The sequence below is a fragment of the Argopecten irradians genome, chromosome 11 (assembly GCF_041381155.1).
Source record: "Argopecten irradians isolate NY chromosome 11, Ai_NY, whole genome shotgun sequence".
NCBI lineage: Eukaryota > Metazoa > Mollusca > Bivalvia > Pectinida > Pectinidae > Argopecten > Argopecten irradians.
In genome coordinates, this window is record NC_091144.1 from 6,908,793 (window position 1) to 7,052,971 (window position 144,179).

The following is a 144,179-nucleotide window of genomic DNA, read 5'->3' on the forward strand; positions in this document are numbered from 1 at the left end:
GCTCTTTAACTGAAACGTTTTGTTGAATAGTTAGACTACCATAAATAGGTTCAAGTGACAAAAATAATTTCTAATATTTTACGGTTAAGCTTTAAATAGTGAACACGATACGGTGTACAGCTCCTCACGACACTAGCACTACTGCAACTGAGATCGGTGTTACCTGGAATTATGATCTTGTGAAGAAAGTGATGTTATAATTTACGCCGGTGAATCTTAATAAACAACCCACAAAGACGAAGTTCGGATATGAAAAGTTTCCCTAATAACACAGGGAGCAGGCGGCACTTCGATAAAAACCGGCGCAGGTAAATCAGGGTCTTGAAAACACAAATTGTGGAACAAATAATGCCATTTCATATATTAACTTGTATATTGTATTTTACCTTTTCATAATTAGGCTTTTTGGTTATATTTTCGCAGGGAAGTACAAATATAACTGGTTATTCGGTATTTTAATGTCCTATGACGAAAAGTGTAGTTATATCATTCTTCTTCTTTTTGTTTCAGCAAATCTTCGTTTCATTAAAAAAGAAACAAAGAAAGAAAACCAAACATCCTTATGATGTTGTGAACAGATATACTCGCATTTTTTATGTTGTACCTTCTACCAAAACATCATAAAATCATATAATCCTGAAACCTTGAGGTCAAAAAAAGTCAGTGTAGATGATATCCGATAAATCGTAACAAAATATTTGTTTTGCTTCGCGCTTTTTTTCTTTTATTTAGAACCACATGTGAAAACAACTTTTTTTCTGATATCGATAGTTATTAAGTATTGAAATTATATCCCAAGGCAGTGACGGGATGTGCTCAAACGGATCTCTAACCAGACAAAGTGAGATGGTGAACGTTATTTGCATTCATATAAAATCTTGCGAACATAGAATAAGGCAAATATAAATACTACTATCTTTAACGGATAACAAAACATATGATTTTAAAAATAATGTAATAACAGACACTATATTTTGTTGCAATAAAAACTTTCTCCTTTTAAGCATCAAAAATACTTTTGTAAGTCATCATACAAATAAATAATAGTACAATAAAAAACAAAACAAAAAAACAAGGAGACGCAAATCGTGGCATTATCCCCGCGACCTGCAGTTGGTATTAAAACCCAAATACATTACGGTCAAAGAAACAATTATTCAAGCATAACGTAAAATCTATGTGAGTATTGTAAAAATGAAAAAAAACACCAGGTAACAAATAGAAACAGTAATTTTGTATTTTTGACTGAATTTTCGAGGTAGCAGAAAGGATTCCAAAATGGAAACTCCGCCATAGAAAAAGGCACAACTAGGACACTTCTTGTCTGATACATTCAGAAAGTTTCCTGGAGCTGCGTTGAACGGATTTGAAGTTAAAGTCCGGAAACAATACTTTGGTATTTTTTCCATGGTAACAAAAAAAGAAGAAAAAAACGAATACGGAAATTCCGCAATAACAAAGGCACACACAGGACACTTGTCTGATGTATACAGAAAGTTTCAAGGAGCTGCGATGAACGGTAAGTGAGCCCGGAAAATAATCTCGAACGGACAAACGGAGCCCAATTTAATATCCCCCACAAACACGTATACACCTTTAATTGTATTCGCATGAACAAAGAGAAACGCATGAAATTACATGAAGTGTTTCAAAAGAGTTACTTCACATTGAACACAAATCTAAATTAAACCATTATCTCACGAAAACATTAATAATAAGAAACGCTTAACAAGTTTAACCGCAAAAAGGTGTAAATACAATAAGCATATTGATGAAATAATTAACATTTCCCGCTAAAGTCTTTTGTTTGATGTTTTGAAAGTAAGGCTTTCAACCAGACATTGAATGTTTAGTTGCAATGTCATTCATTTCACTTGTGTCAATAAACATATCAAACCTACAGCTATTGGTCGTTATCTTATAATGGCGATGCTTTTTAATAGCGTTTTAATAATTTTGTCAGTTGTCTTTGTTGATTCCAGTATAATTTTTCAGTCTATAACCGTTTCCAACTTTGATATTCCAATAAAATATGGTAAAATACTAAATACCCTTAGAAGTAAAATTCATTTCGATGTCAACATATCGACAAATGCCTCAATGTCGACCATGATTCCTCGTGCAAATGTGTGTTTTTATATAATATCTTGTATATGATATAATGTTTGCGGTTTTTTTTCAGCTCACTCTATGTGTTGGATGTAATGATGTCGATAATTGAACTGTATTTACATAATGATATTACGACCAGGCCTTATATCGTTGTTTAGCCGAGGGAGATACTAACAGAACGGTATACTTATGAAGGTTTACGTAGGCGTTGATTCAGTGGGGATGTTTTGTTTAGATATACTATCGACTTATGTAGTGTTTATATACACAGTGAATATATACACTACATACCAGGTAAACACCCATAGAGCACATAACCAACAATCAAACACAATTAATAGAAATCGATGATTGTCTCAATTTCTTTCTAAGAAAGACACAGCTTTAGTCAAGCCAGGACAACCTAAAAATGTAACACAACCCTTAGGGTTGACTGATGCTCGTTTGTCTCAAGTTCACGTCTGAATGTCTTAAAACGTGTGTTGGGTGTTATATGATGTTGTGTATGGTGTTTATATGGTGTTGTGTTGGGTGTTAGATGATGTTATGTTGGATGTTAGATGATGTTGTTGGGTTTTAGATGATGTTGTGTTGGATGTTATACGATGTTGGATGTTAGATGATGTTGAGTTGGGTGTTAGATGAGGTTGTGTTGGGTGTTAGATGATGTTGTGTTGGATGTTAGATGATGTTGTTGGTGGTGTTAGATGGTGTTGTGTTGGGTGTTAGATGATGTTGAGTTGAGTGTTCGATGATGTTGTGTTAGGTGTAAGATGATGTTGTTGGGTGTTAGATAGTGTTGTGTTAGGTGTTAGATGATGTTTGAGTTAGGTGTTAGATGATGTTTGTTTGTTTGTTTGTTTGTTTGTTTGGTTTATTAACGTCCCATTAACAGCCATGGTCATGCAAGGACGGCCTCCCATGCATGCGGTGTGTTGCGTGTATGTTGTGTGAGGTGAGTGTACTGGGAGACTGCGGTATGTTCGTGTTGTGTCTTCTTGTATAGTGGAACTGTTGCCCTTTTTATAGTGCTATATCACTGAAGCATGCCGCCGAAGACACCAAGCAACACACCCCACCCGGTCACATTATACTGACAACGGACGAACCAGTCGTCCCACTCCCTGTATGCTGAACGCTAAGCAGGAGCAGAAACTACCACTTTTATAGACTTTGGTGTGTCTCGGCCAGGGGAAAGAACCCAGAGCCTTCCTCACAGGGGCGAACGCTCAACTCAAGGCCAAAAGTGAGGCGGTGCCAAGGAAGGCATAAGGAAAGATAAAGTCAGTTAGGAAGAAGAGAAAAGATAAGATCCTAAATTTAGTCGCCTTTTACGATCATGCAATAGGGGCAGCAGGTACAATTCTAACGCCCATGTTGTGTTGGATGTTAGATGATGTTGTGTTAGGTGTAAGATGATATTGTGTTGGGTGTTAGATGATGTTATGTTGGGTGTTCGATGTGTGATTGGGTCATGTGGCGATCCGATCCGATCCACGATTCGAGGTTGACGATTCACAGATCGGACCACGAATCACCAGTTAGATACAAGCAAAAGATTCAATTGAAGTCGAAACTGTTTTTATTGATAAATCAATAATGCTCTTATATATTGATAAATGTTTGATTGATAATAAAACCATTTTTAGCAGTTTTACATTCCTTATCATTAAGCAATAGAGTTACAGGTGAAGTGCAGCAGGATTCAGTCACTGCAACTGTAAAAAATCAAATCATTTGAATTTTGAAATGACGTCATCTCAAAAATACTACTGCACATCAATTACGGCATGAAATCATCATGGTAAGGCATAAATAACCATTTGAAAATATTTTCACTGTTACTTTTATTTTGGTTCAAATACAGAATAAACATTGAGATTAAGAAAAAAATGTTTTAATCTGTAAGAGCAGTTACAATTTAATTTGGTTCTAGGCCTATAGTTTTTATTTTTAATCAAGTGATTTATGATTTTGACTCATAATTAGCCTACCTTTCGTTTTTGGCATAGGGTTGACATCTACATACTCAGTAGCCTAATGTAATATATTCGTATTTTTACATATTTCCGACCCGTAATGAAAACGAAATCAATTATCATCTTTTACATCTCTAGAATTCAATAATTATGTTTTATCATAATTATTTTATGAAGAATTCACAACACTGCATCGAAGCGTGGATACGAAAATAACATGTTGCTAGCTTTACTAAACGCAGCTCTTGTGTACTTCCGGTCTACTTCAAAGTGAAAACATCGATGATATTCAAATTTTAGTGTACATTCCTTCACGTTTTTGAGCTATGACAGCATTAAAGAAGGTATTATTTTTTGTTTTTGAAAGATCGCGATCCACAAATATAAGGAGTAACGAATACTCGTATCCGATTTTTCTCAATAATTCGTGAATACTCGAGTACTCGGATACTCGTTAGGCCTACAGCCCTATTCGATGATGTTGTGTTAGGTGTAAGATGATGTTGTTGGGTGTTTAGATAGTGATGTGTTAGGTGTAAGATGATGTTGAGTTAGGTGTTAGATGATGTTGAGTTAGGTGTAAGATGATGTTGTGTTGGGTGTTAGATGATGTTGTGTTGGATCTTAGATGTAGATGATGTTGTGTTGGATGTTAGATGATGTTGTGTTGAGATGTTAGATGATGTTGTGTTGGATGTTAGATGATGTTGTGTTGGATGTTAGATGATGTTGTGTTAGGTGTTAGATGATGTTGTGTTAGGTGTTAGATGATGTTGTGTTGGGTGTTAGATGATGTTGTGTTAGGTGTAAGATGATGTTGTGTTAGGTGTTAGATGATGTTGTGTTAGGTGTTAGATGATGTTGAGTTAGGTGTAAGATGATGTTGTGTTGGGTGTTAGATGATGTTGAGTTAGGTGTAAGATTGTTGTGTTGGATGTTAGATGATGTTGTGTTGGATGTTAGATGTAGTTGATGTTGTGTTGGATGTTAGATGATGTTGTGTTGGGCATTAGATGATGTTGTGTTGGATGTTAGATGATGTTGAGTTAGGTGTTAAATGATGTTGTGTTGGATGTTAGATGATGTTGTGTTGGATGTTAGATGATGTTGTGTTGGATGTTAGATGATGTTGTGTTGGATGTTAGATGATGTTGAGTTGGGTGTTAGATGATGTTGTGTTAGGTGTTAGATGATGTTGTGTTGGATGTTAGATGATGTTGTGTTGGATGTTAGATGATGTTGTGTTGGGTGTTAGATGATGTTGTGTTGGATGTTAGATGATGTTGTGTTGGATGTTAGATGATGTTGTGTTGGGTGTTAGATGATGTTGTGTTGGATGTTAGATGATGTTGAGTTGGGTGTTAGATGATGTTGTGTTAGGTGTTAGATGATGTTGTGTATGGTGTTAGGTGATGTTGTTGGGTGTTAGATAGTGTTGTGTTAGGTGTTAGATGATGTTGAGTTAGGTGTTAGATGATGTTTGTTTGTTTGTTTGTTTGTTTGGTTTATTAACGTCCCATTAACAGCCATGGTCATGCAAGGACGGCCTCCCATGCATGCGGTGTGTTGCGTGTATGTTGTGTGAGGTGAGTGTACTGGGAGACTGCGGTATGTTCGTGTTGTGTCTTCTTGTATAGTGGAACTGTTGCCCTTTTTATAGTGCTATATCACTGAAGCATGCCGCCGAAGACACCAAGCAACACACCCCACCCGGTCACATTATACTGACAACGGACGAACCAGTCGTCCCACTCCCTGTATGCTGAACGCTAAGCAGGAGCAGAAACTACCACTTTTATAGACTTTGGTGTGTCTCGGCCAGGGGAAAGAACCCAGAGCCTTCCTCACAGGGGCGAACGCTCAACTCAAGGCCAAAAGTGAGGCGGTGCCAAGGAAGGCATAAGGAAAGATAAAGTCAGTTAGGAAGAAGAGAAAAGATAAGATCCTAAATTTAGTCGCCTTTTACGATCATGCAATAGGGGCAGCAGGTACAATTCTAACGCCCATGTTGTGTTGGATGTTAGATGATGTTGTGTTAGGTGTAAGATGATATTGTGTTGGGTGTTAGATGATGTTATGTTGGGTGTTCGATGATAGGGCTGTGGATTGTCTAACATTTGGCGATCCGATCCGATCCACGATTCGAGGTTGACGATTCACAGATCGGACCACGAATCACCAGTTAGATACAAGCAAAAGATTCAATTTAAGTCGAAACTGTTTTTATTGATAAATCAATAATGCTCTTATATATTGATAAATGTTTGATTGATAATAAAACCATTTTTAGCAGTTTTACATTCCTTATCATTAAGCAATAGAGTTACAGGTGAAGTGCAGCAGGATTCAGTCACTGCAACTGTAAAAAAATCAAATCATTTGAATTTTGAAATGACGTCATCTCAAAAATACTACTGCACATCAATTACGGCATGAAATCATCATGGTAAGGCATAAATAACCATTTGAAAATATTTTCACTGTTACTTTTATTTTGGTCAAATACAGAATAAACATTGAGATTAAGAAAAAAATGTTTAAATCTGTAAGAGCAGTTACAATTTAATTTGGTTCTAGGCCTATAGTTTTTATTTTTAATCAAGTGATTTATGATTTTGACTCATAATTAGCCTACCTTTCGTTTTTGGCATAGGGTTGACATCTACATACTCAGTAGCCTAATGTAATATATTCGTATTTTTACATATTTCCGACCCGTAATGAAAACGAAATCAATTATCATCTTTTACATCTCTAGAATTCAATAATTATGTTTTATCATAATTATTTTATGAAGAATTCACAACACTGCATCGAAGCGTGGATACGAAAATAACATGTTGCTAGCTTTACTAAACGCAGCTCTTGTGTACTTCCGGTCTACTTCAAAGTGAAAACATCGATGATATTCAAATTTTAGTGTACATTCCTTCACATTTTTGAGCTATGACAGCATTAAAGAAGGTATTATTTTTTGTTTTTGAAAGATCGCGATCCACAAATATAAGGAGTAACGAATACTCGTATCCGATTTTTCTCAATAATTCGTGAATACTCGAGTACTCGGATACTCGTTACAGCCCTATTCGATGATGTTGTGTTAGGAGTAAGATGATGTTGTTGGGTGTTAGATAGTGATGTGTTAGGTGTAAGATGATGTTGAGTTAGGTGTTAGATGATGTTGAGTTAGGTGTAAGATGATGTTGTGTTGGGTGTTAGATGATGTTGTGTTGGATCTTAGATGTAGATGATGTTGTGTTGGATGTTAGATGATGTTGTGTTGATTTTTAGATGATGTTGTGTTGGATGTTAGATGATGTTGTGTTGGATGTTAGATGATGTTGTGTTAGGTGTTAGATGATGTTGTGTTAGGTGTAAGATGATGTTGTGTTGGGTGTTAGATGATGTTGTGTTAGGTGTAAGATGATGTTGTGTTAGGTGTTAGATGATGTTGTGTTAGGTGTAAGATGATGTTGAGTTAGGTGTAAGATGATGTTGTGTTGGGTGTTAGATGATGTTGAGTTAGGTGTAAGATTGTTGTGTTGGATGTTAGATGATGTTGTGTTGGATGTTAGATGTAGTTGATGTTGTGTTGGATGTTAGATGATGTTGTGTTGGGCATTAGATGATGTTGTGTTGGATGTTAGATGATGTTGAGTTAGGTGTTAAATGATGTTGTGTTGGATGTTAGATGATGTTGTGTTGGATGTTAGATGATGTTGTGTTGGATGTTAGATGATGTTGTGTTGGATGTTAGATGATGTTGAGTTGGGTGTTAGATGATGTTGTGTTAGGTGTTAGATGATGTTGTGTTGGATGTTAGATGATGTTGTGTTGGATGTTAGATGATGTTGTGTTGGGTGTTAGATGATGTTGTGTTGGATGTTAGATGATGTTGTGTTGGATGTTAGATGATGTTGTGTTGGGTGTTAGATGATGTTGTGTTGGATGTTAGATGATGTTGAGTTGGGTGTTAGATGATGTTGTGTTAGGTGTAAGATGATGTTGTGTATGGTGTTAGGTGATGTTGTTGGGTGTTAGATGATGTTGTGTTGGGTGTTAGATGATGTTGAGTTAGGTGTTAGATGATGTGTTGGGTGTTAGATGATGTTATGTTTGATAATAGATGATATTTAATTGGGAGTTAGATGATGTTCTGTTGGATGTTAGATGATGTTGTGTTGGGTGTTAGATGATGTTGTGTTGGATGTTAGATGATGTCGTGTTGGGTGTTAGATGATGTTGAGTTGGGTGTTAGATGATGTTGTGTTTGGTGTTAGATGATGTTGTGGTGGGTGTTAGATGATGTTATGTTGGGTGGTAGATGATGTTGTATTTGAAGTTAGATGATGTTGTGTTGGATGTAAGATGATGTTGTGTATGGTGTTATATGATGTTGGGTCGGGTGTAAGATGATGTTGTGTTGGATGTTAGATGTAGATGATGTTGTGTTGGATGTTAGATTTTGTGTTAGGTGTGAGATGAGGTTGTGTTGGATGTAAGATGATGTTGTAATAGGTGTTTAATGATGTTGTTGGGTGTTAGATGGTGTTGTGTTGGGTGATAGATGATGTTGAGTTAGGTGTTAAATGATGTTGTGTTGGGTGTGAGATAATGTTGTGTTGGATGTTAGATGATGTTGTGTTGGGTGTTAGATGATGTTGTGTTGGATGTTAGATTATGTTGTGTTGGATGTTAGATGGTGTTGTGTTGGGTGTTAGATTGTGTTGTGTTGGATGTGAGATGATGTTGAGTTAGGTGTTAGATGGTGTTGTGTTGGATGTGAGATGATGTTGTGTTGGGTGTTAGATGGTGTTGTGTTGGATGTGAGATGATGTTGTGTTAGGTGTTAGATGGTGTTGTGTTGGATGTGAGATGATGTTGTGTTGGATGTTAGATGATGTTGTGTTGGGTGTTAGATGGTGTTGTGTTGGATGTGAGATGATGTTGTGTTGGATGTTAGATGATGTTGTGTTAGGTGTTAGATGATGTTGTGTTGGATGTTAGATGATGTTGTGTTAGGTGTTAGATGATGTTGTGTTGGGTGTTAGATGATGTTGTGTTGGATGTTAGATGATGTTGTGTTAGGTGTTAGATGATGTTGTGTTGGGTGTTAGATGATGTTGTGTTAGGTGTTAGATGATGTTGGGTTGGGTGTTATATGATGTTGTGTTGGATGTTAGATGATGTTGTGTTAGGTGTTAGATGATGTTGAGTTAGGTGTAAAATGATGTTGAGTTAGGTGTAAAATGATGTTGAGTTAGGTGTTAGATGATGTTGTGTTTCGTGTTAGATGATGTTGAGTTGGGTGGTAGATGATGTTGTGTTGGATGTTAGATGTAGATGATGTTGTGTTGGATGTTAGATGTAGATGAGGTTGTGTTGGATGTTAGATGATGTTGTATTGGATGTTAGATGATGTGTTGGGTGTTAGATGATGTTGTGTCGGATGTTAGATGATGTTGAGTTGGGTGTTAGATGATGTTGTGTTGGATGTTAGATGATGTTGTGTTGGGTGTTAGATGATGTGTTGGATGTTAGATGATGTTGAGTTGGGTGTTAGATGATGTTGTGTTAGGTGTTAGATGATGTTGTGTATGGTGTTAGGTGATGTTGTTGGATGTTAGATGATGTTGTGTTGGATGTTAGATGATGTTGTGTTGGGTGTTAGATGATGTTGTGTTGGGTGTTATATGATGTTGTGTTGGGTGTAAGATGATGTTGTGTTGGGTGTTAGATGATGTTGTGTTGGGTGTTATATGAAGTCCTGTTGAGTGTTATATGATGTTATGTTGGATGTTAGATGATGTTGTGTTGGATGTTAGATGATGTTTTGTTGGGTGTTAGATGATGTTGTTGGGTGTTAGATGATGTTGAGTTGGGTGTTAGATGATGTTGTGTTGGGTGTTAGATGATGTTGTGTTGGGTGTTATATGATGTCGTGTTGAGTGTTAAATGATGTTGTGTTTGATGTTAGGTGATGTTGTTGGGTGTTAGATGGTGTTGTGTTGGGTGTTAGATGATGTCGTGTTGGATGTAAGATAGTGTTGTGTTGGGTGTTAGATGATGTTGAGTTTGATGTTAGGTGATGTTGCTGGGTATTAGATGGCGTTGTGTTGGGTGTTAGATGATGTTGTGTTACGTAAGATAACAGCCAGGACCAGTTAAGGATGGTCCCCAATGTGCGAGATATGGTACGGTGTGTGGTTTTATGTGTTTGTGGTGGCTGTGGTATATTCCTGTTATGTTTCCCTGTAACATTGGACATTTAAACATAGCAAAACATTTAAAATTAAAAAGAAATCGTTCGTCGTTTCATTGTCTTACATTTACATCGGACATTGTTCAAAATGCTTCATCTTGTGAGCAAAATGGTTTTTAAAAACCAAACCAAACACTATGACTTTAGCATAAATTATGGAAAAGTTTGAAAGCTTTATTCTTTCATTTAATAAGAAAATTGATAATTATATCCATATAAAATTAACTGGATAATTGAAGTCTCTGAGGATTTTTATAATATCAATTTGGAATTGAAGTAATTATTGGCTGAAACTAAACTATTAAATTCATTGCCAGTTGACATGCGTGATTGAAATGATGAACAAAACTCGTACAGGAATAATTACGTGTTGGCATGAACGGCATTAAGTGATGAATAAATTTAATATCGCTAATAGATTATCCAATGCAATTTGACTGAAGCTAAAATAGATTGGAAATGATAATTTCCTCGGTTTAATTCCAACTATCATGTCAATTTCCTATTCTCGGTTCAGATTGTACCCACGACGATGTTTACATAACTTTTGTCCGGTCACGTCATCAAAACGTTTGTATCCCAAGGGAATGTCTAACACTGATATCAAAGTTCTAACGTCCTGTTTGTACTACGCATGTCAACATGGATGAGTTGCGCTGTCGCTCAAAGTACAAAAAGAGCATAACTTATTTTTACTTTGGTCATTTATATTTCGTATAGAAAGGACCGTGTATGGTTCGGGCCCCAAATCTATGAATGGACCCTTTTCAAGAACAATAGAAATTTGCCCAAGAACCGATTTATTAAAAATAAATGTTATTTGTAGCAACATTAATGCAAACACTTGAAAAACGTTGAAAAAAAAATAAAAATGTCCATTGTTCGTGAAAGAGGTCTTTTTCAAAACTTTGATTTTGTGATTAATTTGTTAAATATTTAGTAAATACCTGATCATCTATAACGACTGTTTTCTGATTTTGGACATGTTTTGGAAGTTTTTGTCTATGAAACTATAGAGTGCATTCTTGAACAAACTTAATATGTACAATATGCGCCGCAGTACATCCTTAGAAGAAATATGATGTTTGTTCAAGGATGATTTCCAAAACCAAAATTGTCAAAATTTCCACTTTTTCATAATTTATGCATATTATGAGTGGCTACCATGGTAACTGAAACTGTGGAATTAAAAACTATCCTTACAATCAAAGAAGGGGTGTAATAAATATATTATGAATCAATACCTTCTACTATCAGTGGAGTTACAATTCTCTGTTAAAAATCATGCTTTGTTTCCATTCCAGCTAATATGTGTGATTAATTAAGCAGTTAATTGCATTCTTGTGAGATTTATCCCAGGATTTCAGAAAATTAGATAAAGCTTGTTATGATTGATTTTTTCTGCAATCCTGGGAGAATTATAGGACCATAAATCTCCCAAGAAGGCAATTCAATGCTTATATTTCCGTTTTCTATTATTTTTAAGTCAAGCTGCAATGTTTACTGTTATTGCTATCACCAAATCAAATTCCCCGCTGCCCCATCAGTGGCACCTCTTCTTGTGATGTCATAAGTACCGCCAACGTCATAATAGCTGGTGGTTGTGAATGACTGTATGAGAGTTACAGATCCATAGTCACAATTCATCTGTTCGGACTGAAATTCCGGAATTCTGAATTATCTTTAAATACAAGGTTTATCTTGGTGCGACTTAGGAAAGCCAAGACGTGCTTGTATTGTAAAATACTAACCAAGTATTCTGTTTATCCTGTATTTATTTCCTTATGTATGTTAGTTATTTACTTGATTTCGCTCCAATCAAAACACTTATTTGATGCGCAAGAAAATGTTCATTCACTAAACCCAATGAGAGTATACTATTTATAATCGCCTTCACAAATAGATATAGTAATTCTGTTCAATGTGTAATATCACCGAAACAATAAGGAAATAGTTAAAAAAAACCAAAAAAACTAAATTCGTTGATTTCCATCCCCCGCTTTCATGGCATATTGTTGGTAAACGTTATTGAGGTTATGCTTAACCTTGGTTGAAACATGCCGTGGCAATCGAACTTGGCCATGCCCTTAAGGCATTTGACCTTGTTACCAAGTTTGAATATTCATTATGTGGACATATACCAGAATAATTTTCTCTTATTAGCCAGAAAGAAAACGTAAATGAACACATATGCGCTTACGATAGTTACCTGGCTCACCACATGCAGGTCGTGTCGATTGTCAGTCACATGATACGATTCGAAATCCGACAAAACCCGAAGTCACTGAACATGGCGGTGATTGAAGGCGCTTTATTCAAAACCAGGAATATATGATCCCTAGATTTCGGCTCTCTTATAGGCCGACATATATTTTTGGGGAGCAAAATCATCAATTGCAAGTTACATGTCAATGTTCAAATATCAAATGTTTAGTGACATATCGTAACAGTGAAATCAGCATGCAATAAAAGTTCAAATATACGAAAATAAGCTTAGTCTAAATCAGGTACAATCTAGATATACGTGTAGGCCAAATATTGTTTCGATATTTGACAAGGGGATACCAGAATCTTGATGCAACCGAGATGTGATTTAATTGTTAGATTGTTTGATAAATTTACGCTCTATTAACAATAATGGTCATATAAGGACGGCCTCCCATGTTTGCGATGTGTAGCGTGCGTTAGTGCGCGTGGGTTTTTTGGGAGACTACGGTATGTTTTGTATTGTGTCTTCTTGTAAATTGAAACGCTTGCCCTATTTGTAGTGCTATATCATTAAAGCATGCCGCCGAAGACACCAAGCATCACACCCCACCCGGTCACATTATACTGACAACGGACGAACTAGTCGTCCTACTCTGTATGCTGAGCGCTAAGCAGGAGTAGAAACTACCACTTATATAGACTTTGGTGTGCTAGGGGATAGAACCAGAGCCTTCCTCACAGGGCCGAGTGCTCAACCAAAGGCCAAAAGTGGAGTGGTGTCTAGGGACACGTTAGGAAGGAGGGAGTAATTTAGGGAGAAAGAAAAGATAAGAACCTAAATTTAGTCTACGTCCTATTAACAGTCATTGTCATGTAAGGACGATCTCCCAAGTATGCGATGTATAGCTTGTGTTTTGTACGGCGTGCGTGTTTTGGGAGACTGCGGTATATTCGTGTTTGTCTTCTTGTAAAATAGAACACTTGCCTTTTTTATAGTGTAATATCACTAAATCATGCCGCCGAAGACACCAAGCAAACGACAACGTGTGAACCAGTAGTCCTACTTTCTTAATGATGAACGGCTAGCAAGAGTAGAAACTACCACTTTTATAGACTACATTGTGTCTCGATCAGGGGACAGAACTAAAGAACTAAGGGCCTTCATCACAGGACACTTTAAATGCTGTATTACTATAAAACTGCAGGTTATCTAAACCTTTTATTGATATCAAACATTCGTCATGAGAAAAAAATCTATAGTGTTTTGCGTTGGTTACAAAGTTGCAGGAAACCTGTGAAGTTTTAATTTCAACAGTCTGAGTAACGAAATCGACACTGTGGGTTGATTTTGCAGGTTGACGATGGGGTATTAAGTTACATACACACAGTCACAGTAAGGGTTCTGATTATGGTAGAAATGAAGCTAGAATCATGACTCTCTTTACATAAAACACGGAACTACGATAGTGTTTCAAACCATTTAGTTTCAGGTGGTCATGATGGTAACTATACCCCTGATCATTGAAGCCTCATACAGTTACATGGATATTATATATTAGCGAATGTCGGTATAAACGGTCAAATACGAAGGACGCAGATGCTAAAAAGGAAGTCTTTATTAGTGCTTTCGTTAAAATGTTTCTAAAGACTTTATCAAATAAAAGATGGATTTATCATAATGAAACTTCACACACACATGTAAAAACAGGGAATAACTTTTGATAAATCAACGTTAGAGGCTTTTTATGACGATGTAACAAACATTTTTAAATAACATTCATTTGTTTGTTTGTTTGTTTGATTAATTAACGTCCTATTAACAGCTATGGTCATGTAAGGACGGCCTCCCATGTATGCTGTGCGTTGCATGTATGTTGTGCGAGGTGCGTGTTTTGGGAGACTGCGGTATATTCATGTAGTGTCTTCTTGTATAGTGGAACTGTTGCCCTTTTTATAGTGCTATATCACTGAAGCATGCCGCCGAAAGACACCAAGCAACACACCCCACCCGGTCACATTATACTGACAACGGGCGAACCAGTCGTCCCACTCCCTGTATGCTGAGCGCTAAGCAGGAGCAGAAACTACCACTTTTATAGACTTTGGTGTGTCTCGGCCAGGGGACAGAACCCAGAGCCTTCCTCACAGGGGCGAACGCTCAACTCAAGGCCAAAAATGAGGCGGTGCCAAGGGAGGCATTAGGAAAGACAAAGTCAGTTAGGAAAAAAGAGAAAAGATAAGATCCTAAATTTAGTCGCCTTTTACGATCATACAATAGGGGCAGCAGGTACTTATTTTTATTTCCGCATGGACTTTCGCTATACAACTTATATAATTAAGTCATAGTTTGGTGGTCAAGTGATATGATACAATATCAGCAATTTTAATAGGGTTTTCAAATAGCCTGAGCAAATTTACATATCAAGTTGTCAGGTTAGGTCACATTATACTGACAACAGGCAACAAGTCGTCCCATTCCCTATACACTGAGCAATAAATAGACACTACCACTTCTATTGACTATATGGTGTGCCTCGGCTAGGTGACAGAACCCACAACCTTCATCAGGGCTAAGTCTCGAGCATCGGCCAGAAGTAAGGTGGTTTTAAGAGAGACATTGGGAACATTAATAAAATAAGAAAGTAAGTTAGGAAGAAAGGAAAGATAAGATTTTAAATTTAGTCGGCTTTTTACGACCATGTAGTAGGTACAGCAGATACAGTTCTTACTGTTTCTAACCTTCAATAAATTTACGGGAAACGCCAATATTTATCCTAAGGAAGGCCCTGGGTTCTGTCCCCTGGCTGATATACACCACAGTCTATAAAAGTGGAAGTTTCTGCTCCTGCTTAGCGCTCAGCATACAGGAAGTGGGACGACTGGTTCGCCGGTTGTCAGTATAATGTGACTGGGTGGGGTGTGTTGCCTGGTGTCTTCGGCAGATTGCTTCAGTGATATGGCACAATGCGTTTGATTTCATTAAAGCTACCCTGGTTGGACTTTGAGCAGAAGGACCCAAACTTTTTTCTTCTATCTAGTGTTATATGACAACCTAGACTTTAATTATAGAACACAATAGCTAACTAATATTACTTTGTGCTAATAATACAGTACAAAACTTTAACAAAGTTTAACACTGTGGTCTATGTAAAATTATTTAGTTGGTTGTTCTCTATAAAACCGTTACATGCATATGCCGACTGGCTTGTATCGGCACATCAGGAAACCTCTCGTGGAGCCATGACCAGTGCAGTCTGGGGATACGTGAAATCGTCGATAATGGCCGTGTTTAAACTGAATGCAAATTATAAATACCATGATCTTACGTTGTTCGATTGTTAAGATTTCTGTGCTCACGTGTTTAAAAAAATAATTGTTTAATAACCAATGACATAGTTTTACTTATTTTAACAGACCGTGATGCTATACCGAATATATAATGAATATATATCGTTAGATTTATAGTTTTGGTTGGGACAAATTTTAGCGCTGTGCTTATATTAACGCTATGGCTTGAGTGCGAAATGCGCTAAAATTAGATTAATGCTAAAATTAGTACACGTACAGTATATCATGATATGCTTTTGTCTTGCAAGGGGTTCTTCCTTCAATAATTTCTACGGCAGTTTGATCATGCATGAACGCATTAGATCGTTTTAATTATCATATTAACAAATTCCTGGCACATCTTTATCATATTTCCAATTTGAGGGCAACGAAATGTATCTTTAAATTAGGATAGGAATTGGAATTCGGCTGATGTGCTGTTTTTATATTTTATATATCCCGAATGTTAAAGTGCAATAAATATGTATTTTTTAAAGACAACCAAAATACGATTGTGGCATGAGCAACATGTATTTGCCAGATATGTCTAACTTCTGTCATTGTTTGATATGCTTGTTTCATCATTAACATCAGAAATCCGTTTTAAGTGATGTGACTCAATATCAATTTGCTTGTACCTCGATATAACATCACTATTATTGTGATACTGTCGGATCGTTTGCTCTTGGTTCATGTTTAGATGTGAATCCAGATATTCCTGAAGTGAACACCAATTTTCTCTCCTCCAAACTGAAGAGTTATCTGTTACAGTCACGTGCAGTTATTTTCCTGACTTCCATTTCTGAGATTAAAATCAGACATTGCTTTGTTACAATGTACAATTTGCATCCTAACTAAATCATGGATATAGTTCATGCCTACTTTTAGAAAAGGATGCCTGTCACACATTCGGTTAAGGGTTTACTTAAGGCTATGTTGATGTTAGATAAATGTGCAATGTTTGAAAGCTTATTTCTCTAAAATTTCAGCATGTACCAACCCTAAATTACACATAAATAAAGAAAAAATGTTATTCTTTTCAATGCCTGCCAGCATTGATAAAAAGAGTTTAACAACGTGTAGTTAGCAGCAAGTTTATTTAGTAATATTTATATCAAAACACGCCTTATATTGTAAAATATCGGCACAACTAATAATACACAAACTAATGCTATAATTCATCACATGATGTCAATTTAATGTTCAGAAAGGGCAAGCTACCCTTGAACGACCATGTCAACTTATTTGTAATGGATAATTGGTCTCAGAATGTTTATAATTACGAACGGCTCCATATTGGTTTGTTTTTAGCGACATGCATTTGTCTCTTTCTGCAAATCGAAGTACGCGATCCTGACAAGTAATGTTGAAAACAAATATATGATGTCTTAATGGGTATCGAGCTAGAACTTTATGACATACATTACTGCTTATACGTAGAAATTAGGATTTTATTTTGGCACATCAGTGCATGTCAAAACCGAAAAGAGAGTATGTATCAATTGCAACCCGCCGATACGTATTCACCAAATATTGAAGATAATGTGTAATAAAATAGTTTTTGGTATGATTAAACATTATATTTCTTAGATATTGTCAAAAATGCATAGTGAATAGTATCAAAACGTCGAGAAACACGTTTGATATAAATACGAAATTACTATATCTTTCAGGTATAGGACTTCCGGTTTGGTGTGAAATGCCCCCATTGGAGTAAACACCGATGAAAGTTTGTGTTTTTACAGAGATTCAACATCTAATTTCGGTAAAAATTTTGTCTGTTTGTATCTGTAGCATCTTTTATCATAATTAAGTCAAAAAAATGGCGATCATTACTATGTTGTCATCAGAGATCTGTTAAATATTGGTTAAAGTTGATCTGTCAAAACCGCGACACCACGCGGTACTCGGGTAAGTATAAGTTACACATTTTACGATGTATTTTTTAGAAATTATTACATGGTTGTTTTTGTGTAGGAAAAAGAAAACTTCTGTTGTAACAGGTAAGTTAAAATTGACATGTTTCGAATTGGCATTGTATGGAGCACTACATGGAGCAGCCATTAACGTAAATACGCTATTCTGTGGAATATGGGCAACAAGAAGAAAACAAGTCGTGTTTTTGGAAAAGAAACCGAAATCGAAAACACCAGAATCGAGCTCTGTTCACCTTCCCCCAAAGATGTTTGTGGCCAAATTTGGTTACAATACATGCAGAACTCAATCTGTTTAAAATACAGATCCTTATATCCACTCCGTTATATAAAGGATCTGACAATATCCCATATGGGGTCACGTCCAGATGAACTTTATACATTTTCTACACCTTGTCACATCAATTGAAAACGATATTTCGTTAAGTTTACATATACAATTAGCTTTATTGTGCTCTTCGGGCGAGATGACTACGTAAACCAAAATAATTCTGACAGCTTTTTTAAAAACTATTTCGTCCCTGAAATTCACTGTCAAAATTTTGCAAGTAGCAATTTGATTGGCCATTTTCAAAGGTCACCTGGACATTACCCCTCATGGGATTTCCTCAGATCCTCTTATCTAACGTAGTGTTAATAAGGATCTGTATTTTAATCAGATTGTGCAGAACTCTAGGCCAAGTAGCGATATATAGGATTTACCTCTACTTCCCCTATTTGGCCCCGCCCCTCCTGCCTCCGGAGGTCAGAGCCAAAATTTATACAAATTCTGTTCCCCTCCCCCCAAGAATGTTTGTGGCCAAATTTGTTTACAATCCATGCAGAGCTCTAGGACAAGTAGCGATTTAAAGGAAATGATGACGGACAGACGACGGACGGACAGACGACGGACGCCGCGCCATGACAGAATCTCACCAGCCATGGTCTCCGCAACATTTGCAACAAAAACTGCATCGACTTGTTGTTCGTACAATGAATTCATACCAGGTTTTCATACAAAGGACATATAGGGACAACATCATGTGGGAAAATATGTTAGCCAAGCTTTAAGCATTTTACTTCAAAGCCCTTCTCACAGAACTTGCATTACCATGCGAAGGAAAATGTCCTGAAACACGAGAACCAGATATATGGGTAAGTGTGTAAGTGGTATCAGCATCACATCAAATGTATTTCTTTTGATTATGTTTGTATTGATCTTTCTCCTTAATTTTAAAAAGTAAAAAGGTAGTATTAAGTTTGTATTTGCAAAGAATTATCACATGCATCAATTAAAATCTGCATCTACTAGTGACTGATAAGATGACAAGTGTTTTAAGACATCCATTAATTTTTATAATTATAGTATGTTCCAAATGCCAAGTAGAAGAAGACTAGTCCAACCAAGAGACGGAGACAAGCAAACTGTTCTCACTCATCGGAGCCAGATGCAACCTGCCAAGACCCAGCCACATAGGTACATATAAGACATTGTAGTATATATTTGTCACTAAATTTCTTACTGAATAATTTATGGGGCATGTACATTTTAAAATTAGAGAAATTTACATTGTATTGTTCTTGAAATATCTATATTTTAGAGAATTTTTCTTTATTTGGGAAAATATACATAGAAAAATTACTGTTTGTTAAAAGGTAAATTATGTTGTTTAAAATTACGGTAATCGAGTATGCTTGTCTCATGGACATTTCTTACCTTTGATTTAATGTATTATTTTGTATTAGTAATTTTCCATTACTTTCTGGTTCAATTGCTTATTATTGGATTCTTTTTCAAAAGGGGAGGGAGAAAGCCGCTGTTCCCAATTACCACATTCTGTATACTTAGAGTCAGCCAGTACTTTTCGACAGCCCCTGCCCAGCACAGGTAGAAAAATATATGTATCGTGTATATATGCATTTGTGTGTGTATCCACATATATCTTCATCCATGATAAAATTACAATTTTAGATGTGTATGTATTTGAACATTAATTTCACACCCAAACAATAACAAAAAAATTGTTCAGGTATTCAAATACTTTCAAATTGTTAATTTGTCAAAGTATAAAGCCTCTAAATTAAAAAAAATATATGTATATTTTTGTATTGGGTTTCAATAGCAGACAAAGGAGAGGATTCATCTCGTCAGATTCATCACAACCACATTCAGCCAGCACATGCGAACAACCAGTCCCTACCCTGCACAGGTAGTATTCATATACAAAATGTATATATATATATAACGACATCTATCTTGACATGTGTGTATGTGTGTGTATAATTTGATACATGTATCCCTGATAACAATTATTATTTTAGATTTGTATGCAATTGGACTTTAATTCAAAATGGAATGAGTGCCTTATACGGGTTATAAAACCCAAAATAATAACAAGTTTTTTGTTCAAATTATCATATACTTTATAAATATGTTTTAACAGTTTCTTGATGCATGTTTATATTAATTTTCAGAAGTACTAGATACAGACCAACCAAATTCTTGGGTAGGCAAATTCTTCATGAGTGGGTAGTTGAGGACTGATAGGAAGAATTGTTTCAAAGGACAAAAGTTGTAAATGTGATTTCGGGGAAAGATGGATATCCTAATGCAGTATAAGAAGTTTTCCTTGACGGAGATGTTTACTCCTATGAAATCAACTATCTGATTCAGGATTACACAGCTGGATCTGTACAGTTCTGTGACATTTAAAAGATACTGATCACTGGTAAATATGTATTGATTACATGATGATCATGAATGAAATTGACTTATGATAGAGCTTTATTTGTTATTGTGAAAATATTCATACAACCCTCTTAGTAATTGTTATATTTGTACGGTATTTCTTAGTATGTTTGATTAAAATACATTGATATAACACCAATAAACACTAGCTTACCCTAGATACACCATTTTTCTTTAATTTTATCCATAATTGCAAGCTTTAGGAACTTTGTCATTTGTGCTGGAGTTTTTAGACAAAGGAGTACATTAATTTGATGATTATGGCTATACTAGAACGACAACAGAGTTATTATGAACATTTCTACATTCTATACATTTAGCTGAATAATTTGGTGTATAATAAGCTAATGATCATTGATGAAATCTTTGAATATTGGTCTTTGCAATTTCCCATTTGTTTCCCTTTAGTAAACCATTAACACAGCATAGTGCCCGTGATCCGTCCTGCAAGTTTCAACGTGGAAAAATAGCATCAAGATGAAGCATGTAGTATAGACTGATAGATCACACTAAAACCTAATGCATTAACAAGATAGCCAATCTTGTTACAATGTTACAATCAATAATTAACTTACATTATATATAATAATAATAATAAAAATACTGTAAGAGGTATCTTCATAATTCCAATTGTTCTGAAATCAGAACGATTTTTCAAGTGTTCCAGCAAAATTAATGTAGTGTAACTTACTTACATTTGGAGAAAATCGACTTTTTGTGTCCCAATTTTCCTGATGCAAATATTCACTGTTGTCATACTTGGAAGGTCTTTATCACTACAGTGTTTATTCCCGTTGAAAACAAACGTTCTGACGCCCTTCGCGGGTAAAGTTCATTTTACGAATTTAAAGTCAACAAAAGAAGCGGAACAATATCAAGAAACAGTGCATTTTCAGCTCTAATATCGACATTAGTCGGGCACAGAACTAGATACCAGATAATAAGAATTTCCTGTATTAAATGAAATAGAAAAATATTACGATGTCAGTAAATAGATGTTAAATTTCTTTCGTTTGATTCAATTTCTAAATTTGATTGACTTGATCCCCAACATTCCAGTGACGTCACTTTTAGTAGGAGTGAATGAAACGGCAGTCAGTCCCGCCAAACAGTTACGTCACAATCACCGGAATGACGTCGCTTACATATTTCCCACGTTAGTAAAAAGGAGTACACACTCATTCGATTTAGTAAAAGCATCTTTTCTTGATCATCAAAGAAGCATTTCGCTTTAAGCGAAATCGTGTAAATAACAGGCAATTTGTTTTCGTTTTGAATACCATCTTCTGTATGTATAATGAAAAAGTTGCAGGATAAACAGAATACACGGTCACTATCTTACAATACTCACAAGTTTTATTTTGGTGTCGACAGGGAAAACCGAGATGACTCGGCAAAACCTCCTCATCGCACAAACGATAGCAGCATCGATATTAATTATAGCAAAATAAAAATGTCCAACGTTGGAAATATTGCAAGTACATTCATTATTTACATTAACCAGTAATTAGAATAATCATTTATTTCATCTAGACTTAATAATTTGCAAATCCCATATACCGCCTGCAAGGAGATGTCCTTTGCCTATCGCTACCCACGATGCTCTCGATCGTGGTCTTATATTGTGTAACTTTTCATGGGATATTAAATCTAGATATATCTGTTTTCGACAGTTAAATGTCTATGAACACGTGTAAAACAAGCAGTCTCAACTGCTATTCCGAGACCGTAAAATGCAATCTTGGTCATCTCAGCCAAAACATAGGGGCACGCAAATTATGAAAGAAACGTTTACTAGTAATTTGATACATACATGTATGTCATTTAAAAGTATTGAGACCTTTTGATATGCACGAGTATATCATGACGTTTCAAGTGGCTGCCCGTATTATTTTTTGTGAAAAAGAATTATACCTATATGTTATAAAACTCGGTTAGCTTTTTTATTGTCATTATTGTTATAGACACTGTATGTGATATTTAAACGAAAACACATATTTTACCTAAGAAGCCAATGATATATATATAATGTAAGTATCGGTTAGCTTGTAATAATAATAATAATCATAAAACAGTCGTTAAATTCATCAAGTAGCAGGAGCTAAAATGAATAGAATGTCGGAATAGCCCTGTCCCAAATCACAACCCTAAAAGGGACTTATTTTGGGATTTTTCTCTTCCCTGTAACGACTTTCTTCTTCCAAATGTCCCACTAGATAACGGTTGAGATGGAATCAAGCGTGTAAGAACAGACCAAGACACACTGATATGGTCCTGAAAAACAGTTTTCAATGAGTACGTGTCTCAGCATCAGTCTTACGCATATACATTACGATAACTGTACCATCTTTGACCACAGAATGTGTAAATCTACTCTAAACTTGCTTGGCCAGTACTTTTGGTTTTGTTCACAGACGTAGTGGTACACTTAATTTATTTAAACTGCAATGACAATATGTACATCAGATAAATGATCGATAATTATGGCTAAGAAATGACGCATTTTTCATTGTTCCTTACACAGATATGTTCACGATATCATGCCAATATATTTAGAATATTTAATATAAAACCATAACAGTTCGGCTAGATTGTCAATAAGAGGATATATCAGTCTTACGCATATACATTTTAAGTCACAATTTATCATGTTGATAGATTGTGACTTAGAAATAGGATAGCCAACCTGCTCACAGACAGCCATAACGGATCAGCAGGATGAGTCTAATACGTTACAATGTAACAGCTTCTCTCATCCATGTATCTCCACCACGTCACATGCCAACGCATTGGACAAAATACATTCGTAACTTTTCACGTTTCTGTCCAAAGTCTGACCCTAAATGTGATAAGAAAAGTGTTTGGCTGAAACGAAAATTGCTTCTTGAAATTGAAATATATCTGTTTTGGCTATCATAATGCACCTTGGAAAAGGAATCAAAATGCCTTCGGAAAATAGCGGTCATAAAGAAACTGCATTTGGCATAAATGTCGCTTTTTTGTGCGTTTATTTCGAAACGCAATAATCCTTTACACATAAGCCAAATAACATTCCACCACATATATGTTTTTATTCATTTAGTTAAATCAAAATATTTTGCATTTAACATTGTTTTCGAGGTGTAAGGGACGTAATGGTCATATGGAAGGCGACTCCGATTTGTTTGCCTTGTTGTCTTTCGTATTGTCCCTATTGCGATCTCGGTAATGCCCCTCCAGCTAAATGCGGAGGTTGTGTACTTTATTCCATGAAATACAACCCACATCCTCGAAAAGCCAGGGGTTCCGATCACTTACGATCTCTACAACTCTGGACTATCTCGTAGTAAAACTGAGGCAACAAAACAGAACAGTTAATTCAGTCGTTTGATGCACATGAAAAGCGCCGAGTAACGGTACACTGTGCTTGACTGTGGGGCTTTGAAGTTGAGCGTCGTCCTCTCCGTAGTCCACAAAGAAATTGAGCAGGCCTGTGATTGGTTCAGATTTGTTCACCTGAGCTGCCTTCAGTTTTACTATGAGATAGTGCAGGTGTGGAGGGATAGTATGTGATCGGAACCCCTAGAGTATTGAGGATGTACAAACCAAAGTTATCTGGGATTAACGAAGGTCAATGGAATTACATTGTCGTAGCGTGAACGTGTCCTATCACTTAAATTGGAATATTCCTTGTTTCTTATGTATTAGTCCCGTAAAATTCTCGTTTCGACATAGATCAAACAAGTTATAAGATTTTCAAATACAATTTATCAATATCTGTAGCAAGTTTCCATTGCAATTCTTAATAGTTTTTTTTCTATACAGGGTTTTAAGAAATATTCCGCTTGACAGCCATTTTGAAATTGTTTCTTTTTCGCTCTGAATAGAGCCACAGTGTTACCATTTTTACTTCAATAATCACTGTGTCAGCATTGTAAGCTGTATCGAGCTACTTTTTGCTCTAAATCTTTATTAGGTTCGAGGTAATTAAAACGTTGAACATTAGTTTGTGAAATTTTTGGTCAATTGATTTTTATATTTCATTGTTATGTGAGCACTTTCATTTTTATTTTTCACTAATATTTAAATTGATCAAAAAGGTAAGCACACGGACCCTCATTTTTCTGTCTGATTTAGAAAGAACAAGCGAATTCGTTGAATTTCCATCCCCCGCTTTCAGGACATATTATAGGAAAACATTATGGAGGGCGGAAAATGACCTTTTTATTAAATCAAACGGCCATAACTCTGCTTAATAAGGTATGTCGCAAGTGGCGATCGAACTTGGCGAAGCCCTTAATGCATATAACTTTGTTACCAAATTTTAACAATATTAGTTTTAACATTTTTTAGTTATTACAAGAAAAATGACATTTGTAGTGAATTAAAGGGTCATAACTCTGATAAATAACATCCACTGAAAGAGTTGATCGAATTTGGCCAGGCACTTAAGGCTTTCAAGAGACCGCAGAACCAATTGATTTCGCTATATACGATATATTAACGTTTGCCACTGTCCAGGTTAAATAGAAATTTAAGTCTGGTCACCTGTCACTAATTTTGAAGAATGGCATCTGGCATACCTGTGAATAAAAAGAAATAAAGATCTACCATCTTGCTAAATTTTTATGTGGGGGGTTCCATCTTATGTTGAATTCCGCACCAAAAATTGACCAAAATATTCATGAAATTCCAATATTGATTACCTCCCCCTGTCAGACACACACTTGACAGAATTTTAAAATTTCTTTACATATTTTACATCTACATGTATTGCCCAACCCACACATTAAACATTTGAAACTGATGCGCCCTGAATACCCAATCAGCAGGCTCCGAAACATTCACCTCTCTATGAAATCTTGTGCCCAAAAGGGGATTTCCAGGAATCTATTTTTGGTTTGATTCTGCGGTCCCTTCAACACTGTTACCAAGTTTGAAGAAAGTCGGATATTATTAATTACAGTTATTGTACGGAAGTGGCAGAAAACTGACTTTTTTAAATTTAAACAAGGGCCATAACAATTATAAATAAGGTCCGTTGAAAGTCGCGATCGAACTTGGCCGAGCCCTTAAGGCATTTAACCTTGCCACAAATTTTGAAGAAGATCGGTTTACATTTGTTACACTTTTTGCACGGAAATGGCAGAAAATGACATTTTTGGTAATTCAAAGGGCCATAACTCCGCTAAAAAACGCCATCGACAGTCGCGATCGCACTTGGCCGAGCCCATAAGGCATTTTACCTTGTCACAAATTTTGAAGAAAATCGGTTTACATTTGTCATTGCACGGAAACGAAGTGTTACAGACAGACTATTGATAAGCTAAATATTGACAAAAGAATATTACCAGAATTTTTTTCTATATAGGGTTAAATTTGGAAAATGGCTGAAAAGGGTGCATTTTGTAGCTCAAAATTAAAGGTAGGGGTAGCATATATGTTGTTATTATAAAAATATGAGTCTAACTAATCGTATATATTTAAAAGAAGACTTCTGGAAAATAAGTTCTAAAAACATCCATACATATCAATCACCTCATTAGGAAAATATGGCTTTAATCTCGCGTGTATATGGTCAAAACGGCACATTTCACATAAAATTCAACATTGTTTTATCACGTAGGTATCTCAAAAACTCCTATTTCCAAAAATCTATAGGGGAAAAAAGCCTAATAAAAGAAAACTTTGACTTCTCAGAGGAATACATCTTGAATGAATACCAATTACATTTATATTTTATCGAGTGCAGAGAAAACTTTGATATTTTCACAAGTGCGAAAAAACAAAGTTTCCACCTCATTCGATGAAATATTACTGGTATTAATCAAGAAACAAGGAATATTCTATCTATTACACATTTTTTCTCGCTTTCATTTACAAGAGACCATCACTACTAGTTCAGCCAAAGGTTATTCCGCTATTTGTTATTTGCTATTGCGAATATTACGCCGTATATTTGTAAGCATAACGTCATATTCCTACACAAAAATATGACGTCACTTTCGCTCACAAACTTATGACGTAACAATCAAAATGATATTTTCACTGTCAATGCTGCATTTCGATTGGTCAAACTCGAATGAAAATATCAATTGATATTTTGATATAAATTGATATTTTGCATTGGAGTGAAGTATATCACTGTTATGTTAACCTTAAAACCTTAAAGTTATATGAAAGAGTTACTATTAGACAATGATATTCTATATACAAAATTGGATGTATCGTATACGTTTGTTAAAATATTGAATTAAAACTCTGCATTGGAATTTAGATACCATCACGAATGTTTTGGCATGCCCACGCACTCACCGAAGTATTCTAGCACTGCTGTCGAGTTCGACTTTCATTAAACCAATCTGAGAGATTTGGCCGGAATTCCCTGAGGAGTTCCGGCTGAGTAACCAAGCACGACCATCGAATGTCCACAGACATGATGTTTAGTGATAGTGCCATACGGTTCAGTACATTTCCCTACCAATGTCCTCGCTAACTATAGCCATATATACATGTTTATCAGGGATTCATCATCCTCATCTGTTTTCAAATCACGTCATTTTTAGATTCTAGATACTCGTATCAACTATGATACTATATCGTAATTAGAAAAGCATTTTGCTATTCTCGAACATTGCTACTTTACCAAGTCTTAAAAAATATCAAGAAAGTCTTAATGCCTGTGATGACGTGATATTGACGTGGTCACGTGATATTCTCATTAGCGTTTAATCGGTCTTCTTATGTGTTCCTTTAAAATGATTGTGTGTTACCATGTGTACATTTCAGGTGGTTGGACTCACGAGATAAACGTTTTGAATAGTATTAAAGACATAAATTGAGGTATCGAAGGCATTCTCTCATTTTGCATCGCTGAATATTTTAAATAGACTAATATTTCCTCTCTAAATATATCTCAATTCAAAACATGTTTTCAAAGACAATAATAGTACTATATAAGTAAAGTAAGCCGTGATTTGAATACCACACATGGACATGCTATTGCATGGTTTATAGTAAATTTAATGTACTTGTTTGTTGATAGCGATTTCGGCAATGAACCATTCAGTAGCCTGCGATTGAAAGTAATTTTTGTATACAATCGAGGCAAAACCGCACACCAGTTCTGAGTTATTTCATACCTCATCGGAGTTATTATTAGAATTTAAGAAGTACAATTTTTTTGTAAACTCGAATGAAAGTGTTGGAGATTTTTACTAAAGCGTACTAATATCTATATCATGCCTATTGCAAATATTAAAAGACAAACCCACTAACTCTATTTTAACTAATTTTACAATTTGGTAAGTCTTTACAAATATCAATAGTAACCACAAAATGCCTGAAAATCTATTTTTAAATATATCGCTCACTATTTCTGGAACTCAATCAGTGTGTTTGATTAATTAATGTCCTATTAACAGCACGGGTCATGTTAAGAAGGCCTCAATTCTTACGCCCTACCTGCAACTCAAATAGTCGCAGTTCGGCCCCTATGACACTGAAATACCTACAATTTTTAGTTTTATTATTCATGATACATCGAGGTGATATGATGGACATTTAGAGGATAATCCATGAAATGTAAGATTAAGTGAAGTTACTGGTCGTGTGAAGATGTAGCAATACATTTCAACTTACTTTAGGGAAAGGAAAATCTAAGGAAATTGAAATACCAACATTAATTTATCCTTATAGAGATAAAAAAACACAGTTGTAAAATTAGAGAACCAATGGAATACAGTTGGGAGCAAACTAAACTTGGTATCTAGTGCACTTTGTTTGTTTGTTTGTTTGATTAATTAACGTCCTTTTAACAGCTATGGTCATGTAAGGACGGCCTCCCATGTATGCAATGTGTTGCGTGTATGTTGTGCGATGTTTTTGGGAGACTGCGGTATATTCGTGTTGTGTCTTCTTGTATAGTGAAACTGTTGCCATTTTTATAGTGCTATATCACTGAAGCATGCCGCCGAAGACACCAGGCAACACAACCCACCCGGTCACATACTGACAACGGGCAAACCAGTCGTCCCACTCCCGTTATGCTGAGCGCTAAGCAGGAGCAGAAACTACCACTTTTATAGACTTTGGTGTGCCTCGGCCAGGGGACAGAACCCAGAGCCTTCCTCACAGGGGCGAGCGCTCAACCAAAGGCCAAAAGTGAGGTGGTGTCAAGGGAGACTCTAGGAAGAACACAGTAATTTAGGGAGAAAGAAAAGATAAGATCCTAAATTTAGTCGCCTTTTACGATCATGCAATAGGGGCAGCAGGTACAATTCTAACGCCCTACCTGCAGGGCACTTTGTAGTGCATATATAGTGAACAACGTAGTGCACTAGACTAAACATTGAGGTGCACTACAATGTTAACTCCAGTGCACTACAGTGTTAACTCTAATGCACTATGATGTTAACTCTAGTTCACTACAATGTTAACTCTCGTGCACTACGTAGTGCACTTCAGTTTTACAGTTCTATGATACACACATGTTCAAGTATAACCTTACAAATACAAGTATATTCAAATTTGCCCAGATGAAAACCATATATGTACACCAATAAAAATAACCATTTCATTTTATTTCTTAATTATTTACATACTAACTTAGTTATTAAATAGAGAGTACATTTGGTATTGTACAATGTATGCAATAAGTAGGAGTATCAGGTTCATCTGTCTTATGCACTACGATGCGAACTCTAGTGCACTACAGTGTTATAACTCTAGTGCACTACGTTGTTAACTCTAGTGCACTACGATGTTAACTCTAGTGCACAAGCTAGTGAACCGGAGTTCAAGTGCACTCCAGTGCACTTCACTACCAAGTTTAGCTTGCTCCCAACTGTTAGACAGAATACTGAGGTCTACTTATTAAGTTGTCATATACGTCTTTATAACTTTTGGTATCAGAGAATTCATTAATTTACGGCTGACGAATGAGAGTTTGGTTTTGATCTCTCCTTTCACTGCTTCATTTATTTATAGACTTGACCACATAGACAAAAAGGTCGTCTCATTTTTCATAATATACTCCTATGACTACTGTTGTTTTCGAAGCTTTACCAATAAGTCGTAAAATTGTAGATTTCATTGAGTTATCGACAATTGTATGCAAAATAAACTTTTGGTAATTACTTTGAAACTGTCGAAAACATCAGGTAATGAAGCACGTTAATTACATCAACCGCATTTTTTTTTATATATAAATTTACTCCTTTTGGTATCAGCGTTATGTAGTCTTGTTGTATACTAGTATATATTTGACACTAGGTAGAAACGATATGTCTGTAGTTCATTCGAATGTCAATATCCAGTAGATACCATTCTACATAGTTACGTGATGTCCGATAATATTAGGTCCACGTTTACGTGATAATAACACATTGAAGTCAGCCATCACCGGGCTGATCTTCCCAATTTACTTTAATTAGCTGAGGACTTTCGATTTTTAAGGTTTAGCTGATCTGGCGTTTTGATTATCCACGAGGTTTAGAAGCCGCGAAGCGACCGATCAATTAATAGATACTATTTTTTATTGACACGTCCGTTGACTTTTGCAAAGCTACATAAAAAGCGCATTAAGATAGCAGTCTTTTAAATGAAACATGAAACGCTAGTGTCAAGGCAAAGGAAGTGACGTCATCTGTGTAATCCCAAAGGACAGCTACTTCCGGTCTAATTAATTCGAGAGTGTACTTTCCAAATGAATACAAACATCAACACTTTTTATCAGATTACTCTGATTGGAATAAAACCTCTGATATCAGAAAGTTTGGTTTCAGAAACAAGATTTAATAAGAGCACACTTGTTGTTCACAAACGATAATTACGTTCAATCATTTCAGAATTACAATGCACTTTTGAGGTTTTAGTTCAAAGAAACTAACTTAAAGCTTGTTTCCTCATGCCATACATGTTTGAGTTATGCTGGTGAATGGTGAACCTTTTGTTAAATTTTGAAAATTATGTTCTTTGTGAAGAGATGAACTGTTACCTTCATGATAATATGCATTTATGATCCGGAGACAGTGTTATATGAAGGGTGATTTACGTGAAGTTGTAATATTTTCCGACATCTAAGGATAATAAACCTTCATATCACACTGCGACCGGGGACAACAATTCGAGATTCGCTTCTCTGGATTAAGTGTGACGTTTTGCTCCTCGTCCATCTTTGTTGTTTCAGTGTGAAAGATGGCCCGTCACCATTGAGGCACGCAACCCAGAGCAAGAGGATGTTTTATCCCCTACCCCCCCCCCGATAAAATATGGAGTATTATTTCCCTGTCATGTGATGTGTTTCAACTAATCATAGACAATGTTATAAATATAAGGGACAATAATATACACAATAGCACGCGTGGTCTCCTCGTCGCAAAACTTAACTTATTTTATTGTGTTATGCTGACACTAATTGAACCAGTTTTGTAATTTCGGAACTATATGTATTCACATTCAATGACTGTAAAACACATCGCATTGACGTCTGTGCATCATTTGTTAAATTAATATCTTTTGCGATCTAATATTGACATCCTTTATATTCCCAATTTTGACATTGAAAGGTGTCGTTGTATAATCGCCAACAGCAATTTCTTGAAATCGAATATCTTTCCAAGTAAAGCTATAAAAAATACATATGGAACAAGATGTTATTTTCCACTAGACCCATTAGCGCCATCTTCTTAAAACATACCTGTGTTTTTCACAGACCCATAAGAGGTATTTCTGTTTGTCACCGAAAGATTTTCTTACGACTACGTATTGTATATACATTGTAGTTTCAAATGATAAGCATTTGACCATGGAAATATAAAACAGTTTTTGTACAAGATAACGTAGAAAATAAAAATTAGAAAATGTTCATGAAACTCAAAATACCAGTGTTAAAATTATGCGTTATAATCAGCACGATAATGTACGATTACTATTGATGTTACTGTTTAAAAGACATATTTTATTTTCCCTCTATACACCAGCAAAAGGTCATGCCGAATCACTCGATAAGGGCAGTAATTCAATGTTGAAAAATTTGTGTGGAAAAATGAAAAGAAAAAAAGTTTCACAACGTTGAGTAAGAGTAATAGAATTTACAAAAACTTGGCATATCCAGTAATTCTGAATTGGAGGATTTTTTTTCCATAGATTACCTAAATGAAAGAAAATATTTTCCATCGACAAAATTCCATAGTACTCGGCGTTTGAGTTGCCGTTTAAATATTCAACATTTAGAAAAATATCAGTTTTTAGGTTTTATGTCAATTGTCAGAAACTAAAGAAAAGATTCATGCAATCGATATGCGATTACGTTGTCCGATACATTAATGTAATTAAGTATAAGTTTCCTTAGTGTGCTTGTGAGTAGTTATGAATTTGGTACAAAATGGCCTCGTTCTGGCATGCCCGGGCCTCAACAAGATATGTTTATCCGGGAATAAGGTAAAGGATCGATTTCCTTCTTGGGCGGTTTAAGAGCATTCCATAGTTTGAAATCTAAAATATTCATGTCGTTTGTTTGCATTTACATATTCATGATAATAAAACTGAACTACTACATGTATAATGCTACAGAGTACAGACACATTTCTAAACTCTTTACTGAGTTTTTAATTCCGTTTTATGTACACATGCGAGAATCATTCTCAATAGTCTAGATTAAAGAAAGATAACTCCTATTGATTATCACTGCACAGCCTACTATATCCTCGATATTTCAGGGGTTACTTCTCTTGTCGTATTTTTCACCACTGGTCTATGTCATAGAAAAACTGAAAGCCTTTACTAGGAGTCTTTTTAAATAATAAATTTCGACAGTATGGTTTTCAATAATAAATTTCGACAGTATGGTTTTCAACCATGGACCTCTTTGCAAACAATAAATCCGGCTGTGCTGCCCAATAAGCGGGCTATCAATCTATAGATATATGATTGAAAGGTGCAATGTATTGGATCAATATACGTCCTGTGATGCTAAAATTTTTATTGCTTTCCTTGACGAAGTTTGCTCTCTTCCAATTCTACTTATATGGGTAATCATAGTTTTTGACCGACTAGATGGTAGCTCAGTATATTGGATTGCTGACTTGTTTAGCATTCGACTTCATTAATTCATTGAACAGCATAGCACAAATATCTTTTAATGACTATTATACATATTACTATAATATATATATATATTTTATATCTAAATGTTTGATTTGCTTTATTAAACTAACGTCTTTCATAATATTTAACAGCCAGAATTATTTAAAGTTATATGTGCTGTATTTTTCATACTCACGAATCCAGAAGAGCTTTTTATATTATCCATCATTAAAGGTTACCAACATTTTGAGAATAACAATACATTCAATGAATGGGTGTTAATTTTACAAGTACAAATAAATAAGAGCTGAAAATGTTTTTCAGTACTGCAAAAATCATTGGTATCATCTCCAATGCAGTGTATTGAGCACATACTGTAAGACCATGAAGTTAAATTGTTGTATAAAATTTCATTTAACATTTTTATCTAAACGTACATAACGTTTATATAGCATTTAAATGATTTTCACAGCTTTATTCTTTAAACCATATGGTTTTAATTACATTAAAAAAATAACAAAACGTTTCGCCCAGTTACGGCACATATAACTTCCGTGTATGCGGTGTCTTGCTTGGTGTCTTCGGTAGCATTCTTCAGTGATATAACACTACACAAATGACAAGAGTTCCAATCAACCACCGAAGCTTCACGCCAAATTAGAACCAAATTCCTTAATTACTACAGAAGAAGGATTTAAAAAAAAATATTGCTATATTCCTATTATTAGGCCCCGACCCAGCGTTCATACAAGATTGGTTCTCTTTCACCCAAGGAAGCTTCAGATCAAATTTGGTATTTTGTTTGTTTGTTTGTTTGATTAATTAACGTCCTATTAACAGCTATGGTCATGTTAGGACGACCTCCCATGTTTGCGGTGTGTTATGTGTATGTTGTGCGAGGTGCGTGTTTTGGGAGACTGCGGTATATTCATGTTATATTTGGTAAAAATCCTGTAAAATTTCAAAATTGCTGTCTTTCGACCATCTTGTTGACCCATCGGTCCTAAAATGCAAAATGCAGAACAATGGCCGCAGGGGAAACTTGATATGAAAGGAGGAATGTCAAATTGGGTCCTCTGGTGGCCATGACCGATAAGCATTATTTTTTGTTTACAGATACCCGGGAGTTAGGATATCATGATATAACATGTGATTAAGGTCAATTCGGAGTCCTTTGTGAGTTATGGGGGGGTTAAACAGGAGCGGCAGTTTTATGTTTTGTCCAGTTTTGTTGGAACCAAATTATAATGTTGAATGATTTTGTATTAATTATAATGCAATTATATGTTAAAAATAAAACATTTTGCAAAATACTCCGCTTACATAGCAAACTAGTATACAATATATCCGACTAATCTGGCCTTTCACGGCTTCCGTTCTTTTTCGACCTTTAAAGCGTGTCCTTACACGTGAAGCTACAACAATCTGATTAAAATACGGATCCTTATTATCACTACGTTTGATAAGAGGATCTGAGAAAATCCAATTAGGGGTCATGTCCAGGTGACCTTTGTAAATGGCCAATCAAATTGCTACTTGCAAAATATTGACAGTGAATTTCAGGGAAGAAATAGTTTAAAAACAACTGTCAGAATTATTTTGGTTTACGTAGCCATCTCGCCCAAAGAGCACAATAAAGCTAATTGTATATGTATACTGGGACGAAATATCGTTTTCAATGGATGTGACAAGGTGTAGAAAATGTATCTTATATGAAGACCACGTGGTACAAAGGTCATCTGGACGTGACCCCCTATGGGATATTGTCAGATCCTTTATATAACGGAGTGGATATAAGGATCTGTATTTTAATCAGATTGAACGAGTCTGGTCCGGTTCTTGTTTCAATTTTGTGATTTAAAATCGAGGCTTACCGAACAAGGGCCCAATGAGCCCAAATCGCTCACCTAGCTGCTATCTGGTAATCATGCATGGTTCATACTTAACAAATTTGAGAGTGAGTAAGAATTTATACCATGCCTCAGCACATTAGAGACCCCTTTGCCTCTTGGTTATTAAGAAGTTGTTTAAACGATTTTAGCCTATATGACCCTTGAGACCTTGAATGAAGGTCAAGGTCATTTATTTGAAAAAAAAACCCTTGGTAGCCCGTGATCCCAGCATGCCACAGGCCCAATATCAGGTCCCTATTCCTTTTGATTATTAAGAAGTCTAAAGATTTTTGCCTACATGTATTTGACCGCATGACCTTGAATGAAAGTCAAGGTAATTCTTTTAAACAAACTTGGTAGCCCTTCATCCCAGCATGCCATGGGCCCAATATCAGGCCCCTATTGTTTTTGGAATGGAAAAGGGTAGCATCATCGTTAAGAACAGTTCAACTTTGACCAAAAAAAACATTAATCTGAATTGTATAAAAGCCCCCAGTGATGCAGAAATAGCATTCATGTGGTAAATAGTGTTTCAAGACTGAAAAACAACTGTGGCAAAAGACTGTTAGATATGGAGGATTTATGCAGGAATTTGGAAGGAGTGGTCGTGATGGAAGAAGTGCCATGACAATTATCTACTTTCATAGAATGGACATTAGCAAAACATCAACAGATGATTAAATGTCATTGACGTCATATGCGACTACAGATACCTGTCGACGAGTTTCGCTACAGAATCATTTTACTCCAGATGTTCTAAGCACCAATATGAAATTCCAGCCACATTTGTGCTGTGATAGCTGTTATAGAAACTGTAAATGTCTTAACTGTTCAGATTTGCATGTTGCCCTTCTTCCAGAAATAAAGAAAACAATATTTGTGTGAAGCAGCTGCAAAAAATTGAAACTGTCAATTTGTCATGTAGTGTCTTAATCACAGCGGAAGAAAATAAGTACAAAATTATAGAAAAATGCTGATGAAAACACTGGTGCTCCATCTTTATTGAATGGTGATATTTTAACTGGGGTGAGTGATTCATTTATTGAATCAATTGTAAATAATGTCCACTATATAGGGGGCATACATGATCTATTGTCAGATTATGTATTTGACAGAAGTTGTGCAAATTCAGTGATGAATATTATTGATGAAACACTTCACAACTAATTACACAGCTAAATTACTAAATGACACTGGAAAACATGCATACAATGTTATAGTGCAGCTGATAGGAACTATTTGGTTCAAATATTTATTTCATGAAAAGCCCATGAAAGAAAAACTATACAAAATGATTTTGAAAATGTGTTTACTTATGTTTCATGATTTCTCCAGATCCAGCACCATTTTTTCCTGGTAGTTTGTATTACCGGTAATACAACTGGATTATCTTTCTTCGATTATATCTTGATCGATTTTTGGTAAGTTGGGTCGTGTGTTGGGGTAATTCCTTAATTACCGTGACAGTTAATTACTTAAACCATTTAAAGTCCTAATGTTGGCTATGTACATTTTATTCTTAACTTGATTTGAAATTCAAAACAAATATATGGAATCACTTACTATTTCAAACAGCTTTATACATGCAAGTTATATGATTGTTTTGAAAATTTCTATATGTAATGAATGAAGTTCTGCCCTTGTCTCAATATGATTTAAGGTTTATGTTTTAAACAAAGGAGTGTACATTTATGATTTTGTATGTATAATGATAATTGTATGCTGTTAATGCTTTGTCATGTTATGATTGTATTTTGATAGATAACATGTTTCAAAATAATGACATCAACAAAATTTTATTTGATTGGATATGATAATTGTATTCTTGTTTATTAAGAGAAAGGTAAATATAATTAAACATAAATAAAAGATGCTCTACCGCAATCAAAGCATAAATGATATTCATCATTTCAACAATAAATGGTATTTACTCATGTTAATATATATCTAACTAACACAAAAATGATATTTGATAACTTGTTTTGCCTTTGGTGTATGTGCAATAAGTACTTCAAGATCTGTATCTGAATAAAACAATACTAATTTGACAGCTTATGCTTTTGATAGATAAAAATACCATTTGTCGGCGGTGGAGCATCTTTAAAAGAAAAATAAGCATGAGCAGTCTTTACATTATATGAATCCTGATACAAAAGGAACAGCACAAATTCCGTTGGCATGAGATGAAACAACATACACCATAAGATCTATTTTACATTGTCTGTTCAATTAAATACGCACATACTTCAATTTTTACAAAAAAGGACATTTCTCCACCATCGTCTATAAAAATAATATCAAATTCTGACAAAACATGAACAATGTATGTCAGGAACATGTGAACTTGTATTTCACAGCATTTTGATTAATATACTTGCATGGGTTGAGTTACATAGAAATGTTATTAATTAAATTACACATTACATTTTAAAATTACATTAACATGACATGTATGTTGCAATGAAATTTATTCATTTAATTACCATTACTTTTAGTTTATATTAAAAAACAACTTGTAGATATGCCATGCACTAATGTTCAATGTGTAAAGAATAACTAACTTAAAAATACATATATGTTTAATATACATATATACCTGGTACATATATACATGTACATTTGCTATATTAATTGAAGGTCCATCTATTTTTACGTTAGATTTAATAATCATCAGAGTTTCAAAATTGTGTTTATGTCTTATTAGAAATGTTACTTACTTTACATCATTGCCACCATTGAAAAGTTTGAGCTTCTGATTTTACTTTAAGTTAAAGATATAAAAAAATAATTAATATGCGGTGTTGTGCGAGGTGAGTGTACTGGGAGACTGCGGTATGTTCGTGTTGTGTCTTCTTGTATAGTGGAACTGTTGCCCTTTTTATAGTGCTATATCACTGAAGCATGCAGCCGAAGACACCAAGCAACACACCCCACCCGGTCACATTATACTGACAACGGGCGAACCAGTCGTCCCACTCCCTGTATGCTGAACGCTAAGCAGGAGCAGAAACTACCTCTTTTATAGACTTTGGTTTGTCTTGGCCAGGGGACAGAACCCAGAGCCTTCCTCACAGGGGCGAACGCTCAACTCAAGGCCAAAAGTGAGGCGGTGCCAAGGGAGGCATTAATGAACATAGTAAAACCAATGACAGCCGTATGAACGAAACAGCTGTTCGGTGATAATATGTAATCTGCAGCTGATCCATGCCTACATATGCATTTTACACGATATTCAAATAAACAAAGGCATATTCAGAACTTACTACAGAAATCAGGTAGATAATATCGTCATTTGTTATTTTCCATAAATGTCACATAAATCCTGCGACAAAAAAACAGCTGATCGTTCGCCCATGTTTCAAAAAGTTATACTGAATGGAACATACTCAGATAGGGCCCCGGGGTTCCTTAGGGGACAGTGGTCGGCCTACTTTTCTTTATGGTATTCATTAACGTAATAGTAGACTCAGTTTCTTGTAGAATTAAATTATTTGCTGATGATTGCCTCCTTTACACAGAAATCTCCTCACTGCAGGACTGTCAGAAACAAGAAAACGAACTATAACTACGAGAAGACTGGGGAAATAAATGGCAAATGCAATTTAATGCCAAGAAGTGTGCTTTCATTAACATCTCTAGGAAGAAAAGCCCTATTAAATTCAATTACACACTACACAACCAAATTTTAGATAATGTAGAATCTAGAAAATATCTAGGGGTCGCCATCAACTATGACCTAAATTGGAACACGCACATTCATACCATAACAAATAAGGCCAACATAACTTTGGGATTTCTTAGACGCAGTATGTCATCATGCACAAGGAAAGTAAAATCAGCCACATACATCATACTTGTAAGACCATATCTCGAATATGCATCATCCTGCTGGGATCCATACAACAGATCAAACCCTAGCACTCGAAAACATCCAGAGAAGGGCTGCAAGGTATGTTTACAACCAATATAGAAATAGGGAACCAGGTTGTGTCACCAACATGATAACATCTTTAAACTGGGAACCCCTGGCTTCAAGAGCCAAAGCCAGAATAAGCATGTGGATATCGATCCATAACAACATATAACATCAGGCGACAAAAGAACAATTAAGAGGCGCACACAGATTAAATCAGATACCTTCTAATAAAAACCTTTACAAATATTCATTCTTTACTCGTACTATTATCGAGTGGAACTCATTACCAACATCTCTAGTTCAGGAGACTGTCCTGGACAAGTTCCGGACAACCCTGACTAGACACAACTTCCCATAATAATATACACGGCCTGTTTATATATGTATAGGGGTCAAAGAAGTAACATCAACAGGATTTTTCAGATGACACGGGATCCAATCAAACGCAAGTCTGTTGGATACGAATTACTTCAAATGGTATATATAGGACAAGGAAGTAATTCCAACCGTGTGGACAAATACAAATTGTCAAATTTTCGAGACGATCTGCCCTTTATAAAGACATACAAAACAAACACGATTACATAATAGGATACGAACAGTAATGCGGGACAAAGTAGACAAATATTAAACTATACAGTACAATGGAGCGCAATTTACCCTTCGGCAAGTGGCACCAGCCGAAGCCCGGATCTACAAAAATGTATCCATGCTGTTCGACAGAACGCTAAATTATGAGCAATTAATAGAAAGCGTGCCATGTGTGACGTCAAATGTGTGGCGAAATTTATATATAGTGCTCATTGGTATAGTCGCCTATCTTCTCGGTGTTGGCAAAGAAGCAAAGTCTCAAATTTAGTCGCCTTTTGCTGGGCAGCATATGTAAAGGATCAAAAACTTGTAGAACAGAACGGGAAAATGCTGGAAGTAGAGATTATTAATTGAAAAGCAAGTGATCAATTGATGTCGATTAGTATATTAAACGTTCGTTAATGCCTTTGGGATAGCGGGTCTGCAGATAGGTAATCCAGAATCTCTCTTTCGATCGACGCTTGGTTTGTGTCCAGTAGGAACAGTGCTCAATTGCAATCACCTGCATGTCTTTCTAAATATGGATGGGTAAGTTGAAATGTCTGGCAACCTGATAGTCAGGTTTGTTCTGTTTGATAGACCAACGGTGACGATTCTGATGCCGAGTGGACCACCGGTTTCCCCAACGTATCGCATTGTGCATTTACTACACGAGAGGAGGTAGATGACATTCTGGATTTGCACGTCAGGTTCTGTCGGATGTTGTATGCTCTGTTGTTGATAGCACATTCAAATATGTCTGTGGATACTGTGTATGGATACATCATGCACCGTTTATTGTTGCATATCTGGAATTAACCCGTTTGTGCAGCAGGAGCAAGAGGAGGAAGTTTGCTGCTAACTACAAGGTCTTTTACATTTTTTGGTCTGCGGTAGGCTAGTAGCGGTGGCTCTGGGAAAATACGCCTAAGTTTTGTTGATGACTCAATGATTTCCCAGTGGTTCCTAAGGATAGAATGAGATGTGGTAAGTTACGATGGAATGTTACCACACTGGAAACACGTTAGTGGCAGTTCTGGTTTGGTATATGAGGAGATTGGCTCTATCTAGGGCGTGGACCTTGTCGATTTCTTGTTCGATCAGATGCGATTTGTATCCTCTAGAGAGAAGGTGGCATTTCATCTCTTCGCTCCGGCGTTCGAAGGTGGTATTGTCGGACACTATTCGGCGGATTCATAAAGCTTGTGGATAGGGAATGCTTCTGGTGGTAAGCGAGGGATGACAACTGGTGGGACGGAGTTATAGATGAGAATCACTAGGTTTGGAATACAAGTCGGTACTAATGGCCTCTTCAACTAAGCAGTGTTCAATCTACGATTATTTTTCGTGGGTCCTTTTCAATGATTTTTGTGAAAACAATGGGTCCCACAGTGTTATAGATACCCATTCCCAGAAATTTCATGGGTCCTTTTAAAATTCTGTGAGTCCAGGATACGGGATGCGCACGTAGATTTATCACTGACTAAGGTGGATCTAGTGTCTAGAAATATATTGGTATCTGATGATATATCGGCAGTGAATTTGATGGTATTGTGGAATGTGTTGGTATGTTCAAAAAATTCATCGAGAGACTGTCGGTTGGAGGTCCATTTGATTTCAATATCGTCGATGAATCTGAGCCAGCTGAAAGGTGTTATTGGGGCTGATGTTAAGATTGCAGATTCAAGGTGTCTCATGAATACATTGGCATACGAAGGAGCCATCTTGGTGCCCATAGCTGTACCACTGATTTGCAAGTGGTTGTCGTCATTAAACTGTACGTTGTTAAAGGTGAGGACAAGTTAAAGGAGATCTACTAAACTCTGGGTCGAAGGATGGTTAGACACACGTCTGTCACATGCCTCACGACAGGCAGCAATGCCGTTAGCGTGCGGGATGTTGGTGTAGAGAGAGACAACATCCATCGTAACTAACAGAGTATCATCTGGTAGGTCATGCCAAGGCGTTTTATTCAAGTAATCAGTAGTATCTTTTATACAAGATGGTAGATTTTCAACATTTGGGCGTAAATGGAAATCAATAAACTTAGATATATTTTCGGTAGGGTGGCCTATAGAGTTGATGATTGGCCTGCCCGGGTTGCCAGGTTTGTGGATTTGTCATTGTGTCAGTGACCAATTTGGTGTGTTCCTCTTTGGGGTCTCTATCCAGTTTCTGGTAGAACTGTGCGCTAGAGTATATATATATAACATATATACTATATTTATGCCACCTCCTCGGGACAAATGTTCTCAAACCTTTGAGTCTGTCCCTTTAATTGGAAGAAGATATTTGTTTACGTTTCTGAACGCCCTCTAGCGGTTGCAATATTCAAATAAGGACCTGACCAGACTTCTAGTTCAGCTGGTCTCGGTCAGCGGCGAGTCAGGGGAATGCGAGACTAGGACGGCCTCCCATACCTCCGCTCTAAGGGAGAGTAAAGGCAGGATGGCGACCGTCACGCATTCCGTAAGATATGCATGAATTATTGGTGTTTCTTCATGTTCAAAGATTGCGTGTACACCTCAGATTCTTTACAGATGTTCCGGAAGAGCTACTCTTTAAGGTAGTGCTACATAAACATCCGTAACTCGGGAGTGATATGTGTCATCAAATTGCTTACAAATTGAACTTTGAGCTTATTGAGCTGTTATTCGCACCTGTGTCCGACAGTGTTGGCCAAAAAATCGTCACGCTTCAATGGATTTGATTCACTTGTAGAAGTATTGCTTGGAGGAGAACCTGAGGCATGTTCAGGATGACGAGAGCTACCGTAAGCGCTCGCGCGACAAGAAATATGTCATCCTCGTTCGATATGGCAGTCTACTGTGTGTTTGTTCTGACGATTGTATGTGTAATGTTGATATGGATGCAGAGGCTTACAACCGGTACCTGTACATTGATTTTAATTATCCTAATAATAGGAAGGAATTGAAAGCGAAATGTAATTGGTAAAATAAAATTGATCTTCATAATTGGTTTTATTATTTTCAGCTGTTCCGTTTTTTTGTTACCATTAAGCAAAACTGGTGTTTGTGTCTAGAAGACTAGGCCCATTTTTAGTTGCCAAACTGAAGTATGATCTTTTTGTGGATATATATCATTCATAGCCATTTTGCAAAGTGAATTTCAATAACAATTTCATTTGACGACACAGTTGCAAAATACATAAAAGACCATCCAACAACTGCGTCAATACTCTGCCCCAAAACAAGCTCTTGAAAAGCAGGTAAAAATACTAAAGGATATCCAGTATCAAAAACGAAAATGATAAACTAAAAACAGATATATAGTTTCGCAATCAGTATTTGAATTATTATTATGTCAAATGATAACGAGCAAGCTGACAGTTCTCAAGAACTGCTTGTATAGATCAATACCTCAATATGCAATAAATGTATCAAAGGATAATGCTCATTTGAAAGATTTTCATTCGACTTTGAAGCATAAATATCTTATTTGTACCTCATAGCATAGCTTATTATGCTGTTTTTTGTTTGTTTTTGTTTTTACTTATGTTAATTTGTTTGAAAATTGACTTTTTAGATTTATTCAGGAAAAGAAATATTTTGTTAATATTAAACTTATGAGATATTTATTATTATTCTTCATATTGTTGAATATATATATCTTATTTATGTTTTACAGAAATGAGGCACGTTAATTATCAGAGCTTAACACATTTATGAAGATTATTGCTTTGCCAAAAGCAATTGGGTATCCAAAGAAGTGTGGTAAATGTTCCTGTAGACGTTGCCCTTTTTATAGTGCTATATCACTGAAGCATGCCGCCGAAGACACCAAGCAACACACCCCACCCGGTCACATTATACTGACAACGGGCAAACCAGTCGTCCCACTTCCCGTTTGCTGAGCGCTAAGCAGGAGCAGAAACTACCACTTTTATAGACTTTGATGTGTCTCGGCCAGGGGACAGAACCCAGAGCCTTCCTCACAGGGGCGAACGCTCAACGCAAGGCCAAAAGTGAGGCGGTGCCAAGGAAGGCATTAGGAAAGATAAAGTCAGTTAGGAAGAGAAGAAAAGATAAGATCCTAAATTTAGTCGCCTTTTACGATCATGCAATAGGGGCAGCAGGTACAATTCTAACGCCCTACCTGCAGGGCTATAAAGCAATTTCAATGAAATTTTGCACAAACCTTCTAAGGCATCAGGCCAATCAAAATTGTGAATTATATGACCCCACCCCCCAGGGGGCTGTGGGATGGGCCAAAAGGGGTAAAATTGACTAAAATTTCAAAAATCTTCTCCACTCACAGATGTGGTAGAATCAAATACTCTTCATAGATAGAAAGGTATCAAGGCCCTCTACAAAAATTGTGAATTATATGACCCTGGGGTCTCAGGTTTCCCCCTGGGGAGGGGGTTAAGTTTACTATAGTTTATATAGTGAAAACACATTTTGGAGCATTACTTGGTCATTTATAATAGAAAATTAGTCAAATGTTGTCAGAATTATCCCTATGAAATGGCCATTGAATTCTATTAACACATTTTCCATGACTGACTCCCAGGAGCCTTAAGGGCGGGGCCAAAAGGGGTCAAATAGGCTAAAACTTCAAAAATATTCTTCTAAAATTCTGGAACTCGTAGAATCAAATACTTTCCATAGATGGAAATGTCTAAAGGTCCTTTACAAAAATTGTGAATTATATGACCCTGGGGTCTCATGTTTCCCCCTGGGGAGGGGGTCAAGTTAACTATAGTTTATATAGGAAAAACACATATATGAATGTTTTTTGCTTATTTATCATAGGAAATTAGTAAAACTGGGTTAGAATGTTTAGCCTGAGATAGCATTTTATCGTCATAACCATATTGGTACTGGCTGACCTCCAGGGGCCTTAGGGGCGGGGCCAAAAAAGGGTCATATAGGCTAAAACTTCAAAAATCTTCCTCTGAATTCACAGATTTGATGGAACCTGATACTCTTCATAGATTGGAAGGTCTTAAGGCCCTTTACAAAAATTGTGAATCTCATCGCCCTGTGATCTCAGATTTTCCCCTGGGTAGGGCGTCAAATTTACTATAGTTTATATAGGAAAAACACATTTATGAACATTATTTGCTTGTTTTCATAGGAAATTAGTCAAACTGGGTTAGAAGTATTAGCCTGAAAATAGAATTTTAACACCATATCCATATTTGTCCAGGCCTCGGGCCGACCCCCAGGGGCCAGAGCCAAAAGAGGTCAAATAGGCTAAAACTTCAAAAATCTTATTCTGAATTCACAGATTTGATGGAACCAAATAATCTTCATAGATTAAAAAGTGAAATTTATGAAATCACTGACATTGACTGACTTCTTGTTTGGTTTTGTTGTTTAACATTGGCAAAGCAAATTGGAATTTTAAGCATAAGGTTTGGTAACATAATACACTATCAAAATGAAAAACAAAAAATAAAAAATTCTAAAAGGTTCAACTTTAAAGTTTATTCTAATTCGTAAATACTTTTTACAGATTTGAACCAACTTTGCAATGCTTTTCTATAGCAGCATACAGGTGACCGTCAAGGCCTCTTGGGCCTCTTGTTTTAAAACTATTTCGTCCCTGAAATTCACTGTCAAAATTTTGCAAGTAGCAATTTGATTGGCCATTTCCAAAGGTCACCTGGACATGACCCCTAATGGGATTTTCTCATATCCTCTTATCTAACGTAGTGATAATAAGGATCTGTATTTTAATCAGATTGGTCTTCTTGTATAGTGGAACTATTGTCCTTTTTGTCCTCTCTGATTGACTCCTAGGAGCGAGTGGACCAATCAGATAGCTTATAACAAAGCTTATAACAAATCGGAGACGACAGACACAAAATGGCCGAGATCGGTGATCATCTGTTCTGCATGACAATAAATGAGCGTGGGGATCACTAAGGGATACTTATGTGCAATTTTTATAAGTAAGTGAGTTTATATTGAGGATCTGCACTTCAGGGATGCATTCGTTGTATAGATGGCGATTTTATTCGGTCTGTGCTCATTAGGGAATCGTGACCTGGGGATGTAGCGTGTACTTTTCCGACTAACGATTTTTACACGAATCCTCGTAATTCAACTCTCAATATGAAATAAAATTCGCCCATAATCCCATCATATCCCATATACCATAGTGACCAGTAAGGAATTGTCTTCAATGTAAGCTAAACAATATTTAGATCGGATGATTTTTGTGGTGTTCAGAGCATTTTAAAATTAATTACCCCATTTTCTGGAAATGGGATACAGGACTAAATAAACAACCTTTCAGTATTTTTAGTTTTTTTTTTTTTTGCGCGCGTCGTAAACCTGTGGTCAAAATAATATACTGTCTGTGTGTTGTCAAGCGCACGGCACCATCAGCCGTGATGTCAGGAGGCTTGGTGCTAAAGATGACGCAACATATTCCCGCGCATTTTTGATACATGGCATGTTGCAAGTTTTTCGCATTGGAGAGAAACAAGATCGAAAAAAAATTGAAATAATCCAGTTGAATATTTCTTTCTGACCTGTATATGACAACTGCTAGACACAAGTAATAAAGAATAGCATTAGCAAAAAAAAAACAATGATCGGACTACAAGTTTATACAGTTTTAATCTCATTCTGAGGTTATAATCCTAACTATGTTTACATTTTTATATGAAGCTGCACTCTTCTGAGGCTTTGCGTTAAATTCATATTAAGAGCGCAGCTCTCTGCGCGGCCGAAAGCCGCATAGAGCGAAGCTCTACTAACCATAACACATGTGTGAGCATATAGATTTCAATACATTCTCGAACTTTGAAATCGTGTCCTGCGGGAAAAGTCTCGTGCCTCCATGTAGGCACTGCATGTCAACCCCTTTTTTGGTTGACAGTAGGCTCTGAAGGTAGCATTGACTTCCGTTAATCGTGTTGAAGATCAGCTGACTGTACCGTTTTACACTAAATTTCAATACACTTCAGTAGTGCATGCAGTCGAGCCGGTTCCGGCGTGTTTAGACATGGCCAAAGTCCTTTGATCAAAATCCATTGATGTTTTCTCAGGTAATCGTCTGGAAGCGAAAAATCTTTACACAATCTGTTTTCAGTTACAGCTAACCTGTGTAGGTGACATGCTGACCCCAAATTCGATCCAAAGCTGTATTTTCTCAAAAGCTACCTATGTGCGAAGTTTGAACAAAATCCGTTGGTTTTTAAACAATCTATCTTTAGTAACAGTGACCATTGTAATTGACCTTATGACTCCGAATTCAATCCAAAACTGTTTTTTCTCACTGGCTACGTTTGTGTGAAGTTGATCAAAATCCATAAATTCCATCTCAAGTTATCTTTTGAATCTCAAATCCGGACAGATGGGAACAAACACAAAAGTCCTCTTTGGTTTCACTGGCAGGGGACTGATATAGGTAACCCCTTTGTAAGAAAGGACTTGCATAGGAGAATATTTCCTATTTCTGATATTGCGAATCACCCTGAAGTGAAGGTCATGTAGACATTTGATATTCAACATGCCACTTCCGGTAATAAAATAAATAAGAAATACTAGATTATTTTTTTAATTGAAACTAAAGTTGTATTCTTTTAAACTAAGACAATAAAACCGCATTAGGCCAAAAAAATAAACTAATTGAAAATAAATGTTTGGTATAGCGTCGTCTGCTACTGTAGTGTACAAGCAGACTTGAGGCTCTTAACAGCGCGAGGAAAACCTAAAGAAAATCTGGAGTAAGAAAACAATTGAACGAAAGTAGAGGACTTGGAAATGAACAGCGAAGATTTGACAACATATTGATGAATTTGTTTGATATTCCGAATATCAACGTCTGTCTCGCCAGAAAAGGCCAGAGCCGAAGTGGCCGAAGATTTCAGAGTATCAAAATTTACCAAAATTACAGGAATTGAGGGATGAAACCGTTTCATAGTAAGTTTAAGAAAACAAGAAAATCTCCTGCAATAATAAAATATTTTCTTCTGGCCAGGACTCGAATCTGGATCATTCCATAACGGAAAGTTTTTCCTAAACTATCCGAATATTAAAAAATAATTTCATTATAAACAGGTGACTAATATAATGACGTTGATATCATTAAAAAATCTACAGTTATAAACTTCGATTATCGACCAAATATTACATTTTAGATTGGAATCTGGAGGTGTATGGACAGGAAGTTCTAATGGATTTTAACAGCTGTGGTCATGTAAGGACGGCCTCCCATGCATGCAGTGTGTAGTGTGTGTGAGATGCTAGGTGCGTGTTTTGGGAGACTGCAGTATGTTCGTGTTGTGTCTTGTATAGTGGAACTGTTGCCCTTTTTATAGTGCTATGTCACTGAAGCATGCCGCGGAAGACACCAAGCAACATGTCCCACCCGGTCACATTATACTGACAACGGGAGATTTTGTTTGTTTGTTTGATTAATTAACGTCCTATTAACAGCTATGGTCATGTAAGGACGGCCTCCCATGTATGCGGTGTGTTGCGTGTATGTTGTTCGAGGTGCGTGCTTTGGGAGACTGCGGTATATTCATGTAGTGTCTTCATGTATAGTGTAACTGTTGCCTTTTTTATAGTGCTATATCACTGAAGCATGCCGCCGAAGACACCAAGCAACACACCCCACCCGGTCACATTATACTGACAACGGGCCAACCAGTCGTCCCACTCCCTGTATGCTGAGCGCTAAGCAGGAGTAGAAACTACCACTTTTAAAGACTTTGGTGTGTCTCGGCTAGGGGACAGAACCCAGAGCCTTCCTCACAGGGGCGAACGCTCAACTCAAGGCCAAAAGTGAGGCGGTGCCAAGGGAGGCATTAGGAAAGATAAAGTGAGTTAGGAAGAAGAGAAAAGATAAGATCCTAAATTTAGTCGCTTTTTACGATCATGCAATAGGGGCAGCAGGTACAATTCTAATGCCCTACCTGCAGGGCTGAGACAACGGGAGAGCCAGTCGTCCCACATTCCCTGTATCCTGAGCGCTAAGCAGGAGCAGAAACTACCACTTTTATAGACTTTGGTGTGTCTCTGCCAGAGGACAGAAACCAGAGCCTTCCTCACATGGGCGAACACTGAACTCAAAAGGCGGTGCCAAGGGAGGCATTAGGAAGGATGAAGTCAACTAGGAAGAAGAGAAAAGATATGATCCTAAATTTAGTCGCCTTTTTACGATCATGCAATAGGGGCAGAAGGTACAATTCTAACGCCCTACCTGTGTCCAGGAAGACGTTGAGAAGAATAAAGAAAACGCACTTCGCATACATTCGCTACACACAGCATACATCGGAGGCCGTCCTTACATGACACTGACTGTTAATAGGGCGTTAAAATAATCAATCAGACAAACGAACAATTGAAGCCCTGGGTCACAAACAAGATTCATGCAAACTCCGTTCCCCTTCCTCCAAAGATGTTTTAGGCCAATTTTGCTTTCATTTCATACAAAGCTTTATGACGAGTAGCGATTTAAAGAATTTATCTTATTTTGTCACATTTTGGCCCCGCCCATCCTACGCTATGGGAGTCGGAGCCAAGATTTCTACAAACTATTTCCGTTCCGCCAAGGATTTTCTGGCCAAATTTGGTTATAATCGTTGTAGAATTCCGCCTAGTAGGGATTTAAAGATTATGATGACGGATGGACGCCACGCCATGGCATAAGCTTACCAGCCCTTTGGGCCAGGCGGGCTAAAATATCAAAATCTGTTCTGTTCAGTACTCTCTGACAATACATTATAGTAACTATGTAGAGGATATACCTCTATTTCCCTCATTAGTCCCGATACTCCTGGACTTGGGACCCAGGATATGAAACAGCATTCATACAAACTCTGTTCCCCTTTTCCCAAAGATGTTTCATACCAAATTTGGTTTCAGTTCAAAGAATTTACCTTTATTTCCCCTAGCTGGCCCCACCCCTGCCCCAGGAGAGTCATTGCCAAGATTTATACAAACTCTATTCCCCTTCCCCCAAGGATGTTTCTGGCCTAATTTGGTTACATTGTATGTAGAACTTTATGACAAGTAGCGATTTAAAAGATTTTACCTCTATTGCCCATATTGGGCCCGCACCTCCTGCACCAGGGAATCGGACCTAAGATTATTTATACGAGTATTTATAAGAACTTGACAGATGTTCAAGCATCATTATGAAAATTATTTAAATGTTTATATCTTGATTATGAGTCAATGACTTAAATACATTATCCAGTTTCATAAACTGTATTTTGAGTAAATTTCAAACATGTTTCTAGATGATTTACTGATTGTTACTGAATTATACAAATGTTTCATAGAATGGATATATATTAAGCTGTAATAACAATGCAAAGAAAGAAATATTACATTTCAATAATCCGTCTTAGCAACGACTTTTACTCTATAGAAACATAGATATGACAGGTGATTTTATATTATCTTAACTTGATGATGGGCAACTATCTTTATAAAAAGGGCAAAAGTTCCACTATACATGAAGACACAACATGAATATACCGCAGTCTCCCGAAACATGCACCTCGCACAACATACACGCAACACACCGCATACATGGGAGGCCGTCCTTACATGACCATAGCTGTTAATAGGACGTTAATTAATCAAACAAGCAAACAAACAAAGCCAAGCATCCATATTTATCAATTTAATGGATAATAAATTACTTTGTAGGGATCTAGAAAGAAAATATTTGACCTTTTCCAAAAAACAAATCAGTGGTACAATATACAAACAGACGAGTTAGTTTCAATTTCTACTAAGAGTTGATATGTACATGTGACATATTATATACCCAATGTCAGGTTTCGATGTCCCTGCAGGTAGGGCGTTAGAATTGTACCTGCTGCCCCTATTGCATGATCGAAAAAGGCGACTAAATTTAGGATCTTATCTTTTCTCTTCTTGCAAACTGACTTTAACTTTCCTTTGGCCTTGAGTTGAGCGTTCTGTCCCCTGGCAGAGACACACCAAAGAGTGGCAGTTTCTGCTCCTGCTTAACGCTCCGCATACAGGGAGTGGGACGACTGGTTCGACGGTTGTCAGTATAATGTGATCGGGTGGGGTGTGTTGCTTAGTGTCTTTGGTGGCATGCTTCAGTGATATAACACTATAAAAAGGGCAACAGTTCCACTATACAAGAAGACACTACATGAATACACCACAGTCTCCCAAAACACGCACCTCGCACACCATACACGCAACACACCGCATACATGGGAGGCCGTCCTTACATGGCCACAGCTGTTAATTGGATGTTAATTGATCAAACAAACAAACAAAATCAGGTTTCGAAGATGCTCCTCGTCAAGTTTGGTAAAGTCGAGAACAACGTCTAATGCATCAATGGGTTTCCCAATAATGGTCCTATTGTCGAGTTCTTCTTTCAGTAAGTACTTGTTAACGAATAGCATAAACAATCCTGACATAGTCGCCAATAAACGGGATCTGGTTAGTCGGCAATATGTGATAAAGGAAGCGGCAATGTTTTATCATAGCATTCGCTGACTCGACGACCCATCTTATTTTGGTTATTAGGCGTGAAGTGTTGCTTTCTTTCACAGAATGCTGAGGTCTTCCTCTTCAAGCCAGCCGCAAATTTCCTCAATATTGCCTTTTAGAATACGGTCGGCCCTGCAGGTAGGGCGTTAGAATTGTACCTGCTGCCCCTATTGCATGATCGTAAAAAGGCGACTAAATTTAGGATCTTATCTTTTCTCTTCTTCCAAACTGACTTTATCGTTCCTAATGCCTCCCTTGGCACCGCCTCACTTTTGGCATTGAGTTGAGCGTTCGCCCCTGTGAGGAAGGCTCTGGGTTATGTCCCCTGGCCGAGACACACCAAAGTCTATAAAAGTGCTAGTTTCTGCTCCTGCTTAGCGTTCAGCATACAGGGAGTTGGACGACTGGTTCGCCCGTTGTCAGTATAATGTGACCGGGTGGGGTGTGTTGCTTGGTGTCTTCGGCGGCATGCTTCAGTGATATAGCACTATAAAAAGGGCAACAGTTCCACTATACAAGAAGACAACACGAACATACCGCAGTCTCCCAGTACACTCACCTCGCACAACATACACGCAACACACCGCATACATGGGAGGCCGTCCTTACATGACCATAGCTGTTAATAGGACGTTAATAAATCAAATAAACAAACAAACATAGAATACGGTTCAAACTGTTTGCGTCGTTATTGCTATGGTCGGTGAAATAGGGACTGATGGCGTTTGCAATGTAGCCTGTTGTACTGACTAACTTCATTGGTTTCACCAAAGGTCGATGTTTGGGCAAACCGAGACTTTTTCGTTGGAATTTAAATTGACCGCTCATTTGAATGTAAATGTACGTGCCATCGATCACCAAAATAACACTGTACTAAACCTCCAAAGAGAGGACGAGTATGGTGCTGGAATACTTAATCTCTTTTTCCGTGATCAAATGCAATGTGTTTTGGAACAAAAGATTCAATAAAAGACGATCTCGCACACTTGATGGCGCGTCCGTCCTATAGACTCTTTGCCGATGTTGAAAATGCGGAGAGAAGTCTTTTTGACATTCCTATTCTGAGTTTTTTTTTTAAGAATATCTGTGCACTTTGTTGTACTTCTATGTTTCTGTTTTGAATCTCGAACACCCGAGATGTGGCTGCATAAGTCCTTGAACTGTTATTTCGTTAACCAGAAGATTCAATTCCTTTAAAAACAATATTTCGTTGAGATCAAGGAAGACAGCGTTACTTGCAACAAGTGTAGACAGTAATGTTACACATCATTATATAACAAGAGATCCCAGAGGGATTTTGGCACCCACCAAAGAATGATCTATGTCTGACAATGGAAAGATGGATCTTTTCTCTACTTTTTAACCTTTTTAAAACATATACTACACATAAAATTTGAGACAAATCGCTTCACTACTCTTTAAGAAATAGCAGTAACAAAACTTCAACTATCAAAATCCAAGATGGCTCCTTGGCGGCCATTTTTTTATCATTCGGTACCAAATCGCAATATTGACATCTAGGGCCCTATGGGAACCTACATGTGGAATTTGAGAATGATCCATTCAATGCTTTCTGAGAAATAGCGATAACAAACTTTAACTATCAAAATTCAAGATGGCTGCCTTGCGGCCATCTAGTTAACTGATCGGTCCGGAAATGCAATATGCACAACAAGGGCCCTAGGGGAACCTACGTATGAAATTTGAGAAAGATCCCTTCAGCATTTTCTGTGAAATAGCGATAACACACTTTAACTATCAAAATCCAAGATGGCCGCCTGGCGGCCATCTTTAGATTTCAACAAAATTTTATTTGAATTTATTTCAAATAAATTGAAATGGGATCAAACAACAGGCAGTGCCTATGTAAGTTCTCTCCCCGGTAACAAAATGTATATATACAAATGACATGAAACATTTTTTGAAAGCATTTGAAAGTATGTTTCAGAAGTCATGACAGTATGAGATATTATTAAAGGGACATGAACCTAAATAAACCATGTAAATTTTAGTACATATTTAAGACGTGTCAGATACCTAACTAAGTAATGTATATCGATTATTGTGCAAATGTGTCGAATAAAAAATTATAATGGAAATTCCATCTTTCTGTATTTTGAACCGGCCTGGTCGAATTTTGTAACGATAGTATAGTAGTGTTGAACTTTAGTGACCTCCCACAATGCACTGCACAAATTAAATGACTGCAAACAAAATGGTGGGTCAAAAACGTGGGTGAAGCAAACACAAACGAATTCCATTAGAAAACAGTGTACGTTAAGAGTCAGTAACGTGCACGATTTGGAAAGTAGGTCAATATAAATTGATCGCTGAAATGCAAGAGACTTGCGTGATGTACATATGTGCAATAAGTCATGATCAGGAGCCTCCCTTCGCGGTGCCTTGTCGAATGAAAAGTCTCGTTTGACTTATCATTCTTACTCTAAATACAATTTTTTATAACTAGTATGGGCTTCAACTTTATTTGTCTACCATCGTAAATTAGAAAATAATCTTAAAATGTGGGAACCTAATATTTCTTGTCATGTCAGCAATTTTGTTGTTCATTATAACCTCGCTTTCGGCCAGCTTTCGTTTTGTGTTCCAAAAATAGAATATGACTCTATTTTTGTCATTTTTGGAGTAGGTATTCCCCACGTTTTCCTGTCGTTTTAGATAACCAATCATTGTCATAAAATATTCATGAAACATCTGAGACCGTATCTAACCATACAGAACAACTTATTTAAGGTTCATGTCCCTTTAATGAGAATATAGATAGTAATTTTGTTTTTTAAAGAGTATAATAATAAAGAAATGAGAATGCAGCAGCCATGAGGAAATTACCTTCACCCACCAGATACAGCCCAGAAAGTCCATGTGGCTATGGGATTCAGAAATTCTACCATGTTTGTGGTTTTTGACATTTTTGATAACCTCATTTTGGAATAAGACATCTGGACATGTAATGCGACTGAAAGTAAGCGATTCTGTTTTATCTGGGTTGAATATCCCATTTTTAGACCATTTATCTATATTTTAAAGGTCCTTAGGTAAACTATTTGCTGTATCTAAAGGAGGGATGTCAGTGACCTTTAAAAGAGAGCTATCATCTGCAAATTGTCTTTTATCATTTGTTATACAATCAGTTATGTCATTTATATAGATTAGAAAAAGGAAATGACCGAGAACCGAGCCCTGGGGGACACCCGCACTTACCTGACGATAATAAGAGGAGAAACCTTCAGTTATAACTCTGTGTTGACGATTATCTAAATAACTTTTTAACCAATTTAATACATTACCTTTAACACCATACATTTCAAGCATATAAAGGAAGGTGCAAAACCCGATCAAAGGCTTAACTAATTTCACAAAAAATAGATCTTGTTTCTAGTCCTTCATCTATTTTTTTATAACTGTGCCATACACTGAGAGTAATTGACCCATCCCCGACTCCGCCCCTTTTTATTTTTTGACCAATGAAAATAATTCACCCCTTCACCTCGGTCCTGTCGTCACGCCCCCCGCCATTAGGTCGGACAAACACGGCGCTTGACCGACCTGCCTTGGACTTTACATTTACGACCGTTTCTGATACTATAACGGTGAAAGGATGCACATTTGGTCTATGAAACTTTGACATTCGGTATCCGGACCATGTGAGAGATGTAAGAGCAACATTTATCGATGTTGAGGTGGATTCGCACATGTAACAGACTCCACGATTAGCTGGATGTTGACAAAATCGACAAACACGTTTTGTTCAAAGGTACGTTTTCGTAAGTTTTTTTAAAAATTATTTTTAAATATTCCAAAGTTAGAATAAGAATAGTGATATAGCTTATTTAGATATGTGTACGAAACGATATAAACGTAGTGAATCAATGCAAAACGTGACCAGTCGGTGAACGAGCAGACGACAGGTAGCTTGATCAGTGAGTAGGCGTACTACTGTACGGAAGCATTCATGCAGATCAATCAACAGTGACACTAGTGTCCTACGTGCGATTTCGATTTCAAGCAGGTATAGAGAATATGAAGTTATGGTTGAGGAATTAATGCACATGTAACTTGAAATAGACTTCAGCAATCAATGATCACATGGCACATTTAAATTTACTTCCCCGTGAAAATGTATTTAGTTTAAGGGGGGGGGGGCTGATATATGCGGGTAATAATCAATATTGAAACACGTTTTGAGAATAATTGTGCGGTGGCCGAGTGGTTAAGATGTCCCGACATATTACCACAAGCCCTCCACCTCTGGGATGCGGGTTCGAATCCCATGTGGGGCAGTTGCCAGGTACTGGCCGCTGGCCGGTGGTTTTTCTCCGGGTACTCCGGCTTTCCTCCACCAACAAACCTGGCACGTCCTTACATGACCCTGGCTGTTAATAGGACGTAAAACTAAACAAACAAACCATGTAGGAAAAATTAACAACAAGGATTTTACAAGAGTATCTTTCAGCAGAAACGTACTTGCTATCACGTCTCATAGCTAGACTGTCAAAAGTCATAACAGCAACATTCACTAAAGGCTACATAACAGTACTTGACACAGGGACATGTAAATTCAGACAACACAGCGCATGTATTTTATATTTATATAGGGGTTTTAGGTATATAAGATGACCTGACCCCGATTTCACGAAACATTGACCCAGTCACATAAAGAGAAAAACTTAGGTTTTGACTGAAGTCTGCATTTTTGTTTCTTAATTTAGGATTACAAATATATACAACTAAGAGAATGTACCGTACATCTTCTATACATGTAAGCGTGAGTTTGGACCAAATATTTTGTGATTTTTTTTTTATTATTATTTTATACTATACACCGATACTCCAACTCGGGGTCGCTGTTACAAAGATCTAACAACATGTGGGACAAGGTTTTTAAGTATGCATATTTATTGACTCCATTAATTTAAAGTAATATTAATTATTGTAATACATTTTGTTTCATATCAGCACTTCCATGGCGGGCATGGGCCTAATAGCAGAGACACAAAAGGTTCACACCCTGTGCGTCAACCACCTCAGAGGAAAAAATCATTTTTCCACCATCAGTAAACAGGAAAGGTAAATTGATTACAATGCATTACAAAGTATCAGTTATTATGTGTACAGGCTACAACACATTCACATCAGTGAGAGTTGTACCTCCATTGTAGTATTTGTACATGTCCGAGTGATTGAAGATGTCCCAATATATTCCACAATCCCTTCGTCTCTGGGTCACAAGTTCGAATACCATGAGGGGCAGTTGTGAGGTACTTTTCTCCGGGTACTCCAGCTTTCATCCACCAACAAACTGGCACGGCCCCAAATTACGCTATAATTATACTTGTATTATTACTTGAAATCAAGATTTGAAGGGCTAAAGTGTCTGTAGAGGTCATACAATTATACATGTATGTAATAATTTAATATGTCAAATTATTTAACGAGTTTATCAAATTTCATATTAAGTACTGCAGCCGCAAGTGTATGGATGCATAGAAAACAAATCAATTTCGTTTCTATATAGGAGTAACGTGACGCTACCCAACATTGGAACACTTTTTGAAGATAATTGTAAAAATTTTCTTACTTGTGCTTGAATCCAGATTGTTTTCTTAATATTCCACAAATAGATGCCTTTATTTTAAATTTCATGATATGTTTACTTGTCAGCAGTGCATATGTTAATAAAGTTTTGAGATAAAATTATATATGAGAGTCTGAAATTAAAGAATGTCAAGGCTCAAATGAAGCGACCCCATCCCAACTTCCTTTGGAGAGGCTGAGACTGTTAACGAATAAATATCAATGTTTGAAAAAGAAATGAAAACAAGGGTTTACAGGATAATTTTATGTTAATAAGTCTTTTAAATTATTTAAACTAATTATTTGTATTGACCAAACAGACTTTCAAGGCTTTAATATAAACTAACCAATGCAAAATGTTATATAATATATACAATGTCTTGATTTTCAAAAGGTCTATATGAGAGATTAGTGTCAAGAACTAAGAAGCATTGTTTGAGTTTATGGAATTATTTATATATATATATATGATATATCTCTTCATTTGATTTCAGGGGTGTTCCGATGGACGTTTTGTAATTTGGCAATTAAGAGAACATCCAACATAGACAGGAAAAATCTTCTTTGACACTCTATGCAGATACCAAACATTACAGAGAAAAATTTTCCAGCTCTTCAGTTCAAACTGACAAGCAATAACATCATTTTAATGTTCATGAACTTGAGACAAATGAGGAGCAGTTCAGATACTACACTGGATTTACAACACAACAGTATGATTATATTGTGAACTTTTTTGTACTGTATCAGATGTTGCAGAATATCCTATCAACTTGCCTACCAATGGACAGAAAGAAGTTATGTCACTGTCTGTTGAAAATCAACTGTTATTACATGTAGTTATATTGAAAGTCTGTCACGACTTTGATTATGTGAATCTTGGTTACAGATTTGGCTTTAGAAACCAAACTGCAAGTGTATTGTTCCCAACTGGATGGATTACTTGTATTTATGATGTGGAGAATTTTCTATCTGGCCATCAAGAGATGTTATATATGAACACATGCCCAAAGTTCACCAGCTGGAGTTTCCAACCTCATTTGCTGTATTTGATTGCACAGAAATAAAGATTTCTAAACCAACATCATTGTCTGCGTATTCCAAACCCACTCGGATTATAAGTCTACAAACACATTGAACTTCAGAGTCTTGTGGCATGTGATCCAAGAGGTTCAATTATTTTTATACCTGTGTTATTTGATGAATTTATGTCAAGGAAATATTCAAGCAGTCAGGGTGTCGGGAAATGCTGAAAAAGCTTGTGGAGAGATACCTACATGATATGGATGGCATCATGACCGACAAAGGATTTAACATTCATTCGGAGATTGAGGAATGTAATCTCAAGTTCATCTCTGGAATTCATTACACTGTAACGGTTCGATTTGTCGTGTCCTTTACTATGTCACAAACCTTAAGTAACCCAGGTTCTATGGAATCACTCGCGGTTCCGTCCCTATACGTCCGTTGAGTACAAGGTCAAAGGTCACCTAAGAAACCAGCTTCGTGTACCATGAAGTAAAAGTCAAAGCAGAGGTAAACTTAACGATATATTTATTAACAATACATGGATTGCGAAGGTAAAACATATCACAATATACATATACTGATTCTCTCAACTTCCTCACGTTTCCCCATAACTTAAGTACGATACAAATATATAACCCAAGGGACCGTAGAATATACAGATACTAATACCTACACCTTCAGTGTAAACCTACAGCTAACATCTTAGCAATACTGTAACATTTAGCACCTAATAAACCTACCCACAGTCACCGCCCGACTCCTAACGTTAGAAGGGACTAGAAAGAAATAGGAAGTGAGCCTACCAGCCAAGGGCTTCTATAGACTGACGAATTATCACGTTACACATCAATTTATACCCCGTGTAGAATACGGCAAAAGTCTCGTGCAAAAAGCTACGAAATACTCGATCCTGGCCTAATGCTATAGAAAATATTAACCAATGAAATTACGTAATCCAAATTATCGGCCAATGGCTATTAAGTACAAACGGAAGGAGATACGCGTCTACATCCGGTAAAAACACAAGAAAATATCAACATGAGAAGCTACCGAAGAATACTATTGCAAAATATGCCGAAGTATCAATCCCACAACCAATATAGGCCATGAGATTTCAACTAAGGTATGCCAAGAATAACAACTGGCCCATAAATAACCCAACCAGACGTTGTAAACTATGATTCCTAACACTAAAAATCCATTCCCGCTACAACACAATTTTGGTATAATTTTGTTCATTTTATGTACACGTAAAATTTTGATATCAAAAGTAAATGTAGAAAAGGCATAACAATGATAACATGCCATTTTCCCTGCTGTAAGAAGACATTTAATGAACATAAATTTGCAGGTCTGAGGTTACAATCATATGCTCATGATGCTTTTACTTTAATGCATATTTTATGAAAATGATTTCAAAATTACAACACAGTATAAACTGTATACATGTTGACATAATACTGTAACTTCTGTAATTTCTTTACATTCTAAACAGAGAATTCTTTAAACTGATGTTGTACATCAGTTCAAAACATTTCTCAAAATCAAAGCACCTATCTTCTCATCATCACAGGTTATAAGTATTATTTAACTGATGTGTTATATGATATATTATACCATTATTGGACATTCTATATTCTTTATTGCAAGATTTCAAGAAAAGTTTAAGGCTGCAAAATAAAGCAATTTATGGTGTATTATTAGAGTTGGTTTCATTGTTTTTATCTGATCATGAGATGTATGAGCACTGTCGCTAAGACTACATTGTAAGACTGCAGTTGCTATCAGAACTTGTGCTTGAGACAAGCTCAAGAATTTACGAGAGAAATAACATAGGAGCTAATACAAGCAGCTGTGACCCGAGTTAGTTATACATATGTATCACGAGGTAACTCCTGTGACTCAACTGACGAGTACTACGTCAAGAGTAAATAAACCACGGTTATAACGAACATTTACCAGTAGATCAAGTGAGTTTTTTATTTTCATTTCGACTGCCTTGTGTTTGCAGTAATAATGAACCTGATAGCTATCCTTTATGATAATATTTCCTTGATTCGTTAAAGCCGTGTTTACTGTAGACGAAGTACTTCCTGACGGCTACGTATCGCTGAGTAGTTGCGTTCGGAACTGTCTGTCATTCGAGCGAGGGGGCGGAGCCAAAGGTAAGGTAATATTTGTAAACATTTATAAATACACATGGAAAGCCTGCATATACAGTTAAAGTTTTTTTTACTTTGCCTGCAACACATGGGCAAATAGATAAAGATATTCTCACTGTATTTATGTCGAGATGCAGCAGATGCGGCTGGTCATTTGTTTCGTTGGCTCCGAAACTGACAGTTTATCGATGCTGGTTTTGTTAGTTTAACTTTCCCAAGATACGCCTCAATAAAATATTTGAAACCCCAATGGAGCCTATTGTGTTGATTTTAAACTGATGGATTCTTTTGAATACTTTTAAAGAATAGTCGTGCGGAAGATCCTTCAAGTTGCTGCACGGATTATCGCAGCATCCGCCATCTTTCCTCAGTGTTTGTCCGACCTAGCAACAGTAACCATGCTTCGGGAAAGTGGGCGGAGCTTAGCTCCGATTGGGGATGGGTCAATTGATAAATAGTTGCGTCTCCTCGAATAAATCCTGATTGGAATTTTGATAACATTTCATGTTCAACAAGATGATTGTATGAATGCTTGAAAATAATCTTTTCTAATATTTTTCCAAGACAAGACGTTATTGAAATCGGTCGGTAATTTGATATATCATTACCACTACCTTTGCCTTTGAAAACATTATTTATATCAGGAAGTTTCAAAGAAGAAGGAACAAAGCTAGTTGACATTTTTTGTTGAATAAAATAGTTAAGGGTGTAACAATTGATGATAAAAGAAGTTTCAGGACCTTAGGTGTAATGCCATCAGAACCAGCAGGTTTATTTCCATTTATTATTGTTAATTGATCTCTGACTTCCTGTTCCTGAATTAAAATATTATCAAGTATGTTAGGAGAATTAGAGACAGCAGGTAAGGGATCAATATTATCAAAAGAAGTTGATATTGATGTAAATTAGTCAACAAGACATTCGGCCATATCTATTGGATGAAACAAGAAAGAATTATTATAATTCAATAGTGGAATTATAGTGTTTATTATTGAACTTAAGTAGAGTTTTTGCATTTATATCATTTAAAGAATTTTCTAAATTTTCCAAATATACAGATTTTGCATTACGAATCAAAGTTATTGTTTCATTTCTAAGTATTCTAAAAAAAATTCCCAATGAGCTGGATTATTAGTTTGAACTGCTTTTTTATGAACTCTATTTCTAATTTTTAGCCTATTCTCACCTGTCATCCATGGCTTGTCATTAGGTTTTACAGTTATTTTCTGTTAGGGTATATATTCATTCGTAATCCTATTTGTAGTATCACTAAGTATGGAATTGAAACTATCTACATCATGGTGTAGTACTTACCCAGTCAATATTATTTATCATTTGATTCATCTTGACAACATCCGCTTCATTATAGAGATATATGTTTTTAGCATATGTATGTTGTTTAAAACCCGAATGACAAAAACTGAAATTAATAATAGAATGATCACTGCATATCGGAGGTGTAATATGTGTATTTTTAACAATGATATTGTTATTTGTAAGAACAATGTCAGTTGAGGTAGAGGAAGCATGTGTTACTCTTGTAAAGTCGTTTACAAAGTTTATCATATTATATTTGATGAGGAGTCTACTAAAAGTGGAATTAGGCTGTATGGTGAGCATATTTACATTAACATCACCAGTGATAATAATATCAGCATTTGCTTGTTTCGAGTTATCAGTAACATGATCAAGCATAGTATCAAGTTTATTCCAGTAGTCAGTATTCCTATCTGGATATCTATATATATTATCCTAAAATTACTTTACTATTTCCAAATACAATTTCAGCCCACAATACTTCTAAATCGTTTGTCACAAAATCACCCCTTCTCTTTACAATGACATTTTCCTTATGATATATTAAAATGCCACCTCTGGGTCGCAGGTGTCGGTCCTTTCTAAGAAGTTTTGAAGAAAAAAATTTCAAGACATAAATCAGAATCAATTACCGTTTTATTTAAATGGCTTTCAGTTAAGCAAATTATATCTTTGCTATTAAGTTCTGCTTCAATAACATCAAGCTTGTTACGTACTGATCGGATGTTGAGGCATACTATATCAAGATTGCCTTAAAGGACCTGGATTTTTTTTCTACATCCATACTAGAACGAATATACGTACCTGGCCTACTGTACCTTTCGGCCGGGTACGAATTGGTCCCTATGTGTCGTAGTGGAGCACTGCCTCTGAAAATCACTCGGGCGCAGTTTTCTATACTTTTTTTAGGTTTCCAATTATTTTATGCGTCTACATGCATTAACATATTATTATTGTCCAAAACGAACTACCATTCTTAATATCTACCGTACCGTTCACAAGACGTCAAATTCACAATTTGTGGACTTGCCGTATAAATTCCCATCAGAAAGACCTTCATATGTATTATGTGAAAAATTAATGCCACGCTGGGAATTTGATAGTTTATGTGGTTCAGTTTTATTGCCTAGTAGATAAGCGATATCACACAAGTATGATAAAATGCAAACACACGTTTTTTTAATGGTTTGCATAATCATTACTTTGCTCCATTAGCAGTAATAGGCACCAGTTGTAGCTCTAAAGACGACACAATTTTCTGTCAAAAAGTCTTTTGAGCGACAATATTGCAGCTACATCCATACATATGGTTATAATTAACAAGACAACATTAAGTAAGAAATGATCATTTGAGAAGAATATGGAATAGAAAAATTGTGTATCTTTCAGTATCGTCGGATAAAGAGAGGAAATGAATAATACATAATTGAAAAGATAACTATATATGTGTTCTGCTTTAATTCCTACAGTGGAAGTAAAGTCACTGGCAAATGCCCCATGCAAGTCAATCATATTGACTGTAAACATGTAGATTCTATCCATTGTCAAAATGGTGTGATTTCTCAAGAATGGGGTGTTTGTTTGTTGTTTGATTAATTAAGTCCTATTAACAGCTATGGTCATGTAAGGACGGCCTCCCATGTATGCGGTGTGTTGCTTGTATGTGCGAGGTGCGTGTTTCGGGAGACTGCGGTATATTCATGTTGTCTTCTTGTATAGTGGAACTCTTGCCCTTTTTATAGTGCTATATCACTGGAGCATGCGGCCGAAGACACCAAGCAACACACCCCACCCAGTCACATTATACTGACAACCGTCGAACCAGTCGTCCCACTCCCTTTTTGCTGAGCGCTAAGCAGGAGCAGAAACTACCACTTTTATAGACTTTGGTGTGACTCGGCCAGGGGACAGAACCCAGAGCCTTCCTGACAGGGGCGAACGCTCAAATCAAGGCCAAAAGTGAGGCGGTGCCAAGGGAGGCATTAGGAAGGATAAAGTCAGTTAGGAAGAATAGAAAAGATGATATCCTAAATTTGAGCCCTGCAGGTAGGGCGTTAGAATTGTACCTGCTGATCAGCTTTGTTGTTCATTTGCAATAAACATATAGGCCTACTGGGACCCACCAGTAGTCGTTATTTGGGGAAAAATATATAGTTTGCTTCTCATGAAACACATTATTTCCACATAAACAAAACAATATCTTCATGAAGTAATCTTCAGCAGCTCCAGACATTCGGAAATCTGGATACACACATTCACGACTTCTGGTCCCTCCCATAAACATAATATTTCTGGATAGTATAATAAGAAGTCTACAGACTAATTCCATATGAAATAGATCAAATGAATTAACAATTGGTGTTTAATCGTGTACAGTATATATAAATTTAATTAACACAAAAATAATGTGAATTAATTTATTTTGCTTTTGGTGCATGCGCAGTCAGAACTTCTTTCTATATAGAACATAGTGCCACAGATTTTGTTCGGGATGCAATTAATCACTTCTAATATTTTTATCTTAAGTGAAATTAGAAGCCCCAACTTCCTAATGTAGATAATGGTATAAAGTAAGTAACCTTTTGAAACTGAAGAAAAATTCCGAATCGTCTGATTCTGTTTTTGATATTGGAAAAAATACCATTTGTCAGCGGTTGAGCGTCTTTAAGCTTAAATGCATACACGTGCTACGTGTTTTCTCGATATAAAAATACAACTGCTAAGCTTGTGTTAATAAGATAATTATCAGTTATCAATATTGGACAAACATTATTTTATGATGTTTTCTTAAAAATGAAATAACAAACACAGTTTTGGATTAAATGGCCGCAGCCTATTTAATATTTGTTAAGTGTTAACCAAAGCAGGATACTTATTCTCAGATGTGGCGAGCAGGCAAATATGATTTACCTAAACAGGTAATTTCCTCCCCCTGGGTTAACCAAAGCAGATAGGAACGTTACCTAAACTAACAAATGACTAGAATTACATTATGTATAATCCAGGTACATGCAACGGTGAGCACCCTATGCTGAGTATCTACCAACTGGTACCGGACACATCAGCTACTCACCCTCCCCAGGGTTAACCTTGGCAAAGTTTGCATGTACCTGACCCGAATAGCCTGCTGACCTACCCAGATCTGCGAGGCTCCATCGTACTCCCAGGGTAAATCCTTGGCGAGTAATATCCATATTCTCCACCACGGAGAAACCAAAAACCAAACTCTGTATCCATTATACAGTTACTGTACATGTATCTCCTACATCTCAACCCCCTGGGATTCACTAGGCAAATGAGAGGAGGAGTCTATTGAAAAACTGGTTATCACACAATATTTTGGGGTATCCCCGACTCCTAGGGTAAATCCATAGCGGGCCAGTACGTATACCCTTACAATCTATAATATACACAAATCAAAAGACAAATTTATAACCAATTCATGCCTGCTCGCCACACATGCCACTTGAAACTGTTTATACAGTTCCACCATCCATCCCTAAAGCAGAGAATAAGTATCAATATTGACATATTCACACCTTTAGGAAAATATCAATTTTACACTTTCAGGTGTACCATCCGCCTTTTCTGACATAAACAGCTCTAATGCCCCTTGCAATGTATTAAGAAAAATTGCATTTCCAATATCTGAGAGATGGACCCCATCTGCCCTGTACAATCCTTCACAGTCATATGTAATATCTACATGCTGTATGACTCTACCATTATTTTTCAAAACAGCCTGTCGTCCTATCCGATTAACTCGTTTACGCTTCCTCTCTATCCCAGTAATTGATGTACATCCCCGCCACTGTAACCGCGGCAATATATCTGACCATATTAACATGCAATTAGTTAAACTCTTAGCCAAAGAATGTACATCATTCTCGATCCGTGCACTCAACACCGATGTTGAAGTAGTTGTTAAGTCATTACCTCCGGTGTGGATAATCAGGAATTGTGGAGGAGCACTCTGTGATAAGTGCAACGACAGGGTTCTTCTTACGTCATACCAAGACATGCCACGTTTCCCTATCCACTTGATTTTAGCCCCCAGCTGTTGCAGATGTAAATTTGGGTCCGACAATGAGAACGACATCCGATGTACCCAGTAGATAATTGATGATCCCAAAATCCAAATATCTGAAATACTTATGGCTAGGTTAGCCTTAAATCATTCTGAACTGTATAAAGGGGGATAACTCTAACTTCATGACCCAATTATTTTATCCATTCTAATATAGGTGGTGTACGCCTTAGATTTCCATCTACCTAATCTTTGAATGACCTCGTCTGAAATTCCTTTCATAGATAACGTTGTAGCCGCCCCAATTCTAAAGGAATGCGATTTGAAATTTTGATGGGGGATTCCCAAATAAATAATAGCCTTCCGTAATATTGCACTAAACTGATAACGGGTCAGCGGGGAATTATTTTTGTGTATGAATAATAATCCTGGGTTGCCTGGTCGAATTTTCATATAAGATACCATATTCCCATAAGGACACACTGAGCTCCCTTGGATTTTTGGAATGAAAAGTTTAGTTGACCTACCATACTGATCAGTTTTTGAGCGAGGTAATATAACTTCCAACCCCTTATCTGTAACAGACATATCAGACACTAACAACGGGCTTTGTGACTTTATAGAGGTGTACACTACCTCTCCAACTCTAAACAGTCCAAAAAATGTTAAACAAAAGGCTGTTTTAAAAAGTAGAGTTTCATATGGTGAATTACAAATCAGTTTTAATATCCTGTCAATTTTTTCAAGCAAATCATATGTTATAGGTGCCCTCACATCTGGTGTGCCTTTGAGCCTTTTAAAACCCTCCAATGCTCTTTTTACAATAAATAAAGATGTAGGATCTTCCCAATTATGTAATTTATGAATGTAACTAATTGCTGCTAAATATGATTTTACTGTGTTTGGGGTAGAACCTTTGTTTGAATGAAAGGCAATGAACCACAAAATATGTGAAAGTGGTACTGGCCAACTGTAATCGATCGTAAATAATGATTGAAATTGATTAAAACTACGAAGTGCACTTTCATAAAGAGCTTTGGTGTTGCTTGAAATACTAGCATTTAAAAGTCGTCCAATTTCATCTGACAAATTGACCATAGCCAAATCGGAATTGGGACGGGTGCCTTTTCTGCCTGTGGTACCAGTCGATGGAATTTCTTCAGCTGTAAACGTGACAAGCTATCGGTTATTACATTAAAACAGCCTGGAATGTGCTATGCTTTAAACATTATGTTAAGACGTATACACCTCAAGACGAAAAACCTTAACATAGTCAAAACTACTGTTGATTTTGTAGTCATAGTATTCACAATTGCCACTACTGATTGATTGTCACAGCGGATTAAAATTTTCTTATTACGCAATTTTTCACCCCAAATATATACTGCCACAACCAAGGGAAAGAACTCTAAAATTGTAATGTCACCTGTGTAACCTAAGTCAAACCATGATTCAGGCCAAACCCCGTATGTCCAACTCCCATTAAAAAATGCCCCAAAACCATTCCCCCTTTTTGCCGAGCTGTCAGTGTATAACTCCATGTCTGCATTTGTTGTCCAAAATTGTTCACTAAAAACTGAAATGCCATTAAATGTTTCAAAAAATCTCAACCAAAGCTTCAAATCTTCTCTGATGTCATTGTTTATTTTGATATGATGGTATGGCTGTGTCAGACCTATCGTCGCATTGATTAACCTTCTACAGAAGGTACGACCCGGAAGAATTGCCTTACAAGCAAAGTTTAACATGCCTAACAATGACTGCATAGCTTTCAATGTAGTTTTTGGCCTAGCTAGCATTGTCTGTATTTTTAATACAATTTCCCTAATTTTGTCTTTCGGCAGGCGAACACACATTTCAATTGTATCAATTTCTAACCCTAAAAAACATATGATTGTAGTAGGGCCCTCAGTCTTTTCTGGAGCGAGAGGAACACCTAGCTCATCACATACCTCCTCAAACTTTACTAACATAGCCTGACATTCAATTGAATTTGGTTTACCTCCGAAAAGGAAATCATCAAGATAATGTATTAATTCGCCTGTATGTGATTGTTGATTTACTGCCCACTCTAAAAATGTTGAAAATTTTTCAAACAAAGCACACGACAGAGAGCACCCCATAGGCAGGCACTTGTCATAAAAATATTGATCATCAAATTTGAAACCAAGCAAATCAAAATCCCCTGGCCAAATTGGCAAAATACGGAATGCTGACTTTATATCGGCCTTTGCTAATAAAGCCCCTTTTCCCAAGCGCTGAACCATGACAATTGCTTCATCAAATTTAGTATAATTTACCGAACATAATTGGGGATCAATGAAATCATTGACTGATGAATGAGTCTAAAATCCCCTGGATTTTTCTTTGGTATTAAACCTAATGGAGACACTCTCAAAGTTGATATCGGTTTCTGGTTGAAGGGGCCTGCTATCCGACCTAAGCTAATTTCTTTATGAATTTTTTCCCCTGGCATAGCTTAAATTTTTGTTAATTGAAGGTAAATTGTCAGACAACGTAGGCAAACGCGGGCCTATATAATGCAATTTAAAACCATTCTGAAAACCAGCTTATTAAAAATAGCTTATTTTTAATTGTGGTGTCAGGGTGATTTCTCAATAATTTTTCAAGTGTGGCCAAGTTTATGGGAGATTTACCTAAGGAAAACTTATCACTTTCTAGGCCCTGGTGTACTGGTAGCGTTGATGTTTTTTGCATTAGTGTTGGTCTGAGTTTTGTTTCGAAATGAACTACACTTTATTTGTGGGTGATTCCCTTGACAAGTTCTACATGCATGACGAAAATGACATGGATTGAATTTACAATTCCCTTCATTAAAACCAAAACAAATCCCTTTGTTTTTGGGAATGGCTTTGCCATTTCCCACAGTGTGATTATTATGATGACTGCTGGATGCTCCAGCCTGTGATGACATCAACCTAAACCAGAGGTCAGGGTTCAATTTATCCCAAGGCCTCAGGCAGGTCGCTTGGCGCAGACGAAACTGTTCATCGTACTTACGCCAAGCAAAATTATTCCCTCTACCCGCTGCCTCTCTGATTATCGACATGTAATGTAAAAGTTCGATACATTTGTCTGGAAACCTTTGTAGGTATACAGTCATAAAAATAACAAAAGCGTCTGTCCACTTTTCAATATTTGGCACGACATCTTTCATAACACGCGGCCTTGTCTCCAATACCCCCTGCTCACTCAGGTACAAACTGCTACCTGCATAAAAATCGTGCAGGTCCGCACTTCCTTTTAGCAGCAATGCCAAATTAATATACTGATTCGCCTGAATTTTCTGGCGTAGCTGTAAAGGCACATGTGCGGCGGGTCCATCATCCGCACATGGGCCCCCCCTGGGCAATACCGGTACAAGCTGGCGGGGACCCCGTGCCCGCGACCCCATTAGTGTGACCCCCTAACGCTATATCAGCTGACACTGCCGATCCCCACACGTTATTTAAATTGACAAACTCATCGCCTGAAGAGTTATCATTATTAAAAACATTCATACCCCGTTGACGCTCTGGCTCATTCGACGCCGGTTCCACACTTGGAGGTATCTGGGGACTTAAGGCACGACTAGACCTAGTGCTGGGCTCGTCCGGTACTTGGTTATCATGGTTATCGTCGTCCACAAACCTCGCCGGCTTTTTCTTTTTTCTCTCCGTCCTTGGCCTTGACGGAGTACCCGCCGGCCTTTTCCTTCCAGCCACCTGTCTCTTAGGCCTATATACCGGCATCTTAAAACTGTTCAAAACTGTTACCAGAAAACTGTTACTTTTGTGCAAAATTTTTCGACCGCGTGGTAAAATATAATGCTTTGCGCATGTCTATATCCCACAAGGGAATTAACTCTTACCACAACATCAACTTCAGGTTGCACAAACCCAAAAATAAATGTGTTTAATTTTATATAAAATTAAACGTTAATAATATTAAAACTAAGAGAGGCTCAATTGATAATCAATGAATCTGATTAGGTCTACGGTTTCATTATGAAATTATTCAACAATCTTAATTTTACTTACGTGTTTGCTGCACTACGTCGCCGAGACCTGAGGAGTTCCGAGAAGTCCGTGTCTATTTATAATTCAACTCGGCTAAACTATCTAGATGGCATAAATGGGCGAAAAGAGAATTCAGGTTGAGATCCGTGATCTTGAAAACACATTTTGAACTTCTTCTCAAGTTCTACCGGTGCGATTTGGCTGAAACTTGCATGAAATGATCCTGACATGGTCCCAACAAAGTGTTGTTATTTTTCGGGTCAATCCGAAATCCAAGATGGCTGCCACAGCCGCCATCTTGAAAACACATTTTGAATTTCTTCTCAAGTTCTACCGGTGCGATCCTGACATGGTCATGACAAAGTGTTGTTACATCTCTGGTTGATCCCAAAATCGAAGATGGCTACCATGACACTATATCTAAATAATAATATGTTAAGGCCCTTGGGCCTTTGTTATAAATAAAATTTGTTGAAAGAAATTGAAAATGATCCTGATATGGTCCTGTTAAAGTGACACCATATAATTAATTTTACTATTGCCAAGGTAGTCAGATGACCGTTAAGGCCTTTTCGTCCTATTGTCATATACATGCACACGTTCGCCAATATAATACTATTAATAGTCAAGCGTACGTACAGAGATCATGTTATGTAATCAGATACTCGGCGAAGATGAGGTAAACACTTGTATTAAGTTGGGCATGTGTGCGTGTTTCGTACTGTAAATGATGTATACATATATTACTATTTACATCAATAAAAAGTTGTAATGATTGTATTTATACTTTTTCACTCACTTAAAGTGTATTTTTTGCATTATTTCAGATATGTAAACAATGGAATGCACGGAGGCTGAAGTCAATATACTCCAATTTCAATTAGTTAAAGTAAAACTAATTTCTGACAGACAAGGGAACGTGTGAATAACGTGATGAACAGTGTTGTGCCTTTCCATTCAAAGATCTTACCGATGTGTTTTGTTTCTTGCTTATAATATGTACATCTCCATAGGCCTTGAACAACAATTGTCAAAATGATATTTCATAATTTAATATATTAATTATTATGATTAATATTTAGTGGTAAAAAGATGACATTGCCAGTTCTGAATCAAAGATGTATTGGAGTAAGTATTACAATTAAAGGTGAATCATATTATGATATCTAAAGATTTTAAAGTAATTTGAAAAATATGCAGTTAAATTGTAATTTGTGTTATTTTTTATATTTCTTTGTACTCAAGATGAAATGCTTTATTCAAGTCAGTGGTAAAAATGAATGCAAATGTGCCAAGTGTCTTAATTTAATGTTAACAATATCAGTGCTTTTCAGTTTAATTTAATTAAAGAAGGATATATCCTGAAGTGCTGCACTTTTGCATTCATTTTTATCACTGACATTTGGGAAGGACAAACTAGCTATGGATCGTTTAAAAATTCAAAACCTGACGTCAGATTACAACGTCTATGCAAGGTAAGATTCTGATGTCTAAAAACTTTCACACCCAACTTGTATCTGACCAAAATCTAATGTTGGATTCTGACGTCTACATGACGTCATGTGCCTGCTGGGCTGTGACACTTTGTAAGAAGTTTCATTTTTGTGTCTACTGATACGCATTACAATAAGACAACACAAAAAGCCGCAGTCTCCCAAAACACGCACCTCGCCCTTCACACACACTACACACAGCATACATGGAGACTGTCCTAACATGATCCTGTCTGTTAATAGGATATTAAAATAATTAAACAAAGAAACAAACAACATCATGTGTCTTCCCCTTGTGTCCAAAATGGGAGATTGTGGAAACATTTGACATCAGACTGTTCTTTCCTGAAGATGCAGTATAATATCACACATCATCTTCGTTACAAAAAGTGTCTCTTGGACGCAGCTATATGTCGTCTTGATCAGGATGGAGTTTTGATATGTACTTTCCAAATGTTCGCCCCTGTGAGGAAGGCTCTGGGTTCAGTCCCCTGGCCGAGACACACCAAAGTCTATAAAAGTGGTAGTTTCTGCTCCTGCTTAGCGTTCAGCATACAGGGAGTGGGACGACTGGTTCGCCCGTTGTCAGTATAATGTGACCGGGTGGGGTGTGTTGCTTGGTGTCTTCGGCTGCATGCTTCAGTGATATAGCACTATAAAAAGGGCAACAGTTCCACTATACAAGAAGACACAACACGAACATACCGCAGTCTCCCAGTACACTCACCTCGCACAACATACATGCAACACACCGCATACATGGGAGGCCGTCCTTACATGACCATAGCTGTTAATAGGACGTTAATAAATCAAACAAACAAACTTCCCAAATGACATGACTTTTTGTCCAGTTCAGTTCGACCTTTTGCTGATATACATATCGGAGACCCGTGACATCAGACGCAACTATGAACGTAGGCTTGGTCATCGATCGTAATTTTCTCTGCCTCAACATGAACTCGAACCAACATTTTTGCTGTAAACCTACAGGAGTTTCAGTGTTAATCACTGGAGTGTCCCCATTCAACAGTTTCTACAAATCTTGTTCCGAAAAGGATGATGGTGGTCAACACTTTGCATTTCTTAATTAGGTAGAAAGAGCTTTGAGCTTTGAATACTTGACAACTTCCTCACAATTCTGTATATTTGATTATGTTTATGCTCATTTTTAGTCCCCTGTCGGTAAAACCAGAGAATATAGTGTTTGTTCCCGTCTGTCTGTATTTCGTTTCCAGAAGATACCTTGAGAACCATGAACTGTTGCCCTTTTTACAGTGCTATATCACACCAAGCAACGCACCCCAACCGGTCACATTATACTGACAACGAGCGAACCAGTCGTCCCACTCCCTGTATGCCGAGCGCCAAGCAGGAGCAGGAACTACCACTTTTATAGACTTTGGTGTGTTGCTTGGTGTCTTCGACAGCACTATACAAGACACAACACGAATATACCACAGTCTCCCAAAACCCGTACCTCGCACAACATACACGCAACACACCGCATACATTGGAGTCCATACATGACCATAGCTGTTAATAGGACGTTAATTAACCAAACCAAAAAACAAACTAATACAATCCAAACCCTAGTAGGTTGATTTTTTTATTCTGACCATCTTGTCTGTTCTAGTTATTAAAATGATGGGATTTACCTGATCTATGTGCTTCAAGGCAAGGAAGCAGTGTACAGTAAGATAGCGAGTTTCTGCAAAAGAAGTCATGGTGCATTTGAATATGTGAACACAGAAAACCATGCATGCAATATATATATTTATAATCTACACAATATTTGCAATTGTTTCCAAAAATGGGATTAATCATAAGCAGGTTTTTGCATTGTGTTCAGGATATGTGAGAACCATAGTAACGACATCAAAATCCATAAAAAACCCACAAAAAGGTAAGTGTTTTCAACCCAAAGTTTCACCCCTCCTACACAATTTTTGTCCTGAATCCAGTTTAAGCTTGAAACACTTAAGCACAAAAATATAGGTTTAATAACATTAGATTTTTGAGCAATCTTACCTCGTGTCACAACTTCCAATTTCTCTTACCCGTATTTCCGGTTTTAGATTTGTATAAGCTCTGATCCCATCATCTCGAACCCTTTTCTCCAGAGTTTTTTTTTCTTCAAACATTTAAGGCCGTAAAGAACATTTCATGTTTAATATTTTACCAAAGGGCTGCCCCTATTGCCTACTAATAAAAGGCGACTTCATTTAGGATCTTTATTCTTCCTTATTCTAACTTGACACGAAACACGACCAGAGATTATTTTAGTAGCGATAATTTCACTTCTTGAAAAGAACAAATGCAAATCAACGTAAATATCAGACTAAAGTGGAAATGAGATCGAGGCACGTTTTCACATTATAACGACGTAATAAAGCTGTGTATACATTGAATTTATATCATACTAGCTGTAGCTATATGATCAAAATATTGAACGATTTGTGAGTGTAGACTTCAAAGGATGGAGGCTGGACTAAGACTTAGTTGTGACAAAATCAATTCATCTCTGAATCAATCACTACTCTCTGCAACTTTCCGTTATAAATCACCAAATGACAATGATGTTAATGTATCTGCAACTATGCAACTTCCATTTCAAAGTAAACATTTGGAAAATGGTGTTGTTTCTTCAGTGCAGTCGTCGAGTCTGACAATACAATTTCTGACGTTACAATCACTGAAGATCCTGACATTAACAGTTCCTTATATTCTGAGTCGTGTGAAATCAATTGAAATCTCTTTAGTAATTATATTGCCAATACAAATAGGCAATTTGAGCAAATCTAAGATGAGATATGTAGTAACCAGGCAAATGTAAAGGTGAGTGAAATGCGTGTGACAGACACTCTGAAAGAAATGAGCGAGAGTCGTGGCCAATGTCCAAAACGTTACAAATGAGCTTGAAATAGACTCCAAAGAATCACCGATACTATTAAAAAACAGTCTATATATCAATCAGATGTCAAAACACCAAATGACATCACTACTGAAGTGTCATTTCAAACTGCGGAATTACCAGTCACACCTCCACAAGGATTTTCTGAAAAAACATTATTATTAAGTTCCCTTTTGAAGGGGATAAACCCGAGAGACCTTTTCTCGTGAGATGTGGACGCAAACGGGAGGAAAACTGTTTGATCTCAAAGAAGAATCAAAACCCCATCATGCGATTACGGATATTACTCCGATGTATTTTTGTTCGTTGGTGGAAATGATGCGGCAAACGGCAAAAATATTTCTGATTTTTAAAAGAACTATGAAGAACTCATCAATACAGCAAGATATACATTGTCAGAAAATGTCAGTGTGTGTTCTATGCCCCAGATAAGATATGGAAACTGTTTTTTTTATAATAAAGCAGTTAAAGAAGTGTCTTCCAGTAAACAGTGCAATTTTGTGGACTGTGCCTCGGCTTTCCAAGATGGAAACGGATATGTGACCATTTATCTTCATAAAGACAATATATACCTCATTCATGCAGGAACGTCGACACTTTTAAGATGTATTATCAAACCTACAGTTAGCAGAGATTTACGTGCTGGAAGAAATAGAGAAATGCCATTACACTCCACAACAGTACCGAGATCAAGACACACTAACGAACATGGCTTCTCAAATAGCTATCGAAGACACTGTTGGAGCGACCACAGGCCTTTCACCGTGGAGAAAAAGCCAAGAAAGGGATACACTATCTGGATATGTATACCGCCAACATCCCTAGGAAAGTACAGTAGCAATGAAACAAAAGGCCCAGAAGGCTTGTATTGCTGACCTGGTTTGAAATGCCAAGTATTGTTCTGAATAAAGGATCATTGTTTCTTTTCTGAAGGAATTTAAAGATTTACCACTAAATTCCCTATTGGGCCCAACTCTTTCTGCCCTAGGGGGTCAGAGCCGAAATTTATACAAACTCTGTTCCCCTTCCCCTAAGGATGTTTCTGGCCAAATTTGGTCACATTTCATGCAGAACTATAACAAGTAGCGATTGAAAGGATTTACCTCTATTTCCCCTATTTGGCCTTGCCTTTCCTGGCCCAGGGGGGGTCAGAGCCAAAATTACATTCCATGCAAAACTCAATAACTAGTAGCGATTTCCCCCAAGGATGTTTCTGGTCAAATTTGGGTACATCATTGTACCTGCTGCCCCTATTGCATGATCGTAGAAGGCGACTTAATTTAGGATATCATCTTTTCTCTTCATCCTTACTGACTTATGTTTCCTAATGCCTCCCTTGGCACTGCCTCACTTTTGGCATTGAGTAAAGCGTTCGCCGCTGTGATGTAGGCTCTGGGTTCTGTCCCCTGGCCGACACACACCAAAGTCTATAAAAGTGTTAGTTTCTGCGCCTGCTTAGCGCTCAGCATACAGGGAGTGGGACAACTGGTTTGCCCGTTGTCGGTATAATGTGACCCGGTGGGGTGTGTTGCTTGGTGTCTTCGGCGGCATGCTTCAGTGATATAGCACTATAAAAAGGGCAACAGTTCCACTATACAGGAAGACAAAACATGAATTTATTAAAATAGATCTTAATACAAGTTACTTGTCCTAAAATTAGAGTGGAACAATGAAGTTAATGGATAAGAGATGGATATGGAAACAGTAACAACGGAACAACTGGCAAATGCCTCATCAAAATTCTATGTAGAAACCAGACCGAAACCTACCAACAATGACAAGTGACAAGACTTGGCTTACCAACTGTTTGATAAGTATTCGTTCTTGGATCGACAGATTCCTTGCGGATTTACACAGACATAATGATATCGAGAGAGACAAGGAGTTCAAAACCGCAAACGGTGTACCGGACAGATTATTGTGAGCAGATTACCTGTCAGCTGCTCGCACATGTCCCTTAATCCTTCTTCATCATGTTTGGTATTCCATCACCAGTTGAAAACTAATTCATTCTCGTTTGAAAGCGACGAAAGCGGGGAGTATGTCACATTGAACGTTGAAACACAACAATAAAACCACCAGGGGGGATGAATTCCGATATCGGCCCCTCCGACAAGCGTATGTACGCAACATGCAACTCTAAGTGTCCGCTTAAAATGTTGAAACTTTGTTGGAAAAAAACAGACAAAAAACAACTTACCTCTTCAATCAGTATACGAAGAAATGATTGCTCGCACCTTACTCAAACGAAATTTGGTGAACGACATATCTCTGGCAAAGAGGACTTTTGCGAACTTTCTAGCCGACATGTGTAAATCAGCGTCCGTCACGAAAACTTTCACTCCGCACTGTTTGAGAGCTACTTTCTTGCTATGAAATGTATCAATATATTTATCCTACATAGATCACCCTCTGAATTGTTCAAAAATTCCTCCACTACAATGGAGTTAAGCTCTGGAATAACTTACCAGATATTTTAAAAATTTGTGCCATCACTATTTGTCTTCAAAAAGAATGTTTAAACTCATTTTTAACAATGTATTTATCAAACTGAATTGTCTTTGCATTCTCAAGTTACATGCATTTTTTATCTATATGTAACAGGGTGCAGGATTTACAATAAATTTAATACCTGCCTCTGCCAGGGATCGAACTCGGAACCTCTGGATTACTAGTCTGACGCTCACCCGATCGATCTAAAGAGAAGTTCTCTCTAGCCGAGCGAAATATTGCGGCTAGTATTGACCAGGGTTACATATATATTATCAACACCATATAGACTCCTGTCCCCCTAGTAAATGCAACATCGTGTTTTAATTTTTGTAAATGATTGATAAGTCATTGTCGTGTATATATGTAAGGGATATACTTGGTATGTTTGATATTAGACACATTCCATGTAAGAGTGCACACATGTCCGTCAAATATTGGTTCAGTCACTAAATTATTTTGTTGCATCATATGATTTGTTGTTTTTTATTTGCATGCAAAAGATGTATCTTTGATAAAAAAAAATGAACATAGATAACTCAAAGAGGGTAATTTTGGATAATTTTTACGTGTGATAACGTCATTTTGACGGACATTTTTGTTACCTTTATTCACACTCAAATTTACACATGCTTTCACAAGGTACATAGTAGACATGTTTTCTAAATATTAAGTGAAGAAAATAATAAAACAAAATTGGTCAGATTACGCGTGGTCGGTCAGTCAAACATGCTGACGTTCAGCACGGGAACAGTGACATTTTATGAAGAAGGTTCAAAGGGATCATGAAAAGAAAATACTCGTAAATAATCTTTATCCGTGTGTATCTTTGTAGTTTACGGACACTGTAGTTGACTTATACCATCGTCACGGAAAAAAAAACTTATGTAAAGTTTTGCGAACGTCATTTCCGTCAAAACTCCTCATAAACCATGCTGACGATCACCACCTGTCAACACGGCAGTTATCTCCATCTATTTCCTCTGGACGTATTTACACACCATATGTCGCTTTTTCGCGGCAGATTCGATATGGCCGGGGATGAAGATGGCTGTTCTTGGGGACGACGAGGTAAGAATTTGTATTTTGTCCGTCAATAATTTTGACGTTCGCCACTAATGACATTCGCAACACTGTGAATTAAAAATGAGATTTATACAAGGTTTCCATTCACCATATTTAATATGAAGGTGTAAAAAGTCATAAAAAATGTTAACTTCTAAAATCGGCGCAGTATCACCGACTTCATCGACACATTTTTTAGATTCAAATCGCTGCTATTGAGATCGTCATATTTGGACCGATGAATTGACGTTAACGTCAATGATTTGACGGACTCTGAGGACTTGATAAAAGTCAATTCGACCACTTTTTTAATAGACGTATCCAGACTTCTATTTCTTGCTAAACGAATACCCGGACATCAATATTGTTTGTTTGATATATTAAATTAACGTCCTATTAACATCCATACCAATCTAGCTAGTGTATTGGATGACTACCACTAAGCAAAGGATTACTTTTGTTTTTTGTTTCCTAGACGTACATTTCGCCTCACTTCCGGTTTAGTCATATTGATTGTATAATATCGGCATTTCGTTCGTTTCCAAACCGTTTTAAACGATTGATACATTTTATAAATATCAATGGGCCAATGTTCCTTTAGAAATTCATCCTTTTGTCTATTCATGTTTATTTTAATTGACAAAAATATTCCCACCAATTATACAAGATACAAGAAACTTTATTTAGTGTCGATTATATAAAAAAAAACATGGTAACATAAGCTCGGTCGAGCTTGTATTTCGACAAAACAAGTATATTGTATATAAAACAGAAAATTAAAACTAAAGCATCACAGTCGTCAGTAATTATAAGTACAGGCACTATATAAGCTATCACAGAATTGTTCACAGATTTATATTAAAAGGGGTGGCAACACAAGCAACAAAGCAAACCAAAATAAAAATAAAATAAAGACATGTGTTACACCACAGGATACAGGGAGACATTAAGAACAAAGTTTACACTTACATTCCGGGCCGTCCCACTTACGGAGCAGCCTCCGAAACTCTGCATAGTTTTCAACCTTAAGCTTACGCAGGTCATTTGGGAGGCTGTTCCATATGCGGGACGCCTCGTACCTGAAAGATTTCTTACCATACCTGGTGGTGTTAACTCTGGGTAGGTTTGCTTTGTTTTCAGATCTGAAATTATAAATGTTTTCTTGTTTTTTAATAAGGTTACATATGTAGTCAGGAGCAATATTGTTAAAATTTTTAAAAACCTCACAGGCCATCAAATTTGATCTGGCTAGCAGTTCTTTAAGGTTAGAGGTGTAGTCATTATGAATGAAACGCAAGCCCCTCTCTTGCCAATCTGATTAAAATGCAGATCCTTATTATCACTACGTTAGATAAGGATCTGTATTTTAATCAGATTGCTCTCTTGCACTCGTTCGATTTTTCTAGTTGCAGAAATACTGCAGAAATGCCAAATAAGGGGACAATAGTCAAAGTTTGATAAAACAAAACATCTGTAAATTAAAATTTTGGTTGCTTTTGGTAAAAAATGTCCGATCCTTTTCAGAGCTGCTTAGATGCTTTTCTGCATATATCTGAAACATGTTTATCAAATTTGAAAAGATGGTCGATTTCGATACCTAAAAGTTTAACACTATCTTCACAAACAATTTCAGTGTTAGAGATATTAAAATGTTTCTACCCAGAGAGATAGCCTGGAATTTCTCTGGATTTGCCTTCATTCCATTTATGTTAAACCACTTAATAAAAACACTGGCTTCATCTTCTAAAACTCTCTTAAGATTGTTTATATTTTGACTAAAATAACCTAGGGTATTGTCGTCGGCATAGTTATATAATGTAGCTTCTTTGATGAAATAAAATATATAATTGATAAAAATGTTAAAAATCAAAGGCCCCAGTATTGAGCCCTGGGGGACGCCTTTAGTGAGGGACATCCACTCGCTGGTGATGCCCCCCAAACCAACCCTCTGCTTCCTGTTCCCCAGGTTGCTACCCATCAGACGAACAGCATCAGCTGATGCCCCATAAGTTTGCAGCTTCCTGAGGAACAGGTCATGCGGAAGACAGTCGAAGGCCTTGGAGAGATCCATCAAAATAGCCCCAACCTGGTTGCGGCAATCCAAGGCCTGTTTCCAGTCCTCCAGCATGCGCAGCAGAGTGGTCTGGCACCCAAAGCCCGATCTGTAAGCCGCTTAAAAAGGCTGGAAGATATCTTTAAAAATGGATTACAGCTGATCATGAAGAATTGTTTCGAAGATTTTAGAGATGCTAGGAAGTATGCTCACTGGTCTATAATTACTTTTGTCTAAATGGTCGGGTTTTTTTAATACTTGAGCATATTTTAATTGATCCAGAAAGGTACAGTGGAATATAGAAAAATTTAGGAGATCCGAAAGAATTGGGCTAATAGAATCATTAAACGACTTTAGAATTCTGCATGATATGCCGTCAACCCCTGTGGCTTTCTTCTTTACAGTTTCGTAATAACCTTTGACACATCTTTATTTTCCACTCGAGAGAAAGTAAAATTGGAGGTACTGGTAGGGTTTACGTGATCTTCAATGTTAACAATACTTTCATGAGTATCAAAATTTCTGTCTACCATGATTTGTCCTATGTTCTCAGCCACAGTGCTAAAATATGAGTTGAAAATTTCACAGACTTTGGTTTGTTCACTTAAAACTTGATCTCCATCACATAGTATAATATTGTTGTCTCCCTTGACAACTTTCTTTGATAAAAAAGGTTTGATGGTAGGCCAAAAATCTTTACACTGTGGACCTTCCCCACATCGAGCTTTGAAGTATTCTGAAATGGATTGCTTTTTTAATTTATTCACAAAATTTCTCGGTTTCCGGTAGTTTTAGAATTTCGATATTTATTAAAGCTCATACGATTTTTTTTATAAATAGCTCGTCTGAGGTTTCCATTTATGTAAGGTAATTTATTTGGTCTGTTACGCCTCTCTTTAATAGGAGCATGATCATCAATGACATCCTTTAAAAGTTTCTCATGAGCCCAATACACATCATTTGGGTCATCAAAAATATAACAGACAGAAAAAGGTATTTTATTTACATCATTGTTAAAATTTTCTTCATCAAAATGTTTAAAACTTCTATATTTACAGTGAGATTTCTCGAAACGTGGAGTGTTTCCTTTGTTTGTTTGTTTGTTTGATTTATTAACGTCCTATTAACAGCTATGGTCATGTAAGGACGGCCTCCCATGTATGCGGTGTGTTGCGTGTATGTTATGCGAGGTGAGTGTACTGGGAGACTGCAGTATGTTCGTGTTGTGTCTTCTTGTATAGTGGAACTGTTGCCCTTTTTATAGTGCTATATCACTGAAGCATGCCGCCGAAGACACCAAGCAACACACCCCACCCGGTCACATTATACTGACAACGGGCAAACCAGTCGTCCAACTCCTTGTATGCTGAACGCTAAGCAGGATTTTGTTTGTTTGTTTGATTAATTAACGTCCTATTAACAGCTATGGTCATGTAAGGACGGCCTTCCGTGTATGTGGTGTGTTGCGTGTATGTTGTGCAAGGTGCGTGTTTTGGGAGACTGCAGTATATTCATGTTGTGTCCTCTTGTATAGTGGAACTGTTGCCCTTTTTATAGTGCTATATCACTGGAGAATGCTGCTGAAGACACCAAGCAACACCCCCCACCCGGTCACATTATACTGACAACGGGCGAACCAGTCGTCCCACTCCCTGTATGCTGAGCGCTAAGCGGGAGCAGAAACTACCTTTTTTATAGACTTTGGTGTGTCTCGGCCAGGGGACAGGACCCAGAGCCTTCCTCACAGGGCCGAACGCTCAACTCAAGGCCAAAAGTGAGGCGGTGCCAAGGGAGGCATTAGGAAGGATAAAGTCAGTTAGGAAGAATAGAAAAAGATAAGATCCTAAATTTAGTCGCCTTTTACGATCATGCAATAGGGGCAGCAGGTACAATTCTAACGCCCTACCTGCAGGGCTAAGCAGGAGCAGAAACTACCACTTTTATAGACTTGGGTGTGTCTCGGCCAGGGGACAGAACCCAGAGCCTTCCTCACAGGGGCGAACGCTCAACTCAAGGCCAAAAGTGAGGTGATGCCAAGGGAGGCATTAGGAAAGATAAAGTCAGTTAGAAAGAAGAGAAAAGATCCTAAATTTAGTCGCCTTTTACGATCATGCAATAGGGGCAGCAGGTACAATTATGACAATATTTATCATGTCATGCCAATCACTGATGCCACATTTACAGATAAAGGGATTTATGCAAAATTGTGGCTGGTTTGTAAGAATTACATCGACAAGGGATGATACACTGTTTTTAACATGACATGTTGCCTGAGTGATTATATTTTTAAAATCAAAGTCATCACATATGTCTTGCAGTACACCACTTTTACTGGTATCCAGCATGTCATAGTTTAAATCTCCTAAAAGTAAAATGTTATCGAATTTGGTACTAAGTTTATCGAATCCAACAGTTGCTAAATTTCTAAAATGATCGTTTTCCATGTAGATGGTGGTCTGTAGCCCCTATTACAGCCTACTTTCTTTCATTTAATGTATCATCAAGAACTACTGATTCAATAGGGCATTTAAGTTCTAGTTCAGCTCTGCGCCTTACCGGTAGATTGGTTCTGGTATAGGCTAGGATACCTCCGCCTCGGGATGTCCTGTCTCTCCTGAAGGCTTTGTACCCGGGCACGTCCAGGCTGTGTTGGCTATAGGTGTCATCAAGCTTTGTCTCTGCTATAAATAGAATGTCTGTAAGTTTATCATATAGAATATCAGATATCTCACAGAATTTAGTTTTTTTAATGAGTTAATGTTCAGATATGATATGATAACTCCGACTGATAACTGAGTTCCTCCGTATTGTTTATGTCGTGGTCAGTTATTACCTCCGACGTTAGAGAATTCTCATGGGTGACACTAACATCCGAAGAGTTCCCTTGGGTGGCACCAATATCCGGAGAGTGTCCGTCCGGAAAACTTTTGTTTAGTGAAATACCACTGTTGTCGAAAAAAGAGTCTGTAAACTGAGGCATGGTACATTTGACAGAATACCAGTCTGATAAAACGGAAGATCCCATCTTAAAATAATCTTCCACTGTCATATCGATACATTTTCTATGCGACCAGGTGTCGCAGGCTTCACATATGATTCCATGTTGGTTTGATTTTACCGGCTTGCTGCAAATCCCACATGGAAATCTGATAGGTCCGGGGTTTGATGATATATCACCAGATAAAATCAAAGTTAAAATAAGGTAAGAACGTATTTCCAGAGATACGTCTCGTCTGTTGAACACTTTAGAATGTCCTGTAGAGTGTGTAGGTCTACTGACGTGAGTAGTGTTCACCGGGGCCGAGTAAAGTTTGTGTAGCAATAATTTCTCGCCCTGGTAACAAGTTGACTCCCAATTTTTACTCAAAATGTAATATGCTACATTTCGGGAGGCAATATGTCCAAGGATGATGTCATTGGGTGGATAAAACCTAATAAAAACAACGATCGCTAGGAGCGACATTGACAGTACGTCCACTCATGACGCCATCTTGCCATCAAATGATTAATTGAATTCTGTGAAACATCTTTTAAATACTGTTAAATTTTGGTAATCGTTTAGCAAAAGTTTATATGTAGCTGTCTCTGTATAAGATTTAATTATGCCTCCCATGCATGACTTTGCAGTGTCACTGTGGCATACTGTTAAACATGCTAACTTGATTGCAAAAATAGAGATACTGTAGTAACATTGACAATGTATCTTTTCCACAGTTGTATTTGCATATGTACATGCATTTATGTGAACATAAACCTATTTCGATACATCTTCCTCAATCGTATATCTATAGCCTTTTGTTGAAATCAACGTGGTTTATACTATCGATTCACTGCTGACTGTAAATATTTTTGAAGTTAATGTCATTAGTTTAGGCCGTCGGGGTCAAATATTGTTAACGTCCTATATACTACTGACGGGTATACAATGGCCTTTGGCCTCTAATGTGTGTACAGTCCCATGTATGTTGTTACACCAGAGATCTATAAAATACTAACTGATTTTAAACAGGCTTAAATAGTTAAGGCTTTTTACTTGGTTTTTCATGTAGAACATTCCAAAATAGCAAATGGAAAAAAGTAAGCACTAGCTTTTTAAATTAGCAAGTGGTTTTCATCAGAGACAACTGGCATTTAATAATTGTGCATGTGAATAGATTGATTTTAAAAGAAAATATAGTGACATAGTTCTTACTATAATATATCCACCGTGTCCAACCGTACTTTGGAGATTGCGGTTGAAGTAACGCAGAGTTTGCGTTTATCACCGGAAGGTGATGGAAAATTGAGAGGGTAAGTCCACGAAATTGTCAAATAACGAAATTCTAGAGAATCTATCAAAAAACTGAGTCGCTCACGGATTGTAGCACACATTGAAGAATTCAAGGCATGTTTCGCATATTGTCGATGTTTTTTGTGGAGTTCAAACACTCCACGACAAAAATCGAAATCGGATTTTTTTGTAAACAAATCAAAATTTCATAATGTTTTAAGCCATATTATTTTATATAAACACTTTCCATTTGTGTGTTGATGTTCTAAAAACACCCCGACTGAATGACATTTGTTTGTGTCAAGAAATTTCCATGAAATACTGAATTGAATTTTTGAAGGATGAGGTTGCGGTTGCATTAAGTAAAAAATGGGGGTTGCGGTTTTTGGTCATTCAATAGCTATAATGGGCGGATGATATTTGCCATTTTCCATGACTTCAGAGTGTTTCGGAGATGTTTGCGTTTAATGTTATTATCATTAAGACAATCAATAGTTTCCGTTCCGTATTGATCAGTTTTAATATTAGCAATAATATGCATATGTAAGAATGGTATGTCAGCTTTAACTCTTCATTTGTTATTATAAAACTGTGTAGCAACAAACAGGAAAATTATATAATATTATCATGAAGATCATGAAGCATTTTTCACCCCACGAAACACACCCGTACCCGTTATAAAAATACATGATGTGTATTGTGTTACTCTGTAGTCTTAGTATTAAGAGTAGGCCCTAGTAGCCGCTACAGAGACGCCTACTGCTACAGGCGATTGATAACACAGTAAATAAAAAAAATAAATAAAGATTGAATTGACCTTTGATAATTGAATGATTCTTATAGAGATTTCTCATTAAGACTTCGAATCCAAATCAGAATACGAAATCCATTGTATTGTATTTAGTTCTACTTCATTGATCAATAGATGCTATAGTACTGACATTCAATTCGCTTTCTGATTCTGATTCCGACTCGGTCTTAATGATAAATCTCTTATTGGTCGTTTGGGATTAATAATGGAAGTGAAACTCTCAATAATATTGATTCCTATTCATGTACTGTTCCCTTCCAACAACCTGATTTTATTTTTGAGTTGTGAATGGTCACTTTCATTGAACTCTCAACCATGCTTCTTTTCAAACAGCAAAGAACAACAAAAAAATCCTTCTCGAATCTCAAACTACCTAATTAAAGAAACAGTAGAGTTTATAAATGGGAAACAGAATGATCTATAACCTATGAACATGTTGAATCATTGCTAAAAAACGATGTAAAAAGATACACAGTTGACTGGCACCTAATTATAAATAATTTAATAATCGATGCAGTAAGTCGAAAAGGGGGATAAGCTGCACCAGATGGTATCATTTCGTCCATTTAGGACACATCTGACAATCCGCACTCATAAAACCTACTTTATCCCAACCGCAACAATCAATGACGTTACTTTTTTACTTTACATTTTCCGCAACCACGAAAAACTACTTTATGTCAACCGCAATAATGACGTTACTTTTATGGACACATTTTCAAAATCGTATCTCTCAATCACCCGGTATTAGATTTAGAAAATCTTTTGAGAGGCTGTTTACAAGGGTTCGACATTATAATATTGTCACGGTGTTTAAATTCACCATATATATAATATGTATTATATATGGTTTTTTAACTACATGCGCTGTGTATTGTCTGAATTTACATGTCCCTGTGTCTGTCTGAATTTATATTACATGTCCCTGTGTCATGTAATGTCCTGTACATGTAAATCTGTGTGTAAGTTGTTATGATGACGTATGAGAGGCGAGTGAATGGATTGGTTGAGTGTGTCACATTGACCCTGCATGACCCTGTCCTTGCACGTGCACGCCCACCCTTGAGGAAGCGTGTCCGCACATTACGTGGAAATAGGCACTGGACTGTACATGTGTGCTTTACGGCCACAGTACTAAAAGGTATGTTTATTTAATGTATAAATAGAAATAAAGTAATTAACTTATTCTTCACTATGCAATATAATTAATATACTTTATATAATTAAAACTTCTTTAAATAACTTGTCCATAAAGCTTTATATTATGTATAACAAAGGACCGCACGTGGTCGGTGAGGTTAGGGCAATGCATAGAGTCAAGTGACTGGAAATCAAATGTTATTTGTAAATGTATGTAACTCGGAAATTAAAATACAATTTAATATTATAATATATTAAATAGATACCTGTTTATATTTTATACCTTACAGTATAAATATAGAAGATATAGTAGTCGGTTCATTTATGTGTCCCTATATATTGTCAGGTATTGTTCTTTTTATTTCAGGGTTATCTGTCTCCGTTTTTATATGAATAAACTTTCAACTGTTTATAGCTGTTGGATTCTATTTATATATTCGTGAACCAACTCACATACTATCACTCTCGTGACATTGGCGCCAAACGTAATCGTTCGACGGAGGCAGTGCCCGGCGTACAACGTAACACCCATAGTTTACCACGTGGGTGATCACGTGATATGAGCCTAGAGGACCGGAAAGCATGGTCAGGGGGATATCACTCTATACTTGATACCTCATCGATTCAACATGTGCTTCCGGTTGTGATGTCTTCTGTTTACCTGTGATTGTCATCGTCTTTATTTTCGTCTTGTCATCATGGATTCGTGATTGTGTCGTCGTCATCCTGTTTACTTTGGAGTTCCTGCTGTCGTCGTTGGATTGTAACTGATTGTCATTCTGTATCGTCCAGTGGAGAGCCGTTCCAAGTGTTGACATTTATCGTTCGCGTGTTTATCTTTGACTTTAAATATTTACATATTTTTGTTTTCATTGTCATTTGTATTCACTATTGATATTATTCATTGCATTTGTTATTGATTTGTTTGATGTTTCATGTGTATTTATGCTGTAGGCTATTCTCATATTCTCATAGCGTAGTAAACATAACTAAATTTCAAATGTTCACTTAGATTTAAACATATAAATGCTAGTGTAGGTTACATTTGAATCTAATTATACTACATAAAATACTCTAAATCATATCTAATATTACTAAATTAACTATATAAATAGATAAATAACAACATTATCGTAAACATTTTATAAAATTTATAGATATTCATCTACAAATTTAAATCTGTAAAATGTGATAAACTTTTATATTTCTTTACATTTCAAACTATCTTATATTTACATATATTGCATGCTTGCTTCCCAGCTAACAATCCCAACCTACTAACACTGCACACACTGCACTGCACTGTAGCGGAATTTGAGGATTGTGTCAGAAGATCAAGAGCTGAGTGAAACTGCTGCTGAAGATTGGTTTGTAAATGTTGTATTTATCCTATATGTTTTATGTCAGCGCATTGTATGATATATATATATATATGTAATCGATACTTCTACATATTCTGTTGAATCTGTTTATGTATAGGTAATATACTTTGCTGGGTACATTTTGTATATTATCTTAGAGTATACAGGTTTAAATCTATATTATTAGTATATATCATATACCCATTTCAATACTCTGTAGGTTATGAGTTGTAGTAAACTACAGAAATTTATTGATAAACCTATACCACATGTGGTGATAAGGAAGAAACCTATTGTTCTTACAAGTAGTAAGGGATTTTACCTGAAACGTCATTTGGATTTATTGCAAAATTTATGTTGTAATATTGAATTTAATTGTCAACCAGGTGGTCGTTTTACACATTTTCTTCGTTGGCTAGAGACTGAACTTCCAGTCAAAGTCATTTCTTATCCACATATTGTGTTATATGTTTGGCTAGGTACATGCGACCTTACTGTCAAACAAGGGAAATTTATTAGTCTAAGACACCAGACTTCTGAATTTGCAAATTCTGATTTGCATTCTATTATCAACAAGTTTGTTTCCATTGTTTCCAATTTCCCTACTGTACAACTTGTATTTTTGGAGATCCCTTCATACTCTATTCAAGAGTGGAACAAATCCAAGGGACATCCAAATCCTGATTCATTCCAACATCAAGATGACATCCTTAATGACAGGGTGTTGGAATTGAATAGTTTCCTTACGCAAGTCAATAATAGACTTTGTGTCAGCTCACCTCATCTCAGGTTGGACTTGGTAAGGTACAGGAAGGCGAAACACCAGGATAAATCCAGGGTTTCACTGAATTTTAGTTTGTACAAGGACGGAATCCACCCTACTCCACTACTAGCTAGGTGTTGGATGAAAAGACTTGTTGTTTCTATTTGTACATATTGTGTTTAAATTTCTGCCTTAAGTTTGTATTTGTATGATTAAGTGGTTATCTTGTATTCCTCGTAGGTAGGGATTGCCCCAATCACTTGGATACTAGATATTGTACTACTTATTTCATCGTTTATATTCATTGTCTTATTAACTTTTACTTTGTATTTCAATTTGTATTTTGTACAACATGGCAATGTCAAAGCCAAACGCAGGATCATCCAACTTGGATCAGGCAAACTATGATCTCATGGCTAGCCTTTTGCGCCAGAATGACGACTATGTCCTGTTTACCCAGGTGGAGTATGACAGTATGTTGAGCCAAAACGATCCTGGTTCTGTCAAGACTCCTGCAGCCTCAGTATTGCCTGCACAGGTAAAGTCAAATAGTGACAAAGGTATGGTAGGTTCCCCAGGTTATAAATTTGATTTTGTAGGACGTGGGGAGGGAGTGAATACTAGTACTCCTTTACCTCCAAAGGGTAATGACTCTAGTGATTCTCCATTTTCAGGGCTGGGGGGAGGATATGGAGTTCCACTCACTCCACCACCTCAAAGAAGGGATACACACCTTTTACCTCAAGTTCCGAAAATCTCCACATTCTCTGGAGATGAATCACCTCAGCGTGGTGAAACCACATATGAGGGTTGGCGGTATGAGGTAAGGTGTTTAGCATCTGACAGCACCCTGTCAGAAGAGTTGATTCTCCAAGCCATCAGGAAATCACTCAGGGGTATTGCTCGTCAGACACTTATACCATTAGGTCCTAGGGCAACTTTGTCTGAGATTTTAAGGAAACTAGACACCTTCTTTGGTAACGTAGCTTCTAATGAAGTTGTGTTACAGCAGTTTTACTCTGCTACACAGAAAGAAGGGGAGTCTGTCACCGCTTATGGGTGCAGACTCGAGGCACTGTTACAGCTCGCCATTAACAGTGGACATGTAAAATCTGCAGCCAGAGACGACATGCTCCGATCCAAATTTTGGACTGGCTTACGCTGTGACAAATTGAAAGGCCAGACGCGTCACAAGTATGACTCCATTAAGTCATATGACTTGCTGTTAAGGGAAGTCAGAGCGGTAGACCTGGAGCTTAACCCAGCTCAGAAGGCAACCGATAAGTCTAAAAAGGCTAAAGCTCAGCATAACCCTGTACAAGTTTCAGAGAGTGACACGAAACTTGACAAGCTCACTAACCAGGTAAGTGCCTTAATGAGCAAAATCAAGGTCCTCGAAAAGAAGCTTGAGGGTAATGGTAAGTCTGGGGCAAACCAAAATAAAGAGAAGGCTGGACGCAGCGATGGGTACCAGAAACAGAATAAAGGTAATGCCCAGAAACCCTCAGCAGGAAAGTCTGAGCCAAAAGAGTAACCTCCCCTGTTGTAGGGCAGATGGGGGATGGTGTAGTTAGGACAAGCCCGGATAACACTAATAGTACAGACAGTACTCTGTATGATAGAATGGTTGGTGGTTCTAATGTTGACCATATCATACTAGGGGGGAAGAAATATTCTGCTCTCATTGATAGTGGCTCTATGATCACTTGTGTCTCAGAGAAATGTTACAAATCTCTGAATCCCAAGCCTGTTCTGATGGATATCAAAGATTTTGATCTTAAGGTATTTGGAGCAGGTGGGTCTAAGTTACCATACTTAGGATATATTGAGGCAGATATCACTATTCCATTTCTGTCTGATTGTGAATTTTGTGTACCTATTCTGGTAACACCAATGACCAACTATAACAGACAAGTTCCTGTGATTGTTGGCACAAATATAATTCGTATGTGTAGGGATATACAACAGACTGGCTCTGATTCTATATTTCCAGATGCCTGCTGTTGATAGTTTGTGTTTTAACAATCCCATGGTGGTGAAATCTGCCAATACATACCCAGTGTCCATAGGTCCAAACCAGGTAAAGACTGTCCATGGCTTGGTACGCAAGCATGGTGATTTTAGTACGGCTGTAACAGAACAGGGCAGTTCTCTGCAATCCGGAAACCTTGTTGTATGTCCAAGGGTAGTGTCACTTGAATGTGCACCTGGAAGACTTAAACGAGTACCAGTCCGGATCTGTAATCTGTCTACGGAGTCGATTACTATATCACCAAAATCGCCTCTCTGTAATCTCACAGATGTGAAGGTAATGGACAGGTGGTCCCCAGAACCCTCTAGTAAGGATACTGAATCCTCTAAGACTGAGGGGGAATGGTGGGACAAACTGGGGGTCTCTATTAATAGGGATAATCTCACTCCTGAGCAGTTGGAGAGAGCATATCAGGTACTGGGTAAGTGGCAACATATTTTCTCCACATCCCCAAAGGATTTAGGGAAGACAGACCTGGTGCAGCACGAGATTAAACTCTCAGACGATGTTCCATTTAAGGAACCGTATCGTCGTATTCCACCAGGAATGTATGAGGAAGTGAGACAACATCTTAAAGAAATGTTAGACTCTGACGCTATCAGAGAGTCTCACAGTCCCTACTGTTCGAATGTGGTCCTCGTTCGAAAGAAAGATGGGTCCCTGAGATTTTGCATTGATTTGCGTAAACTCAATGGGAAAACCATTAAGGATGCTTACACCCTACCTAGGGTGGAGGAAACCATGGACTCCCTTATTGGTTCGCGATACTTCAGTAAACTGGACTTGAGATCTGGTTACTGGCAGGTCGAAATCAAAGAGGAGGACAAGGCTAAGACAGCTTTTTCTGTCGGACCACTCGGTTTCTTTGAATGTAACCGCATGGCGTTTGGTCTAACTAATGCGCCTGCGACATTTCAGAGATTAATGCAAGCCTGTATGGGTGAGAGTCATCTTAAGGAATGTTTAATTTTCTTGGATGATATTCTCATATTTTCAGACACCTTTGAGGAACACCTCAAAAGACTGGAAGGTGTGTTTGAACGGCTTGAGAAACACGGCTTAAAGCTGAAAGGGTCTAAGTGCGAGTTCTTTAAAACTCATGTGCGCTACCTGGGCCACATAGTTTCTGAGAAAGGGATTCAAACTGACCCAGAGAAACTTTCAGCATTAAAGACATGGCCGGAACCAGTCAATGTCAAAACCTTGCGTTCTTTTCTAGGTTTTACAGGGTACTACAGGAGGTTCATTAAGGATTATGCTAAAGTCATAAAACCTTTAAACGATCTCCTTGTTGGACACTGTACCCACAAAAATGTTAAGGGGCCAAAGAAAAAGATTCCCTGGGTATGGGGGGATAGTCAACAGAAGGCTTTTGATACCATTGTTGTGGCTTCTATCATCTCCACCAGTGTTAGCATATGCAGACTTTACTAAGCCTTTCATTGTTAACACGGATGCCTCAATAGAAGGTTTAGGTGCTGTACTGTACCAGAATCAAGGGGGCCATGAACGGGTAATAGCGTATGCTAGTCGAGGATTACGTCCCAGCGAGAAGAACTACCCAGCTCATAAGTTGGAATTTCTTTGTCTCAAATGGGCCCTCACTGACAAGTTCCATGATTACCTATATGGCAACACTTTTGAGGTACGTACAGATAACAACCCTCTAACCTATGTGACGACCACTGCAAAGCTGGACGCAGCAAGCCATAGGTGGTTAGCCTCACTCTCAAACTATAACTTTAAATTAGTCTATAGAGCGGGCCGTCTTAATGGGGACGCTGATGGGTTATCAAGGCGACCATATCAGCTAGAGGAAGTTTTCCCAGATGTTGTGAGAGCAGTTTCCTGTGCTTGTTTGACTACGAGAGAGGAATTGCCATTAGCTGAAACTGTGGTACTCTCAAACACATCATCCCTAGAACCAGAGAATGATATAGAGAATGACACTCTAGATATGGGTAATGTGAAACTCTCTGGTGTGGATTGGGAAAAACAACAGTCCTTAGATAAACATCTCAGGAGGGTTATACATTTTGTCAGGGAGGGGGTTGACCTGATAAGAGTGTTCTGAGACACGAACCTGAGGAAGTGCGGCAGTATATGCGGGAGTGGCGGCTGTTTGAACTGCGTAAGGGCGTGTTGTATAGAAACACCACCATTGATAATGACCCTATTCAGCAGCTAGTCATTCCTGAGGCATATAGAGAGAAGGTCCTCAGGGGAGTGCATGAAGATGTCGGTCATCAGGGACGTGACCGGACAAACTGGTTGGCAAAGCGTCGTTTTTTTTGGCCTGGCTTTGATGCCGAGGTAAATAGATGGGTCGAAAGCTGTGGTAGGTGTATTCGTAGAAAAACCCCTACTGTCCCAAAAGCAGAGTTGGTTAACATCCAAAGTTCTCGACCAATGGAACTACTCTGCATTGACTATTTGACCTTGGAAAGGTCAAAGGGGGGCTACGAAAATGTGCTGGTTATCACTGACCATTTCACCCGCTATGCCCAGGCAATTCCAACCAGGAACCAATTAGCGAGTACCACCGCCAGGGTGTTGTACGAACAGTTCATTGTCCACTACAGCTTTCCTGCCCGAATCCACAGTGACCAGGGTAGGAATTTTGAAAGCAAAGTTATTAAGGAACTTTGCAAGATAGCTGGAGTGGATAAAACGAGAACTACCCCTTACCATCCTATGGGCAATGGCATGGTCGAACGGTTCAACCAAACTTTGCTAAAAATGTTAGGTACAATGGAGGAAGAACAAAAATCCTATTGGAAATCTTACGTGGCTCCTCTTGTTCACGCATATAATGCTACAAAACATGAGACCACTGGATATTCCCCTCATTACCTAATGTTTGGTTGGCACCCAAGACTTAGTGTAGATGCATTTTTAGGCATCGATACAGATTCTGAGACTGTAGGGAGTCGCCAGAATTATGCCCAAAAGCTTAAGCGTCGGTTAGACTTTGCCTACAAAGCTGCCTCAGCTGAAAGCGATAGGAAGGGTAAGAGGTACAAAGATAGGTACGATAGGGGAGTTAGGGAAGCTACTCTAGAAGTAGGTGACCGGGTTCTGATGAGGAACGTAGGTATATGTGGCAAACAGAAATTAGCTGATAAATGGGCTAAGGATCCCTACATTATCCTTAGTATACCTAATGCTGATATGCCCGTATATAAGATCCGGAAAGAGTCAGGACAGGGACCTATTAAAACTGTGCATAGGAACCTGCTCCTCCCTTTCATGTGGCTACCTAGAACACAGGGTGCTGATGAACCAAGGGAGACAACTCAGAATCAGAATACCGGGATACAGTTTGATGAGAGTTCCTCCTCCACTACTGACTCTGATAGCTCAGATGATGATGGAAGTCAATCACCCAGGTACGTCATTCCTGCGAGGAGACCCAGGCGCACTGTCGCTGGCGCGCAACGACCAGTGCAACCAAATACCTTTGGTACAGGGAATTCTCCGAAACAGGGTACCAGGGGTGTGTGTCGAAATTCTAACGCTGCAGGCATGCGCAGTGTTGGTCAGACACAAGACTCAGTTCCAGCTACAAGGTCCAGACGAGCCTGTAAACCTCCTAAGTTGTATGGAGAATGGCTCATGGAAACCTTGGTGCCATCAAATTCTGGGTCTGAGGTCTACGTTTAGACATTTAGAGCAGTGGGAGAATGTCATAGTGAGCAAGACCACTCCTGATTGTGAAAATTATATTTAATCTCTACAGCTACTAATGTGTATTACCTTATGGTTTACCATTTATTAAGTAGAATTGTAGCATAATTGCAATTTACATTCAATTATAATAAATGTTAGATTATATTCGCATCAGGAATGTTTTGTTTCACTTGGCAGAGGAGAAATTCTAGTTAAGCTATAGATGCTGGATATTACCTTGGGACACTGGCCAAGGTGATAAATTTTGTAAATATTGATTTCTAATATTGGTAAAAAAAAAAAAAATCCTGTTCAGTGAGCAGTGATCCTTTAATCCTTGTAGGTAGGGATTGCCCCAATCACTTGGATACTGGATACTGTACTGCTCATTGATTTTCCTATGAATATTTTAACTGTGATGTTTACCATTTGGTGATTTAAATGCCAGGAGTCATTTTCCTTTGCAGGGGAGAATGTCGCGGTGTTTAAATTCACCATATATATATAATATGTATTATATATGGTGTTTTAACTACATGCGCTGTGTATTGTCTGTATTTACATGTCCCTGTGTCTGTTTGAATTTATATTACATGTCCCTGTGTCATGTAATGTCCTGTACATGTAAATCTGTGTGTGTAAGTTGTTATGATGACGTATGAGAGGCGAGTGAATGGATTGGTTGAGTGTGTCACATTGACCCTGCATGACCCTGTCCTTGCACGTGCACGCCCACCCTTGAGGAAGCGTGTCCGCACATTACGTGGAAATAGGCACTGGACTGTACATGTGTGCTTTACGGCCACAGTACTAAAAGGTATGTTTATTTAATGTATATTCTTCACTATGCAATATAATTAATATACTTTATATAATTAAAACTTCTTTAAATAACTTGTCCATAAAGCTTTATATTATGTATAACAAAGGACCGCACGTGGTCGGTGAGGTTAGGGCAATGCATAGAGTCAAGTGACTGGAAATTAAATGTTATTTGTAAATGTATGTAACTCGGAAATTAAAATACAATTTAATATTATAATATATTAAATAGATACCTGTTTATATTTTATACCTTACAGTATAAATATAGAAGATATAGTAGTCGGTTCATTTATGTGTCCCTATATATTGTCAGGTATTGTTCTTTTTATTTCAGGGTTATCTGTCTCCGTTTTTATATGAATAAACTTTCAACTGTTTATAGCTGTTGGACTCTATTTATATATTCGTGAACCAACTCACATACTATCACTCTCGTGACATATAATCAGTTGATATTGATCTAGACTCGATTTGTAAAGCAGCATGAGATCATGAACTTGACAATTGGCGAAAAGTGGCCAAAAATATGCACTGTACGTAGGTATTTGAAATACTGGGGTCATAAAGAAACAGGTTACCGCTTCCCGATTTTGGATATATCATCTCTGTTCTCCGTGCACACTTCAGATTTCTGAAAAAAGCTTCCTGATGAGAAATATGACATTTTCTCTTCCGACTTACCTCCGTTTTCCGGCTCATAACCGCAAACTCTGCGTTACTTCAACCGCAATCTCCAAAGTACGGTTGGACACGGTGATATCTGTACAACTCACGTAATCATGCAAAATAAATGATATCATTTGTATAATTTGTATAATGTATAATTTGAATAATTTAAATTACTAGTACCTGTTTGTAAAAGATATTATAGCAAGTTCAAATTAACGGCAATTGCTGATTTTAGCAAGTGACATAAAATGTTACATTTGAGGCCTGTCTTTAAAAAAGAGGTATTTCCAAGTTTCTTATCATAAATTTAGAGGAAAAAAATCCCAACAGCACCGGTCAACAGGCTATCTATCGACAAAAACTGAAAGAAAACAACCCTGAGAAATACAAAGAATATCTTGACAAACAGCGTCAAAAATCTACACAAAGAAGAGATAATTTGAAAAGAGAACTTTAAAAAAAAAACCGTCAAAGGAATGTTTAAAACTAAAAAAACCAGTTACAACAATATAGGGCACGTCAAAACAAATACATGCAAAACCGGGGACCTCTACAAGACAAAAATGAACGTCTACAGACACGGTCAACAAAATCAAATGTAAATACAAGGAAAGCTGTAAGCGAAAGAAAGGAGTATATCCGACAGAAAAAAAAGAATCTCCAGACCAAAAATGTCATCTCAGAAAAAAAAATGGATTAAGAAGAAGGATAGAGAACGACAGATGGAAAAAAAGAAAAGTTGAAAGCTGAATGCATGGAAAAGAAAGAAATTCCGGCAACTTTCCTGGTAGAACTTAAAAAAGACACCAGACGGGAAAACAGCTATGATAACTGCTGCAAAGCAGATAGTGAAAAGTGGAAAATTCAGCAGAAGAAAATTATCACAAAAACTTCACATTAACAGAAGAACAATATCATCAACAGATATAATTTTGTTTGTTTGTTTGATTAATTAACGTCCTATTAACAGCTATGGTCATGTAAGGACGGCCTCCCATGTATGCGGTGTGTTGCGTGTATGTTGTGCGAGGTGCGTGCTTTGGGAGACTGCGGTATATTCATGTAGTGTCTTCTTGTATAGTGGAACTGTTGCCCTTTTTATAGTGCTATATCACTGAAGCATGCCGCCGAAGACACCAAGCAACACCCCCCACCCGGTCACATTATACTGACAACGGGCCAACCAGTCGTCCCACTCCCTATATGCTGAGCGCTTAGCAGGAGTAGAAACTACCACTTTTAAAGACTTTGGTGTGTCTCGGCTAGGGGACAGAACCCAGAGCCTTCCTCACAGGGGCGAACGCTCAACTCAAGGCCAAAAGTGAGGCGGTGCCAAGGGAGGCATTAGGAAAGATAAAGTGAGTTAGGAAGAAGAGAAAAGATAAGATCCTAAATTTAGTCGCCTTTTACGATCATGCAATAGGGGCAGCAGGTACAATTCTAATGCCCTACCTGCAGGACTAAGATTTTAAAAAACGAGGATAAACGTGAAAAAGATCAAAGAATTTTACCTTAGACAAGACATATCGGGGGTCATGCCGCAGAAAAGACTTGCCACCAAAGAAGGTGCAGGGTTTCTAATGTTGATGTCGATCAAAGAAGCGCATGGAAAATACAACAGCGAGAATGAAAAGATTTCCGTGTGTTGAAGTACATTCGCAGCAAATCGTCAAAAAAATGTGCGACTACTCACCAACACATACAAGGGAATATTTCATGTGTGGATACTGCATGAATGTACGGCATAAGTTAATTACCTTGGAACACGCAATCAACTCGTCCAAAATTTGTAAATGAAAACTCTACTTCAGAATTACTTCAAGTCCAAAGCCAACATCGGAACGCTACTATGCAGTTGAATGCATCGAAAGGCGATGCGAGAAATGTTCCAACTATATGGAAACACTTCAAATCAGATATGGAAAAATAACAGATTCAAAAGAACTCAAATGGAACAGATGGGAAAGGATAGATGGAAAAACTGTAATGGTGAAAAAATACGGAACAAAAAAGGAGCTTTTGCATGAATTTGTCTCAAAAGACCTATTGGCGCCTGCTCAAGGAACAACTTTTATGAAGCATGCCCACAAAGCCCACTGGCAGCAAGACCAATTCTCCCCCATAAAAGGCAGCCTTCCAGAAAACTGGGTTGTTCAAGTGATGGACTTTGCGAAAAATCGCTCTGTGAAGTACCAAGAAGAGGTCAAAGCTGCCTTTTTCTCTAATTACTAAATTACATTCCATCCAATAGTCAACTTTTACCACAAAGTTGGCTATCCTGGAGTAGGTTTGGTAAGGGATTCATCTATTGTCATATCTGATGACCTTACTCATGACTACCATTCTGTTGCACATTTCAAACGTCGAGTTGATGCTTACATCACTAGCCAAATAGTTGCAGCCCCAGAGAAGATCGTCATTTTTTCAGATGGCTGTTCGGCTCAGTACAAAGCCAAGGGCCCCTATGCAGACCTCTCCATGCATTCGGTATCAACATCAAGAAATTATTTTGGGTCGGAACACGGAAAGAGTGAATGTGATGCAGAGACCGGGATCTTCAACCGAGCGATTGACAGGGCTATCATTTCGAAGAAGGTTGTCATCAACAATGCTGAGGATTTATTTAGATATTGTCAGGAGAATTTTGTTCTGGACGATCCACTCTCGAAACGTACATTCTTCTATGTCAGGAAAGGTGAAATAGAAAGGAACCGACCAGAAACTCTAGTCCCCGAGACGAGGAAAATTCACAGTGCAGAAAACACCTTAACAGAAACAAACATCATAAGAACAAGAAACCTGTCTTGCTTCTGTTCAACATGTTTAAATGGACTGCCAGGGAGGTGTTTAAATTCACAGAATGTTGATGACTGTAAATGCCAGATCCTAAGACGGGCAAAAATCCGAGTGAAGGCAAAAACCGACCAAATGAAGGTAAAAACCAACCGAATGAACCGAGCTCGAGTATTACAGACAAAAACAGACCAAGTGAACCTGGAAGTGAAGGCAAAACCCAACCGAATGAACCGAGTATATGTAAAGGCAAAAAACGACTGAGTGAACCGAGTTAAGGCAAAAACCAACCAAATGAGCAGAGTAAAGGCAAAAAACCAACCAAATGAGCAGAGTAAAGGCAAAAACCAACCAAATGAGCAGAGTAAAGGCAAAAACCGGAAAGGACAGTGTAACAGCGACAGGAAAGAACAGAATAACAGTGACAACCAGGTCAGAGCAGCAGCCACTTACCAGATATATGGTACAGCAGAACTGACAGATAGGAAACTCTTATTCAGTGGACTACAAAAGAAAACGAAAAAATGTAGAAATTTCACACGATTATTAGAACTGTGCATTTCATACAGACAGCAGGTGGATGTCAAGTATCCAATCACATGTGTCCCAAATATCACCATCCTATCAACCAAAAGTATCATAGTGTCTTCGTCGGCATGCTTCAGTGATATAGCACTATAAAAAGGGCAACAGTTCCACTATACAAGAAGACACAACACGAGCATACCGCAGTCTCCCAGTACACTCACCCCGCACAGCATACACGCAACACACCGCATACATGGGAGGCCGTCCTTACATGACCATAGCTGTAAATAGGACGTTAATTAATCAAACAAACAAAATCATAGACCAGGTTTGTTTGATTAATTAACGTCCTATTAACAGCTATGGTCATGTAAGGACGGCCTCCCATGTATGCGGTGTGTTGCGTGTATGTTGTGCGAGATGCGTGTTTCGGGAGACTGCGGTATATTCATGTTGTGTCTTCTTGTATAGTGGAACTTTTGCCCTTTTTATAGTGCTATATCACTGAAGTATGCCGCGTAAGACACCAAGCAACACACCCCACCTGGTCACATTATACTGACAACGGGCGAACCAGTCCAGGTAGCGGTGGATTTAATGTCCAGTGACTACAGAGGAGAAAAAACAGATTTCCAGTTAAGATATACGGTGATGGAAATTGCCTTCCAAGACGTGGTAGTATGTTGGCCTTCAGCAGCGAAGAGAATCACTGTAAAATCCATGTCCGAATCATTCTAGAACAGGTTCTTCACAAGTCTGATCACTACCAAGTAGGCACTAAAATCAGCCCTGAGCTAATCAACGGTGTGTGTGAAGATGAATGTCTGTCCATCATTAAATCGGGAAGTTACATCGGGATTTGGCAGAACCATACATTATGCAACGTGTTTAAATGCCCCATATATTCGGTATACCCGTTATATGGAGGAGCAAATGTAAGAAAACATCTCCACAGAAAGATCGTCCCAACACCATCGCCCGTCAGTACCGAGTCTACTCCGGCAGCATACATAATGTGGTCCAGTTTGAGGATGGTGGAGGAGGCACTGTGGAGCCCGAATCATTTTGTCCTCATGTTGCCAGTGGAAAGTGTCCAAAATGAAATAACAGTAAGTACAAGTGTAGTTTTAAAGCCAATAAAGGGAACTAAATTGTAATACTTACAGCTCAGCATTATATAAATCCAACAAATCAATCTATTTTACTGAATTGTTCAACATTGGTTTTATAGCTCCCCTCGAGAATCTCTTGGTGTACATTCATCCACTTCAAATATTTTTTTTTGTTCTGTGTAGGCATTTAATTACCTTTCAGTCACTTATTTTTTGCATTTTGAGACCATATTGTTGGTTTCCTGTATAAATTTATAGTTATATTGTTTGTGTATATTTCAAAGATATCATTACTCTTAAATTTGCATAGAAATGAAATTTTAAGAGATTATTTTATAAAAAAAATTGTGAAGGGTGTGATGGATCTGGATGAGATAGAGGACATCTCTTTGCCACTGTCGAGGAGTTTATGGACCAGGACGACTCGTTCCGAGTGGAAGAGGTAAGCGTTAATTGTCTGTCTTCTCTACTAATAAGTAGTGCTGTATTTCCTTATACCTATTAATTACTATCACAATTTACCCATTGTTTGTAGAATGTGGGTTGGGTATCATATGTTCAAGGATCAGAATAGGTTTCTGTGGCTGTGTCGTTTGGCAATGGCCTTATATTTGAACAGTGATCTAACCAGTGCTCAGCTGCTTTATATCTATACCTCATAATGTTCTGTAAGATTTTCAAACATTCTTTTCCCAATTTCTATTATTATGCAGGAAACCTTCCTGAATATTGGCCCTGCAGGTAGGGCGTTAGAATTGTACCTGCTGCCCCTATTGCATGATCGTAAAAGGCGACTAAATTTAGGATATTATCTTTTCTATTCTTCCTAACTGACTTTATCCTTCCTAATGCCTCCCTTGGCACCGCCTCACTTTTGGCCTTGAGTTGAGCGTTCGCCCTTGTGAGGAAGGCTCTGGGTTCTGTCCCCTGGCCGAGACACACCAAAGTCTGTAAAAGTGGTAGTTTCTGCTCCTGCTTAGCGCTCAGCAAAACGGGAGTGGGACGACTGGTTCGCCCGTTGTCAGTATAATGTGACCGGGTGGGGTGTGTTGCTTGGTGTCTTCGGCGGCATGCTTCAGTGATATAGCACTATAAAAAGGGCAAAAGTTCCACTATACAAGAAGACACAACATGAATATACCGCAGTCTCCCGAAACACGCACCTCGTACAACATACACGCAACATACCGCATACATGGGAGGCCGTCCTTACATGACCATAGCTGTTAATAGGACGTTAATTAATCAAACAAACAAACATCGTCAAAATTATCGATGGTGTACCATTTATGGGTCTGGATGATGTCGACCGTAAGCCGTCTATGGTACTAGATGATGTTGCCCCCCAGCCATCGGACAAGTAAGTATTTAAGTCCTGATATTTGTATCAGCCTTAACAATTTACGTTTTCCATGCTCATGTTATCTATTGGTTTACTATACAGATATACATGTATTGCATACTGAATAAGCGAAATTGATAATTATGAAATCTAAATTTTGGTAAATATTTCTTTGCAGGATTGCTGTGGAAGTTGTTGCCAAGCCGTCTATGGTACTGGATGATGTTTCCGCCCAGCCGTCTATGGTACTGGATGATGTTGCTCCTCAGCCATCTATGGGTCTGGATGATATTGCCCCCAGCCGTCTATGGGTCTGGATGATGTTGCCCCCCCCCCAGCCGTCTATGGGTCTGGATGATGTTGCCCCCCAGCCGTCTATGGGTCTGGATGATGTTGCCCCTAAGCCGTCTATGGTACTGGATGATGTTGCCCCTAAGCCGTCTATGGTACTGGATGATGTTTCCGCCCAGCCGTCTATGGTACTGGATGATGTTGCTCCTCAGCCATCTATGGGTCTGGAGGATATTGCCCCCAGCCGTCTATGGGTCTGGATGATGTTGCCCCTCCCAGCCGTCTATGGGTCTGGATGATGTTGCCCCTAAGCCGTCTATGGTACTGGATGATGTTGCCCCTAAGCCTTCTATGGTACTGGATGATGTTGCCCCTAAGCCGTCTATGGGTCTTGATGATGTTGCCCCTAAGCCGTCTATGGGTCTGAATGATGTTGCCCCCCAGCCGTCTAGGGGTCTTGATGATGTTGACCGTAAGCCGTCTATGGTACTGGATGATGTTATTATGACAGCTTTAACAGAGGACCAACCTCGAATTGCCAAGGACATGCCACAGATGACATCCAGGTATGGATATTTGTGTGATCCATTGATGGTCATCTTCATATTATTCAAGTCTATCATTCACATCGAAATCTCATCTGCGACTTCATTTCAAGAATAAATACTTTTAAAGTAGGTGATTAATCTTAACCTGACTTTTAGCTTGTGTATAATGATCAGGCATTAGGCATACAATGCAAACTCTACTTTAAATTCATATCCCATTTTTCTCTTCATAACTGTTCCCCAGGAGTGTATCTTTTCCTGCTGTTGTAAGTGAAAATGTGTTTGCATGGTGTTTAAGTTTGTTTTCAGTTTATTGGTTGTTCTTAACAGCAGTTCTTGACTGCACATGTGCATTAAGTTTTATACCATTATTGATAATATGAGATGGGACCTCCGAAAAACTGCCACCCATACATACATGTACAATTAATTCTACAACAGTTCCTTCGAGACTTGTACACCTGTTTGCTTTCATATAATCATGTTGTATTTCTTGAAAATAAGGGTACAAAATCCTATCAACTTTTCGATTTTATAAATAAAAAATTTAAATTTCAGGTGGAGAAATGGCCTGATGTCTATTTTTTGCCAAGAAAGGGGCATTGTGGTCTCAAAACAGTCTAGTGCATGTTCACATATAATAAAAGTTAAGTATGTGATGAGAAGGCGTTAGTACATGTATTATAAATTGTGGACATCTTTAAACTTCTATCACATTAACATTCATATTATTCAATACTTAGAAATGTCAGCTATTGTCTAAGTGAAAGATTGACAAAATAAAGGATAACTTTAAATTTAATTTAATCAATAAAGAATGTTTGAAGGTGTTATTTGATGTACATATACAAAAAGTTGTCATTCGTGAATAATTATCTTTTACCACTTCTAAGTCAACACTTGCATACATGTATTCCAATGAATATCAACCACATATAGAACTTACAGATACAATGTAGAAAAACGAAACAGAGGTTTAAAAGCGGACTGATGCCTAAATAGAGCTCACTGTTCCTAAATGAAAGGAATTCGAATGGAAAGGATGATATGCTCAGCCAAAATCGACCGTTACTTCTGGAAAACCGACGAAGGGAAAACCAAAGCCAACAGATGTGGCCATTATTAATTTGTTTGTTTGTTTGATTTTTGTTTGTTTGTTTGTTTGATTAATTTACGTCCTATTAACAGCTATGGTCATGTAAGGACGGCCTCCCATGTATGCGGTGTGTTGCGTGTATGTTGTGCGAGGTGCGTGTTTCGGGAGACTGCGGTATATTCATGTTGTGTCTTCTTGTATAGTGGAACTTTTGCCCTTTTTATAGTGCTATATCACTGGAGCATGCCGCTGAAGACACCAAGCAACACACCCCACCCGGTCACATTATACTGACAACGGGCGAACCAGTCGTCCCACTCCCTTTTTGCTGAGCGCTAAGCAGGAGTAGAAACTACCACTTTCATAGACTTTGGTGTGTCTCGGCCAGGGGACAGAACCCAGAGCCTTCCTCACAGGGGCGAACGCTCAACTCAAGGCCAAAAGTGAGGCGGTGCCAAGGGAGGCATTAGGAAAGATAAAGTCAGTTAGGAAGAAAAGAAAAGATCCTAAATTTAGTCGCCTTTTACGATCATGCAATAGGGGCAGCAGGTACAATTCTAACGCCCTACCTGCAGGGCCCATTATTAAATCAAGCAACACACCCCACCCGGTCACATTATACTGACAACGGGCGAACCAGTCGTCCCACTCCCTTCTGCAGGTAGGGCGTTAGAATTGTACCTGCTGCCCCTATTGCATGATCGTAAAAGGCGACTAAATTTAGGATCTTATCTTTTCTCTTCTTCCTAACTGACTTTATCTTTCCTAATGCCTCCCTTGGCACCGCTTCACTTTTGGCCTTGAGTTGAGCGTTCGCCCCTGTGAGGAAGGCTCTGGGTTCTGTCCCCTAGCCGAGACACACCAAAGTCTTTAAAAGTGGTAGTTTCTACTCCTGCTTAGCGCTCAGCATACAGGGAGTGGGACGACTGGTTGGCCCGTTGTCAGTATAATGTGACCGGGTGGGGTGTGTTGCTTGGTGTCTTCGGCGGCATGCTTCAGTGATATAGCACTATAAAAAGGGCAACAGTTCCACTATACAAGAAGACACTACATGAATATACCGCAGTCTCCCAAAACACGCACCTCGCACAACATACACGCAACACACCGCATACATGGGAGGCCGTCCTTACATGACCATAGCTGTTAATAGGACGTTAATTAATCAAACAAATTTTGCTGAGCGCTAAGCAGGAGCAGAAACTACCACTTTTATAGACTTTGGTGTGTCTCGGCCAGGGGACAGAACCCAGAGCCTTCCTCACAGGGGCGAACGCTCAACTCAAGGCCAAAAGTGAGGCGGTGCCAAGGGAGGCATTAGGAAGGATAAAGTCAGTTAGAAAGAATAGAAAAGATAAGATCCTAAATTTAGTCGCCTTTTACGATCATGCAATAGGGGCAGCAGGTACAATTCTAACGCCCTACCTGCAGGGCCCATTATTAAATCTACTTGGTTTAAACAAAAAAGTGTCCTGCTCTTATATATACAACTTTATGTAACCTTTAGGAAAACATCAATCATATAAGATATAATGAAGTTACTATCAATGATAATTATACGGTGGCTGGGAGCGGACATGAAATAAATAAAATTATTGCGTGGGAACGAAATATTAGTGCCCGATTGAGTTATCGGAATTAAATTATAAGCATTATTCTTACTATCTTTCTGGGTTTTGAAGTCATAGACAAATCACGGACGGACTTTGTTTGTTTGATTTATTAACGTCCTATTAACAGCTATGGTCATGTAAGGACGGTCTCCCATGTATGCGGTGTGTTGCGTGTATGTTGTGCGAGGTGCGTGTTTTGGGAGACTGCTGTATGTTAGTGTTGTGTCTTTTTGTATAGTGGAACTGTTGCCCTTTTTATAGTGCTATATCACTGAAGCATGCCGCCGAAGACACCAAGCAACACACCCCACCCGGTCACATTATACTGACAACGGGCGAACCAGTCGTCCCGCTCCCTGTATGCTGAACGCTAAGGAGGAGCAGAAACTACCACTTTTATAGACTTTGGTGTGTCTCGGCCAGGGGACAGAACCCAGAGCCTTCCTCACAGGGGCGAACGCTCAACTCAAGGCCAAAAGTGAGGCGGTGCCAAGGGAGGCATTAGGAAAGATAAAGTCAGTTAGGAAGAAGAGAAAAGATAAGATCCTAAATTTAGTCGCCTTTTACGATCATGCACTAGGGGCAGCAGGTACAATTCTAACGCCCTACCTGCAGGGCCCAAGACACGGACGGACGAACTTTAGAATGTCCTTCCGTTTTTTTGTCTATGACATCATAACCCCAAAAGATATGAAGGATAATGCTTAATGTTTATACTTAAAATGAAAAGAAATCCGAATTATTAATTGTTGATAAAGATGTTTGTATCAATAATATATGCAAACTCGCCTGTACCTTTTGATTAATAAAGATACTGTTTATCGGCTGTATAGCCCCTTTAGCTATGGGCATATCTTTGAGCGTTTTATGGAATTGTATTTGTATTGAATGTAGCAACAAATTAAAATTAATTCTTATTTGTCTCTTTAGTTGATGCGTTTGCTTTCAGATATATGTAAATGAAGTCTATAGAAGTCTATATATGTCGCTGCATGATCTCGGATGCAATATGCATGACGTGCTTCTTCATTTCAGATCTACCATTGTGATTTAAAGATCTTGAATAGCCTACTACCTGGTTTGATTAATTAATCATAGTAAAAATATAAAATAAGGCTTTGTGCTCACATCTATCAGGGTGTAGCACAAGTATCGCATGCTTGCCAATACTGAATAATACTTTTGAGTAATAGCATTCATGGGTTGTCCACAACCTTAATTGGACTAAACTGACACAAGTTTGTAAGTTTCTTATCTGCCAGATTGCATATTTATCCTGGATTGGTTTCTGATTGCATTTCTTAACAGCATAGTATATATATAGTAATGTTTATTTCTGTCAAAATGAATGTATTACATGTTTGTGTTTGTATTCATCGTATTTTGTGAGGGCCATATGTAAGATCAGTACTGTACTAAATAAAGTTAATATCATTAAACAAAAGTTTTGAATACCATTCTGTGACGTCATCAACAAAGAGTATCGATGACGTCATAAAGCATCAATGGCGTCGTAAAACATAGTAATTAACCACCATATACAATATAACCAATACAAGCTAATAGACATCAAAAAATGGCAAGGAGAAAGAGCTGGCATTCTAGAAGAACGAGACGGGAACTGATCTATAGAATATCCGTCGAATGATTTGGAAAGTCAGCCAAGTCAACATGCAGCTACGGTGTCCAGGCCTTTCTTCAATCACATAGATGCCGTAGGTGCTGGTAATCAAGCTTCAGCTGTGAGCAAGCTTAGACCTCTGAAATATAAGATAATGACCTTACACAGGCCATTAATAACATAAGTAATACCAATAACAATGAAAACATAATGGTCTCCCCACAGTCGCTATCCACACTATGCCATAGAACTGTACCTGCTGCCCCTATTGCATGATCTTAAAAGGCGACTTAATTTAGAATATATTTTTTTCTTTTATCATTTCTAACGTCTCCCTTGACACCACGCTTTTAACCGTTCGCCGCCGTGATCAAGCATCTAGGTTCCTGTTCCCTGGCCGAAACACACCAAAGTCTATAAAGTGGTAATTTCTACTTCTGCTGAGAGCTCAGCATAACGGGAGTTAGACAACTGGTTCGCTCGTTGTTAGTATTATGTGATTTTTGGCGTCTTCGGCGGCATACTTCAGTGATATTAGCACTATAATATAATGCTTTTTAATTAATCTAACATTACTATGTGTGGTACAAATCTAACAATAAGAAAATAATAAAAATAAGTCATTTATCATGTACATGGAATTATCACCAGAAATCCTACCTTATCAACTTGTATCAATGGAAACATTGCTTGAAATACAGGATGGAGTTCAAGAAAACATTATGAGAAGACTGGTCTTTCCTACAGCTCTTCAAAAACCAACCGTCAGCACTGAACAATTTTGTTTGTTTGTTTGTTTGTTTGATTAATTAACGTCCTATTAACAGCTATGGTCATGTAAGGACGGCCTCCCATGTATGCGGTGTGTTGCGTGTATGTTGTGCGAAGTGCGTGTTTTGGGAGACTGCGGTAAATTCATGTTGTCTTCTTGTATAGTGGAACTATTGCCCTTTTTATAGTGCTATATCACTGGAGCATGCCGCCGAAGACACCAAGCAACACACCCCACCCGGTCACATTATACTGACAACGGGCGAACCAGTCGTCCCACTCCCCGTTTGCTGAGCGCTAAGCAGGAGCAGAAACTACCACTTTTATAGACTTTGGTGTGTCCCGGCCAGGGGACAGAACCCAGAGCCTTCCTCACAGGGGCGAACGCTCAACGCAAGGGCAAAAGTGAGGCGGTGCCAAGGAAGGCATTAGGAAAGATAAAGTCAGTTAGGAAGAAAAGAAAAGATAATATCCTAAATTTAGTCGCCTTTTACGATATCATGCAATAGGGGCAGCAGGTACAATTCTAACGCCCTACCTGCAGGGCTCTTGTTTGATTAATTAACGTCATATTAACAGCTATGGTCATGTAAGGACGGCCTCCCATGTATGCGGTGTGTTGCGTGTATGTTGTGCGAGGTGAGTGTTTCGGGAGACTGCGGTATATTCATGTTGTGTCTTCTTGTATAGTGGAACTTTTGCCCTTTTTATAGTGCTATATCACTGAAGCATGCCGCCGAAGACACCAAGCAACACACCCCACCCGGTCACATTGTATTGACAACGCTAAGCAGGAGTAGAAACTACCATTTTTATAGACTTTGTTGTATGTCGGACAGGGACAGAATCCAGAGCCTTCCTCACAGTGACGAACGCTCAACTTAAGGTCAAAAGGGCCGATGCCAAGGAAGGCATTAGGAAAGATAAAGTCAGTTAGGAAGAAGAGAAAACATAAGATCCTAAATTTAGTCGCCTTTTACTATCATGCAATGAGGGCAGCAGGTACATGTGTTTGTTTGATATTAACGTCCTATCAACAGCTATGGTCATGTAAGGACGGTCTCCCATGTATGTGGTGTGTTGCGTGTATGTTGTGCGAGGTGCTTGTTTTGGGAGATTGTGGTATCTTCTTGTATAGTGGAAATATCCTCGCTGCGCTGATTCCCTGTCGGAATTTCAGGATCCGATTCTGCCGGGAAGGACTCGAGTCTATGAACCACTTTTGCTTTTCATATTTTTGTGAAATGGCTTGACACGATATGCGACGTCAGATAACCGATTGACCACAAAGTAGGGTTTCCAAATTATTTGAAATTTCGGAGATACCTCGTTTTCGACTAGAAAAAGATAAACTCTGGTGTCTTTTTCATATACTTTACTTCTGTGATTTTTTGTCGTAGTATTTCTTTTGCACAATGGACGCTTTCTACAAAAACCTTCTTGCGAAGGTTTGGACAGTTAACATTTACCCAGTATGCTCCTGCAGATATTTTTTTGCGATAACAAGCAAAGCTGTCTGCTTCATGTTCTCGTCTGGATTCTGCGAAAGCAAGAAATTATTTAAAGAAATTCTCCAAAGGTTTCCATGGAAATAACATTATTGATCAAAGAAACACTAACCACAATTTGTTGTCACTAGACAACAGCACACGACAGGTTGCTGTTAAAGTAAGCAACAACAAAGAGAATATCACTGTCGTTGCTGCCATCAACGCAAATGACAACAAAAATACCTCCTCTCATCATTGTAAAATGGAAATCCCATCGGAGTCTGCTGTCTTATTGCACGAAGAGGGTCAAAAGGACAGTCAATGGTTGGAATTTCCAGTCAAATGATTGGATTGAGGATGTTTTGGGTGAGCGATGGTTCTTGAAAGAAAATATGACAGTGTTTGCACTGAATACATAAGTGTACCAGGACGTGTGCTTACAAAGTGCGTTTGGCCAATTTTTTTCAACACGGCCCGGGAACATGCGATGTCCCCTAAAAGTATCCAGAGTGGGTTTCGGGCACCAGGGATATTTCCTTTAAATTCCGATGTGCTCTCGACCCACGCGTTTGCACCTTCTATGAAGTCCGTTGTCGGTTCAAAGGGTTACGCCTTACAGAGTACCTCTTCTGTTGACGTTTACGTTTCTGCAGTTTCCGCCGTGTAATAAGCCGCATTTACAAGCACCATATTGTCTTGGAGAATAGCCCATTTTACTGTTCCCTCTGCCTGTTTAGATCAACCAGAGAACACGACTATCAGGCAAAGATGGCAAAACGGGACCTTGTGGGAGCCCCATTTGATAGTAGGAAGTCGTCCAGCCCAGTGTACACAGAGGAAGGTGTTCACTACGTCAAACTATGTAAGGCGGAGTCTGATAATCATTGGATGAACCAGGGAAAGTGATTTAAATGTTCATTTAACAACTTAATAATCAAGTATATTATTAAATAAGAGATGGAAGTTCCATTGCATATCACATTTTCAATTTAGTTTTGGTTGTTACCATGGTTACGAAGAAATATTCCAAACCAATGATTTTTGAAAATGTTTTGATTTAGCGCTATAATCTGTCTTGCTTTCGCTGTTGCAAAAATGTTTTATATTATAATTTTGGTTACCTTTCAAAATGCATATTGATTTTTGAAGAGAACATGGTCAATTTGATGACAAATCATTTATGTTTGGGACTAAAATGTTACCATGGCAACCGAAAGCGAGCCTACACAAAAAAAGCATTTTTTTCTGCTTATACATGTAGAAACATTTATGTGGGTCTCCAGTCGAATGAAACATGGAAGGATATATTTTATTATGTTGTACAACGTTTTGTTTGTCTCATTAACTGTTAACAACATTAAATATTATATCTTTATGGATGGGTCTTATTATTTTAGATGAGTTTTTGAAAGTCAATAATATTCAGCATTATATGCATAATATTCTATATCATTTCTTACCTATTCCGTCATATGTAGTAAGCCGATAGCGTTTGTGTTTCGAAATCAAGATGTTCAGATGAATAGGTTTATATATGGATATAATAAAAAAAATGCAATGCAACACTCTAAGTAACTAAGTATAAATACATGTATATATGTACATGTATATACTAGTTAAATACCTTTTAAAATCTTGCTCATATTGAATACACCAGTGCTTAGAAAGTTACACTTAAAAATAGATCTTAGACTTATAAAGATACACTTTTGGTATAAATTCCAAGGTGTGATCATGAATGTAAAAACACCTATATATATATATAGAAAAAATATCCAAAATAAGTTTCCAAACGCCCCCAAAAAACTCTTGATTCATCATACAGGGACCTGGCACGAAATTTTTTAACCAACAGACTGAGTATACATATTTATGACACTATAGATTATATATGTATACTGTTGGTTAAAAAAATTGTGCCAGGTCCCTGGGATCCATTACTGATTAATTGAACTTAAGAAACATGTTTGCTCTTACCTTTGCAGTAATACAATCTAGCAGATTTCTCAATGTTTCACTAATTTTCCAGTAAAACTTCTGGTTGGCAGTATAATTCAATAACTGATCATTACAGGTAAGAAAATAATCCTGAAAAAAAGATGAAATATTCATGTCAGATTTGAAATTTTTTACATTACTCTCATTTCAAAAGGCTTGGACATATTAGAGACTGAAAAACATAATACAGTATGAATAATCTTATTCAGCTATTGCAGATACATTGTTGTTTTTCATCTGGTCAGGTATTCCATCCATATTTATAAAGTCCAGTTACAGAATCTCTTAAAATGTTTAAAATTACAAATTAAATCACCATTCCAGTTTCCATCTGGATAGCAAGATTATTCTGGTTCCAATGACTCTAGATCTATTGCCAGACTAAGTGAAGTGACATATCTACTATATAATGTCTATTATGTGGTGTTAGAATTGGAAGAAACTCTGGTTACTCTGAGCATCAGGTGCATATTACATGTATTTTTATTTTATCTTTTTCTTCACAATTATCTAATGTAATATCATATGTTTTTCTTGTAAATAAATCCTCTGGGTATCAATTTCTTGTATCCTATAGTAAATAATGAAGAGACAGAGCATTGGAGTTACCGTCCATGTACAAAGTACTTCTGCATCTTACCAGTTATACATAAAATATCACTGAAACCATATACAATTGTGTATATGCACTGTATATCTACTACTTAATTATTTATATTTGTTGTATAATCCATTTTAGAACAAAATCTGACATGACAATAAATTTTCATGTATTGCTTGCATTTGGAAAAAGACATACAAAATATGCATGTTAACACCATTTTAGCACCTTGAATGTGCAGTAACACTATACATTGTACATCTACATGTAGGGATGGAAATAGATTGTGACCACAACATATGTACATTGTATATTGGTCAAATAATGTTCTAAATCTGTAGAATTTATTTGTAAAATAACAGAGCATTTTCATTCATGTAATAATTACTCACACAAACCCATACAAACAACTGTTATGCTATTCTAATAGGCCCACAGACAAAAAGTGTGTGTTGGGGGGGTTACCTATATTTATAATAAAAAAAACATGCTATGTATATACATTGAAGGATATCACAGTTCATTCTTATAAATTTTGCTCTAGGATTACAAACATATAATGTATTTTGTGTATTTTGCATAGAGAAATTCAAATATACTTACTCAACGTAAATGTGCCTTGGAATCGTTGGTGCAGTTACAGTGTAATTCAGCTGTCAATGTATGTTCCTAACAACTGTTATGTAGGCTTATATCATCAATAACGTCGATATCGCTTCAAAGTTTGTTTGTTGAATATCATAATCAGAAGGTTGGTCATGTTGTTTTGGTAACTATTTAGGTAAAATGTCCAATCACATGTACATCTGCACATGGCCCGTGTTGTAAATCGAAAGTGACTGCCCCGGTCAGGAAATACCCTACTACTATAAATAGATATCGCTGTCGTCAGCATCATATAATTCTTGCTCTTCGTCAAATATCAAACAATGTTTTAAAATTCATTATTCTAATGATAAATTGAATATGTTTCTTGTGTGAATTTTATCTTATATTGATATCGTTTGAGAAAATCAACTCAGAATCGATGCCCATCTTTATCGCACAGGTGCTTGTTTTGTACCGATGACGTCAACATATTAGAAATTATACCATTTCGCGATTTCCGTCGAAACTACTAGCTGATTTGTAGAGGCAACAGAAAACGTATTTCGGCATGTAATGAATTACAAATTTTTGTATTTTGACCAGTGGTTTCTCGGCTTTCTTGGTATGTATGGTAAATAGATATTTTGTTTATTTTGTATTAGGATTTCGTCGAAGTTTACCTTGTAGTACACATGGTACTAATTACATGTACTAATGCTACAAGAAAAAATAATGATAGAACGGATTTCTTTCAATATAATTAGTCACACTTAAAATTGACATTATTAACTACAAAATACATGAAACACAAGTATTATTTCTTGCTACTTGTTGCATAATTCGAGATGCAATGTCGGATCTCCCCTCCGGCGTGGCCCTGCAGGTAGGGCGTTAGAATTGTACCTGCTGCCCCTATTAAATGATCGTAAAAGGCGACTAAATTTAGGATCTAATCTTTTCTATTCTTCCTAACTGACTTTATCTTTCCTAATGCCTCCCTTGGCACCGCCTCACTTTAGGCCTTGAGTTGAGCGTTCGCCCCTGTGAGGAAGGCTCTGGGTTCTGTCCCCTGGCCGAGACACACCAAAGTCTATAAAAGTAGTAGTTTCTTCTCCTGCTTAGCGTTCAGCATACAGGGAGTGGGACGACTGGTTCGCTCGTTGTCAGTATAATGTGACCGGGTGGGGTGTGTTGCTTGGTGTCTTCGGCGTCATGCTTCAGTGATATAGCACTATAAAAAGGGCACAACATACACGCAACACACCGCATACATGGGAGGCCGTCCTTACATGACCATAGCTGTTAATAGGACGTTAATAAATCAAACAAACAAACAAACAAACCCCTCCGGCGGTTACGCCGTCTGACACACGACGTCAACAATTTCAAAGTGCTCGGAATTAAGTTGGCATGAATTTTTAACTCATTGAAAGAGAAAAAAGACGATGCCAAATGATTTTTTTCTCAGAACAAAAGTTGTCGGCTATTATCTGTAGTTTTACAGGATGTAAACAGTATCCCGATAGCTCAACAAATAAGGGAGATATTGCGATTTTTCTAACACCGACACGAAAATGCGTAGAAATGCGTAGTTGGGAGTTAAGGGGTTAAAGAGCTCCCTCCAGCATTGCAAAGAAAAGGTGACATCTGATTTAGATTGTTTCAATGTGAATAATTTGGAATATGTTAGGCAAGTAGAGACAGTCACGAACACAACGGATGCGGAATCATAGACAGATCAGCAGGATAACATGTTTAACACTATCGCATCCATCATGGAGCAAGAACAGCGGGTGGACGCTAACAATACCCAGATGCTAATGGAAATATCAAAAGAATTATATGCAATCAAAAGGAACCAACAGCGAATAGAAAAGAAATTGGACAGCCTGATGAGTAAGAAACATAAGAAGGGGAAGGAGAATAAGAACTAGAGAAAGGAATGACGTGTGCAGAGACAATATATCGCAATAATCATTTCACAAACAGTGGAAATAGCAGACTTTAAATGTTATTAAATTTAAATTAGTATAAAGTTTATTTTAAAAAATATAATGGGAAGTTTATTACATAAGCAAGTGTGTGGGGGCAGAATTTTGAACAGGAACTATAGTGTACTATATTGTATCTTCCATTTTTAAACCAGTTGGAGTATTTTATTATATGGAATATTTTCAATATCCAAGTATCAAAAGTATATTAATTGCGTGTGTACCGTGTATAACGATTTTCATTTTACTATGAGTAACCATATTGAATTTTTATTCAAGTACATACCTTTACCTGTACGTAGGTGTGAGAGAGTTGTAATGATATAACTATTTATCAAACGTATAATTTTAAAGTAAAATTTACCTATATATCTTAAAATGTTCATGGATTTGTCAGTAGAAGGAAAGTAAATTGTCTGATATTATCTTATACCATGCTAACTGTATTTCAGTATTATTGGTAGTGTGATCTAGGTACTATATGTAGATTTACATATTATTCACATCTATTTATATTAAATAGGTTTCTTACGAGTTTGAATTATCTTTTTTAATTATTGGACAGTAAGTTTGTTTCAATTATCTGATTGTAATAGGTTTCTATAATAGAATTCTAGCATATTGTAACATTTAATTTTACATATTCATTAACGTCTTCATGGGGACATGAACAATTTGTTCGAGGGAGAAGTGTGACGGTTGGACCCTGTGAGAATGGATGAATGAGGTGAGGAAGTTTACAATAGTTAGACATTGTCAAATAATTATACAGATAAGATCGTATCGATCATTTATGCATGTAACGTGATAGAATTGCATCTTTATTTGACCTGTATTGAGTTATAATTCATAGTAGTATGCATAATAGGCATTTGAGTGACATCATGGTATAAGTAGCATGGCGAGTCGTCTGTGTATGTAAGCGTGGGAACGGAAGTGACGTATGTAGTACGCAAGTGTTATTGTAAATATAAAAATTACTATCTTTGTACGAGTGCGGGTTTTTTAGTGGTAATTAATTTCTTATATTTAGATAGGTTTGTATCTCTTAGTTTTATAAATGTTGTAAATGTGTGTGCACAACATTTTCCAACAAAATCCAACAGCGGAATATCCGTACGCGGTGACTAGAGTAGGAATCACAGTCTCGGTGACAGTGATTATGGTGTATGAGTATAGTAAAATCTCATACTATTCTAAAGTTTGTTCAGTGAATATTGTCAACCCTTATGGTCCAGGGGCGGATAACTCACCGGGGTTTTGGTATACTGGACATTTACAAAGACAAAAAGACTATGTTTTTGCAGAATATTTATTGCTGATACTGTGTTGAAGAAGATTCCTGATGAATGTTACAGTGACTTGTGCATGACAAATGGCAGACAGATTCCTTGACCAATAGTGAGTGAAGTCCATTATGGACTTAATATCAATCAGAGTGTTTACCCAACCTATGTACGGTCAGAGACGCTACCTGGATTATAGTGGTTTTGGTCATACCACTTGGCCGTTACAATACCGACAATGTGTCAGAACTACGACACATGAAGAGGAAGAAACCGGAGGCAACCTATGTGGTTGAAAGATTTCCCGATATCAGCCATGTCCTTAGTATACTATAATAATACATATATAAATGTTCAGAGATAGCCTATTGTACCTTAATGATGGTTATTTTTGTGTGGCAAGAAGACACATTGTGCTCCAGAGCCCGGCCGACACCCTCAACAATTGACTGTGAGGATTGTGGTACACAAAGTGGAGAGGGACAGAAGCCCATGGACAAAAGACCAAGATGATCTTAAAAAGAAAAAAAAATGGTAATGTGGAGACTCCGTATGGATTTGATATGTTTAATGCTGAAACCCTCCCTCACTTCTCCCGAGAGAGTAGAGAGTTATGAACAAGTTTTTCCTTGTCCTGTGTGTGTCTCCCCACCTGTGCGGGAGACCACATCCCGCTCCAGCCATTCCTTCCCTGTGTTGTCTCCCCACCTGTGCGAGAGACCATAGCGGCAGAGATGTCCACAGATCCCATACCAGCCATTCCTGCCCTGTGTGTCTCCCCAACTGTGCGGGAGACAACAGTTGCAGAGGAGATGTCCACAGATCCCACACCAGCCATTTCTGCCCTGTGTCATCCCACCTATGCGGGAGACCCCAGCGGCAGAGATGAGGATAGCAGAAGCCAATTAATGCAAAGGAGTTGCAGGGACCTCAGCGGTGGACCTCTGGAGAGGAGCATTAGCTATCTTCAGAGGGGGGTCATACCTTTGTTCCCTCCAGCGCTGAAGAGGTGGAACTAGTCGAGGAGTCTGTCGACTTGGGACCCCTTCGGTGGCCTACATCTGGGTGGATGTCATTCGACAGGGGGACCAAGCTCCTGTGGTCGGAGACAGCCTCCTTCCAGCTGGGTCAAGATGACTCAAAAAGAAATAGGTGAATTCCATTAACAGAATTCCAGTACCTGGCTCTGCAAAGGACTGAGTTTCCCCGTTTCTCTGGGAGTAATTCCAGCCTGGCATCTGGGTGGATGTCATTCGACAGGGGGACCAAGCTCCTGTGGTCAGAGACAGCCTCCTTCAAGCTGGGTCAAGAGGACTCAAAAAGAATTCCATTAACAGAATTCCAGTACCTGGCTCTGCAAAGGACTGAGTTTCCCCGTTTCTCTGGGAGTAATTCCAGCCTGGCAAGGTACCACCTGTACCAGCAACTCAGACGTGTCAAAGATGGAAGCTGACCCTGAAGACATCGTCAAACCTTTGGAACTCCTTCTAAGGCAGAAAGATACCTTCATTGAGAAAATAGAACATGTGAAATTACTTCTTTAGAGAATTTTGAAATAATATATTTGTTTGTTTGATAGATTAATTAACGTCCTATTAACAGCTTTTCCCTGTAAGGACGGCCTCCTACATGTATGTATGCAGAGTGTTGCGTGTGTGAAGCGCGAGGTGGTTTTTTTTGTGAAACTGTGGTATGTTCGTGTTGTGTCTTCTTGTATAGTGCTATATCACTTTCCCTATAAATAGTGCTATATCACTGAAGCGTGCCGCCGAAGACACCAAGCAACACACCCCACCTGGTCACATGATACTGAAAACGGGTGAACCAGTCGTCCCATTCCCTGTATGCTGAGCGCCAGCCATGAGCAGAAACTATTACTTTTATATACTTTCGTGTGTCTCGGCCAGGGGACAACACCAAGAGCTTTCCTCACAGGGGCGAACGCCACATACCAAATGTGAGACGACGGTGCCAAGGGAGGCATTAGGAAAGATAGTCAGTTTCGAAAAGAAAAGATAATATCCTAAATTTAGTCGCCTTTTACGATCATGCAATAGGGGCAGCAGGTACAATTCTAACGCCCTACTTGTTTGATTAGTTTAACGTCCTATTAACAGCCAGAGTCATGTAAGGACGGCAGTGTGTAGCGCTCGTGAAGTGCGAGAACGGTGTTTTGGTGGACTGTGGAATGTTCCTGTTGTTGTTTTGATTAATTAACGTCCTATTAACAGCTATGGTCATGTAAGGACGGCCTCCCATGTATGCGGTGTGTAGCGTTTGTTTGTTGGTTTGTTTATTTGATTAATTAACGTCCTATTAACAGCTTTGGTCATGTTATGACGGCCTCCCATGTATGCGGTGAGTTGCTTTTTTTTTGCTTGTATGTTGTGCGAGGTGCGTGTTTTGGGAGACTGCTGTAAATTCATGTTGTGTCTTCTCGTAAAGTGGAACTATTCCCTTTTTATAGTGCTATATCACTTATGCCTACCGCCGAAGACACCAAGCAACACCCCAGCGTGTGTGAAGGGCGATTTTTTTGTTTGTTTGATTAATTAACGTCCTATTAACAGCTATGGTCATGTAAGGACGGCCTCCCATGAATGCGGTTTGTTGCGTGTATGTTGTGCGAGGTGCGTGTTTTGGGAGACTGCAGTATATTCGTGTTGTGTCTTCTTGTATAGTAAAACTGTTGCCCTTTTTATAGTGCTATATCACTGAAGCATGCCGCCGAAGACACCAGGCAACACACCCCACCCGGTCACATTATACTGACACCGGGCAAACCAGTCGTCCCACTCCCGTTATGCTGAGCGCTAAGCAGGAGCAGAAACTACCACTTTTATAGACTTTGGTGTGTCTCGGCCAGGGGACAGAACCCAGAGCCTTCCTCACAGGGGCGAGCGCTCAACCAAAGGCCAAAAGTGAGGTGGTGTCAAGGGAGACTCTAAGAAGAACAAAGTAATTTAGGGTGAAGGGCGAGGTGCGTGTTTTTGGAGACAGCAGTATGTTCGTGTTGTGTATTCTTGTATAGTGGAACTGTTGCCCTTTAAAAGTGCTATATTGCCCTGCAGGTAGGGCTTTAGAATTGTACCTGCTGCCCCTATTGCATGATTGTAAAAGGCGACTAAATTCAGGATTTTATCTTGTCTTTTCTTCTTAACTTACTTAAAGAGGTAGTGTAATGGAAATGTTCCTTCCTTTATTCAGAAAGAAAATTTTAATCCAACAAAAACAAAAAAATAATTATGAAAATCGATCCAGAAATCTTCGAGATATTTAAGATCGAAATTTGCCCATTTGCACCTGTTTGAAAAACAATCAACGCAACTTCCGGTTTGGCTTCGAAGCATTGTGACGTCATATGAGCAACATTCAAGGCAGTGAGAGCGACCACCTGGCGGTACCGCGAACGAAGGAATAGCTTTTTATTAGGGGGAATCGCTATATTGCACACTTTTAAGAATGTTCGTTTTAGTATATTATTGATACTTTTCTTATGTATGATATTTAATGCATTTTGACTAATTTTCAGTCGAATTTCACGTTCGTTTTTCAACGAATTTTCCATAAATTCTGTGTTAGTGCTTAACAAAAAATTGACGTCAATATCATGTTCCGCTGGCGATAAAAATGCATGTAACATTAAAATATAAATTAAATAGACCACGGAAAATCATACCATTATTATGGAATCTGCAAATTTTTATCTACGCTCATACGGAATTTAATTAAATTTGGTTAAATAACGAAACTGTGACAATCAACTAAAAATATGTCAAAAGGCATGAAATATATTAAAAAAATTATACAATACCAGGAAATCTGATTTTACAATTAATTGCAATTTGCAAACGTAAAGAATTGATTTCGACAATGTCATAGGCCAAATACACGTAACTTTTCAGTTTTTTTAACCACAAACATATATGTACAAGAAAGTTTACCACGTTCTCTCTGCATAAAATGTTAACTGAAGCTAGGTACATTTGTAAGTTGTTACTCAATAGACATGGCAGCAGGTACAATTCTAACGCCCTACTTGTTTGATTAGTTTAACGTCCTATTAACAGCCAGAGTCATGTAAGGACGGCAGTGTGTAGCGCTCGTGAAGTGCGAGAACGGTGTTTTGGTGGACTGTGGAATGTTCCTGTTGTTGGTTTGATTAATTAACGTCCTATTAACAGCTATGGTCATGTAAGGACGGCCTCCCATGTATGCGGTGTGTAGCGTTTGTTTGTTGGTTTGTTTATTTGATTAATTAACGTCCTATTAACAGCTTTGGTCATGTTATGACGGCCTCCCATGTATGCGGTGAGTTGCTTTTTTTTTGCTTGTATGTTGTGCGAGGTGCGTGTTTTGGGAGACTGCTGTAAATTCATGTTGTGTCTTCTCGTAAAGTGGAACTATTCCCTTTTTTACTAGTGCTATATCACTTATGCCTACCGCCGAAGACACCAAGCAACACCCCAGCGTGTGTGAAGGGCGATTTTTTTGTTTGTTTGATTAATTAACGTCCTATTAACAGCTATGGTCATGTAAGGACGGCCTCCCATGAATGCGGTTTGTTGCGTGTATGTTGTGCGAGGTGCGTGTTTTGGGAGACTGCAGTATATTCGTGTTGTGTCTTCTTGTATAGTAAAACTGTTGCCCTTTTTATAGTGCTATATCACTGAAGCATGCCGCCGAAGACACCAGGCAACACACCCCACCCGGTCACATTATACTGACACCGGGCAAACCAGTCGTCCCACTCCCGTTATGCTGAGCGCTAAGCAGGAGAGCAGAAACTACCACTTTTATAGACTTTGGTGTGTCTCGGCCAGGGGACAGAACCCAGAGCCTTCCTCACAGGGGCGAGCGCTCAACCAAAGGCCAAAAGTGAGGTGGTGTCAAGGGAGACTCTAAGAAGAACAAAGTAATTTAGGGTGAAGGGCGAGGTGCGTGTTTTTGGAGACAGCAGTATGTTCGTGTTGTGTATTCTTGTATAGTGGAACTGTTGCCCTTTAAAAGTGCTATATTGCCCTGCAGGTAGGGCTTTAGAATTGTACCTGCTGCCCCTATTGCATGATTGTAAAAGGCGACTAAATTCAGGATTTTATCTTGTCTTTTCTTCTTAACTTACTTAAAGAGGTAGTGTAATGGAAATGTTCCTTCCTTTATTCAGAAAGAAAATTTTAATCCAACAAAAACAAAAAAATAATTATGAAAATCGATCCAGAAATCTTCGAGATATTTAAGATCGAAATTTGCCCATTTGCACCTGTTTGAAAAACAATCAACGCAACTTCCGGTTTGGCTTCGAAGCATTGTGACGTCATATGAGCAACATTCAAGGCAGTGAGAGCGACCACCTGGCGGTACCGCGAACGAAGGAATAGCTTTTTATTAGGGGGAATCGCTATATTGCACACTTTTAAGAATGTTCGTTTTAGTATATTATTGATACTTTTCTTATGTATGATATTTAATGCATTTTGACTAATTTTCAGTCGAATTTCACGTTCGTTTTTCAACGAATTTTCCATAAATTCTGTGTTAGTGCTTAACAAAAAATTGACGTCAATATCATGTTCCGCTGGCGATAAAAATGCATGTAACATTAAAATATAAATTAAATAGACCACGGAAAATCATACCATTATTATGGAATCTGCAAATTTTTATCTACGCTCATACGGAATTTAATTAAATTTGGTTAAATAACGAAACTGTGACAATCAACTAAAAATATGTCAAAAGGCATGAAATATATTAAAAAAATTATACAATACCAGGAAATCTGATTTTACAATTAATTGCAATTTGCAAACGTAAAGAATTGATTTCGACAATGTCATAGGCCAAATACACGTAACTTTTCAGTTTTTTTAACCACAAACATATATGTACAAGAAAGTTTACCACGTTCTCTCTGCATAAAATGTTAACTGAAGCTAGGTACATTTGTAAGTTGTTACTGAGAAGACATGAACGTGCCTCAGACATTGACATATCTGATCTTTAATTTCCAATATCGCAAGATTTTACAGCAATCAAATTAAAGTTAGCTGTTCACTATTTACTCCGTTCATAGGGAGTTTACGGCGTATACATCAAATTTAGTAGATTTTACAGTGATAGGTATTTTATTCTGGTTATGCAAAATACAAGTCCCGGAACGTAAATTAAAGTTTTTTGCAACATATACTTGAAGATTTCTGTATAGCGACACATTTCATATCATATGCTTCGGTTTGGTTGCAGAAATAAATGATTCAGTAACCAATGGAACACACCTCGTCAATCAGTTGGTAATTATAATTGACCGACACGTGAACATCGAGGCTTGTAGCCAATGCTATGGCGGGGGCGGGGCCTCTAGATCTACGGCGACCTCCCGCAAAACAAAACAAAAAAAAAACCCAACATATACATGTACTTCGGTACAAGATTTATTACATAAAAATGCATGTGTTCGTGTCAAATGACAGGTTGTTATAGACTTATAGCGATACGATGATCAATATATTGCAAATATTCCAGTTGTGGATATCAGAAAAATAAATTACAGCCAATTTATTCAAGATGCTCCACCGCCGACAGAGTATAAACGATACTCACCATTTGAACTATAATTGGTGTTTAATCGCGTATGTATATACATGTATTTAATTAACACAAATGATAAATTAATTTGATTTGGTGCATACGTATTCAGTACTTCATTGCATATAGGACATAGTGCCACAGATTTTTTCGGGATGCAATTATTTTTTTTATATCTTTATCTTGAAGTAAAATTAGAAGCTCAAACTTTTCAATGGTGGTAATGATGTAAAGCAAGTAACTTTTGTAATACTAAGTGTAAAGTCGTCTTCTCTTGTTTTTGATAGAGAAAAAAATACCACTTGTCAGAGGTCATCTTCAAAAATGCTGAAATCAAGAAATTGAAGCATATTTCATTCTCTTACCGATTAACTAGTACTTAAGATCGGGATTAAGTCGATATTTTGTAAGTTACTACAAGCTTCAAAAGTCTGTCGACAGCATAATTTACATTCCATGTATCTTTTACCATTAATCACTGACAGATACTTTTAAGGATTTAATTTGCCGTAAACTAATTATTGTATGACATGAAAGATAACTGCAGAGCTTATAATTAACCGACTTGAAAGAAAAATGATAACATGCATTAAGGTTGTTAATGAATATTTATATGTATAAATATATCGTAAATTGACACATTCGGAAGTCTGAACTACAATGTACATTATTATTGTACCATGGAACACGTGTGTTTATGACATAAGATTTAGATCTTCGTCGTTGGTTAGAGTTTTAAAAGAAAATAGAACTATTCTTGTACATGTATAAACAAGTGTCGAAAATTATAATCAATCTTAATTTTTACAATTTATGTTCGTATTCTGTAAATTATAAAAGGGGTAGAATCTACTGCAGTATTTCATATAACAAGGATTTATAGTTGAGGCATTAAAGATTAGGCTAATGATGTATCTTTATATCATTATACCGACAAAGATACCGACAAGTGCCGACATATCGGGAAAATGTCGAGGTGAAAAAAAAACCCAAGTACCGAGGTCTCCAAGTGCGAGATGTCCTGATACCGCTGCAGCCTGCTGCAACAATGCACCGTCATACTTTGTGCCGAAAACTTGCCATTTTTATCACATTTACAGGAAAAAAACTTCAGCTTAGGAATACAAAAAACTGTATACGTACGTAAAAAGATAAATTCAAATATAAAGAGGCGATGAGTTATAATGCAATGTTTTCAAATTGATACGCATCGAGCACGAAGCCATCGTGTTGTCACAACACAGACGTAATCTGTTGCTCACAGTACGTCACTTCCGGTAAAAAGGGGAATTCCCTAAAGTTGAAAATTCTAAAGGTATGTTTTTGAACGGAGATTACTTTTACGCCTTTTATATGTGAAATGACGCACCGGAAAATTTTTTGCTTCGTGTTATAGTATTTTTTATGGTTAATGAATGATTTTATTTAAGGTTTGCTTCCACATTACACTACCTCTTTAACGTAGACCGTCCATTCTTTGACATCACAAATATTCCGGAGTCCGGCGATACGGCTCCATACTTAAAACGCAATGTTTACACAGCGGTTTGACATTTCTGTTACTAACTGGCTAACTCTCGTAACGATGAAGACAGACAGGGACAAACGTGGCAAGTTCTACAGAAGAAATAACAAAAAAAGTGATGATGAGTTAAAGGTTATGAGACAGAAAAGGTGGAATTGTGAGCGTGATAGGCCTCCAGACACCATAAAACAGTCATTCCGAAAATGTATGCATATACTGAATGTGATTAAACGTTAAAAATCATTGCGTTATTTTAACTTTTCCGTAAACTTCAATATAAGTAGCAGATTTAGGGAAAGTTCTATCCACAAACACCGATTATCATTTTACTTACTGTGAGAGGTTTAAAAATAGCGATAATCATCGTAGGAACGGAAGTTAAAAACTATATTTAAGTTATATCGAGCAATAAAAGAAAACCAGTAATAAACCGTAGTGATGTTGTTTTATTATCAGACAATGCAAAGAGTAGTACTGAATTTAAAAACAATAATTGATATATTTATATCTCTATCGATAATAGCAACTGATCCATTATTCAAAATCAGTAATTATAAAATTGAAACTATTTCATGAATGCTATTTCCAATTTCATTAGCACAAACACATAAACTTTGCATAAATCAAGAACATCAAGATTATGTTCTATCAGCCTGAAAAGCACAGATAATTAGACAGGGAAACTGGTTTCTTGGTCATCCCAGCTCATTTTTCAACCAAATGGTGTGTTTAGTTGGTAACGGAAGTTAAACTTTTATATGATTACATGAAAACATAAGCAGTATAGTTTTAAAAGGGATATTCTTGTAGAAGAAACTTGTTGCAATGAAATAATTAAGAAAACACAACTTAAACTTCTTTTTTCTTTTTTTATATAACTCAACAAACGGTAACGGAAGTTAGTGTCTATTCACTATATGTCTGTAAGAAGACCTACTTCTTGTTTACATTAAATATTACGGTACACGGAATGTTATGATAACGAAAGAGTTCGTACATCGTAATATATCGTAATATTTGTTTTAGAGATGGAATCAACAACATTTATTGTTTTCTGTTTCTGAAGCGATCCTCAATGGCAGGTAGGACAGTTTCGTCAACCATTTTATAGAGCCGTTTACTTTTGCCTGAGGAAACAAGGGCAGGGATCTCGATGAGAACATCTTTCAAATCCACCCAAATTTCATTTGGAGGGGTAGGTCACTTAAAACTGTCTCCAACTTTTCCACTTGAGGACATGAACGAGATGCAGGCTTCAGATTCATCAACTTCTTTCACAATTCCAACATACCAATTGTCATCATGCAACGACATAAACACCAATCTCTGGAACAACTAAATTCTCGTGCTGCTGGTTTAGTGCCGGTTCCTCTGCTCGTTCTTCTGGAATGTCGACTTCTTTAACTTCATCTCTAGTTTCCACTGCTCTTATAGAATGCTTTTCCCAGCCTTCACAAGGTGAAATAAGGAAGCAACTTTAATTAAAACGGCCATCTTGGATTTCAAAGTGGCAGAATGAAAATCAAAATATTTATGTATCAAACACTACACACATATAAGTAATCTCACTATATTTGCTTAAAGTCAGCCAATCCATTTAAATGCATTACATATAAAGATATAGCTCGCAAAGTTAGCGGCCATCTTGAAATACAAAATGGCGGTCCTTCTACATGAAGTTTAACACTACCAGAATGTTCCTAAGTATCAAAAATATGGCTGAAGACGTTTAAAGTTTGCGTTTAGCTGGTATAGAACGTGAGTTATGGATCGTAGAAGGTGATTTTTGGCGGCCATTTTGAAAACCAATATGGCGGCCGCTAGAGACGATGATTTTTTGGGGTCCATTTTTTCCTGAAACCTTATGTCCTGAATAAGCCATATGCAAAGTTTCATGCTTTCTTCAAACTTAGAACAATGTTCATGCTTAGCCGCACCACTAATAATGTAAGACCACGATCGAGAGCATCGTGGGTAGGGATAGGCCAAGGACGTCTCCTTACAGGCGGTGTATGGGATTTGGAAATTATTTAGTCTAGATGAAATAAATGATTATCCTTATTACTGGTTTATGTAAATAATGAATGAACTTTTATTTTGCTATAATTAATATGAGGTGAGATGAGGAGGTTTTGCCGGGTTTTCTCGGTTTTCCCTGTCGACACCAAAATAAAACTTGTATTGTAAGATAGTGACGGTGTATACTGTTTATCCTGCAACTTTTTCATTATACATACAGACGATGGTATTTAAAACGAAAGCAAATTGCCTGTTATTTACGCGATTTCGCTCAAAACGAAACGCTACATTGATAATCAAGAAATGATGCATTCACTAAACCGAATGAGTGTGTATTTCTTTTTACTAACTTGGGAAAAATGTAAGCGATATCATTCCGGTGATTGTGACGTCACTGTTTGGCGGGACTGACTGCCGTTTCGTTCACTCCTTCTAAAAGTGACGTCACTGGAATGTTCGGGATCAAGTCATCAAATTTAGAAATTGAATCAAACGAAAGAAATTAAACATTTATTTACTGACATCGTAATATTTTCCTATTGCACCTATTACAGGAAATTCGTATTATCCGATATCGAGTTATGTGCCCGACTTATGTCGATATAAGAGCTCAAAATGCATTGTTTCTTGATATTGTTCCGCTTCTTTTGTTGACTTTAAATTCGTAAAATGAACTTTAACCGCGAAGCGCGTCAGAACGCTTGTTTTCAACCGGAATAAACACTGTAGTGATAAAGACCTTCCAAGTATGGCAACAGTGAATATTTGCATGAGGGAAATAGGGACACAAAAAGTCGATTTTTACCAAAAGTAAGTTACACTACATTAATTTTGCTGGAACACTTAAAAAATCGATCTGATTTCAGAACAATTGGAATAATGAAGATATTTCTTACAGTATTTTATTATTTTTATTATATATGATGTAAGTTAATTATTCTTGTTATTATTTTTATTCTCACGGGTTTCCGCATCTTCTGGGCCAATTATCACGAAACTTCACATACATACAAATGTGCTCATTAAGGTGTGGGAATGTGCATAATTTTTTTCCCCAATCGGAAGTCCAAGATGGCCGCCAAAGCTTATTTCCGGTTTTGAGATTTTGGAGTTGGATTTCGATGAAAATAAGTATATAGTGGTTATTTGGGATACCAAAAAAGAATAACATGACAGCATTTTCAAAAAGCTCAGTTGCCATGGTAACGAAATAAAGGACAAGAAGATAAGATCCTAAATTTAGTCGCCTTTTACGATCATGCAATAGGGGCAGCAGGTACAATTCTAAAGCCCTGCCTGCAGGGCAGAAGCCATAAAGAAAGCGAACGCTTACCTTATTCAGGATGCAACATATTTCATGATGACTAGCAAATTTATTTCATCTAAGGTTGTATCAATTTAGGTACATATTGCTATAAATTTAATAAAGGATCCTCAATACTTACTATGTCATTACAAATTTTAAGTTGTATCTATATGTCTTGATTTTGCAAGGTTGATGCTTGTCATTTGATCATGTTTTCATTGCCATAAAATCTTATTTGTTCATATATCACATAACCAGATCTTTGTGATCATTTCCTACTGCACAGTTCGTTTGGGGGACATTACTTGTTTAATAGGATTTGAGTAATGTATGCTTTATATTTATACATGTATAACTGTGCATTGAAAAAAAGTATTATTTTTAAAATCTAAATCAATTTTTTTTCAAACTGAATTCCATCCAGGTATGATAAATGGAGGATTTGGGGGAGACTCATATTAGTAGCCTTTTGGCAGACTTAAATATTCCTAGCATTACACACAGAAAACTGAAGAGCCGTGAAAGGGGAGTGGGAGCTCACCTACAGCTCATGTCAGAAGAGTCGTGTAAAAAGCATTTAGAAGAAGAAGCAAACTTGTAAGTGTTTCAGTTTTGTTTGTTTGTTTGTTTGGTTTTTTTTTTTTTTTTTTTGGTGTTTTTTTTCAATTTGGGATGACTTTGACTCCTATCTGGGAAGTTGATGGGGTTCAGTGTACTAAGGTTTGGAATTGGTAATCCCAGTACTTAAATTTAAGAGTTCTTTCTGTTATATTAGCAGATTTTGCATTTTTAATATTCAAAATTGTTAAATGTTCCAAAAATACCTTGTTTAAAAAGTGATTTCCTAAGTTTCCGGTCACAATTTTTATATAATATAACTATGTCTATACTTAAGTTGGCAGATAGTTTGTGTGATTTTTTTATCTTCTCTTCCACATTCAATGCATATATGTATTAAAATTGCTTTAATTCTCTGGACAAATGGAGATTTATCCGCAAGTTTTGATGGTGCATGGTAAATGCGAGGAGCTGGTAGAGAATATAATTGCTTAACAGGTATGAATATATTGCAATATATGTATGTAAATGCGTATATACATTAGATATACATTGCTATTTTGCCTCTGCTCCCCATATTCTAAAATCATTGTACAGAAAGTACTAAATGGCTCGGTCTCGAGGATAGGAGGAATATATTTCTAAGGTCAATACTACTGTAGTTCTGTACAATAAGAAATAAATTTGGCTGGTGTTCCTTCCAGTTTGGACTTTTGAGGATTCCTTGGACACCAAGGTGTAAAATAAGAGACACATGCTAAAATCTTGGAAGCCCATTCTAATATTTCCTATGGTGTTATATGTCAAATGATTTTATAACACCTTAAGCATTTTCCTTGTTAATTTGATGTTAATGAAAATATCCATTTAAATGGCTACTGTCATCAAGTTACTGGGACCACAGTATCAGTTAACAAATATTGTTTTGCAGCAGAGAAAGACAAAAGGCAAACTTTTCTATGTCAAAATGTCTTAAATATAGAATATGTCTGTCCTCTAGAAGACTTATCAATATCACCATGTGATTTTTGAATAAATTGGTCAATTGGTCTACTTTTAACAAGTTTTGTAATTATTCTTTTGTAAAACAGCAAGTTGATTGATATACATTGTATCCGAACTTCAATTCAAACCGGATAACTTGTTAGCTCACCATAGACCATGAAATTGTTTGTACACTTTCAAACTTCAGGATTGTTTTACAAAATTACAAATGAATTTTTCTACATTTTTTATTTTCAAATCCCCATACCTCTGATGAGTATAATAAAACTGTCATTACATGTGAATCAAATATTTTCAGTTTAAGATGAACAGGAAGAGATACATTCCTTTATTTCTCATAAATAGCAAACACCGATTTAATTGTTTGTTCAGCAGGTTTTTTTTTTTCCCTTTCTTTAAAAACGCTACCATTAACATTATTTTCTGTACCTAGATATGTAAACAATTCTTATAAATCTAATTCTGTATTCCATAACATCTACTGGTGTTGCTGTACCGATTTACGTCTTGCGAATATCACAATTTTTATCATATGATATTAAGTTCTAATTTCCATGTTATGCAATATTGTTAAAATTCATGTAAATTTTGTTGTAGACCATCAGATATTTCTGATATCATAACAGTGTTATTGGCAAATGATATGATAAAAAGTTTGGGATATATTCCAATATCATCTACCGTAAAAACTGGTATAATTTGCGCAGGTACTTTTTAGGGGTGAAAATGCTTAAAAAATCTACTATCAGTATATTTAGCGCATCAAAAAAATGGGGGAAACAATGTCCAGGGAATCCCAAAACCGATGTATGAAGATGACAATTTCAATGCAAAATATTCCCCATAAATGCTTGACAACTTGCACAAAAAATGTTGTATTTAGAAGAAATAACATATGAAAACCGCATTGTGTTTGTTTTCTTTTATTGGCCACCGTAACCTGAAACTGAAATATCTAGCAGATGTCCAAAACATCGGCGGTCTGGTCCGCCGCACTCCGTGCACATGTCAATGTTTTATGATATTACACATGAATAGCAATCAGGAATATTTGAAAAGAGTAGAATCTATTTACTTAAATTGGCACAATAAGTAATTAGTGTGTTTGAGATCATTAAAGCCGCATAATCCGTATCTTTCAGGGTCCGTAAATCAACAAAAGAAAATTAGGGTTCATATATTATAAAAAGTTATCAACTTTCCCCCAATTTCACACCCAAAAAGTCCCGAGTTCAAAAGAAATTAATGATTAAAAATTCGATATCCAGAGTGTTTGAATATGCGTTTTCAATCGAAGACGATCACGTGACTTTCCAGACCAAACGAAATGGCGTGCCCAGTCAAAAGTGTGTCGTTCATGTTAGCAAGAACTTCTACGGAAGAACTTGTTACTTATCATAAACAAGTAAATGTTTTGTTATGTGATGAAGTTAAAGAGTCCCTCAGAACAATATATATACATTAACGTCGTGTAAACAATACTTCCATTCGGTCATTTTGAGTGTGCTTTGCCTAATTTCCGAGGGCCACCGGAGGGATTTTTGTGGGAACGGTATTTAAACTTCGTATAAAATACGTGTTGCGATACCATACAACGTACTAGACAAGATAATAAATTGTACAAAAATGTACCAGATATATAAATAATGGTGTTGATAAATAATGAAATAGACAAGACACATCGTACTATATAGAGACGAAAATGGTTTTCTACATGTAAATCTCTGGTGATATTTTTTTTAAATAAATATCTCAGACGATATCTGACTTGCCTTGGATAACCATATAACTTGTTTTATAAAGGTCCAATTGAAATATAATAATAAATCGAGTAAAATAAGCACGGAGAGCAAACTTGACATAATATGCATTTTTGTTCAAAGTCATATGTGTATACATGTATACATACATATCTATTAGTTAAATAATCACCATGTACAGCCATAAACGAGTATAAAACTTAATACATGTTATTTTATGTATATTTCTCATATTTATGTTGGAAAAGCTCCATGTTCGTTAAAAACATGATGATAAATTTCTGGTGAAACTATAAACATTTGGTTATATGATTTCAAGGATTACAGAAAATAAAAAAAAAAGAATTGGGTTGAGGTTGCAATAAGGCGGTTTAATGTGTGTTAAAAGTTCTGAATGTCTAACATGCAACTATGTATGTATTTTCTGTGTAGATAATGAAGACAGCTCCCTTAGTTAAATTTGTGATGTACATGTACATGTACATGATAGCTTGCCAATGAACCATATAGCTACCATATAATATGATGTCCAGTCGTGAATTTGCCTCTGAATCAAATGAATCAGAAACATGCATAATAAAAGACCTAGATGTTTCTTATACAATCATATTCATGCACAAATAGCACATTCATATGCATTGTATAGTGTCATGTACAAAAATGACTGGAGTTCAAAATAGCATCCAGTAGCAAATAAGCTGACCATAGCATGTGATTATCGTGTCATCAGAGTAATTGCAGTAAAATTCATTTTTTTAGTATGTATATAGTCTAGCCTGGTGGAAAATCTAACTTTATAAGTTGAATTTTGTTAGTATATCTTTATATATTCAAGCAATCCTAATTCCTTTAGTGTGATCTTGCTCCAAACACTAATTATGTGAAGTTGCTAAGAGCTTGTACATGTAGACCTTGATTGACCTGGACTAATTAGAAGTTATTGTCAGTCTATTCCTTTCTAAATCAATCAAAACTTTGCAACTTAAAATAGTCAAAAATGAATAATGCAATTTAACAACATGCATCACAGGCTATTGTCTCTACAGATATATGGATATTCTTATATATATGTGCAATCTGTGTATTACACACAACAAGATTTTTTTATTACACATAGGGATATATGTATATCTATAGAGCCAATATCTTGTGATTTGACACTGACTTTTGACCCAAATAACCTTTGATCTAGCTCCAGTCTTGTTTGCTATTTATTTTCTGTATTTGAACATTTCTGAAATGAACACTACATAATTAAACAACTCAGACAAATGACATATATTATTTTAATTGGTTTATTGTTCATAAATTAGAATTACATCCTTGTCCCATATAAATTATTCAAAAGTTATACACACTAGGTGTGTAAACATGCAATAATCATTATTATTCCTTTTTTAGCTCACCTGGTCCGAAGGACCAAGGTGAGCTTATGCCATACCGTGGCGTCCGTCCGTCCGTCCGTCCGTCAACAATCGACTTCTTCTCCATAACCGCTGGTCGGATTTCAACAAAATTTGGCTGGTAGCATCCTTATGGGCTACTAACTGAAAATTGTACAAATGATGGGGCTGACCCCCCAGGGGCCTGAGGGGCGGGGCCAAAAGGGGTCAATTTGGCTATTTCCATATAAACGACTTCTTCTCTGAAACCAAGCATGGGATAGCACCCATAATGCAATGGTAGCATCCTTATAGGGTGGGGATTCAAAATTGTACAAATGATGGGGGCTGACCCCCCGGGGGCCTGAGGGGCGGGGTCAAATGGGGTCCAATTTGGCTATTTCCATATAAACGACTTCTTCTCTGAAACCAAGCATGGGATAGAACCCATAATGCAATGGTAGCATCCTTATAGGGTGGGGATTCAAAATTGTACAAATGATGGGGCTGACCCCCCGGGGGCCTGAGGGGCGGGGTCAAATGGGGTCGATTTGGCTATTTCCATATAAACGACTTCTTCTCTGAAACTAAGCATGAGATAGCACTCATAATGCAATGGTAGTATCGTTATAGGGTAGGGATTAAAAATTGTACAAATGATGTGGCTGACCCCCCGGGGGCCTGAGGGGCGGGGTCAAAAGGGGCCAATTTGGCTATTTCCATATAAACGACTTCTTCTCTGAAACCAAGCATGGGATAGCACCCATAATGCAATGGTAGCATCCTTATAGGTTGGGGATTCAAAATTGTACAAATGATGGGGCTGACCCCAGGGGGGCCTGAGGGGCGGGGTCAAAAGGGGCCAATTTGGCTATTTCCATATAAACGACTTCTTCTCTGAAACTAAGCATGGTATAGCACCCATAATGCAATGGTAGCATCTTTATAGGGTGGGGATTCAAAATTGTGGAAATGATGGGGCTGACCCCCAGGGGGCCTGAGGGGCGGGGTCGAAAGTGGCCAATTTGGCTATTTCCATATAAACGACTTCTTCTCTGAAACTAAGCACGGTATAGCACCCATAATACAATGGTAGTATCCTTATAGTGTGGGAATTCAAAATTGTGCAAATGATAGGGCTGACCCCCCGGGGGCCTGAGGGGCGGGGTCAAAAGTGGTCAATTTCCATATAAATGACTTTTTCTCTGCAACTTAACATGGGATTACGCTCATAATGCAATGGTTACATCCTTATAGGGTTTGGATTCAAAATTTTGCAAATGATGGGGCTGACCCCCCGGGGGCCTGAAGGGTGGGGTCAAAAGGGGTCAATTTAGCTATTTCCATATAAACGACTTCTTCTCTGCAACTAAGAATGGAAGAGCACTTATAATGCAATGGTAGCATCCTTATAGGGTTGGGATTTGAAATTGTACAAATGATAGGGCTGACCCCCGGGGCCTTAGACGACAATAGATGCGAGGTCAAAAGGTCAATTAGGCTACTATTTTCATATAAATTACTTTGTCTCTGAACCTATGTATTGGATAGCATATTTGTATGGTATCAATAGCATCATTGTATGGTTGTGATTCAAAATTAAACTTTGGGAGTCAATTTTGCTTATTTTTCTAATTGTCTGAGTCTTGTGATAATTACTAACGAAAAACCAGGTGAGCGATACAGGCCCTCTGGGCCTCTTGTTCATTTGTGTGAAGAAGAAATGAATAATTTGAAAATATCCTGGTGATAATAGTAAAGAATTATGTTAGGTTTGTTCTGTCCTTCCTTCTTGAAAATAATTTCTTTCTGGTTCATAATGGGTACATTACAAACAGACTTTATTTTTTACTGTCAGTTTTGATCTCAGAGATACATGTAGTTGTTTTTCCCTTTTATTTTTGGGCGAGCTGCCATCACATCTTGCACTTCTGTCATCTGGTTGAAGGTCCCATATATTCTATAAAGAAAATGTGGAGTAAATGTCATAGATAAATACTGTATACATGCATGTACATATTCTTTCAGTGTAAGCCTACATGTAAATCAAACTAGTTCCAATTGTTTTCTGTCAAACACAAATTTATAACAATTACACATTTTTTGAACACGTTTATCAAAATTAAACCTCACTAGATACTAAGTTAGTCATTTCTTGAATTACAGAGGTCTAGGCATTTTCATGTGAAGAATAATGGTACTAATTAGTTTCCCCCGTGACAAAAAAAATCCATTCTGCGCCCAAAGTAGAGTTAATGAAATTCAGATGTCACTGACTTGCATTCATTAAATTTCATGAACACGACTCAAGTTCATGAATAATCATGAATTGTTCCAGTTCATGATTTTTCATGAATGTTCATGAATTATTTCTGCATACTGCTGCGCGTTGTAGTTCATTAATAACTCATGGACTATCACGAATAAACATTCATGTTCATTCATGATGGTATTAAGTTCATGAATATTCATGAACTTTTTAAAAAAATAATTTTCATGAATGAGTTGTTCAGGAATGTTCACGATGTCATGAATAAAATAGATTAGTAAAAGTTCATGAAATCATGAATGTTCATGGACAATTTTTCCCTAAATTATTCATGAAGTTTTAAGTTCATGAATTGCATGGAAATATTCATGAATAATTGAAAAATATTCACGAATAATTCATGAATGTTCATGAATCATTCATCAACGTCTCGCAGGGGTTAGATTTATCGTCATCCTCGTGTTGGGGATTGTTGTAGTTTGTTTCTGTCAGACATATAATGCCTGGGTGATGGTTATGTAAATAATCCTCCATCTCGGCTTTCTTTATAGTTGTGAACGTGACACGATTTGTGTAAATTATCGACAAGCTTTTCTTCATGGTGGACGATACTGTTTCTGGATTTAAAATATTGAAATACGCCTATGCCGGTTTATTTTAATGATCATTGTGTATAGAATTTCTTAGAATTCTTCATCAGAGTCCAACTCATAGAGTTTTTGGGAGCGGTTTCCTGTTGTGTCCTAGAGACTGGATAGTTCGTTTTTTAGTCTTTTTCATATTCTTAGCTGATTACCTATGTCGGGGCTATCACCAGACATTAGGTTTACCACAGGTGTTTTAGTGGTTGTTAAGGCAGGTTTCCTGGCGTGGCGATCCCCAAACACTGTGTCTTTCTGGATTCCGTTTGTCTGTTCCCGTCCTTTAGAAGGATTTTTTTTTTTGAATAATTAACGTCCTATTAACAGCTATTTGTCATGTAAGGACGGCATCCCATGTATGCAGTGTGTAGCGTGTGTGAAGTGCGAGGGCGTGTTTTGGAAGACTATGTTTGTGGTGTGTCTCTTGTGCCCTTTTTATAGTGCTATTTCACTGAAGCATGTCGCCAAAGACACCAAGCAACACACCCCACCCGGTCATATTGTATAGACAACGGGCGAACCAATTCCTACTCATTGAATGCCTAACGTTCAGCAGTAGCAGAAGGCGACTAAATTTAGGATCTTATCATTTCTCTTCTTCCTTACTGACTTTGTTCTTTGACACCGCCTAACTTTTGGCCTAGAAACTGATATGACGAGCATTCTCTAGTAGATTCTTCCATTCATTTGGATTTTTCATTACTGCTAGTAGATGTTTAGCATTTTCATAATTAAATTTGCCTATTCTGTACTTCAGGAACTTCAAATCCCAGGGCTCGTGACAAATCCCAGAATATTTTTTGGTCATTGGCCTCGATATCTTTATTGTCTGATGTTGCTGACAATTTAGGCATGTGGTTTGGTTCTTATGTTAACTAGGTTTTTGATGTAGATTTGAACTCGTCGACTATTGCTGCCTCACTTGGACTTTGATTTGATCCTTCCCTTTGCTTCATACGGCGTTATAGCTTTTTTTCCTTTTTAGCTGAGGTGCAAACTCTTGACTCCAAATTATGAGTCGAGGCCTTCACTCCAAAAGATGAATCAACATAAAGCACCTTTCAATATGGGTCCTAACTTTGTAATTCCGTATCACCTTGTGGGTTTTACTTAGTTCTACAAGAATCACTGCAAGTCCTTTTCGGATATGATTTCCATGAGATTTTTTGGTGATGCTATGGTAAAACTGTTGCATTCACTCTGGCTATTGTTGTTATATCATTGTCCATAACCAAGCTTTGGACCTGAAAATATAATTCATATTACTGGATGTTTTTCTTCACCTTTTTATACTTTAACATCTTCAAAAAATTGTTAGGGATATTAAAAACTAGTATTGTCATTTCATGTATGCATTGTTTCATTGTTACTATTTGAAACATATTTTTAATAATGTAGTGATTGAAAAGTACCCATTAATATATTGATATTACTACCTTCATTGATAATTTATAAAAAAAAAATTGATGCCATACCCGTTGTCCTTTATCTATCACTCCTTGTAGCATTTCACATGCCATGGCAGGTTCCATGGAATTAGATGAGCCAATCCAGTTCCAGCAACAGTTGTGTTTTCTTGGAGGAACTCCTTTCTTTTTAGCTGAGGTGCAAACTCTGCAATATTTACCTCTTACAGAAAAACTAATGCATTTTTAAGTTTTTAGTTTTCTCATCAGCAAGTGAAGCATGACCTGAAAGATATAAATAACATTTGTAGAAAAGGCACACTAGGTAATACAATGCAATGTATGAATGTCTAAACAAAACTTACTGTCTTCTACCTATATTTCATGCCTATTCTAATTCCTGTCAAAATGACTATCCGGAGTCAGGGTCAGAGTGTAATTATACTACACCTTAGGTATTTAAATAATCCAATAATCCAGACAGAAGACTTTATGGTTGTGATCATTGTGATTTACTAGCAAAAAGGTTGATTATTTATATTATGATAGTGACAATTATGATACTTTTTGGCGAGGGTCACCTCGCCATTGTGATCGTGGTTGCAAAATTCTCTTACAGTCAATTTCCTCAATATGATTGGCTTAGAAATTGCTCGCAGATACTAGCGCTCCTAGCGGCAGTGTATTCAACAACTTTGATTTTACCGGGAATTTTAAATAGCAAATTTTGAATATGAAAGTTACTGAAATAAGCTTAACTGTAACGTTGAAATAGGAATAGTATATTACGGCTTTCATATCCTTACTATATACACTATCCAAAAGATCTTCTGTTTGAAAATTTTCACCTGAATTGTTTACAAAGTATCTAGACTTTTCGTCCCCAAAATGGTGTTTACAATGAATGAAGACGTTTCGTCCCAAAAATGCTTCGCTCCGAAGCTGGTTCCCCCCAGACGTTTACTCCCTATAAGCGACAGTTATCCCGTAACGGGAAAAAATGAAATCAATATTTCACCTCGAACATCAAAATTGATACCGTAATGAATTTTGTAATTTGAATCAAATTTGTCTCGGAGCAAATACATTTCATGGCGAAATGGAGATGCATTTATCACGGCTGTGTTATGGCACATGGCCTTACTAACAATGGAAGAAAGACAACTCTAACAAAATTTTGGACAAACTTGGTCTACTGATATAAAATAGCACGTGACAGACGGTGAACATTTTGTAAATGTCAAAGGTGGCGTAATCTTAAAACTAACGGCAGTTAATAAGGTATGAATATTTACCACATCCATAGAATATTTACCACATCATAATTGTCGATAATTTCATAAGCACATGTATAAATATCAGATTATATCTATATACTTAAGCACGTTCAGAGACTTCCATTAAACCATACTTTTAAAACATTTTAGTTATTTTCACCACAAGTGATATTTTTTGAACTACTAGATCGACGAAAATGTCGATTTCTTTTTCATAATGCTTCCGTAAAACGGCACTTCAAAAGCTGTTTCAATCTGTAAAAATGTAGAGAAAACTGTTAATTGTTTAGCAATTATCCTGAGTTATATTTTACCAACAAGCGTCAGAGATTAGCAATTAAAACTTACATAAACATATTCCCGACTCTCACTTGCATTATGTGATCACTCGAGCGGAACTAATCTCTACCACCTGGCACAGTCTTACTAATGCAATCGCCCAAAAGCCCACATGGTCACTGTTTTAGTGCGATTACATCTTAAGGTGTGAACAATGTTAACTTTTTCAATATTATATATTTTTATATTTAATAATATAAAAACATCAGAGGATTTAAACATGAAAACTCCAACAGTTTATTGTGTTCATTATATGTTCATACTGCCACAGATAAGTGCTAACAAAATCTGTTTTCAGTGAAGAGACAACACGAACATACCGCAGTCTCCCAGTACACTCACCCCGCACAACATACACGCAACACACTGCATACATGGGAGGCCGTCCTTACATGACCATAGCTGTAAATAGGACGTAAATGAATCAAACAAACAAAGTTTTCAGTGATACGCAGCAATCAATTTCAAAATGCATTCAAAGTTAATTAGTATTTGTCCAAAATAAACCTATAGTTGTAAAATCGTGATAATTTATATGAACAATTTAATTCAATTACATTCGACAAAATTTCACAAATCAATATATATGCATATAATCACTATAACAATATCAGTGTGCAATAATTTCATGTTGAAAAAGAACTGCAGATAAATCAAAACTTACTGAAAGTGTTCATCTGTGCTTAAAGAAATCCAGGAATGGAATAATCCGTTCACTAATGTGCCAAAACTTCCAATGTAAGATGAATAATTTTTCCCTTCAAAACGCCATCAGATACATCGGCCATTTTGGATTGTGACTGTTATGGCGGGAAATATATATAGAAGTCATGTGGTCATGTGACTTCAGTGGATATTCATTAAAATTCATCAAAATGAATGAAATAGCATTTCAAGAATCATTCATGAACTTTTATGCATAACTGATATTCATTAAAATTCTTGAAAATGCATGAAACATTTTCATTCATTTTGGGGAATTTTAATGAATATCAGTCATGCATAAAACTTCATGGATAATTCTTGACAAATTGATCATGAATGTTTCATGGATTCATAAAACTTCATGAAGAGCTCATGAGTCATTTAATGAATATTCATAAACCACAATCTGCTAATATTCTTGAAAGTTCATGAATCATTCATGAATATTCATGATGTCATGAATACCATCTCGCAGGGGAAGCTACTAGATGACTTCAACCTATTACAGCCCAAATCCAGTAAGCGTGGAGTGGGAATCTGTCAAAAACTATATTAGTATGGATGTCATTGAACTTGTCGACGATATGGAAGACCAATAATGCTGTATCAACAATTTGAAGAGAAATGATCATCTGCTCATATGTACAGTTTACAGGAGCCAAAATTCTACAGAAACGGAAAATCTCAAACTATTAAACCTGCTGGACAAAATGTATTCAAACCACAGTTAACACAAGTAAATTATGGAGGATTTCAACTCAAAGCAAATTGACTGGTCGCCATTTACCTCAAACTCTGGAACTAAACACTTATCTACCAATTTCATATCCAAGGTCAAGGGGTACCTGTATCAACATGTCAATCAACCAACCCGTTACAGAGAAGGTCAACAAAGCAACATACTCGACCTGATACTCACAAATGAGGAGGGAATGATCGACAACCTGCTATTTAATCCGGGGTCAGGTTTAAGTGACCACCTACTTCTGTCATTTAATCTAATAACCTACACAGAAACCCATCATACAACACCTGATATGAGACGCTGCAACTTTTTCAAGGGCAATTACAACCTGGTTAATGATAACCTTGGCAATGTAGATCTGTCGCCGTTAGAGGATAGTCCTAATATAAGAAATATGGAATATCTTTGTAGATAACCCGAACAAACAAATATAAGAATAAATAAGAGATAAATACAAGCTACAAATTAAAACACAGTGTAATAGGAAACCATATATTAACCGTGAGACAAAGGAAAATAAGACAGAAAAGCAGACTGGACAAAGAAAAATACTTACACAAAGACAACCTCAAACTTTGAAAACTACAAAAAAGTCAGTAATGAAGCAACCAAAATCATACGAATTTCGAAATACATGTGAGCGAGACCTAGCTTCAAATATCAAAACCAACCCAAAACTAATTTGGAAATATGTGAGGTCCAAAACAAAAACTGCACCAATAATGTTTATGTAAACTCAACAGATTGAACACTTACCCGTGATCCTATGGAGGTAGTAAATATAATGGACAACTATTTTGCAAGTGTGTTTACTAAAGCTGATCCTTCAAAGCCACTTCCTCAACTACCTACACGAATATACCAGTCCCCCAGGAAAATTTTCAAATAACGGAACAGAAAGTTGAAAAAGCAGTACTGAAAATCAACAGCAACAAGTCACTTGGGCCCGATAACACCCACCCCAACTTAAATGTCAAAACGAATGTAATATGTTGACATGGCTCTCATCTTATTTGAAGAATGGGATACACCACAGGTTTACGACGCGCGCAAAAAAAAAATACTAAAAAAACTAAAAGGTTGATTACTTAGCCCTGTATCCCATTTCCAGAAAATGGGGTTATTAATTTTAAAATGCTCTGAACACCACAAAAATCATCCGATCTGAATATTTTTTAGCTTACATTGAAGACAATTCCTTACTGGTCACTATGGTATATGATATGATGGGATTATGGGCGAATTTTATTTCATATCGAAAGTTGAATTAATTACGAGGATTCGTGTAAAAATCGTTAGTCGGAAAAGTACACGCTACATCCCCAGGTCACGATTCCCTAATGAGCACAGACCGAATAAAATCGCCATCTATTCAACGAATGCATCCCTGAAGTGCAGATCCTCAATATAAACTCACTTACTTATAAAAATTGCACATAAGTATCCCTTAGCGATCCCCACGCTCCATTTATTGTCATGCAGAACAGATGATCACCGATCTCGGCCATTTTTTGTCTGTCGTCTCCGATTTGATACAAGCTCTCTGATTGACTCCTAGGATTTGTTTGTTTGTTTGTTTGATTAATTAACGTCCTATTAACAGCTATGGTCATGTAAGGACGGCCTCCCATGTATGCGGTGTGTTGCGTGTATGTTGTGCAAGGTGCGTGTTTTGGGAGACTGGGAGCGAGTGGACCAATCAGATTGCTTTTTAAATCCAAAAGAAAATGCTCTGATCGAATGTGGGCAAGCAAAAACGCCAGGCGCCCTAGCATTTCTAAAAGAATATGCACCGTGAGGAAGGTTTTGTATGTCATATTCTTAAATAACAAGGGTCCAATCATTCAAATCCCTGTTCCAAAAGGCAAAACTATCACAGCGAAGTATTATAGAGACGTTGTACTTCGAAAACTTAAGAAAGTCTACAAACGCCGCCGCCAACAGACGGGTTTGAAGTACCTCAGGCTCTTACATGATAATGCGCGCGGGAGTTTTTGAATGCAGAAAAGGTCACTGTCCTCCCCCACCCTGCATATTCACCAGACCTGTGACTTTTTCTTGTTCCCCAAACTAAAATTTCACCTGTCTGGAACAAAATTTAAATCAAGAAATGCCCTTGGCTCTGCCATTTACCAGTATCTTATGAGTATACCAATTCAAGAGTACGAAAACTGTTTCCAAAAGTGGATCGATCGGTTGAAACGATGCATAAATGCAGAGGGGGAGTAGTTCGAGGGACAGGGCAAAGTAAAATGATCAGAATTACTTCTATCAAAGAGAACTCACCAAAGTAACAATAATTTTGGAACACCCCTCGTACCTCGACTTCAAAATAGCCTTTGACAAAGTATATCTCATCGACTTCTGTTACATAAAGTTAAGCGTTATGGAATCAAAGGCAAGCTACTTTCCTTGATACAAGTCTCTCTATCAGGAACAGAGATTTATCATTAATGGCCAAAAATCTATGTCCAGTCCGTAACCGGTAGAGTCCCTAAGAGTAACGTACTCGGTGTATAGGATTTAAATCAAGCTGTAATAATATTGTACATTGAGATGAAAACTCCTTTAAAGCCCAAGACTTTTACTGTCTACTAGTGTTATTATGTTGTACTTCTGATCTTGGACAAAGAGATGGTACTGATTTCAATATGATTAAAGGACAATTAATCTTTCAAATGACTTATTTTTAATTCATTAGTGCAAAAAAAGCAGAAATATCACTTAATGATAACAACTATTAAACTTTTAATTACCACAGGAAGCGCATGTAGCTATAGACATAAATGAAATGATGGTTAAAGAATTTGCTATAGAAATTGTCAAGGAAAATATTAACTTCATTCTTGAACTTTTACATCCTTGAGTCTTGGACATTCATTTCCTATTTTTTATATGTAATAATTAGGGATGTCAATTTCAACAAATTTACTATTCTAATATTCAGTCGGTTTATTTTCGAATATTTTTCGATATTTTATCAAGTGCGAAACATAATAAATCATCTCTTAATAATAAGTAAAATCGTGTTTCATTTTTGAATTGTGTGTTAATTGCCATAGTTTCTAAAAAACATTAGATAATATTTACAGTCAGTGGTGAATTGATAGTATAAACCCCGTTGATTTCAACCAAAGGCTACTCAACTTTATTTCTCGATAAATTGAGTATATCACGCGCAATTTGGAGCCGCGCGGATGAATTTACGATGGTCCAAATCATAAACTTTTGGTGTTTTCAGTACCGAACGTACGTTCGATGAACATGTACATGTATCAAGTAGGTTTGAACACATATATACATGTACGTGTGTAAATACAAAATGTAGAAAAGCTACATTGTTTATGTTACTACCGTACCTCTTTGAGCAATGCTTCCGTGCGTATGATAAATAAACAATGTTGTACAATGTACAGTTTTGCACATTCCAATGACGTCGCAATGTTTACATATTGTGTGTCGGTGAGTCTGTGTTGTTCGCTACAACATGTAGATCTACATCCTATTTGTATTTTTAACATCTTTGGTTGTACGCAAATGGAGAAGATATGTCAGGACAACATCAGTCTTTGAGTTGCATAAGTTTAACCAAAACGACCTAGCACGACAATGCATTTTTGTTGACCTCGGGGAACAGAGTACGTTATCTACTGTGAATCGGCGAGAGTATGCCTTACATACACAATGTCCGTTTGGGTGTTTCGAAATATTGAAACGGAATCCTACAATTGTAGCTTTACAATACTTGTAATAGATATCTCTAATATTTATTGAAGTGTTTGAAACAACAATATAAATATAAGCTAACATTTTGAGAGCGGTAAACGTTTACAGTACTGTACAGCACTTAGTGGGCCTACCTGTGTTTGTACATATTCCTCGAAACGACGTCCGATACATTTGAAAATCTCCAAATTCCGGAAATAATGACATGGAACTATGTAAACACTCGTATATTCAAGTAATTCCAAACGTGAACTGATTCAGTAGAACTCAAGTGATCACAAAATTGAACAAACTCTCTGTTTGTCACATCGGAAGCCGCGTCACAACTACGTTAAATATCCTGCCACGTTATGAATTGTGTAAGCGTGTGTAATCATACGAAGTAAAAGATTAAACCTAAGTGCTTTGCACCATGGTGTTTTTAACAACAGATAAATAAAACGATTTATAGTTTCATACCGGTAAAACCCCAGATATATGCTTCATCAGACGGAACTCATTTTATTTGTATGTTCATTGATAAATTGGCGGGAATTTCCGTCACTTCGAGTGGCTGTTCCAAATGCCTGTCGGAACCAAACGATATAATTCAATTTTAGTCATATAAATGCCATAAACACTATTAAGGGTACATTTTGAGCTATGAAAATAATAGTTAAGACTGTAAATATAAGGATTAAAGAATCTTTTTGGTGGTTCTATCGAAGGATAAAGTTGAGTAGGGTATCGATATTTGTTTCATGGACCGCTTCGCGGTCCATTCCAAATATCGATACCCTTCTCAACTTTATCCTTCGATAGAACCACCAGATAGAGACTTTAATTCTTAATTAAAATTATTTAAAATGGCTTATATAACGTTTGCATTGTCAATCAAACAGATATTAAGATGAAACCAAAGATATAAGTAATAATGTTATGTTTAAGTAATTTGAAACTTGTTCACAACTTCTGTTGTTATTAGAATTAAAAGTTTTACCTTTGTAGATAGGCACCACATGTAGCCATAGTTTTGTTACTAAAAGTTTTCAAAATATGGCAGAGGCCGCCAAAAACCACCTTCTGCGACCCATAACGTCTACACCCATATCATTGATGCGTAGGAACATTCTGGTAGCGTTAAACTTCATGGAGAAGGACCACCATTTTGAATTTCAAGATGGCCGCCAGCTTTGCGGGCTATATCTGTATAAAATACATCTAATTGGCTAAGCTTACTTTAAGCAAATAAACACTTGCAAATAAAGTGAGAGTATCCATACTTTTGTAGTGTTTGATACATAAGTTTAATTTAATTTCACATTGCCGTATAAATGTTGTTTCCCTATTAATCTGTAAAAATCAAGTTACATGTAACACTCTTAAACGTCTACACCCATATATATAATTGATACTTGATAATTATTATTACTTAGGGTCATTCCGGTAGTGTTAAACTTAATATAAAAAGACGTCATTTTGTATTCTAAGATGTCCGGCAATATTTGATTAAAGGTACATAAATTAAACAAATTGGCTGATATTTCGGAAACATTACGTAAAAACTTGATATTAACTTCTACAAATATTAGACATACCATTATTCTCTGAACCAATCTGAAAAGATAAATTAAATGCAAACGTAAATTTCCATAAAGCGGGTCGCTTATGATTCCCGATGTCGTCCTTATAAACACACCGTGATTGACTTTCACTATGGTCAATAGAAAACGTTTAACCATTTCATCATTTCGGACAGGTAGCGGACATTTAAAACTTTCAGAGTACAGCAGCTTGGAAAACATGCCTCACGCCCATTTTCATGCCAAAAAGATAATTATAGTTCTAGGAATCAAATTTTACACGATATTAATATTTTGTCATTCTGGTAAGAACAGTCCTACAAGAGCTATATCATGTAATTGGAAAGAGCCTAGCCTGATGGAGATCTTCACTACATAAGCGTTTTGTTTGTTTGTTTGTTTGATTAATTAACGTCCTATTAACAGCTGTGGTCATGTAAGGATAGCCTCTCATGTATGCGGTGTGTTGCGTGTATGTTATGAGAGGTGTGTGATTTGGGAGACTGCGATATATTCATGTTGTGTCTTCTTGTATAGTGGAACTGTTGTCCTTTTTATAGTGCTATATCACTGAAGCATGCCGCCGAAGACACCAAGCAACACGCCCCACCCGGTCACATTATACTGACAACGGGCTAACCAGTCGTCCCACACCCTGTATGCTGAGCGCTAAGCAGGAGCAGGAACTACCACTTTTATAGACTTTGGTATGTCTAGGTCAGGGGACAGAACCCAGAGCCTTCCTCACAGGGGCGAACGCTCAACTCAAGGCCAAAAGTGAGGCGGTGTCAAGGGAGAAGCTAAGAAGAAGAGAAAAGATAATATCCTAAATTTAGTCGCCTTTTACGATCATGCAATAGGGGCAGCAGGTACAATTCTAACGCCTTACCTGCAGGGCCACACTGTCCTATTGGTATACCTTACACCGCCTACAAATGCAAGATGAAACATTATAAAAGACACTGTGAAAACTTAATAATTGGAATCACCATGACGACTAATGAATATATTTTGGATAAAGCAAGAAGGCAGTCAAGGCTTCAAACGATTTATTATGACTGCAACTACAGTATTTAATGCATATGGATGATACCACATCACTATCTCTCACCACAGCCAGGGAATTTAACAAATCTAAACGAAATCCCTTTGTCAGGAATCCGAAATACTTTGGTGATGGAGATTCACCTTAATATCAGACCTGCAAACAGAAGTACTAAATGCAAGATCATTTGAGATTCGTCTACCAAAGAAGGTTTCATGGATGAGATGGCCGCACTCATATTGCATAACCACATTCATGTCCGGCCGTCAACCGCGTCTCAAGAAATCTTGTGGAGTCAGGGGAAGATATTCCCTCTAAAATAATCAGATAAAATGCCAGGAAATTTTGTTCGATGCAATTCTGCATGACTCCAACAACATCAGGACACTCCACTTAAGGAAGGACTACGAGTAAGTCCAAAGTAAGGTTTTGCCGCCAAAACTTGGATGTCTACCTGGTCTGACATGACACCTGTTGGTACGTTTATCAATT

General features: G+C 37.3%; 2 protein-coding genes and 3 long non-coding RNA genes across 5 annotated transcripts; 3 read left to right on the forward strand and 2 right to left on the reverse strand.

The window, feature by feature from the left end:
- Positions 1-12,637: 12,637 nt before the first annotated feature.
- LOC138334385 (uncharacterized) lies at positions 12,638-110,801 on the reverse strand. Its single transcript, XR_011210128.1, has 5 exons — positions 110,571-110,801; positions 109,346-109,456; positions 81,180-81,304; positions 77,671-77,712; positions 12,638-12,662 (listed from the first exon to the last, which is right to left on the reverse strand). It is a non-coding gene; the product is annotated as an uncharacterized lncRNA (long non-coding RNA).
- Positions 17,560-20,637, forward strand: LOC138335777 (uncharacterized). Its single transcript, XR_011210325.1, has 5 exons — positions 17,560-17,653; positions 19,168-19,278; positions 19,603-19,689; positions 19,925-20,011; positions 20,277-20,637. It is a non-coding gene; the product is annotated as an uncharacterized lncRNA (long non-coding RNA).
- LOC138334381 (uncharacterized) lies at positions 53,914-56,663 on the forward strand. Its single transcript, XR_011210127.1, has 3 exons — positions 53,914-54,237; positions 55,440-55,550; positions 56,552-56,663. It is a non-coding gene; the product is annotated as an uncharacterized lncRNA (long non-coding RNA).
- On the reverse strand, positions 64,657-67,053 carry LOC138334382 (integrase/recombinase xerD homolog). The gene has a single exon (XM_069283056.1). It carries the CDS (start codon positions 65,688-65,690, stop codon positions 64,776-64,778), a length of 915 nt encoding a protein of 304 aa, XP_069139157.1. The 5' UTR covers positions 65,691-67,053; the 3' UTR covers positions 64,657-64,775.
- Positions 84,550-89,448, forward strand: LOC138334383 (uncharacterized). The gene is made up of 2 exons (XM_069283057.1): positions 84,550-84,845; positions 85,212-89,448. Exon 2 carries the CDS (start codon positions 87,321-87,323, stop codon positions 88,500-88,502), a length of 1,182 nt encoding a protein of 393 aa, XP_069139158.1. The 5' UTR covers positions 84,550-84,845; positions 85,212-87,320; the 3' UTR covers positions 88,503-89,448.
- Positions 110,802-144,179: the final 33,378 nt, after the last annotated feature.

What these genes read in the sequence shown, in the direction of transcription:
- LOC138334382 (XM_069283056.1), bottom strand. Translation starts at nt 65,690, where the DNA reads ATGGTCAATTTGTCAGATGAAATTGGACGACTTTTAAATGCTAGTATT.
- LOC138334383 (XM_069283057.1), top strand. Translation starts at nt 87,321, where the DNA reads ATGGCAATGTCAAAGCCAAACGCAGGATCATCCAACTTGGATCAGGCA.